We start from the raw sequence: 144,179 nt of genomic DNA on the forward strand, positions 1-144,179 counted from the left end.
AAGTCTTTTCCTTGTGATGGTCTGTCTGTGAGGCCCTCAGGATGTAATACAGCTAGCTTGTGTGTGTCTGAGCATCCCACCAAACAGTCACTCAGGTCTCCTGGTCCATCACAGGGCCAGGAATGCAGATGCACAGGAATGCATCTCTGACCTTAGTCGGTCAGAGTAAGTAAGCACTGTGCTGCCTGTTGCATGGGGCAGTCTGAACCCAGCCTGCACCTGGCATGCACGAGGCTAGAGGCTGCAGACTTCTCACCTTCAAATCCCGGGTGCTGGACTGAGTGAGAGCGGAGTGCCCTGCCTGGAATCCTGAAGTCAGTGGAAAAGTTTTGAGCGTATGTGTGTGTGCGTGTTGAATTCCTGTGCAAGTTGGACTGCTGCCCAGCTGGGGGAGAGCCTCCTGCAGTGCCTGTGGAGTGTGTGGTGTGCTTTCCAGATTTCTACAGACATTTAAAGCTACACGCTATTGATAGTACAATCAGGTAGGGTGGGAGATGGAGGTGCTGGGGAGGGCAGGGAGTGAGGAAACTTAATGCCACCCTACCGTGCTCTTTCACTTCTCCCTTGCTAAGGGATTGCTGAGGGTCCCTTTGCTACTGTGCACAAGAAATGAGAAGCTGAACCAGGGCCTTCTGGCAAAGCAAGTCCCCTCCCATTCTTAAAGGAACCCAGAAAACTTTCCTGCCTAATTGGTATTATTTCTGGATCTCATTTTCCCTAGGGACTTGACACTTATTGACAGCTAATCCATGTCTGTAAGGAAAACTAATGATTAATTGCTTCCTCTCAATTAGGCTCCCTCTCCTCTGGCTTGCAGAATTTGCTAACAAATATATTATCTTTCTGGCAGTCCAAAATAAATAGTTGTCTTTATGTGGGAGCTGGTGCAGAATCCAAGACTGTACTTGTCTTTCCCAGCAATAGCAGGCCTGGAGATGGGAGTCATTGTGAAGGAATAGATGCAATCCTCATCCACTTTTTTGGCCACAGACAGGTAAAAGGGAATAGTAGTAACTTGGGGAAGAAATGGGTGGTCTGATTTCTACATTTTGTGAGAATGTGGAGAACAGGGCAGAACTGCTAACTCTAGGACCTTTTCTTTTTTTTTTTTTGACATCACAAAAACTCCCTGGAATTTTGGCCACAGCATATATTCCATGGTATTCAGGCAGGGAGGTATTTTTTCCTAAATACAGGGAAAGAAAAGATTACAGGGTGCTCACCAACAGATTCAGGGTTAATGGGACTGCCTCTTAAATGTCAGTTACGGTCTAACATGCCTGCTGCGTTAATGATTTACAGGAATAGCAGTGTGTGTGTCTGAGCTTTCATTGTGAGAGCAGCGGTGATGTCTGTGAGAGTCAGATGACTCTAGAGCTGTGTTACAACCCCCAAAAGCCGCCTTTTTACTTTGGCTGTCTGGCAGTCACCATGTAGGGCACTCCAGTTACACTAGTAAAGGACTGTGCATGAGATGGACTGTGAATTTTAGTGTTTTTTACTGGTGAGTTCACATATGCATTTCTGTGGACTTTGTACTTAACGGTGGGGTGATGAAAACTGTTGATGTGTTTTTGTGCTTGGCCTTCATACCCTAAATAGCTTTGACCAGTTCTCCATTAGCTGACTGAAATGGTGATGGTGCTTGGACAGCAAATACTGCTGAGGAAAGCTGGTGTGGGCAAAAGCTGAGTTGCTCAACCTTTTGAAAGGAGTCTTGACAAAAGAGGGCAGACCATTGTCCAACATTTCCCCAAGAGGAGCGGGGTTTAGTTTCCTGCTCTGCTGGAGCACTTGCTGTTTCTGGCAATCTGTTCTAACTCCATGGCCATCCTCCTCAGCTGGGACAGGGAGGTGTGCTTACCCTTAGTGTCATACGAATTCCTTGTGTGTTTTTAGCTTACTCTTAGAGGCTGCAGACAGGCTCTGGGATTCCTTTGTTCATGAACAGAGCCATTGTGCAGATCAGCCATCCAGTACCACCTTCCAGAAATATTTGCTAAGAAACTTCCTTGTAGTGTTTTGTAAGCCTAGTGTGCTTGCTAACTTGTGAGAGCGCCTCCTCTGTGTCAGAACTGCCCTCACCAAAAGGGAGGATGAGCTGGCTTTTTCCAGTTAACCAGTCAATATTTACTCTTCAAGGCAAGCTGTTAAAATGCTGTTGCTCTCTTGTTTTGGTATTTGTTTCTCCTGTCTTGCTGGAATATTGCCCCAAAGTCTCCCACACTGGCAGCTCTTGTTTGTGTAGCAATGACATGTGGGTGTTCATAAAAGACAAGGTTGTGGGAGCTTTCCAATGATTGCCAGGTCATGTTTTAATTTTCTGTTCTGAGTGTGGAGTGTGTTTCAGCCCATCTGCTTTAAGAAAGGCTGGAGTTTGGGAAGAGAAAGCCACAGGATCATTTCTTCAATCCCAAGATGAAATCTTACTTCACTAAAATCCATGAGAAAAGGCCTGTTGACTTCAGTGGAGTTTATTTGCATCCTCTGTTATCAGGACGAAGGCATCCCAGGTCTGGTTTCAGCTATTCCTCCCTCCCCAATTTCCTGACTGTTTTTTTGTGCTGTATCACTGCATCCTGAGGCTGCAGTCCTAGTGCTCCCCTGCACCTCCCAAGCAGCACCCTGAAACAATGACTGAACACATAATAAGAAGTGAGACATTATCACCCCGATGAGAATGAGGGATAAGCCTGTGTCAGGGGTATCAGGAAAGCCTTGTCTCCTCTGTCCTTCAGTACAGTGATGCTGGAGTGCAGGTGGCTTTTCCCTGTGGCTTTTTGCTGAGTTCAGTTCAGCCAAGGCAACAGTTATGTGTATTGTAACCATGCTAAGTTGGGCTCTGGTGATGACAGTCTGTACTTGCATTACTTACTTGCAGTGTAACACTAACAAGGATGCTCTCTAGCGATAGCTTTTTTGGGAGTCCTGATAGACAACCTTGGCCAAAGCCCTGCCTTAATAAATTTTTTTGTGTGTGTACCACCTGGGTATAGCTTGTTTGTAACATTAGCTGGAGCTTGTCGCTGCAACTCCTTGGTCTAGGAGTTCTCTCTCTTTATTATCAATTATTGTGACACTTAATTTCCTTATTACTGCAATTTCCGGTAATCCCAAATCATTTTTTTAAGAGAGGAATTAGATTTGCTGCCCTACCTTTCAATGCACTTGCGGTTGTTGCCTTTCTGGTTCCCTAACAAGAAGGTTGAACATCTTCACTGTGCAAATTACTTAGTTTGTCAAAGTTATTTGGCTCCAGTAAGAAACCTTTCTCCTCCACTAGTAGGGGAAGGCAGCATGTTCCTTAATTGCATTCTGCAACTTAGCCAAGTGAAATCTATCTTTATGCCCTCGGAGCTGAAGCCAAAAAAAATACCCCCCACTGGTCCCTCATGCTTTGCAACTCCTCACTTAGTCAGCCTGTTTCCAAGTGCTTGTCTCTCCTGAGATTTATAGCTACTGGGGTAGTTAGCTTTATGGAGAAGATTTAAAGCTCTTGTGTGCAAGAGAGCTCCACATTGGTTTGATGGGTGATTTGCACTAGTTTATCTTTGTTTAAAAGTCGACGCAGAAAAAACTGCAGAGAGTTTTAATGAGAGAGGAAGAGCCAGCCCTGGACAGGCTTTTTGTGTTGGTAGCTAGATGCAAGCCTCTGGCTTGTCATTAAAGGCACTAAACTCACTCAGGCCTAGACTTTAAGACTTTCCTCCTATGATACTGGTTGTAAGTGTTAAGTCCACACCATCACCTCCCATCTGTCCAGAGGTACCCGATGAGGACCACTTGCAGCAGCTGTGGGGCAAAGTGAAAAAGGCATTGTTCATGCAGCTGTGGAGTACACAGTTCTCCTCTTGCACAACTTCTGTTGCTTTGACTGCTTTATTCCAGAGAGCTTGCATACCACAGCACCGAGAGCAATTTCACAAGCTAGAAAATCAGCCTCTGATGCCTGCTTCCTTCCAGCTTCCCTGGCAACATGGGGCAGATTGGTTTGGTTGGAGGGAAATGGATTCTCCAACTCTTATGGGTATATAGTGTCAGGGAATCACAGAATGAGATGAGGTTGGAAGGGACCTCTGGAGATCATCTAGTCCATAACTTAAGAAATGCTGTGACACATTTTTCTTGAAGACAGACTTTTGGATGGTTACATTCCTTTGACTGATGATAATTTACAAAGTTAAGTGGAATTTTTCAGGTGTTTCTAGCTTGACTTGATGTGTGATTAATGAGCAATTATGAGTAGATATAAATAATAGTGGATTTAAGTATGTATAGATGCTATAATTAAAAACTCTATTGTAATATTTATTAGTATTTAATTATAGATGACAAAGGTTGCTATATAATTCTGCAGGACTTGACTGATGTTCTTGGAGAGGGAGCAGCTCCTCTGTTAATTACAGCAGTGTCTAGGGAATAAAACCCTGCCCAGACCACCGCTGGTCTCAGTGTGGGATCTCAGCGGCTGGAGTCTAGTTAGCTTGCTGGCAAGTACCTCGCTTTCATGATGTTTTCTTTCTGTAAGGTGTCTTCCCGAACAGAAAGGCAGGATGACCCCATAACAGGGCAGTGTTGACTCAAAAGGTTGTCTTAGAGCCTTTTTGCTCATAGTGTGTCTAGGACATACTCATCTGAGTAGGTGATGTGTGCTCTGAGTGACGTGTCAGACCTGGTCCTAAATGAAACCCGGTGCGTTCAAAAGTGAAACAAGGCAGTAAAGGTGGAGTAGTAGGTTGATGGGAATGCCTTATCCTCACAATCTGGTTAGAAAAGTCAGAATTTTTCCCAGTTATATTTTTAAAACCACCTCAAAATTTGAGGTTTTGGATATATTGTTTTGCTATAAAATAGGGAGTGTTACTCTCTGTTTAAAAAAATATTTTTTTTTACTTTATAGAGAATTTCTATCCTTTGAGCCTGCAGACTTGGTAGTGCTGTCTCCAAAATCCCCTTTTTGGGGAAAAAATTCCTCCCAGCAAACCTTTCGGCCTCGCCTGCCTTGTGACTGAGACCTACTTCAAAAACAGGGAGAAGGGCACTACTGAAAACAGAATGCAGCAGCTGATCCTGGCTCCAAACACCCTGGGTGCTTGAACTGCCTGTTGGCAGCAGGAGATCAGATGCTACTGGCCGTCAGCTGCCTCTCCTCTTAAGAAATGTTTTGGCCATTTTTCTTTCTGTTTAGATACAGCCTGAAATGATGTGCTGGCCCATTAACCCCTCATATGCTGTCTTCACTCCAGAAAAAACGCTGTATTTCTAGAGGGGTATTGTGTGAAACCCAGTATGACACACATCCTGGGGTTCTTGCTGGTTATGGGAAGGCCTTTGCATAGGAACAGTGTCTGTGAAGGCAACATCCTGACTTTTTTCTACTTTATGAACCAAACCCTAGGTGCCAGCATCACTCCAAGGAATACTCTTCACAGAGGAGGGCATTTGGTAGTAAGAAAGTGGTATTTCTTCTTTTCAAGTGTTACGGTGTCTCTTCCTGGAGCACTCCTTTGTGCTTGCTAAAACTGATTTTTTGGATGATGTCTGCCTCACCCCAGTGGCTTTTGCACCAAGAACACCAGTAGGAGATGTAAATTGTTGCAGGTGTGCAGCAGCCAGAGCACGCACAGCCTCCAAAGCGTGGCACCCTGCACCTCTGGCAGGTGGGCAGCACAGCAATCGCTCTCTGTGCTTCTGGAGCACCTGTGCCTGCCTGGCTGCTGCTAACAAGCTCCCTGATTGCCACCACCTGGGTAGCACTGAGAGCTCTCAAGAAGTTTCCTTGTGGTCAAGTTGGATGCAGGCAGAGCAACGTGGTGTCTGTGTGGGTTTGCTGATAGCTGGAGGTATGGAGGTAAGACTGGGGGAATGAGGGGGATTTGACTGTGGGGTGGAGGTGGGCAGGGCAGCTGAAGTGTGGCGAAGGGCTTCAAGGGCACAGAAAGGTGCTCTTCTGATCGAAGCAGGTTGCTGCCTGCCAGGGTTGGCAGGACAGTGAGAGCTGCACCTCTGGCTGCTGGGAGCATTGTGTATTCTGAGTCTATGTAGAGCATGTGTGGCGGTGTGCTCTCCCTGTTTTGCTTTCCCCCCCGGGGCTCCTGCTCGGGCCTTGGCCACCATGGCCATCACAACATCAGTTGTGATAACTTGCACTTGGACTTTGGGGGATGGCTGGCAACAGTCAGAATACTGTCTGGAGTGGGGACCAAGAAATTTTGTTCCCATGAGAATATGACTATAGGTCAATTATCTTACTGTATAAATAGTGGACAGGCCAAGAGCCCTTTGGGCTCTCCTGTACGGCAGCAGGCTGCATGCCAGGATCTTCCCTTTTGTGAGGACGCTCGCTTAAGGTTCTACTCCTCGAGGCTGAGAGATTCCTTGCTGCAACAGATTCTCGGTAAGTGACTAATAGCATGCTAAACTTTGAAATCTTAGCTAAGTAATGTAAAGGATTGATTGCTCATATATAATCCTTCAGACATAAACCGTTGACCAAGTCTGGGACTAGGATTGGATCCAGCCGCACCTAGACTCCTCTCTGAGAAGGAGTTTAGAAAGCAAGGGGGTCCTTTCTGAACCTCGTGACTCAACGGGAGGGTCTCCCTGACAGCTTGTTTGACCCTGTCCTCTATGCAGTAAATAATAGAGTGTACCTTGACATCGAATCTTGTAAAACACTATCGCATTTACTACTGGTTTTATCACACTTACTACTGATTTTGTTAAATCACTGTTTTACCTTAATACTTCACTCTAACTAGTGAAGTTAATCACTCCATCCGTGACAGCATGTTCTGTGTGAGATGTGTCTGTGCTTGGCAAGAAGGACAGTGGCTTCACACCACCAGTGGCTCCCTATCACCACAACCTGTGGTGCTGTATTTCTGTATCTTGTATCTGTGTTTTGTAAAATGCCTTTGTTGGGCACTGCACAGACTGCAGATTCCCTGCCCTGAGTGGCTTCTAGCCTTTCTTAGGGGGTGCTCCCTGGAAACCTACAGTCAGATACCAATAGCCACTGCTCTCTGTTCATGGAAAATGGAATGCATTTGTTTGTGTAGGTGACTTGATTTCAGATGTGAGAGTTGCTGTGGAAAAGTAGCCACTACGTATAAGTTCTGTTGGTTACCAGGTGAAATGTGTAGCTGTTTCCCTTTCTTGCTTTATAACTGAACGTGTCTGAGCTACTTGGTGACTACAGGAGGTCTCTTGGCCTGTAAAGTAGGTTCCCTTCATCCCCCAGTGACCCAGCTAGGAACAATGGAGGCCATGCAGTACAAACAGTGCTGTAATAAAGCTGCCAGAAGCTGACGTTGCTTTCCCCTCTGAGTCTTTCCAGGCTTATTTTTAGGCCGTTTACAATTAATTCTTTTGTAGAAAAAAAAAAAAAAAATTTGCCATTGTGGCTTCTAAGAACTGTTGATATAAAGATCAGCCCTTTTAAAGTCTGGTATTCTGGGACGAATACCCCAGGGAAAGACAAAAATCTGGATATGTCATGCCAGGGCTCTAGGCAACATGTTCAAAATAAAGCAAAAATGCATGGGTATTTCTTGCACTTTGTACTTTTTACTCGGCCTCCAGTTCTGAGTCAAGGGTAATACATGTATGAGCTGCTTATAAACCCTTCTTTTTTTGCTGTTGCTGTGTTTGTGTTTATCTGTATCAAATCATGTTCTCTGAGCAGGTCAGAAGGGAGTTATCAGGGCTTCTTGGAGCTCAAGAAGTGATTGCTCAGGTAGCAGGCTGTCTTTGTAGGCTCTTTGAAGCAGGTCGTGTGAGCTTTCCTGATGGCGATTTTGGAAAGCCTTCCCCAAAATTCCTGTTGTCATTGTAACTGCTTCTGATGAAATGAAGTTTGCTTTCCAAGTCCATCTTGCTTTATGGAATATTAAATGCACCAGTTAATTGTCATTCATCAACATTTAGGCTAAATAATTCTGGGTAACTGAGAAACATCTAATCTTTTTAGACTGGCAGTACTGAATCAGAGCTCTGGCCTCTCTTCAAACATGTGATGGCTTTAAATAAACATTAATAAAACAAGGTGAAGTGCTTGGGGCCACAAGACTGTCTTTGGAGCTAGAGGTTAAGGGCCTGGGTTGAGCTAGAAAGGCTAAAAGTTAAAGCCAATGTGGTTCTAGGAGAAGGCCAGGGTCTTGCAACCCGTCAAACAAGTCCAGGGAGGAGCAGGGTTCCATGTGCGTGTGTGCTTGGGGGTGCTCACAGAGACCCTCAGTGATCTGCTGCTATCTGTTGGAAAAGGGTGATTTACCTTGTGACTAGAAATGGGCAATCCTGAATTGACATGCGTTGTAGCAATAAGCTTTGCTGTGGTGTGCAGTCGTGCTGGCTGTGGGCATATTTTTCTAAGGTTTAGAGTAGGATGTGCAGAGTGTGCCTCTCTGTGAGGCTGCCACTTATGCTGAGCAGGAACCATTTGCTAAAGGGCACAAGGGTATCTGGTTTGTGCCTCAGTGACTCAGGGTCTAAGCAATTGCTGCCAGACCAGGACTCCTAGTATAGAGCTGTTGGCTTTTGGGGGTTTTGTGTGTGGGTGCTTTTGTTGTTGTTGTTTTGTTTGTGGTGGTTTTTGAGGTGGTTTTTTTTTTGGTTTGGTGTGTGGTTTTGGTGGCTTTTTTTTAACCTTACTGCGTCCAGAGGAGTTGGTGGATCCCTTGGCAGGGGAAATTTGGCAGCTCCTTCTATTTCCATCAGCTGCTCTGCAAGTTTTCTCTGGCTTACCACTGCTCCAGCCATCTTCCTGGGGAATAGCTTGCTCAGTGCATGAAAAGGGTTAAAGCACTTCAGAACCTTCCTTGGCTTCCTGCACTAAATTACCTTAAAGTTTTGACAAGTAGGATGGCCTAGACAGATGTGTTGACATGGCAACCGCTCCAGGGAAATGCTTGTCAAGAAAGGAGAGCAGCTGGCCTCCAGTCATGACAAGGTACTGCAAGCCGGAGCCTGCAGCCACTGCCCTGGCTGTGCCCCCAGATCTCGCTGTCAGCGCCCTGATTAGTGTGAATAATTTATAGGTCTCTCTAACAGCCTTTAATGCAGCTGCAGTGACGTGAGCAGTGCTAACAGGACTCAACCACTAATTTGCTGCATTAATAATAATGTCCTCCTGCTTTTGCTCATACCAAGTATATCCAGGGAAGGAGGTTAAAGCCAGGCTTTCTGCATGGTGGTTCCAGTTGTTGTTCCCCTCTTTCACCCCAGACAAACTGATAAACTCAGAGCTTACGGTCTGCAAAGCTGGGAACCTGGAGTGTGGGTGCATGCCTGAACTCTGACCAGCGCAACTGCTGGTTTTATCTCCTTTTCTGCATGCTCTGATGGGCAGCAGACCCAGCTGGCTGGAGAGACAGTGTGGCCTAGTGGCTAGGGTGCTGGGCTGGGGTCTGGGAGATCCTGTCCACTCACTTTCCAGCTTTGGTGCTTTCTTTCTGAGTGGAGGTGGGGAGGATTCTGCCTTTATAGGTATTTAAAGATATTTGCCTGCAGGATCTGCTGTTACTGCACCTACTGTTTTCTGGGTGCTGTGGTCTGAGACCCTGACAGTATTTACTGGCCAGCACTGCTGTGCAGGTCACTTTAGTTGCTGTGAGACCCTCATGCAGACCAGACTCGGTGGACTGGCTTGTTGAAAGAGAGGACCCCAGGTCTTGCAGAGCCATAAAAAGGAGCTCTGATGCCTTTGTGGGCATGTAAGCTCCTGATTCCCCAGACCAGCAGCAAAGTGGCCTCACCAAGTGACTAAGCTGCAAGCTGTTAATTGCAAACAGAGCAGCCTGCCCTGGAACGGGGAAAGGTTGCCTCTTCTGAGAGGTTTGCTATTTGCCATCTGTGTATCACAGTATCTGGCTCTTGGTACACGAACTGAGCAATGGTGCTCTATACTGTGCCGTCAAAGAAAAAGATAACCCTGAGCAACTAGATGTATTTCTTTTTTTTTTTTTTTTTTTTTTTTTTGTTGGGGGGGTGGTGGTCCTGGAGAATATTTACTTGATCTGATGTAGCATTTTCCATGCCAGCAGACACCTGGGCTTCCCGGGCTGCTTTGCAGCGCAGTGTGCTCAGCAGGCTCTGTGGAAAGGGTAATGCATACCCAGGTGACTTCAGTACATGGTATTATTTACCCTATTGACGTCAGCAGCTGCACACTCTCAACTTCTCTCCAGTATAGCAGCCTGCAGGAGACAAGCTGCAGAGAGCCTCTGAACTCCCTAAATGTGCCTAACCTTTCCAGAACTCAGCATATAATTCTCAGCTAAGTAAATGTCCATTTGTGAGTATTTTGGGAACAAACCTCCTATTAGCTTTCCGTGGGCAACTCATTTTGCTCCTATTCTGCAAACCAACACCACATGGATTCTTATCAAAACACTGTAGCCTTTATTTGCTGATAAGTCAGTTCAGCAGGGACTGTTACATAAAACTGTATTATGGAATTTTCCTTGCAGAAAATTACCACATTTAAGTACCTTCTTGAGCCAAGAGATCCCTTCTCAAGCCACCATATTTAAACTCTTTCCTAACACTGAGTGACAGCTCTACAGAAAATGGAGCCTTCCCACTAGGGATATTGTATTGAATCCTTGCTGGGAAAGCCCTGGAAAAGTGGACAGATAGAACTTTTGAAATACACCAGATCTTATCGTTCCAGTTTATGAGTCTCCTTGCCTTTTATTGATCTCAATCCTTGTAGAGGAACAAAGAGAAATCAGTGTGTCTCGCAGCATAATTCCATTCTCTTTTTAGCAGCAGGTCAGGCTTGGACCAAGTGTTTTGGGCATTCTGGTACTGTCATGCGGTGCTACAGTTGTGTGCTTCAGTCTCAGCTTTGATTAAAAAGTATAGCTCCGGCAGTTTGGGCTAGAAAAAGCTGCTTTGATATGAGCTGTGTGTAACTGTAGCAGAGCAGAGCTGTCTGCCTGGGTTTGTAGACAGTTTTTGAAACAAGCCATTGTGAGCCACGTACTGAATTGCCCCTCTCATCTCTGTAGCTTTGTGTTGCCTCCCCCTTGGCCTCAAAGTTTCCTGTGGCATACTCTTCCAGTATTTGGCTGGTGGGAGAGGGAAGATTTACCCCCCCAATCTGTGTTGTTTAGAAACAGTTGCAGATAATAATGTTGTGGTAATATAGCAGATCACAGCGTGAGTCCTTATAGGAGGGGAAGGTGATTTGCTTTTCAAACAAGCCTGACTTGAATTGCTTACACCCTTGAACCCACATGCTCACGAGCACGATGCCATGATGTGTATATATCCACGTGGTTGGTTTGGGATTCCCTGCAATGATGTTGAGGACAGGAATGGTGCCTTAGGGCATCTTGCCTGCGTCTCCATGGTTACTCTTAGATTGGTGGTGGTGTGTAAGTTTTGGATATGCCTTTTGACCCCTTTAGGAGCGGACAAGGTTCAGTTTCTCAGTATTTATGCCCCTCCTGGCCCCTACTGTTTACTCTGTGAACTCCCAGGATTAACTTCTCATCCTTTGTAATATTTGTTGGTTTTCTAACATAATGCACAGTTTTGCTGTTTGATATCAGCTTGTGGATAGTAAATTATTGGCACTGAATAGTATTCTCTGTTGCTGAAACTGTAGGTTTGACTTTTCATTAGGGGACTCTTCTCTTAAATTAGAGGATACTGTGAGCTAGACATGTCCCTTCCCTGCTTTCAGTTTCCTCTCTGTCTTGGGATTTTACACTGAGATTAACCTAAATTTTCTTAGTCTGTCTGGATGGCCATGCTTTGTTATAGTTGATCTTTATTCTACTAATTTTCAACCACTGAGAATCAGAATAACCTGTCCAAATCAGGTTAATACCATGTTTATTCGACATAGAATCACATTTATTCCACACAGAATATACTCCTTTATATTTGGAAACTTTGGTCAGTGGCACAGAGTTATTCTCTGTATCTTGAGGTATATGCAATAGTATAGATGCTTTGTAATCACCTCCTATAATCCGTAAAACAGTGGAGGCAGAAACATTCATTATTTTGTAATTGCTATTAACAGTAAGAGGCAAATCCATCCCCACCAAGAGAGAGAGCTTCCCTTGACTGGTGAAGCTTTCAAATTCGATCTTATTTCTTGCCTTTTTTTTTTTTTTCCTCCCTTCTCCCTGCATGTTTTTATCTCCCTGCTGATCTTCCTGCTCCAGTTTCTTTCTTGTGTCTTCCTTCACCTCTGGCATTTGTTTATAAGGAGGGCTATTTGTATTAAATGCTGGAGACCCATCCTTTTATATTTACAAAAGGACCTTCCCATTTAGCTTGGAGATTGACACCCCAAAACCCCACAATTTCAAACATGTAACAGATTCTCCTACTTCTCACGTGAGTCCTGGAGGGCTATGTAATCCCTCTGAAAAAGGAAGTGCTACCAGACAATATTCATTGCTGTGGGCTGTTTTTGTCCACTTAGGTATAAAATGTACTCCTAAGTGTGCACGCTGTCTGACAGCCTGCTGGGGCGGCACAGGGAGGTGACTTGTCTTTGTCTTGCCTGTTCTTCTGCACATTTCAATTTTTGGATCCAGTCTCTTGACACCTGTTTCTATTGATGCTGTTCCACACTGCTAGTTCACTTGTATTTTTCCAGTTATCATGTAAAATATTATAACATCAATTCATCAATTTCTCCTTTTCCTGTCTGCCTTCATCCTGTTGTTTCTGTTGTGCCAAAATAACAATGATTACTATTTGTTTCATGTGCCCTAGGCTGGCTGCTGCTTTAGCAGCTAAATCTGCCTCATTTCTCCGTTCATTTTGCTGATTCTTATTCCTTTGAGGTTTTGTGTACCTAATTCACAGTTGATTCCCTGTGAGATTCACCCAATTAGAATTTTCTTTTCATCATATTTAAAATGAGCTTTCTGCCATCTGACCTCCAAACATGCAATATAATATTCCCATCAGAAAATAATCTGAATCAGCAAAAATCACAGCGCTTTTGTTGTCTTAACTTGCAATTCTCTACCCTCGGTTGACCTGCTTGGCAATGTTCCTTGTATTTTCCCCCATCAGGGTCAGGGATATGGAATTTATGCACCACTTTCCAGTTTGGCACTTTGAATATCCAGTAGTGGAGGGGCAAAGGGAGGAGGGGGGGCATTAATTTCTGCAATAATTTTATATTCAGTCTTAAATCTTCCTCAGTTTCATGTGTAGGGTGTTCTTATAAACGATTAAAGTCACACTTTATTCCTTCATTAGAAAATACACAAGAGATTAGATTTTACCCCCTGCTTGTCATACAGCATTGCATTCAGTCACATCCTCTGTAGGAGCAGCTAAATATACTTGCAAGTCGCATCTTACATTGCATCCCTGGTTCGGTGTTTGTGAAGTCCGATTATCATCAGCCTGTTGCTGTTGTGCCTTTTTGTTTTAACACTCTGCTTCTGAGAGTATTCTCCATGTCATGACTCTTTTAGGAGGGCATGCCATTAAAGACACAAAGCAGATGCCCTTTCTCTCCATTTACTTTTATGTAAAGATTTTAGACTGACTTATGTGTCTGCATAGAACAGTATTTACTAGAATATGCCTCGTTGTCAGACAGGTTTGCATGTCTGAAACTGCTTTGAAACAGTCCAATGACCAAGTCCTTCTCTTGGATCAGCTCTTTCAGAACCGTCTTCTAAGAACCCTTAAAGAGGTACCCACTCTGTCCATCTTGGGATAAATTATCCCAGTCCTTGGTTGTGGTTTTTTTTTTGTGTGTGTGAACATAAACTTAGTTGAGCCTTTTCAGATCTACTAGATAATTTCCAAAATGCAGCCCTCTCTGGCTTTTATGATGTGCACGTCTTGACTGCCAACTTTTTATTTAAGCAGCTCTAATCTAAGGAGATCCAGCTGCTATTTTTTATGTGGTGATTAATTGCAAAATTCATCCACAATATGTTGGGGTTTTATTATTATAAGTAATGCAGCCCTCTGCCCATCAGCTCCATTCTTACTTGGAAATAACAGCCGTTAGGATAAAACTGGTTGGTTGGTTTGTTTTTCTTAAATCTCCTAAAACAGCCATAGCATAAAGCCTAGCATATGTGGGTTTTTTTTTTGTCTTGTCCAGCAATTAAGTCTATCCACATCTGCCTACACCTTGTGTTCTTCTTCAGCTAATGTAGAAAATAGCGCTGTGAAAATGTGAGGTCTTTCAAGAGGGGAAAATGTGATTTCACTTAAAAATAAACTTGATCTCACTTGGGTTCTCATGCCTGCGTGCTCAGAAGCACCAAGATGTGTGTATCCACATGATCTGGTCAGGATTCCTTTCAATGATGGAGGTGGAAGACAGGGGTGATGCCTATAGCATCCTCCTTATGCCTCCTGAGTTCTTTGTAGATCGGTGGCGAGATGCTGGTTATGGATGTACCTTTTGACCCCTTCAGGAGCTAACAGGGATCAGTCTCTCAATCTGCTTCACTCCTCTACCCCCCCTTATTCTGTGAGCTGTCAGGATTAACTCACCATGTGCTGGGATCTGAATGTCCTGTTAATCTAGATGCCACCTACACCTTCTATTCTTAAAGCCCTTCTCCCACACTTTGTTCCTTTCGGTGCTTTCACACCTGGATGTTCCCATGCATTCTCCATTCACATCAACCTTCATGTTTATGTCACGCTTCTCTAGATAGCGGGCAGCAGGAGGGGAATAGTCCCCTCATCTCCTGGAGGCTGAGTTGAGAAAGGGGCAAAGGAGAAGAACTCAATCTAAAAAGCATGTGGTCCCAATGAAAAAAGGATAGGTGAATCAGGAGATAAAATCTCTGAAGTCTCACTTCTGTGGCCTTAGACAGTGCTTGGCCTGGCTTGCATACTGCTCTTCAGCTTCAAGCTCTGCTCTGTTGATTGTGTTTGCCGCTTCACCAGGGCTAGATGAGGGTGCGCTCAGCAGTGGGCATGAAATAAACTCGTTCGTGTTTGTGCTGCAAGGTACTGGGCCTGTCAAGAGCAGGTGCTGGTGAAGCATTTATTATTTTGGTGCTTGCTTTTATGGGCCTGATGTTTTGCTGTGAGAGAAAGTCTGCCTCTTGGGAGGAGCTGTAGGAAAGGAACTAGCTTGTATTTGCATGCAAACAGTCCTGCACTGGCTTTTGCTGTAAAACAGATGACTCCTGTTAGAGCTATAATGTTTGGCTCCAAGTGTCACAATTCCCTGACGTGTAAGGGAAGTGCAAACCAGCAGGAGTGTTGTGTGCAGTCTCTGTATGTAGGTGGTAGAGGGCTCAACGCAAGCTGGGAAGAAGCGTGGCTGTAATGTTGGAGTACTCCTCTGGGCAGCAAAGGACTGGGCAATACTATTCATCTGAGGACTATGCTGAGCTCTGCAGCTTGTCTATGATGTTTCAGATAATCGCGAGTTAGCATCTCAGGAGGGAGAGCTGGGGACAAAGGGGGCAACTTTCTCTTCAGTCGACAAACCTGCTCTTCTATCGGGAAATTGGCCAACTCTGTTTTGCGGCTGGGTAGGCGTGTCCTTCCAGTGCCCAAGCCAGTATAGCTCCTGGTAAATGCGTGCAGCCTTGGTGCTGTTTACCTATCCAAATACACAAATATGCCTGTACTAGGAGGAACAGTGTCTAGATTGGCTGAAGCCTTGCAAGACTGCAGCTTCCAGCTGTTGGCTGAATCACTGCTGGAGCTTTTCTGGCCGTGTCTGCATTCTGGCCTGCGGAACTCCTTCCCGCTCTGTATGTGCCGAGGGATCAGGGTTTTGCAGAGCACGTGTGGGTGGGAGTTTGTGTCTTTTTGAGCTGTCACTGAGAGTATTTGCTGTCTGGGGCTATCTACTCCCGCAATCCTCTCCTGGATGCTTACCCTTTCCCTCTTTCTAATGCACTAATTCTTTCATGGGCTTTCTCCCCTCTCTTCCTTCAGCTAATCCTCCCCCCGCCCCTCCCATTTGCTTTGCTATATACCAAAAGGACTTGGGGGTGAAGCTTTTCAAGGCTTATCCGGAATTGTGTTTAGGGCTCTGGTGCAAGGTGAACAGGGGTTGAAGCTCACGCCCATAGAGATGTTACGCACTGAATTCAGACAGTTTTAAAGCTATACTCGGATTGTAAAAGCCTAATCGGCAGAAGAGATGCGTATGCATTTTGCTTTCACCCCATGCATAAACTGTGCTGATAGTCAGTTGCTACCTCGTGTGTATTGTGTTCCTGGGGCAGCCTTGCTGCTGATCCATCTGCCAGGGACTTAAACGAGCGCTGTCAGCCAGATAACACTGAAAAGGAAAGCTGCTGGCCTGAGGCCCAGCAGAGAAATGCTGTGCTCTGCAACTCTGCAAGGGATTTAAAGGCTTTGACCTAGTCTGTAAGTCAGAATTTATCCCAGGGAGGGGGAGGGCTTTCTCCTGTCTCCACTGGGATAAGGAAGGCTTAGCCTTTGCATCTCAGGGGCGGGAGGGGAGTGTCTTCCAGACAGCTTGTAAGGTTAGTTGAGGTAACCCCTTAAGGTGTGACCTTCTCTGGCTTTGCTTTGACTGCTAGCAGTGAAAGACTATGTCTGTATGGGAAGGTGCGTTTGCATTGTTTCTTCCTGCCCTGTACGTAGCCTGTTTGCGGTGCTGTTGGGGAAGGAAGGAGTGACTAACAGTCCCTGCCTCTGTGCGGCTTGAGTCATCCTGTGATCTCTGGCTGACGTCTCTGGATAAGCAGGGCATGCAGGCAGATACAGCGCTTCACCCTTCTCGCTTGGATCATTGCCCAAGACTGTATCAGGAGTTTTAGGCGTCAGGAGAGGAGCAGTTTATGTGGGAAAGCAGCCACGAGAGAAACGTTGAATGTGTTCAGCCTGTTGTAGAGTTAAAGCACAGCTTTACTGGTGTCCTGTCCGGGTGTGTAGTCTAAAGGCTTCTTGGCACATCTGATTCATGGGAATACGGAAGATGATCAGTCGGTTGGTACTGTTACGAACCAAGCTACTAATTCTGTAGCAAACTGTTTTGTGTCCCCGTGCGTCACGCTAACAGCTCAGCTGCAGCTGTTCATGGCCAGTTGTAGCTGAGGTCGCTACACAAATGCAATAGAAACAGCAGTTTCCGTGTGGGAGGACAGGTGATCTGCTGGGTCCTACGCTAATTTTTACTTGACATCTCTGAGCATCACGCTTCCCTTCCAATAGGAAGGGTTTCTTCAATAAACCCTGAGGGTCACAGGAGTGTTGCTAGTGATGTTGAAAAAAGAGGTATCACGATATTTTTATTATTTTTACATACACACACGCATCATGACCTTTTGTGTCATGTAACTGTTGTTTTCCCTTAGTTAGTTATCTTCTCGTCTCTTAACACTCCCTCTGTTATGAGCATGGCATTTTGCTTTTCCACAGAGCCTCTTCTGGAGTCGCTCATTCTTTCTGTGAATGTAAACTTCCTGCTTAAATTACCAGAGAACAGATGTGGTTCACTTTCAGTTTTCACCCTCAACAGGACAGTCTTTCCAGAGTAAGATGATTTTTTCACTGCTGTTGCTTATAGTTCTCGAGGAAAGAAGCCTCTCTTCTAAGAAGAAAGTCCTAGATTGTCTTAGGCTTAGTCAAAGTAAGCCTATTACACCCCAGATCGGGGTAAAAGGTTTTAAGGAAAGTAGTTAACAGGATGCAATTCATGAATCTGTCTTGTTCTATTCTTGGGAGTGGGGCTTTTGTTCTCAGGAGGTCTCGTACAGGCCAATTCAAATTTGCTGTCTGAGCAGAGAAGGGGGAGAGCAAAAAACACGGATAATCTTACTGTTTCTGACTCCTCAGAAGAAAAGTTTTGTCCAACTTCGCCTAATGGTTTTTGATCTCATCTTAAGTACTTAATTTTGAATGAGTCTTCTATTAATGGAAGTGGAAGGTACTGTAACAATCTTGTGGCATGAAGTTTTTCAGTCACTACAAAAGGCTGCAGTGTCCCATGCAGTGCCTTCATTCTTTGGTCTGCCTTAAACTCTGCGTGTGTGGACTGCAGAAATACAGACTCGTGGCAGTTGGTAGCGTAACTAGCTTTGTAGGACCTAGTTGTAATTTACTGTTGCATGAGTAGCTTTCCAAACCTCTCTTAATTTAGAACGGTCAGTAAAATCCCCATGTGGTACTGATACATATTGCCAGTCCCGTACACCTACGGAAATACAACCATCGTAAGTGACGCTGCGTGGTATAACCACATCTATAGTATTAGACTGTACTAATCCAGTTGGGTTTTTATGAAGAATTAAATCAGTGGAAAGTACATGTGGTCCAGACCATGTAAGTTGCTCTAAAAAACCTGCTCTCGGTTCCCTAACAACTGCTCCTTATGATATCCAGAATGGCTGTAACAGGGACTTTGGTGGGTGTGGGGTTTTTTTGCTGCCTTTTTCTCTAGAAAGAAAGGAGATTTAACGTAGAGTTTAAGACAGTGGTTTTATCTGGGTCTCTTAGTGAGGAATTGAGGAGCTTTTTTTTTCCTCAGCAAAGAGTTGATTTAATTTTTTGAGGTTCCCCCATCTTGTCCCAAACTGCTTTGCACTGTAGAGCTGCTCAAACAAATAGTGTAGAGCATGTACAGTGAAGGAATGTTATTAGAGGCAAAGATAATGTGGAAAGTTAGAATAGCAGATAAGCAGATCTTTCTGTGGACGCACTCTCTCTTTAATTGCACTTGATATAACAGGAGATCAGCACTGAACTGCTTTTGTGTCACCTGTTGGATAGTATATACTTACTAATGTGGAAAAATGTCAAAACCAGTAGTACTTCTGAGAATAAATTTCCTCTTTCAAAGTCAAGGTGATACACCACTGACAGATGACCTTGCCTGTGTTGCAGTCATGCTTCTGAGGTGTTTTGACATTCCATGGCATAGCAGACAGTAAAGAAATGCAGCTCTTTTGTTGAAGCTACTAGAATGCTTTGTCTGTTCGTATTTGCCTTCCAAAGTCAGTGGTATCTAGTACCCCAAGTATGTCAAAATGATAGGAACTTCAGTCTAGAAAATCCAGCATTTGCAGTAGCCTTTCATTTTCTTTTTTTGTCATTGGTAGCTTGGTGCCTTGGAGAGAAAATAACCTCAATATAATACATAGAGAGTCTGCTAAGAACACAAGAGTGGCAGGGGCTGCTTTAGCTCACTAGATATTTAAAAATCAAATGCACATATTCTTTATTTTGTATTCATACACTGTAATTGCTTTACAGAGTCCAGCATATCAGTTACATGTAAATACTACAGATGAACTTGCCAAACTGGAGCTCACAAAACTAGTGCATTTATCCCAAAGCAGAGACTAAACCCTCTAACTCCTTAAAAAAATACATTAAAGAACGTACCACACACACATATTGCACTTTTCTCCATATGAAATTTTTACCCCATGTACATCGCACCAAAGTCTCTTCAAAGGAGTCTGTAATACAAGATAATAAAGCTAATAATTACTCTAACAGTAGTGTCCACAGTTCTCTAACGTTAAGACGTAACAGATTTGAACAAAAAACCCACTTCAAAGTAGTGTGAAGTGGTACCCAATGGATACTCTGCCTTATTAGAAGGCATTAGAAGCCTTTTATTCTAATTGGCTTAAAGGAAATTACATGAAATGTTAAATATGCTTTTGCTTGAGGGGAAGAGCCAGTCTAAACTACATTAAAAAACACTGTAGCTTCCCCCTCACCAGCACTGCAAAGTTCAAATGAGCTTAGACTAGTTGGCACATCCTGATAAATGAATTGCAGAACTCAAGAATGGAATTATTTTTATCGTAGAGTCCTGAAATGTACAGTATCCTGGAGTTGGATGGGGAAGGAAGTGGTTGTAGTTACGGCAGTAACCGAGCTCCTAGAGCAGAACTAGGCCTGTCTCCATAGGTGTTGTGTGTCCTGTTAGCAGTTCTCACTGCATAGTTCCTTGAGTGCTTGGTCAGATATTAAAATTCTAGAAAGTGTTTGTTATGCTGTGGGGTAGGGAAGAAGGAATGAAAGGACAGGACTCTTTGCTGCCCTTTTTTTTTTTTTTTCTTCCCCTAGTAGTGAAATGTCTGGCCTTTTACTCTGCAGTATTTGTCAAGCTGTTTCTCTTCCCTTTGTTAGTCACTTAAGGCGACATAGGGGTTTCAGTGTTCTATAGCTACTTAGTGTGTCAGATGAATTTCCTTTTGAAGGGAAACCACACAATAAAAATCTCTTCCGTCTCTCCTATTTAAAGTAGAGCTTTCTAGCCTGCTTGCATCACTAAATAGTGAATGGATGTGATCCCGGTTCTTTAAACTTGCCTTTGCTGACGCCTTGAGAATCACTGATATCAGAGGTAGAAACTGAGCACTTCAGGATTGAGTCCAGCTGCACAACTGGACCAGTATCAGAGCAGGCTACATAGCAACAGGAGTTGCCCCTCTAATTGTACTATACAGGAAGCAAGGTGCCTTCTGTCAGTTGTTAAACCCTTCCCTCCTTTGCACAGCCTACAATGCAGTGACTAAAGTCCTACTATTCCACATTTAAATGCGGTCTTATTGCTATAAATGCTGGCTGATTATCCACCTTTCTACACCCTTATTATTTTCAGTATCAAAGATCTTAGCTCAGCAAACAGTGGTGCTTTCTACATATGTGATCAGCACAGTTTTCTCTGCCATCCTTTGTGCTTTAATGAATCTGCAATTGTGCTTAACGTTTGCTCAGAAAAGGGCTAAACTGTCTAGCTGTGAGCCTTGTTTGCCTGTCATCCTGTAATGTCCCACAATCCTTAAAGGCTAGAAACAGAACCCAAACTTGAGATCTAAACTTCCTGCAGATTCCTAAACAATCCTCCTATGACTCGCGTTTCACAATTGAAAGTTCTGGAGACACAACTGCTTGTTGAGTTTAGTATTTCTTGAAATGGTTGATACATCAACAGTTTGTGATGCTAAATATTGCTGTAATACTTTCATGTTATATATACATAAGCAATCAAAACACTTAGAAAGTTAAACATTATGTTCCACATGGTGGAACGTGTGCTCTGAAGGGACTTTGGCTATAGCAAGGATATAAATGGGGCATTGTCTACTTTCTTCAGAAAAAAGCATATAGGCTGATAAAGAACTGAAAAAGGCACAGCACTATCACTTCACAGGGGTTTTTTTTTTTAAGCTCATTGTTTTTATCCTTAAGTTCTAAAACCCTAAATAATTGTCCAAATATACAAAGCTCAATAAACCACCAGCAACACATACTGCAAACTCAAAACACAGTTTGTTTGCTTGTTTTTAAAATGCAACAGAAGGACAGATGGATCCTTTCTAGTGATTGGAACTTCTCCAAGACAGAGCCCTCCACAAAGGCCTTCCTGCAAAAAGGGTTGATTTCAAAAGCCACCCTGGTGAATTTTTTACCTTTTTTTAAATGCCATTGTTTGCAACTCTTGACTTTTCTCATGGTACTTCTTACCTTCTATTTCTGTTAGCTAACGTTTTATCCTTTTGTATTCTGATTCCCACCCAGAGGTCTCTACAAACCACTGTGGTGCCCTGTGTCAGTTCCAGGTATCTTTTGACAAAGTAAAGATGTCACTTAGCAGAGATCCAAAAGCTTCCCTTAGTGGACCATTAAAAGTTCCTTGGCAGGCTTGAGAAATACTGTTTACTTGCTAGCAGGAGGAAGGGGAGGCTGTCTGAGATGCCTGGTGATGTCAGGGATTTACCACTGCGTAGTTCCAGATCAGTAGCTTAACCAGCAATTGGATGCCAAAGTGCAACTTTCCTTTAATTCCACCTCACGCTACTGTTTCAAGAGTATTACAGTTGCCATCAGCACAGACCCAAATCTACCCTGAATTTCAATGAAAACTATTGCTTTTATTGCCAAGAAGTACAATACGATGTACACTCATTCTTATTTCTCCAAGTGAATGTTAGATGAATGCTGACAAACTCCCCAATTTTTTTAGAAGGGGCTACTTCCTTCCTCTAAAATTCAATTTTTTTTTTTTTTGTCTCCTTCTATGCAAACTAGTTCTTTGTGGGATGAAACTGCACTGTCTGTTCTCTAGCCCCTGCCACCAGCAAGAGGAGCTAGTTAGTGGCCAAACACTTCTCACCACCTCCTGCTTTTCTTCCAGTCAGGTGAATTTTTAGTTCCCCTGTTAATTCAACGGTTGAAAAATTACCATGAACTTTGGGGTAGGAACAAAAAACAAAAATTCACATGCTTCTCCGTTAGTCCTGTCTTTCACTCATGTTAGTCACCCCATAGTATTAATTCACCAGGACATAGCCACTGTGCTGGGGATCTACAGTCTCCATCATTTCGCAATCAAAGAGTCCAGGCAATTCCGAGAGGGTTAATGCATCATAGTTTGACTGAGACTCGCGAGATGCTGAGCTGCTCTGGCTGTCAGGCAATGCTACACTGCTTTGTTGTGCTGGGTCCATGGAATATGGGCACTGGTCTGGGTAGTCTGGCTCAGAAGAGGTGACAACAGGCAATTCACAAGTCTCATATGAATATTGTAAGGACTGTGGTGGCTGCTGCACCTGAACTGGTGATGACAACCGTGATGAGCTGGTGATCTGGGAGGGTGGCAGCGGATCCAGCTGTACCTTCTGGTATTGACTGAGGAAGGGGTCGTATTGCATTTGTTCTGAGGAAGGCTCCATTACAGGGCTCAGAGGCTGCTGCAAGCTGAACTGCGTCGATTGCTGCTGCTGCTGCTGTTGTTGCTCCTCTTGGCATGAAAGTGGCAGTTGACTTGACCTTGGGTATGAGCTCTCAGCTATTTGCATTTGGTTAAAATAGGCCTGCAGCTGGGACTGCTTCTGGAGAAAGAGTCTCTTCTGATGCAGCCTGAATCAAGGACATAAACAGCAATTATTTTCGCCTTTTGAAGTGTTAAGGTGCTAGCGTGAGTCCTGCCTGCTACTCACTCCAACAGTTCCACCAGGGAGTGAAGTACAGAATTGGAAAATTCCTGGGCAATCTTGTTTATTGAATTTTACAGCAGACCAGAATCTTCACCTTTCAGCAAATGTGCAGAGGCTCAGTTTTGATAACATTTTTAATGGCCTAGTGAATTTTTCCTGTGCAGTTAAGTTAATCCCATGCATTGTTTAATTTTGTTTGCTAAGAATAAGATGCATTGTATTTGTATTTTAAGGCTGCTATTCACTGCTCTGGGGAACTTGGGAGCTGAAGACTTGAGTACTGCTGGCTACTAATAGAAATGAACAAAGTCTCCTTCCCCGCCATATTCTTTTTCTCTGAACTGCACCGCTCCCTGTGAACTTTTATGATACTCCAGATTTTTGGCTCTTTACAAACAGTGAGAATTTACAACACAATGCAAAGGTGTAGCTACCTCTGACAAAGTCCTGTGATATGACAAAGTGGAGGTCTCCTGCCAGCCAATTCCCAAAGCATGCAGAAATAGGAAACCTACTACTGACACAAGCAGACAGCGTTCAGAAAATGAATCTATTGCTTCCCAGCTTATTTCTCTTTGCAGACTTTCTATTCTTAAGAAATACACCAAGCTGCTCTCAACACTGTTAGTTAAGTTCTTGATTAGGATTAATCAACTCTACAGTTGTCAGGAGCAGCCATAAGCTAAAAAGTAATTTCAGATTGCATGCTTTCTTGAAATCAAATAGCATTTTTATACCCCTGTTCCTCAGGTTTTTTTGTTCTAGACAGCATGTAGCTAGGTTATTTTCCTCCTCCTTTCTGTGATTCTTTTGCAAAACTCAGGGCTAGTAACTGTTCAGTACCTGTCTTGCTTACTTGTTTGATTACCAAATGATGAGCTCATAAAAAGCTTACAGCCCTTTAACTTGGCAATTAAAATCTTGTCTGCTACAATACCTACAGTTATAAGGGGACATTTCAAATCTATTCGCTTTTTACTGTAACTTTTTCAGAGGAGGGTCACCGCTAAACTGATCTTGTTATTACAAGAAAAAATGATTTAATTTACTGTAAAATTATTGGGCCTTGGGAATAAGACAGAAAATATCTAAATGACATCCCAGCAGGCAGAAATACATGATCCATGTTCTGACTTAAGTTAAATACTGCAACCTGTAGGTTATAAGCAGTGGGTGGTTGGGAGGATGAGGGTGAAATTAAGTACAACAATGTGTAAGTAGTACGGTGGCTTCCTCCTATGCTTCTATACACCCATTAGCACTAAATGAAGCATGAAGGTATTTGCAGTTTACCTGCACCATAGCAGTGTTAGCTGATAAAGAGCTCATAGCACAGAAATTTGTAAGCATGGGGCAGGACTGTTGTCCCTCTTTTAATAGAAGGGCTGTGTCCTTACAAATTTTAATGTGAAGCTGTCCTTATTCAAAGAATTTCTAAATGGACAAAGATTGTTCCAGTTCTTGTATTACTTATCTGCATAGTTTGAAAGCTTCTTACCTGTGCTCCTGTAACTGCTGTTCCAGACTCCGGGGCAATTCTTTGCAGTACAGCTGGCAAGTATTCTGAGCTTTTGATAGTAGTGTGGGTTTCTGCAAGAAAAGCAGTGCTGTTTTAAATTGCATTTGATTTAATGCATTAGTCCGCAAAGCAAGTGAAAGAAGATTGTCTACCCTTACGACAGTGTAACTGCCCAGCTCCATTTTCAGAAGCTGTCAGTAAAGCTACTATCTAAAACCACAGCCACTGCTTCTAACCCTTACAGAAAGAATATCTTTGCATGATAGATTGTACCCTATGAATCCACAGAAAGACTTCTCCCCAAGTGAAAGAGAAGCTGCAATCTGGAAAAAAAGTTTTTTATAAACTAAAGCTATATGAAAATTGGTTTAAAAAAAAAAAAAAAGGCAGGGGTGAACAGTAAGCCCTGGGGATCAGAAGTGGCTCCTCAGATGCTGATGCATAACCTTTATGGGGTGCAAAACAATCGGCATTCACTAGCGGTTACTTCAACTTGTCTTAACAACACTATGCAGTAACAGACTGAGTAGGAAAACAGAGTAATATAGTATACTTTTTGCATAATTAGGATCAGTGTCTGACAAAAGAAAAATACAGCATAATTTCAAATTCAGTTGTTCTCTGCTAATTTAGCCTTTGACTGAATTTTCCTGAGAAATAAGATCTAGAAGGCTAGTCTGCTGTGTAGTGGCAGCAGCTGTTTTAATTCAGTGGAGGGGAGGTATGGTACCTGGAGCCTGTGTTTTAAGTACTGCGTTTCTAAGCTCTGCCGTCTGGATAATAATGGGGGATGTGCACCATTAGGGAAAGTAGATGCAGCTTCCTGCTGCTGCTGAGATGCTTCCTCCTGCAGAGAGAAGAGGAACAAGTTTCATCCCCAGAAATAGGCTTTTCTGCTTCAACCCTTTCTTTAAGGATTTCCCCTGACAGAGGTTTCATAGCTGCCATACGGACTGGTCTCTGGTGTCACTCACCACTTTCACTGCATGGTGAGGAGCCTAAATTATAAAACTTTGAACTATTTGTGCTACAAAATGGCAAGAGATTACATCTGTAATTAAAATAGTATTATATAAAATGTATTTTCTGACTTGCCCTCTGAATATTAAATGTACAGGGTTAGAAAACTGTCCAAACTCTCAATGTGCGTTCGTGCAGCTCTCATTTCATAGCTTCAAAACAGAAGGTGAAAAGCTTTCAATGGTGGTGGAGAGGATACACACAGAGTAGGCATCTCTAGCAAGCTGGAGAGTGCTGACATGGGAGGGGAGTGAATTGTTGTCATGAGAATACCATAAGCACTGCAGTGTGTTTACATCAAGCGAGAGGTTCTTGTGAAAGCATTACAACTTTGTGGTTGTCAGAGCTGAAGTTTTCCAGCAGTCAGAAAGTAACAGCTGGAGCTTTAAGAATAGCAGACTCCATCTGGAATATTAGGTCCTCAGAGTGCCTGTGTACATCTTACCCATTTTATTCCTGGGGTTTAACAGGAATTTATGATTCCTGTTTGCTGCGACCTGTTTCACTTGAATCAAGTAACTAGGGAGCTGGTAGAAGCTATTTAGCATTTCACTACACAAATCAGGCTGTTACCACTCGGCTTTTATACTTCTTACAATTATACCAGACCAACTCTAACAGGAAAAGATATTATTTGGCTTTTTTTAAATCTAAATCATCCTTCAGATTAAAAGCAATAAGAAAATGTTGGATTCAGAAAGCTAACAAAGCAATCTCACTGACACCATGAGGATGGTAAGGTCTAGCCTGCAAACGCCCATTCTCTATTCTGCAGACAGAAAGGAGAAGAGGGAACTTTATCTGTAAATTAGCTCTTCTCAGATGTCCAGAACATCTTATCCTCTCCTTATCAGTCCCAAAGCATTAACTCTTGAAAGATGAAGCTTGATTTCTGGTTTAAGTACCTGCGGAGGACTATTAATGATGTCCTGCAACTGGGTGGCAGTTGATGTCAGAGAAGGTTCTTCTTCTGATCCCATCTGTTCATACAGCAACTGGACTTTGTTCAGTTCCAGGATTCCTTTAGTTCGTGCCAGATTCTGGAGGTGCTGTCTAAATGCTACAATTCCTGGAGAAGAAGAAGAGTTGAGCAAAATCCTTGTCAGAAAATCAGTTAATTCATATCTGGTTAGCATAGCAAACGTGAGATAAGGTAACAACCAAGTCACAAGGTGGCTTGGTGCTTCTGTGTAGGGAGTACAGTTACTACTATGTCTAGGTATAACGTGTCATGACAATAGGTATAATTACCTTGTGTGAGAGATGTGTCAGAAGCTCTGCGCCCTTCTCGGAAACTGACAGGAGAGCGGTTGTGGGTCTCTCGCTTTTGGGAGGTGAGTGCCTGCATGGCTGGATTGGCAGGTCTCAGACCTATAAAAGGTGTCATTCTGGGTGCTTGTTGGTTAGTTAGCACCATTTCTTTCAAGGAAGGGGTGTCTTCCAGAAATTTAATATCTCTCTGAATGGATCCCATGTCATACTCCGAATCAATACTGCCCAGAGATGAGTTTTCATCCAATGAGTAGACCTTCCCTGTGATAAAAATCAAAAGCCAGAAAAGGAAAGTGTAGCAGCAATTTAGCAAAGCAAAGAAAGTGCCACAGGCTCAAGCTATTTCTGCCAACAGTGACTGTCTTAGAGAAAACAAAATCAAGTCTGATAAAGTAATTGTAATTTAACACTTGCAGTACCAGAATGAGGATTTGCTACTGATTTTTACATTACTGCAGCGTAGGATGCTATGCAGATAATGTTCACTGGCTTGTTTGGGGAGCATTCAGTGTTTTTTTTTCCACAGATAATCCTCACAAGCCTGAGCTGAAAGGCTTGGTCACCTTGCTGGTTTTGGAATACGTAAGAAACAAGAGGTTTTTGTTTTCACCACTGTCCTCCTCTGTCAGCACATCTTTTGGGGACACTTAGTTATGTGAAAAAGTACAAACCAACTTGCCAGACTTTAGCAGTTGCTATTGGGGATGTACATGACTGTAGCCAGCTGCATGTTTGCTGCTTTGGTTTTGTACTGTCTGTACAGCAGGTTTTGGGGTATTTTGTTGTGGGGCTTTTTTTCCCTTTTGGCCTTTATAGCAAATGCTAAGTAACAAAACCAAGAAACTGTCTTGTGCTTGTCACTTAAAACCTAGTGTTTTTCATCTTAGGCTTATTAGATTGAGTGCTGAGAGCAGGAAATGAGCTTTGAGATGTCTGTGCTAACTTCCGTACCTGTGCCTGGCATCATCACCAGCTGGTTGGTAACTTCTGCCAGAGTGTGACGTCGCTTCCCACAGCGAGCTGCTTGGAGGGCTGCAAATGCCTGCGCAGGGTCATCTTCTGACTCGCCTTCTGTCTCTATTCCTTCATCGATAGAAGTTTCCATCATACTGGTAGGCAGTGATTGGCACCCTTTCCTAATCACCACAGGAGGTACAGGATCTAGCAGGCAGCCATTTACCTAAATGGCACAAGGAGAAGATGGACAGCTTTCAATTATGTGCACAGAACATCACCCCAAAGTGCAAGAAATGTCTCCCTATCATGTAGACTGAAAGCAGCTTGGATATTTAAATTGCTTGAACCTCCCTATAATCTACTGAGTTAAGTAAGACTTGTTAAGAATTGTACGTGACAAACAAATCCCTCGTAGGATCACCGCTGACATTCTCTAAGTACTCCACTCCCTAAATCTAAATACTCTTATTTCCACAGTACTATGTTCTCCAGGGCTGCTTTTTTTTTTTTTTCCCCAGTTATTAGAAACCTTTGCCAGCTTAACAAAATATTTATGGAATGCACAGTATTATTGTTTCCCCTTACTATACCTACTGTGCTCATTCATCACACTCAGATAAACACTATGAAAGAAGTCTTGCATTTAATTGTGCAGCATTCTTGCAGAGTTGTGTTCAAGAATAATACAATAAATGCACACTTTGCAGCAAAAGTCCATTTGATTCATGGTGCTCCTCTGCAAAACAAAGATTGCCTAGAGATGGTGTGGAATCCCCCTCCTTGGATTCACTCAACTTGATAAAGCTCAGAGCTCATCTAGCTTTACAGTTGGACCTCCTTTTAGCAGGAGGTTGGACTAGAGGGCCTTTAGAGGTACTTTTCCAACCTAAAATGCTCCTAGGATTTTAATTCTGTTTCAATTCTCCAAATCAGTTTGTCCTGAATCCTTCTGTACCTTAACTAATTCTTTGCCATATGCAACTGCTTGGGTTTTGAGGACCACAGCTTGCATGTCATGCAGTTTTGGGGTGGGTATTCTGTTCTTTAATGCCTTAGAAGCTCAAATTAGCGTCCCATTGCACAAGTCACTCCTACCTTTTTGGTAGGATCAGGTTGGGTAAAATATGAATGAAACAACATGCTCATTTAGCGTAAAACCTGTCACTGCTACAGGTGACTTTACGTAAAACTGTTGATGAACCGCTCCCGAATTTTCTTCAAAGTCCTTCAGTATTTTGAAAACAAGTGTTTCTGGAAAAGAAGCTTCACTGCCTTAACAGTAGCTTTTAACAAGTGGTCTTGCAAGCAGACTACATTTTCCTAATACTCTAGGAAAATATTTAAAGCAGTATCGAGAAACAGCTATAAATATTTTGAGCATCAGTAAAATGACGATGCTTGCACAGGAAAATTTTGGAACTGCTGCTTCTCTTTTAATTTAATGGATTACATCTTTAAGCTTAATTTCGTGCACACATTACTTTCCATCTGTGGAAAACGCTTTCCACTGATCTGGCAGCACTGGAAAGACTATTTAGTGAACTGCCTGAAAGGAAAGAGAACCAGTACCATGTGGGCAGTTGGCCCTCTGTAGTTTACGATGGCACATGGATCACAGCTTGGAAGTCTTTAGCGGACATGTTCTATAATACTTGAGACACTGAATATTCCCAAGTCAGTTGTGATTTGACACCTCACTGTAGTAACCGTTTGTTGATCTGCTCTGGCAAAACTGCATCTATAAAAGCAAAGGGGGATGCAAAATAAAGTTTGAAATGTTAATTTCCAAGTGTCTTTGAACTGCTTTTTTGCTTTCCAGCTGTAAGAGACCACACAAGGAGTTACTTAAAACAGCAATGAGAACCGGGGCTACAATCTTAGTGTTGGTAACTAACCAGTAAGTGAGCAATAAAAGCTTCAAAATTACAAGCATGGAATCAAACTCCTAGGTGGCACCAGGAAAAATACAATATGCTAAAATTAAAGTTATAATACGATGTGATATGTGACAGAACAACAAAAGTTTCATGAGAATAATAACAATAATAATATACTTCTTCAAGGTAATTCTTTTAAGCTAATTCCCCTTCCTCACAAAAGCTCTAACTGCTAACTCCCGTGTATTTCACTTACTCTTTGCTACCCTGCAGAGTATTGTCACAGACCTCAAAGTTGCATGGCAAAATAGATCTGACTGTAGCTCCCTTCAGAGAGTGAAGCTGTAACCATACATTTGGAAGGCTGTGGAGCCATCACATCCTATTAGTTGAGTTCAGTTAAGTCAGTTAACTGTGGAGGTGTGGAAAGCTTACACAAAGTCTTCCAGCCTGATTACAGGAAACAAAACCCATTAGATGAAGCCACAATTTTACATGATCTCCAGTGAAGATTTTACAGGCATTCCTAGTTACAGAAATGGCCTACAACTGCTACAACCTCTTTTGAGATGCTGCAGTTCTAATAGTTTTTGACAGTCAGAAGGTCCTGCTGGCTATTTATCATTCAACAACAACAAAAAAACCCCACCAAAAATGTAACTCTTTTGGATGGATTATTATGAAATTGGCAGCGATATGGAATTTTAAGTGCATGCTATTTTAATTGCTTTATCTGGCAACTGAGACTTATGGTTAAGGTTCCATTGTACCTTCCTGTTCTCATTTGTCTGATTTTTTGGATGAGTAGCTGAGTAGGTTACTCCAGATGCTCAGCAGTGAACTCTTTGTATTAGAAGCTACATATGACGAGCCTTCAGACCTCTTTAAAATGTTTGAGAAGAAGAAAAAAACGCTACTATTGTATGTTGATTTTTCTTTTACAAATGAAAGTGTGGTAAGATTGAATGTAAGCAAAGAACGGTAGAGGCAGATTAGTGATCAAAAGAGAGACGCATCTGTTGAAAGATATATTCAAGAGAGAAGTAGAAAAAGTATCTGGAATACCTAGAACTGTGACACTCGGAGAATACCTAAATTTAGAGAAACAGGCATGTGTTTTTTCCAGCTAGTACAAGAAATGTACAAATCAAGTGTTTAGATACTAAAGGTCTTTGTATCTGACTTGCTGTCTATCCTGAGAGGTTACCCAGGAACGAGAACGTGCTGGAGACCAGAATTTTGGGGGACAGCATATGCTTAAGTGCCTGGGAGGAGGTTGAGAACATCAGGTCTTTGAGGAAAAGGCTACTGAAAGGAGAGACGCAGCAGGATTCTCCAGCTCAGCAAGTACCAAGACACAGAAGGCGTTCCAAGGTCAATGAAGTGACATTAGTTTGGATTAGCAAATGCTCTGGCCCAAACTCCACAGTGCTTTGTGCTCGGATGATGAACTCTACCCCGCCGGAAGGAACTGATCTTCAATTAATTATTGAAGAGCTAGCTGTGCTTTTATTAGGCAGTAATTTAAAAGGCAACAATCTTTTTTAGCCTTAATGATTTTTAACAAAATATCATTAGGGTGATTTTAAGCTGTACCTTTGGTGTCTCCACTCTTTCTTCCTCCATAAAAGCTGTCTCTCCCTGGCAGCTGGATGGAGGGAATGAAAAGGTTTCTGCTCCTGATGCTGAGGGAAGACCTGGAGACTGCAACAACCTTGCATTTTGTGAATGCAAGTTAACTGACGGTACCACAGCTTGTGCCTAAAAGAACAATTTTAGGTAGAAAACAACATTCAAAAAGAAACAATAGCTAGCCCATTTCCAAAGCAGGAGAAGTATGAGATTTATTTCCTCACTCTTGATGAATTGCACACTCTTAGAATTTAAAAAAGCACCACCCCCCCAAAACACACAAACATAACAAAATACCAAACCCCCCAAACATTGTTAACCTAGCTACTTAGTGAAGCTGAGCACTTACTAATAAAGGCAGTGTTTGGGACCCTTTGGTGACCTCCAACTTCTGAGATGCTAGAATTACTTTTTATATTCAGTACACAACCCCTTAATATTACTATGAGGCACAGGGCTAGTTTCAATGACTTTTCTAACATGCACTGATTCCTGCAGGAAAAAGCATGAGAAAGACTACAGCAGGCTGGATCTGAAATAAGGGATTAGAGGGAGCGTTGTTGAAGGGAGAGGTGTGCCCTGGGGAAAGGCAAGCATGGCACAATTAGAAAAACAGTGGTTTTCACGGTTTCTTAACCTTAATTTCCTGAAGTGCAGTATCCATGCAACTTGCCTGTCCAAAAGGAAACAAGCAGCCTTATACAGGAGCCTGTGGTGCCACCATGTGTGAAAACAAATTATCTTGTTACTCAGGATAACTGCAAGATTGCTTGCAGTCCCGAGGAAAAAGTGGTTATCTGGCTATAAAGTACAGAAATTTAGTATGATATGGAACTACCTTCTAGGAGGTTTTTTCTTCCTCCTTATTCATCTGTTTCCACCTGCTTTTACTACATCTTATAATTAATAATATGCTTTGGAATACTGTGTCTTTCTATCATTAGAACTACTATCTAAGAAAATAGCTGGTTTTAATCTTTGTCAGCCATATTGTTCCTGGACCTATGTTTTCATAGCTGAAGTGATTTGGCTTTGATTTCAACAGAATCCAAACCCAAATAGTGTCTTGCTGTCTCAAGCAAAAAAGGAGCAGCATGGTTGAGATTTCTCCTAGAAGTGAAGTCTGGGCTGTGAACTTGAGAGTGTTTACTTGAGACCACAATAAATCTGAGTCATCTTAGGCCAAGTCTTTCATGTTTCCTGTTATGCATTAATAGAAATCAAAAACTGTACATCTTTGTATCTCAACGAAACAAAAGAACATGTAAAAAAAAAATAATCTGAGAATTATTGGACTAAGACACGATAAACTGTACATGACCCTTCTGAAGAAAATTACTAGGGAAGAAGCAGACTAAATAGCCTTAGAGCCTGTGCTGAATCAGTCAGTATAATTAGAGAGGATACTAAGTGGACAGCCTTCCGCAGTGGAAGAGCTGGCACCAGACATAAGAAGCACCCAGAATGGCTCTTGATAAAATACACATGACATCCTTAAGACTTAAATCAATTAGTCAGTCATCACATTGGCTGTACACACATAGAGGTTTTGCAGCCATACTGCGAAGTCTCCCATGAGATTGGACTCTTGCTGGGTCACAGGAGGAAAAAGTGGTGCAAATATTAAAAAGAAATGACATTATTTAGGAATGAATCTCTGAGTCTTGAGCCATTAGGAGTCTCATGACAATGATATTTTTATCGGGTAACTTAAGGTACCACAATGAATTGGTGTCTTAACCTGATAGGTTGATCCTAGTATTTTCTTTTGGATACCTCTTTACTATTCTTTGCTACGCTTCATTTTATGGGAGACAGCACATCTAGAGAACAGCAGGGGGGAAAGCAATTTTATTTTCAACGGGTCCCTTTAGAGTGACTATGTTTAAAACGCTAAGTAGCGCCTGCATGCTTTTAGACCCCGTGCTAGCACAGCTCTCCATAAATTCAACAGCTCGTTTGTCAATCACATTAAAGATACTCCTAGTGTTGCACAGTCTCCAGAAATGGTACTTCTCTAACGTTTTAACCCATGACTTCCCAACAAAAGGTCTGACATTCTCAAAAATGGAAGTGTTCTAATTAGAAGCACAAGCACAGTATTCTCCCTTTAACTGGGAAATAAACTGGGAGTTAAGGTTAAACCATACACAGATACCCATTAAAGCCAAGACCTGGTTTTGCACTTTGGGCCTCAGAATGCAGTCAACTTCCCTTTCTCATTTAAAACTTATCCAGTGCCCTCCAAAACCCTCTTTTTTTTTTTCTCCCCCCACCCCGGAGTGGGGAGGAGGTGGCAGCAGGAGCAGCTGTAGGAGGCATGCCAGACAACTGATTTGTCATCATACAGTTCCGACAGGAGGCAAATCCAAAAAAGTCTTTCCAAAATAATGCTGCAAGTCTACATACTAGAGAAATGAGAAAACAGCAATGGATTCTAAGTGAATCTATGTAAAAATGCCATTTTGAAAGAAAAGTATGTCTTGAACAGTCTTAAGTCTAGCTCTGTTAGGAATGAGATCTTACCTTGGCTACTGTCTGCTCAGCGATAGTGCTTGGCCGACGCTGACGAGAATCAACTCTCTGTTCTACGGGGAAGCTACTCCGATGTGATTTGAGTCTTTCCACCAACAAGTAATAGATAGCAGCAAAGTGGTTATAACTCTTGTTCTGCAGAGACTGAAAAAGAGAAGCATAAAAGTGTGGGTACAGCCAAATATACATTATCCTTTATGTTCTACATAAGAAAGAATTGCCATTGGGGGGAAGGAGGCGGGGTAGAGCAAAGATATTTAAGACTCATTGGGGTAGGCAAATGTTCTGAATTGAGAAAGTGTCAAACCAGAGTGCCAGGCAAAGAAAAGCATCAACCTTAGTTTAGTGGCAAGCTCACAGGAGCTTGGTGTGTTCTGGGCTGCAACAGTATATAGCTGAATACATTGGCCGTTCCAAGTCACTAGAAGCAACGGGGAACTGAGCCTCTGCAATGTAGAGAAACTAGCCTCTTCTCAAAGTACTCAAACTGCCAACCTCCACAATGGTTTCAAGTATCAACCATCCTAAAGGAAACGATTGTGTGAACTCCACAGGGAGTCTTGCCATTTATGTTTGAGAAGAAGCATGACTTGGGATTGGACAAACATTCAACTGCTTACTGGTTTTATGCTCCTTTTTGAATTTCATTTTCCACCCTCATAGAAGTTCAAAATGAATTTACTTTCAATTCTGATTTCCCTTCCTCTCTCTCCATTTGAGAAGTAATAGCTTACCCAACCCCACCCAGGAAATCTAACAGCACGGAAGCTAATACGGCTGCTTTATTTTACTTTCATGCTTAAGAATCAACTTTGCTAACAAACTAGTCTCTAGAAATGAGAAATCATAAGCAGCAGCAAGTATCACCATTTTAACAGGCAGTCCTAATGGGCTACCGTTTTTTACATAGTGCACACTATATTTCTGTGGGCCCTCTAGCTTAAAGCAATTCCAACAAAACTTTCTGAAATGTGTGCTTTTTTAAATTAAGTAGTTAATGCACTGAAAGAACAGTATCTAGTCCTGCGCCATGTGACCAGAACACATTATTCTTTTCCATGGGTTCTAATTTGGATTTCTGACACAGAGGAGTATCATTTCTCTCACAGTCCTGCTTTTTCATTGACGTGTTTTCCTCTATGGGCAAAGGATGCCTTGGACCGCAATAGCTGGGTGTGGCCAGTCAGCATAAAGCACACAGGTGAAGTTGTCTGTGGGCACACCGCACAATGTTTTTCCTGCAGTTTGCATAACACAGACACTTCCTCTCCACTAGGAATGATATTTAGGAGACTTTCTAGAGGGATATCTCTCCTCTTCCTGAGCAATCTGCTGGCACAGACTGAAGCATCAGCAGCACAGCATGTTTAATGTGTTTACCCTTGCTAGGATCTGACCAGGTAAAATATACCACCAGTTTTGTGGGGTTTTTGCCTTAGCTGTTGAAATAAAGAACATTGCAAGCAACGGAGGTAATAAATTCAAGTCATCAAAACAAAACAGGAGACTTTCCCTCCAGGGACAAATACCTGTTTGAGTCTATTTTACCTCAATGGTTTTCTGTTGGTCTATTCCAAGGCTGTGCATTAGCCGTAAGACCTGCTCGTTATACTCTCCAATGGAAGGCTCATTCTCCTCTCCTGGTGGATAAAGAATAGGTCTCTGTGCAGGAACTTCTATAAGCATCCACTTGTGCTCCTTAATCTGAGCAATAGTTAACCGTTTGGATGGGTCTAGGACCAACATTCTTCTAATCAGATGTTCACACTCTGTTGGGGGAAAGAAAAATATTACCAACCTGCTAAGTGGTACTTGCATATATTCACCTGAGCCCTACCAATACAGAGCATGACAACAGGAAACTGCCTGCCTTCTACCTAGCTTCTGTGCTAAATACATTTCTTGAAGGCTAAAACAATCTTTCAAAGCAAGATTAGAAGTCACATTAAGAAGAACAAAACCCCAACTTCTTTAAATGCATCGTATAGCTCAACAGTGCCTTTCCTTTTACACAGCTCCCACACTAGGGTAATAGTAATATTTAATACCTCTTTGAAGCTGCTTGTGCTGTTCTAAGTACAGTGCTAACATTAACTGATAAAGCATCTAACAACCTCTGTGATGTGTGGTGGGCTTCTCCAGCACAGTTTGAAATAGCTTGTCCAGGCTCATAAAACAAAGGATTGGCAAAACTAGGGTTAGTGTCTGGATTATTACTATTTTTTGAATTTTATTTCCAGCCTAGTGGTCACAAAAACAAAGGTAAGAATCATGTCTCTGTGGCTGTGAATAGTGGCCAGTGGGTCTGCAGGTTTATCCGTTTTAATTCCAGGACCAAAGCACAATCAGTAGCTTTAGGTGCCAGAATAATTCTGAACACACCAAACCATTGCTGACTTTCTGACTACTACACACTGCATGGCATTGAAACCATCACATTTTTCTTCAGATCTCAGTTGGTTTTTGGAAGATGAGATGAACATGCAGTTTGTATATGCTAGGAAGTCAATGTGAGTTCCTTTAAGGGAGTTATCAATCCACCATGCATTTCTAGCTGACAATGATATGGCTACAGTACAGTTTTATGAGTCAGTCCATTCAGGTAGTTATGACAAATAGTGTGGAGAGAGATTTCTGGCTCTTTAATTCCTATTTATTTCTCTTGTTTTCAAGTTTTGTTAAGAGGTGCACCCTTCCCCACTCCCTGCATCACCATGTGATCAGCAAGTGGAGCTGCAAACAGCCTGTGAAAATGCAAATCTGCACTGCAGTCACAGCAATGATCGCAACTCACACAAAGGTACCTGGATCTAGTTTGCATACCTATGTCAGCAAAGTCACAGAAATACAGTACAGTTCAGCACCAGCCACAAAATGTGCCCAGGAAGCTGAGGGTCGCCGTGGTGACATAATTGCATTGCTAAAAGCAACCAAATGCACTATAGCTACACTGTAGTGGCTATTTTCAGAGGTGGTGCACAGGATTACATGCCACCAGAAATAAAAAGGGGAGGACCAGAACGTTTTACACCACAGAACCCTTAACAGGGCTGAAAAACATATTTTTAATTCCCTTTAAAAAGAAGTACAGAAAGTAGCATACTGAAGGAGGATTTGATTCGGGAAGGTTGTTTTGAAGTAATCTGGTTTTGAGACCCTTTAATATAGGGAAGCTGAAGGACATCATCAAAGCCTGCACAGAAATGGTCCCACTTGTCTGAAGAGGCATGAGGGAGAGTAAAACCCAACAGATGGGGCAATGAGGCGAGGGAGAGATCTCTCACTCACATGTGGGAGCGGACAATGAGAACCTGGCATATGAACTGGTTGTGCACTTTTTTGCTTTGGTTTAGCAGACACGGTCAAAAATCAGGAAACACCCAATCCACAACTTCAGTTCGACAGCATATTTTCTTTCCACATTAAAATGTATGTGGACTTCTGCACAAATGTGTCTCTCCCCCTGCATCCCCATATTTCTGTTCACAGTAGGATGAGAGAGCCTTCAGCTTCCATTTCGACTCTCTCCCCATAGGCACAGCCACACTGCAATCTCCACGCGTTGCGCAGGGCAAAATGAGTTGGTTTGCCTAGCAGCAGCCTAACTGCAAAGGCACACAGCTCACCTGGGCTAATTTGTGTTTCTTTGCAAAACGAATAGTCTGCCATACCATGACCTAGTGCGCAGATGCACCACACTGCTGTATTGCAAGAGAGATGATTCTAGAATTTACTCAAGGTTTACCACACTAAGAGCATAAGAGAACACTTTGTTACCTTCTGACATAAAATAAGGGATCCTGAACCTTCCTTCAAGAACTCGTTGCCTCAGTATGGGGAGCGTTGGTCCGTCAAAAGGTAATGCTCCACAGACCAAAACATAAAGAACTACACCCATGCTCTGTAAGAAAGAGAAGAGTCATTTCATTTTTCAAGCTACAAGCAAGTCTCTGAGGTTGGCTAGCCAAATCCTGTCACAGAAAACATTAAAATTATCTTCGGCAGAAACACGAAATTTATACAAAAAGGAGTTAGATTTCTGAAGACCCCTAAACGTTAAGAACACTCAGCTAACCCAAAATGGCTAGGCTTGCAGTACCTTGTGCTGATAAGCAGGTAAGCTGAAGTGTAATGGGTTAGAGATTCTGGCTGCTAGCAGGAAGCTCCACGATGATGACTGAATGATACCTGAAAAGTGAGCCCCAACTTCAGGTGAGAATTAGAGATACTTTTTATTAATCTCAATGTTGTTCAAACAAAAACAAACCTTAAACAGCAGCCGCTCAAAATAAGAGACTGTAACCTTTTGCGTTTATCAATTTGAAAAAGCCTGGGTAAGAGGCATGCTGGTAACTTCATGAATAGTCAGCTTCAGGGGAACACCAACTAATAATTCTGCACTGCCGTATCCAGTGCTGAGCACGAGGGACTATTTAATATGAGCGAAAGGAGACAATCTGGGCAAGAGCTCTCCTCCAACTGCCAGGCTAATTTAATTGGCACTGCAAGTGGAAATAGTCTTGGAGTATATGCCAAAAAAATATAGCGCCACACTAGAGGAAATAACCACACCAGACCCTCATGCCAATCAGCTGGCATAGACAGCCACAGCACTGGGATTTCTCAAGGGGAAAAAGCAGGTATTCAGCATTCACCTTAAAAGTTTGTAAGTACACAGATTTTAAAATCAAATAGGTATTTTTAAAAGTAGCTGCTTCTCTCCTTAACCTGCCAAAAACTGAACTGTGGATTGTTGCATTCCTCCTGCAAACTTAGCACTTTCAGCAGACCTATCCTGTGATTGGATGTTGCAAAGAGATACAGAATCCTGAACTCATCTTAGAAGATAAAATCATCATCATCATCATCTTCACTTATCTTAAATATAAACACTTGTGTGCCTCTCTTTGTGGGCAGGCAGATTCTATTAACAATTTAGAATCTCGTATATTTAAAGAACATTTACCAAAGTTCAGAGATTCACTTCTGACATTCAAACAGTGTCTGTGCTACTTGAAAGAGTAAGCATAGCTGGGGGCTGCTGTACATTTACTTGCCAGTTACTGAAGGTTCAGAAAGGCTGTAGCCTTGTTTTTCTTAAATTCTAGCTAGCTACATATATATGTGTATGCACATAGAGAGATTCATGCATACACACTATCTGTATCTAAAAGTACAGCTTTTATTTGTTAATGCAATTAGATTAATTTAAACTAGATTAGCAGCTGAAAGGTGACTTTCATTGAACTGCCCCGTTTGTGTAACAGGCTCTGACCAAAATGTCAGTGCCCGTGTTGTTATGCTATGTGCAATATTATTACTGCAAACCTGATGCCAGAGCAGAGACTGACAAATTGTACTGTCTCTGGTTGCATGAATCCATCATGGTAAGCACCAGAACACTAAAATATTCTTAAAAAACCAACCAAACAAAAAAACCCAAACCAAAAGCAAATTAGGAATGAAAAGCACGCTCTGACAATGCGTGAAGGGTGCACAGAACTTCTTCAGTTCATGTTAGTCCCTTTTCCATTGCATAAGAACGTGGGTTGCGCGTTCTCTATCATCTTCTGTTAGAGTAGTACACATGGAGACACGATTCAAAAACACACAGCTGCCTGCAGTAGAAATGTTTGTGGCACAAATGTGCTTGTTTCCAGCTCAAAAAGCAAAGCAGTCATCATCTCTCATGTTTCAGTGGCTCAGAGTCCCTTTAACCTCATCGAGAACTTAAAGCCTTACAAGTTCAGTTCCCACTTAACGAAGATACTAAATGCACTGGGAAAAAAGCATAGTTCATGCATTCAATCAGGAGAGCTTTCGAGGAGCTACAGTTTTCCCTCTAGTGGGATAACATACACCTACAGTGTACATTTAATAGCCACCTGGATAGGTAACTTCAATGCTATTCAATGCTAAGAAGCATTTTATGACACTCAAGAAATAAAGCTGAAGAGGAACAGCTTGTCTGCAGCTTAAGAAAAATCAAAGATCATTCTTTTGTTCCAGCTTCCTAATAGTTGACTTGAACCCAGTTGAAAAAAGAATAATGATACCCAGATATCCAGCTGGGGTCCCTCGTACTGCTGTCCTTCAAAGACTTCTGGCGCTGCATATGGTGGGCTTCCACACCAAGTCGTCAGAGGTTCACCACTCTTATAGAAATTTCCAAATCCAAAATCTGTTGAGAAATTAAGGGGAAAGTCACTCCAAACTTCAGTTGCGTGACAAAGAATAATTATATGAATGGACTAGGCCTGAAAGCTCACTTTCATTCATGAAAGCCTCTATCACAAATCCTTTTATCAGTACTCCCACTTAAAATATTTATTGGGATGCTGAATGTCCTATATTGCAATTTTCATGACAACTATGTACTTATTAAAACACTCTGCAAAGCTTCACAACCTGTAGGAGTTGAGTAAACTTCTACTGGTTTGCGAAATCCAAGTTTATAAACAGCTGTCACCAAAATTCAACAAACTGACAATCATGCATACATATGAGCTTATTTACTTGCCAATTCAGTACTGGATCTGAGATTCCCTGAGTTTTCTTTAGGTGCTCTCCAGCCTTGAATACACAACAAATCTTGACAACAAAAGCATCAACTTTGGAGATAGGAGGAAGGAACTCTGCCAAAAGTAACAAACATGGGGAAACAAAGCCTTTTGCTAGGAAGGAAACCCTGCTACTGGGATTGTCTACAGCCCTTTCAATCTACAACTGAAATTTACCATTCCACAACTAAGCAGTTCTTTTAAATGTTTCTTTTTCTGGCTTAATATGGGACCAGACACAGGTCCAATGGGACTTCAGCATTAGTCACCATTTGTAATAATCCAATAGTGAAAAGCAAAATGACAGCCAGTATTGCATAGAGACATGAAGTCAGATAGCGTCTGATGCAATTTTTTTTTAGCTTCTCTGTTGCTGCTTTCCCAGGTGGCATTTGTATTTTTTACTAGAACCATACAGCAAACAACATTAATATTGAAGAAGCTGGCTTTACAACTGAACCAAAACTGATTATTTTCAAAATGCAGAAATTCAGGTGGCTGCTCGCACTCCCTGGTGCTCCTATCTGTAGCTCTCTTGCCTTCCACTCCACTCTTACCGGTGTCTTTGGAGCTTTTCAGAGCCCAGATCTTCCAGTTCCACTTATACCCTGCCATCACTCTTGCTCCCTTTGTTTAGTTCATACGTTATTTCCTTTAGCATTCTTTATTCTTCCTGCCAGGATCCTAGAAGTCCCTCCTACATCCACTGCAGATACCCATTCTGAATACACTCCTTCCATGACGCTCCTTAGTATTAATACACAAGGCTCTTAATAAAAGTCACTGGAGCAGAGTTTCTGGATGCACCTGTTCACACCATGAATCAAAACACTTGCTCCACTGAAATCTAGTGGAGTTTTCTCATAGAATTCAACGAAGCCAACATTTCTCCCTGTTGCTCCCAGCATTACTGCTCCGTACTGCTTAGTCCTCTGTTCCACTTGCGTTGCAGGCCACTCTATATGTTCTCCATGACAACAAATGCTGTTAATACTAAAGCAAAGAAGGAGAAGTTCTCAAGGAGAGAGATCTGATAACAGGGACAAATATTCTTCGGTTTTAAGGCTTTCAGGCAAATTGGCTTCAATTCACTAACTGGTCAGCTCTATCTCCAAAGGAAATACAAAATGGAGCACTGGCAAGTAACATTAAAAGACCGTCAAGCACACCACCACTGTTCATGTTCATCACTGGTCTACTCCTGTGTGAACAATGATTTAACTGTTCCCTACCACTTTTTCCACACAGGAGCAAACTATGCAGTAGAGAGTTACGGAAGGTGTTTCTTTTCTTAAGGTGATAATGCTTTTACCCTCATAGCTAACCAGGCTCCTGCAGAGTAATACTGCATGCTGGTGTGACTCGAGGAATCCTGTGAAAGTCAACAGTGTTGATAAACTGTAATCAGGCTGTTGATTTAGTACTATCAGGCGCCGAATACCTCAGAGGTATGTTAATACAATGTGGTGCTGATCAGCAGATAGCAAAACTGATAAACACTGTGGTTAGCAGACATAGTACAGGCACGACTGGTACCGCTTCATTTTCTATTTGTATAGGTTGTGTTACTCAGAGGAAGGAGCCTGGTGCTCTCGTCATACATCATGAGCTATAAAACCACGAGAGAACCCTCAGTATCAAAGCAATACAGAGCTATTAAACAAAAACTTACCAAGCGTAGGTAAAGTTAGCCTGGAGTTGTTCTCCAGAGAAGCCGTGTGGAAATTGAATCAGACTATTTACACTGAGCTTGACAGTAAAGCTACTTGGTTGCTTTCCTAAGAGAAGGTCACAAGAGCTCCAAGAGTTCTTTTAACAGAACTCTTCCTGCAACATATATCAAAAATGAACATAGGAAGAAGCAGCAATTCTGGGAACACCAGAACTGAAGAGGCTTCCAGAGCGTTTTTTCTTCTGTCTTCCAAAATTTTCCTTAGCATGTAATAAGTTCTAGAATCATAATAGTTTGGGTTGGAAGGGACCTTTAAAGGTCATCTAGTCCAAACCCCCTGCCACAAGCAGTGGCACCTTCCGCTATGATCAGCTCGGTCAGAGCCCCGTCCAGCCTGCCCTGGAATGTCTCCAGGGATGGGGCATTCACCATCTTTCTGGGCAACCTGGGCCAGTCTTTCACCACCCTCATTGTAAAAAGTTTCTTCCTAATATTCAGTCTAAATCTACCCTCTTGTAATTTAAAACCATTACCCCTTGTCCTGTCACAACAGGCCCTACAAAATGTTTGTCCCCAGTTTTCTTATAAGCCCCCTTAAGTATTGAAAGGCCAAAATAAGATCTCCCCAGAGCCTACTCTTCTCCAGGCTGAACAATCCCAACTCTCTCGGCCTGTCCTCATAAGAGAGGTGCTCCATCCTTCTGATCATTTTTGTGGCTCCTTCTGCAACTGCTTCCACAGGTAAGACATACCACCCGCTGCTTTAACACCTGCAGGAATGTTTTTTGCATTTTGAGGCTCCTGCTGTCAAATTTGGTTAGGGGCAAGCAACAGGTTCAAAATTTATCTGGGAAACATACACAAACAGCATGATCTCATGAGCCATTAGCTGTTTTCATTAATCCTTTTAACTATGAGGTCACTGAAGAATTCAGCAAGAAATCTACAAGACACAGAAAGAGATTCCAAGTCTTTGTGTACTACTGGTTAATTATTACAATGACTACCCCTTTAACAGCTTCCTTACCTCTGCTTCCTTACTGCATCGCACTGCTGACTCTACATCGTGTTAAACAGTACCACTAATATAAGCAGATATTTTTAGTTGTCTTTAATGAAGTGCACTAATTAGGAATAATAGAGAATCAAGACTATGCAACCATCCAGCTCTCAGTATGAAAATCTCTACACTGGGTAACATGCACTGTAAGGTAGTAAAAAGTCACTATTCTATTTAGCAGCAATATTACCGGGGGCATTCATAATATAGGATATTAAAATATATGGCCTTTTTTACATACCTTGTGTTAGTGGTCCATTTGATTCAGGTAAGCGACCAGTAACTGTAGCTCAGCCACAGTTATACACACACAGTGTTGTTCTGTCCTCATTTTATCCTTCCTTTTTCTAAAGCTCATTTGTGATGATGCTGAAGGAACAGCTAGATACAGCAATGTAAATGTCTAACCTCACTTAGACCAGTTCTCACTAGTGTTCTTCCACAAAAAATGCATCTTTAAAAATATTTTGCAACATGCATAAAGCAGCTCTTTGTATTTGGGAATTTCAAGGTATTGATTATGGCTTTTGTCAGGGGTTTTAGGGTGTGAAACAGCATATCAGTTTTACAGGTGAAGACACCGGAAAACACAAGTAAATAGACTAGCTCAAATTCAAGTAACAAATCAGTGACTGACCCAGGCCAGGGCCAAACATAACTGAACTGCCTGGTCATTCTCTAAACAGCAAATAGAAACCAGTCACTCTACTGAAAACTTTTGCCTCAACATTTCCACAGCCTGAAATTCAATGCTGTAATTCTGATGTAAACTTTCTGCCACCTTTAATGTACATCACATGCTCTGGGCACATCTCAGTCCAGTGACCCAAACACATCAGGGTATAAAGGGAAGTGTAAATTTCCTTTTGTAAAAGTCAGAAAAATCAGATACCCAATCTCACAGCACTAAGCTCTTGGGACTTGTCCATAATCAAAGAAGAGCACCACTGCCTATCAGTAAGGAGGCTACAGTGCCAGAAAAACTATGTGAAGGCCACCACACAAGATCCACAAGTGTCATGCTCTGCAAGCACACAGAATGCCTGACAGTTGCATGAACAGTTATGCAATGGCATCCTGGCACATCACCATACTCTGGAAGTGCAAACGGCCAAGGTCAGTTCAGATTCCAAATCTACATAGGAAATACTGCATGCAACATTCATGCTGTTCTTCCTTTTACATCCTCCTTCAGCTCTGAAACAACTGCAACTTCAGCTGTAATAACAGAGGGGGAAACAACGAAATCTTCTACAAAAAAAACCAATCCCCCAATCGCTGTATGTCACCTGCCTTTTTCCTGTCGCAGCTAGACTTTTGTTGTGAATTTTTTTATTCTGAGGAGACTTTTCTTCACACATAATTGGCTTGGCAACCTTGACAATACTTCAGGAGACATGAAGCAATTTCTTCTCTCAGAAGCATTTTGCCATCTGTGTAGGTGTCATTACATCTGATCTCTCCCTTCACTTATCTTGAATTTGTCAGATTTTCAACATCCTCTTAGTACCGCAGATAAATATCAATCTTCATCTCTGAACTGCAGCTCCTACTCAGGTGCCACCCTCGTAAAACTTCGTATCAGATTCACACAAGTACGTGCACGTATATTTGTACGCACAGCCCTAGAAAGCATGACCTGCTTGGAAATACACAAGATTTCAATTCCTAACAAAGTGAAACTCTTTGCCTATCAGACTAGATTTAAAGTTAGCTATTTGGGGAATGTGAACACGTGAAAGCCACTTCAAATAGAAACATGAACAAATCTGAACAGCAAAAGACAGAACAGAGTCTTTATGACTGATCAATGTAAGTGAAGCTTCTGGTTTATGTTACAATTAGGATTTTTGGTTTTTTACTATTATCTCTACATGCTTAATTTCATAACACATAATAGTGTTATTTATGGTTACCAAAAGTAGCTCAAGAGCAAGGATATCTTCGAACTGAATGGCATACTCCTTGCAAGGCTGTTACCTTTGGTCCCTATCTGAGCAATAGAATTTCAGAACTTACACTGTCAAGACAGTGCTTGACTGGGCGGAACAGCGGCAATTGGTTTGCATCTGATAGTCTTGTGACGGCATAGACAATTAAATTTTCTTAGGCAAATCCATGAATAAAAGGTCTATACATTGATACTAGAAGGAGTAGCCAAGAGTGCAATCTGTACAAGTGCTAATACAACACTCGCTGCTGGGGTTTGGGCATAGGGACAACCACAAGGGGAACAGGCTGCAGAAAATGGCCAGCCTGGTATACTCTCCCTGTCACTGTTAGATGGATCTGACCCAGTATGGAATTCCTCATGAGTCTGTGTACTTGCCTAGGAGTATGTGGTACGTGTCTTATAAACCTGGAAAATGGTACCTTCGTTCTGTCTTTGAACTGCTGTTCTAAAACTTAAATTTCTTCCATTTTTCATGGCTAATGAAACACCAGTATTCTTCAGTTATGAATTTTTGCAGAAAAAACAACACACATTGATAGTACAAAGCACAGTAAAAGGCAGATACCTACTACTGGACTTTTTCATGTAACATAGGACTTAAAAACAGTGTTGCGTATTTCAGCAATCTGCTCTTATCTTTAGAAATCCAATTATGTTCTATTGTTGGAGAAAATTACCTGTGCAGGGAGATCAGCGTTATTTGTTAGGGTACATAAATTATTATGGTTACCTCTTTTTGTTTCCATTATGCTTTCTACACTTGTGCCTTCAAATGATGTTCAACCATTTCTTAAGAACTCAAGAATTAATAGCATCCATGAAAACCATTTCAAAGAAAAAGTTAAGGATTTAGGTAGGATACTGGATGCTTGGTCCACTGGGCTTCCTCAATTTTTAATTATTGTACTGTCAGTTTAGTTGTCCCACTTTCTGGAGTCTTAGAATGGCCAGGATTCAATTAAGCACAAAACAATCACTAGTCTCTCATTCTCTCTTCCCCCCTCCACCTTGTTTCTACTTTGCAATTGCTGATTTACCAGAATCATTCTGGCTCAAAGGTAATAGTATTTAACCTAAGAACACTGTTAAGATTTCTCGTTCCAAAGAAACTCATTTTATGAACATTACTGATGTTTAAGGGAAAAATGTGCCAGTCCTCAAAAAAAAATGCCAGCCACAGAATTCTAAGAGGACTGAAATTGACTCGTTACCAGAGAACTGAGATTATAGAATGGAGTGATCTTTATCTTCTTAACATTTGCCTGAATCTGCACGTTAAAAAAATACGATCATTTGCAGCATTGTGTTCAGCTGAATAAACTCTGTGTTTGTGCAATCTGCAAATATTGGCTCTCAACATTTGCGGTATTTTGTTTCTCAATCTCATTACCCCCTTTAGAATAATCTTGAATTTAGAAGGTATAATTTTTTGAACATACATCATTTAAATGGAATCTGTTTTCCTGTTAAAAATGGAAACAGACTAAGATTGCAGACCCGTTTGCAATTTGAGAAATGGAAGCTCCCTGCCAGAGCCACTGCAACTTCTGCTGTGCATCTAGCAATATGAGGTAGTTTCTAATTTGTACCTCTAAAAATCCTTTAGAAGGGATACCAGCTTCAGAGCTATAATTAATCCATTCTTCTAAAATTACCAACAGAATTCAATCTGCCTGGCTTCATAGAGCCACATCGATCTTTTGTTATAATAGTAATATGAGCAAAGGAGATTATCAGGAGAGAGGTACTGATAAAGGAAAGGTATGAGTGTGTTAGAAACAAACCTGACCCACTTCATGAACTGAATGCTGATCAGCCAGTTCTGACGTCAATGCATATTTTACTGTCCACCAGCAAGGCAAACCAGCCCTACAGCCTACTTCAAAATAACAGTCTCTCCTACCTGATCTGGTTCAAACACAGTAGCTTTACCATCAAGATGGCATGATTTCAGCAGACATCTATAAGGCATCTCAATCTGGCAGTTTTGTGGGGCTGGAAGTATACAGAGAGAGGCTCACTATCCCATCCCCAGCTCAAAGCTGTGTTTAATTTTCACAAATGCACGGAAGTTTCGCTGTACAGACAACGAGCAAGTTTTATTTGATGACAGCACAGCGCACCAGTGATCAGTAACTGAAATCCAGTCCCTATGATCCCTCCAAAAACCAGCAAAATGTAAAGGGTACATAAACAATCTAGCTATCTACAGGCGGTAACTTTGAGAAGAACGAAGGTGGCTTACCGTGTCAGTGCTAAAACCAAATTCCATGTCAACCCTGATGGAGGCTGCTTGGTATAGCATTCTTGAGCCACAGCCTTCTCAGCGGACATTTTATCTGATGAATATACCTTCCTTATGTTACTTATGCTAAAATTGAAGTTTGAGGCTTTTGCTCCCAAGTACCTAGTATCTTCTAGAAAATAATAGTTTATCAAGGCTCTCGCCTCAAGATCTTCACGTGTCCTCTGTTTCTTGTCTAGTTACTAAGACTGAAAGACTTTGAATTCTCTGACCTCTTCCTTTTAGTGCAATATTAACAAAAAACTCTTAAATTCCAGTCCAGCCTCCTTGTTTAAGCATAAAAGGTGGCAGTCTCATCAGCTCAGTTTTAGGAACACTTATTTTTGAATCTTAGTTTATTCTCCTGGTAGCTGAGATACACATCACTTTATGCACGTTTCTGTATTTGACTAAAAAAATGTTGTATTCTTAAAGGGTAATAAAAGCTTCAATAAAAGTCTTAGAAGCATGAGAATGAATCGAGAGGTCCACTGGAAGTTAGGAAGAGCCTGGAATGGCCACAAGTCTCTATGTGGATTTCATAGCTGCTTGGAGTGATCAGCAAGGGACAGCCCCGTGCATAGTGCTGGGGCCAAATACAAACCCTGACAGCGGAGAGCTTTCTGTCAAAACAATTAATCAATTACTGTGTTGCCTTTCCATTGCTAGATTAATTTGAATTAGAGAGCAATTCTAGTTATCAGAGTTGGGATCCTGGCTGCCCTTTGTTCTTCCACAGTTTGATAAATGAACCATGAAGAATATGAACCACTGGAAGAGACTGTTCTCGGGGATCTGCACAGCACCAGACAACTCCAAAATCACAGATAAACCATTCTGTAGAATTCATCATTTATATCTTTAATAGAGAAAACTACGACAACTGACTTGGCACAAATCACCACAACGTTTCTAGCAGTCATAACTTTCCTCCAGCTACTTTACCACCAAAGCTGGACTTGGGAATTGTTATACTCTGATAAGGTTTGACAAAGATACATGAAAGAATCAGACCATATGAATCACTGCTAGTTAACGTGACCATTTATGTACAGACCACCTGTAATTAACTTTCTGTAATACAGAGGTAGAGCACAAAAGCAGCTAAGAGGAGGAATGACACACCAGCAGCTGATGGAATCTAGTAACTACTATTTATCAATGCTTTTATTTGAGTCCCTAGAGAACCTATGTATTGAGATTCTCTGCGACAGAACTGTTTGTGTCTCTAACCTTTCTTCGGTTACCGGGTCTCCTGAGATGCCTCTGAAGTAGTGTTTCTGTAAGCCTTTGTCATGCTTGCACTGCAGTGTTCAGGGAGGCAGGATCCCCGCAGTACTAAGGACATCCATGAAAGGAATACCTTTGAATACAGCCCCACGCCAGTGCAGTTGAGGCCCTTGAGGAGTTCTGAAAAACTATGCCAGGCTGAACGGGACAGGCTACACTGCAGAACACTGATGTAGAGGAAAAGAAATTAGAAGGGACAGAATGTGGTAGTGAAACAGGGAGAAGAGCAGCAGATCCAGAAAGCAAGGAAAGAAAGCATAGGCGGGCAATAGCACAAAAAATCCCTTATATTTAGTTCAGTTACTCAGAGTAAGTGGGATCCATGTGACTTGCAGGCCCCTAGACACAGTACTTACTGACCCCATACACTGTCCTGGTAAATGCAACTGAATGTCAATCAAATCTCCAGGTGCTATGATTGTCAGTAGCTGCTAGGAATAAATGCAAGTTTGAAATCAGAAGTGAGAAGAGTAGAAATATTCTACAAATGGTAGTGCTGATGAACCCACTAGACTATAGTTTTGATTGTCAAATTTACAGCCTTATTACCAACAGCTGTAAGCAAACAGTACGGATGGCCGTATTAGTTTTGAGACTTTTGAGACATCATCACCTCCAATTCAATCTCAATGTTATTGGTTATTATACTCGGGCCAATTCATTATAAAGTCCAGACATCATCCTAATTGTTGCTTTAGCTTTCTTCAGTTATCAAATGCCCAAAAAATAAGAACTTATACCAGAGCTGCATCTTCCATCTACAACAGTTGCAAACCCCTTTTACTTCATCTGATGGGGTAGCTTTTAGTATTTCTACAGTTTAACATTAATACAAAAGCCCACAAGAGAGTATAGAGAAAATTAAAAGATAACCATTAACAGATTAATATCAAATGAAATGAAAAAGACTGCAAAGAACTCTGTGATTAATTTCTATAAAATGTTAAATAACAATTTTTACAGCTTTTATGAACCTGCTGTAAAATTCCCACTCTGAGATGCTAAAGAGCCATGAAATACAGAGAAGAAGCCAAAGAACAGATTAATAGGCTTCCCTCCCTAGCTTCGGAGAATCCGTTTTCCACACTGTTCCTTCTCTGCCATACATTCAAATTTGGTAACAAGCAGTAGCCTAATACTCTATGAAAATCATGGTTCCGGAACTCATAGCTGTATTTTCCTTTTCCTTAATTTTAATTTATCTGTTACTTAACCTTTCTGTAAACTCTTAAACCATGTGAAAAAGACACTTTAGGTGGAAAGGCAGCATGTAAAGGAATGAAGAAATACATTTCCAGTTCATCCATTTCAGAAATGCCAGAGAGGAAATTCAAGGGTAAAATAATCCAGCAGTGCTCTACAACTCCAAAATGTTTCATCACTTTACCTTTCTCAGCCTGATTGGCTATCTATTCGCACTTCCTTCTCAGAACTAGCAAGCTTACTCCTATACAAACCAGCTTCTTAGAGCTGTTAGCCTTCCTTTCCTGCTCCCATATTATTGATGACTGAGATTCAACAGTCCTCAGAATCAAGTTATTATCTAGCTTTCCCATTTCAAGTATTGCTGGGCTAAAGTCAGTACGGAAGGATTTGTGGAACTGTAATGAGTTGACAACTGACAAAATGATTTCCATTGCTAGCAACATCTGCTGTGTCTAAATTTATAATTAAAACGAAATCATGCATGCAGAAAGAAAAAAAAATCAATAAGCTTCCATTTTGAGTTTTTCTAATGTTGAAAGAAGTTATTTGATGAACTCTGTTTTAACCTGAACATCTGGCAGCATTATAGACATGTTATAACACCCACAAAAAATGACTAGAACTCTAAAAATTATTTCCTTTTTCCTGAAAGTATAATAGAGTTAATCTAGGAATTATTTTAGCTACATGAACTGTGATATCCATAATGCACAAATATTACATGTGTTACTACTCTGATTTTCTGTACCTTAAGCACAGCAGGATATCTTTGGCAGTAGCAATTGAATTACTGGAACGGACTCCATAAAAATAAGGCGTTAGTGAATATCATCTACATTCTGCATACCTGCTATTTTGATGTTCATGTTGTTGTCAAGCAAAAGATTTTCAGCCTTCAGGTCACGGTGAACAATCTTTCGACCATGGCAATACTCCACTGCTGAGAGGATCTGCCAGAATTTGCGCCTGGCCTCAGACTCACTTAGTCGGCCATGGCTGGCGAGGTAATCTGTTAAAATAAAGCAGGTTTAAATGGATTAGACAGCAAGTAACAACCCTGAAACTAAACTATTTCTCTCAAATAATTAGTGCTAGGAAACTCAAATCAGTATTTCAGCCATTCTTGTCTCCAACTCATTATTCTCGCACCCTCCCTTCCAAAAGAATGGAAAAAAGTAAGAAAAAGCTGCTGCGTAATGAAACTCTGTTCCTTCTTTTATAGTCACCCAACTATTCTGATAAATATTTTCGCATAACACAACTCCTGTGGAATACTTGGAATAACTGGCTTCACCCTCATGAGGTACTTCAAGCTTTAGCCTCTTATCAGTTCACGCAAGCTTCACGCCACACTTCTCCCTCTGAGGCCTCACAGAGGCTGTGTGGTGGCTAAAAGTATTTTTTCTCTGGAAATAAAACAAGTACTCATAAGGTACCCATCCTGACCTCCCTCTCATCTTCATTGCATCACAAGCAGAAAGAACATTTTGTTTTCAAATTTGATTATGTTCTAAAAACTAACATTATCCCTGAAACAAACGATAGCTCTGATGAAACTGAAGACTTCATTTATCCTCGGGAACAAAAACAAGGGAAGCAGCAGCTGGGTGTCTTGACAGAAACAGTTTCTACAGCCAATTCTATTTTTTCTCTTACGAGGCATAAAAATCAAAGAATCAACTGTTAGGATGGTTTTAGAATTGCCTTCAAGATCCTACAAAGAAGGCAGTTAATGGTCAAGGTGCAGCAAACACATATAGGTGTTGTATCCAGTGATCCCAGGCAAGGGCTGAGCATATACACACACAGCAACCTCCAGGCACTTGCTGCGTCACAACTAGTACTGAAGTTAAACAAAAACCCAGCGAGCAAGAACTGAACTGCTGAAGCTGCCACCAGCCCCTTCTAAATATCATTTATAGAGGAAGTTTCATGAACAGGAATCATCAGTTACAGACATTTTCAGACACAAACATTTCTGTCTGAATTCAGTCAACAGGTTAAAACAGCTGGTTCTGCAAGTTGAAAAGTGAACATGATGTAATGGAGGTTTTAAGCCTACTTCTGTTTATAAGAATCTCTGACAAAATCCTTAAGTAAAATGATTAATCATATCTTCTAAGCTAGTTATGTAATCCCAGTGATTCAAAAAGATCATCTTGCCCAACACAATGCCAAAGCAGAATACTTGCCTTTGTTAAGTTGTGGGGTTTTTTTTAAATAAAATATTTATGGGCTTTATAGGTGTTTGCAACATTTTCATTTAAGCTTTTCTGCTTTCTTTATGATAAGCAGAGAAGGCCTGAGCAGCTCACATGATGCACACTCTAAAACCTGAAAATACATTTTCAGTAGAACTTCACCAATAGTGCACTTTTACTTCATTGTTAGTACAGATAAGGACAAAGAAATATCTTCTTCAGGAGAAGGGGGCACAGACCCACCCAAAAACCCTGAGGATTTTTGCAAATATTCAGAAAAACATGAAAAATAAACTATTTGTTGTTGGATCATAAAAAACTGACCACTTCACTGACTTTGCATTCTTACACATCACGAGTTCTCTGCTCCAGTAAGTAAACTGTAGTGAACTCACTAGAGTACATGGCCATGAGGTGCTCCAGACAGTGTCATACCAAAGTGACTTCTGAATTATATTTTCATTCCTACAGTTTAACTAAACACGTGCAATCATTAATACACCGTCTTCTTAATGTGGTCAATAAAACATGCTTATTTCAAAGATGTTTCATAGGGCGATCATTTAGGGAAATGTTCTATACCCCATTACTGAGGTAACTTAGCTTTGTTTTACTTGTGGTGGAACTGAAAAGATTTCATGCACCATTGCTACTACCTCCCAAGCACGTTCTGCAAGCACAGAGGTGGCTGGTCCTCAACCATCCTAAGTGGCAGACTAGACACCTCAGTTGCAGTATACTCAGTTCAGCATCCCTCAAAGAACATTTCTAACCAAAGCACATTAGGTCTGATCTCTGGAACCTGCAGATCTGAAAACTCTCCTTAGAGCTTCTAACCCAAGTCTTAATGCACTTTCAGCTGGTTTAACTTGGCAAAGCACAAGAACAAACAAAAGCCTGGCAATAAGGGGAGATCATAATATTTGCAAGCTAAATATCATTCAGTCAGAAAGTGACTGACAAATCATATGATATAAAGGTGAAGTCAGATATCAAAGGTACAAAACTAAATTACACTGAATGCAAGCCAGCCCTTTATGCTGTTAATCCATCATTCATTAGCAATGCAGCAAACAAGTTAATGAATCCAAGCTGTCATTTGCTTTTATGGCTGTAGCCTATCAGGACTTATTTAAGGATTCCAGAACACCTTGGCCTTAAGTATTCCATCCAGTCCAGCAGTCTGCATGGAATAGGTCATTTATTGTGAAATAGACCACTTTCTCTCCTGGAGAAGTAGAGCATACCACAGTCTATCTAAACAGGTGATGCTGGGTGCAAGGATATTGTTTGTGCATTAACTAGCTTGCTAATAGGAAAGGCTGGGATATAGGCAGTGTGCCAGCCCCTGGGCTACAGAAACCACTTTAGAAGGCTGAAACTTGCTAGAGACGTTCTACCACAATAGCTAGAATCTGGATACTGTTGGACTACACATGTATATACCTCTGGAGCTAAGAACCACCACTCTACAGTTTTTACTGCATATATCAAGAGCAAAGCCTGTTGTACCTCGCGAAGACTGATACAGGAAAGCAACCTATGCTTTCACAAACATATCCTTTGACAAATCGTACCCTCATGTCATACCCTCTGGCTACATGTTTCTATGGTAGGTTTTTTTCATTTTTCTGTAATAAAATAGAAATCAGAAGCTATCTTAGATTCATCTGGATCCACAGCAGAAAGCAGGAGGACTTCGGTCACAAGGCAGCTTCCTGTCCAGCCTTTTCAGTAGTCTAAAGTACATTTGTTTACTGGACAACTGTAAGGTTAAGATGGTTTTTACTTCAAAACATATGACTCTGAGACATCGTCTGGCAAACCCAATGGTCAATGCTTTTTTCATTTACAATACAATCCTTCATTTAGGTGAACAATTGTACGCATTTTTAATTTGGTATGTTAAGACTCTGTTAAAGAGGCACGTACATACCCAAGTGAGTACAGTGAAGGATAACGAAGATGAGTAAGAGACTGGAACACTTGTGATACAAGGGGAAACCAAGAGAGCTGTGGGTATGATCAGCCTATGGAAGACAAGGTGCAGAGGGAAATCTTACCGCGTGTATAAATACTGGACTAGAGAAAGGCAACGAAGCCAGACTCTCCTCAACAAAAGGAACCAACTGAAACACAGAAAATTCAAATTAAACCTAAGAAAAATGTTTTTTTTATGTGTGCAGGTGATCAAATGCTGGAACAGGGTGGCTAGAAATTGTACTCTCCATCCACGGTCGTAAGCAACCTGCTCTGGTTGACCCCGCTCTGAGCCGCAGGGATGGACTAGACATTCTCTACAAATCCCTTCCAACCTCAACTCTTCTGTGATCTGGGTTCAGTGTAAGCCAATCAAGACATCCAGTTCAAGCTTAGTAAGGAACAAATAATCCCATATTAGGGGACACATTGTATTTCTAGTTTCATGAATGCGTATTAACAGAAGTAGTCAGTGAGAATTTCAGCTAAGGAAGTCAACATTAAACACTAGAAAGAATCTTTATAATTAAAAAACCCTCAGATCCTGAATAGCTTTATCTAGGAAGGTTACTGAAACTCTCTCGGGACATTTTCAAGAATGGTGCAGCTGATCCAGTGCCAAGGCTGAGACATAGCAGACAGCTGCTCAAGCCCATTCTAGTCCAGCTTTCTGTATCTCTGCTCAAAACATGTATGTAATTGTCCAGGACAAACTGCCAGGTAAAACTAGGCTTTTGCAAGTACAGATACAATTTAATACTAATACTTTAAGAAAACAGAGAGACATTAGAATGTCTTCTTCACAGGGAAGCATTTCTGGAGATATTTCAAGTTTATTCTTCACTTAAACTGGTGCAAGATGCTCAGAAGCTGACATTGTAAGCACAGAGGTTTATACTACCAAACATGCCTCCTTAAAGCTTAGTAGTTATGCTGAAATACAGAAGACAGTCTTTCAAGTTTTTCAGATTATCAACTCAACTGGGATACTGCAATATCACGAAGGACTAGTTATGAAGGGAATCTTGTTCTCAGCAAAATTTGGTTTGAGGACAAAAGAACACTACTTTGGCTTCCCTAATAAGTAGAGCAAAATCCAGAACAGAATATAGTTTCATTTTGGTTAAACTGTGCACTATTTCACTTGCACTTTGCAAGACCAGTTACTATACATATTTGATGTAGGAGTGTTTTCATATGTAGCCTCTGTTTCACGTACAAAACGTTTTTCCAAGTATTTACCAGCCTCTCTGCAAGTTCAGTGCTTTGCTATTCTAAAGTCAGATTTAATATGAGACCTACTTCTCAGGGATGTTTGATTTTGCATGTGTAGATGAGACCCACCAGACTGCCTGGGCTGATACATTTTCCCATACAACCATTGGGCACACACTGTAAATACTTAACAACCACTTGCAAAACCAGGCTTAAGTGCCAAGGTACCCTTTGGGAGAAGAGGCAGAGCATAAACAGGACTACAGGAGCTTATTTTGCATTTCTGTGCATTAATGTAATTCCACAAAAGTAATTTTTTTAATGCAGTGTTGGATGCCCTGACTGGCATCTGGCAGGATTAAGAAATACACGTTTTGTTTCCATTCAGAATGCTTTTGAAAATCTCAGAATACTCTAATATTCACAGTAATATAACAGGTTCTTCACAGTCAAACAGAGATTCCTGTGTAAGAATATTAGCATGATAATACAGCACAACAGTATCCTATTATTTAGAGAAAGGTTCTCTAAAAGGCAGCAGGGTCCTCGCAACCTACTGCCCGATTGCAAAACAGACTGAAGGTTTTAAGGAACACCTAAACAATCAGGAAAGTCAGCCATGGGGTGTAAGATAACAAAGTGAGCATGCAAATGCAGTGAAGGTGTCCTTCCCAGGCACTTTGGATGTCCAGCAGTTGAAATGTTTGTCTTTTACTATTCCTTAGTCTGTCATTCACATTTCTTGCATGAAGTACAAAAAGGAAGTACTAGAAAAGTACATACATAGGTACAGTCACCCTGTCATGTGTCAAATGCTGTACTGGAGATCTAGATGAAGAAGTTGTGCTGTTATCACTTGTTTGGTAGTTTCATGCTAAAACACAACAGGAGGCCACATGAGGAAATTGAGGGACAAGATCAAAATAACTGCTCCTAAACTTCAGCCAGAAGGCACTCATTCTTTTAAATATTACAATTCTTAAGTTAGACATAAATCACACAAGCTGGTAGTTTGGTCGTGTTTACTGCTTTTAAAATGCACATGTATGTCAGACAGCAAGCAAGAGGGAGTAGAAACAGCCATAACTGAAAGCTTGGATATTCCCTTTCCTCTTGCTGAACAATTACGTTGGTTTTAGGCTTAATAGCTTCCCACTCCGCAGGCTGGATTCTTGTAATATAAACAAGTCACTGATGAGAAGCTAGAGAATTAGTCCTTCAGAACAGGTTTCACTGTAGTTAGTTTAGCTAACAGATAAGCTGCATCCCAGCTGTTTTAGAGTCTTCTGGTGAGAAGCGTTGAAAAAAGTTACAAGATGGTGGCTGTAAAGATACTTTCAAAAACATAACAGAAACAGCTAGTTAAAGATTTCGTAGATCTTCAAAGTATTAAGCACCACTGAAACATTTTTAATTCAAATGTTTTACTAAGTCCAAAGACCTTTTTAAAAAACAAGTGTAAAATGTAACAGCATTTGAAGTGTCTAAGCTAAATACATTATTGACTGCAATGACATTAACTGGCAAAATGCAAATTCAAAACAGCTGTTGAATCCAGAAAATTTCACTGAAGCAGTGAAGAATGTTAGTACAGGGGTTAAAATCAATCTCGTCCATGAACTACCAGTTAGCACAACGAAGTGATGTTTTAGCAGAGCTGAAAAGACACAGTGAGATTAATACCAGGCTACTCACAGTGAACTCGAAAGCCTAACATAGTATTGAGAGATCATTTACCAGTTACCAATGACCAACAATCATCTTGAAGAGCATGCTATGTTCTCTAAAGTGTCTTATTCAACAGGGAGATAGGAAAGGGACTTCTATAAACTCTCACAAACTTTGTGTACCACTGAATAGCAAAGTTACTTGGAAAAGCAATCACAAAGGCTAACTTAACTAATCTCTCCCACCTCCTCCTGCACTCAGAGGAGAAAGAGAGGCTCCTCTGGAGAGTGAGCCAAAGCTCCAACCAGTCCCCTGAGAAGCCTCTCACTCCTCACTAATCACAGAGGGAACATACAGGAGGATCATCCCCAATAGACTGAAGTTTGTCTGTCTCATTATACTTCTCCCACCTCACTTGCTTTTGAGCCAAAATTTAAGTAAGCTGCTCTTGCCCAGAGTGAGTTTTTGTTTGGTTTTTGGTTGTTCTCTTGTTTAAGCTCCCCTTCAAGTGCGAACAAAGGCTAGTCAAAGAAAAAAAACAAAGCACAACACTTAAATGCTGTCAGGAGACTGACTAATGAAAGAAATAGCAGGTTCCACAGGTTTCGGTCTTGCTTTACAAGAGAAAAAGTAAAATCCCCCCAAAAGCAAGAACATGCATAGCAAAGTGTTAGAAACTTCGAAGACACTTGTGTTCCAGGACTCCAGGAGAGCATCCCACTATTTGTGCTGTTTAAAAACTGTTATAAATGGGAGGCTTTTATTTCACACATTGTTAGACTTGATATGGCAAATTCAGTACACACAAAGCATTATCGAGACAGGAAGGAGGAAAAGCTCATGCAGTTTGAGTTACCTTTCTACTTTTTGGGGGTTTTTGGGGTTTTTTTTTGTTTTGTTTGTTTGTTTTAAGTACTACCCTCCTTTTCTCTACTTTCCAGTTACATCAAAGTTACCCTGGACGTGATACTCTGCTTATGACACAAGCAACCCAATGATAAGGACTTAAAGGGGGGGGGAGAGAGATAACCTAGAAAGAAGAAGGGACTTTGAGTTCCATTTCCACGAAATCCATCCCCCTCACCCCGCAGTGTGAAAAAGAAAGATCAGCCAGGCTCCACCTCTTCTGCACTCCAATCACCAGGGCCCTCTACATGCTGAACTCTATGCCATTGCCCTCTAGGTTCATTCTGCCTGGTGATGTTGGCTGACTGTTTCAGAAAAACTTTCTCAGCAATTCCAATTTTGTTATTGCAACTAAAACGCACGTGAAAACTAAGTGCCTGGGTATCAAGCATAAAAAAACTCATGAAAGTGGCTTTCACTAAGCAAGAAAGGGGGTTACTTTAACACCTCAGTCCAATTCCTAAACAAAGCAGCAGTACCTCCTCTGTATGAAATACTCCAGCTAAAGAGATTTGATTTACTTCTTAGAATATTTCTGCTCCTCTGCTATTTTTTCTATTCCTTTCTCCTGTTACTCTACTAGGACATGCTAGACTTGTTCATGGAAAATAAGCCCACTGTCCTGGGTACCATTCACACTTAAACCAAAGTTGTTATTACGTATTGCTAGCCAGTGACCATTTGCTCTTCATCTAGCACTTACTGTTGTAGTGCACTTTCTGTCCGAGAGCCTGCTGAAAAAAATCTGAGAGATTTATTCCCCTCTGAAATTCTAACATGTTTCTGCCTTACCTCATTTCTGCTTCCTCCTCAAACACATATATAACACTGAGAAATACATACAACAGCAGAACATCCCATCCTTCTTTACAAGAGACACTCTGAGAATTCATTCCAATACATCAGAAAAATTAATAATTTCAGAAGACAACCTCTACAGAAATATTAAGTCTGTAATAATGGACCCTGAAACATTATTCATTATTTTAATGAGAAAACAAAGTTTAAGAAAATTAGCTAAACTATGTCTGAAATGTACATTAAAGGATCTACAAACGGGAAGTCTCAGAGCCTAAAAGGCTTTGCTTCTTCAGAATGAACTAAGAGTTTAAGTCAAAGTTTTACAGGAAATGATACACATTAAAGCCAAGACAAATAAGAAGGCAAAAAGTCACCATCCAAGTTACTTCTAGAATCTTTAGCCACGCTGATTGAAGTTTTATATTTTTTGCCTTCTGTTAATTTGATTTTCCTTAGGACCTCCTCACTTTATCACATAAAGCAGGAACAAAAACCACCTCCCTTCTGGTGATGTAAATGCAACTTAATAGTTATAGAATCTTCACTGAGTACTGAGAACGTTTCATATAGGAAACACTAAAACTACACAAAATATACAAGCTTAACCTGATATAGGTACAAAGGTAATTTTTAAATAGATTTTTAGCTTATGCTAATCACTGAAGCCAGTCTGCACACAAATCTTGCAAGATAAACAACCTCCAGTGTTGTGGCCCCCAAGGCAAGTAATAAGACGAAAAGATTTCAGAAGGAAAAAGAAAAAAAAAAAAAAAAGAGAAAAAAGTTGTAGGCCAGCCTGCAACTCATGGCTGAGGTTCAAGATTAGCACTGGTTCGAGAACAGCAGCTTAGAAGGTGAGAAAAACAGAATCCCTTTCCTTCTTATTCAGTGTTTCCAGATGGTAATCAGCATAAAGCAAATCATGCTGTACCTTCAGAGAAAAAACACAACACAAACCAAACCAAAACAACCAAACCCACATTCCTGAGAAATGCACAAGATATTCAAAGATTACCAGACCCCAAAACACGCTAACATGCTGTATACAGAAATGGGAGTAACATTCTTGGTATTTTATCATCCCAGCCTTATTAGAACATTGTCTTGTTGTTCTGCAGGTTGTCAACTATTTCAAACAAGTTTATGAATACCAAGCTCGGTTTTGGTCAGAAGAACACAGGCTCACCCAAGTTTTGTCACATATGCAGGAGCTGAAAAAAGCACTTTAAAATGCGCACTAGAGATCAAAGTAAAAGTTAAAGGCACTAACACAAGTCAAAATGAAATGCATTTAACTATTTAGTGTCACATTTCATATGTTTCTTCTTTGTGGCCTAAAAAGGACCACTGCTACATATAGCTAGTTCTGGGAAAAAACTCCGCCTCCCCTTCCTCAAGAGGGCTTCACTGCTACCCTAGCCTCAATAGCTTAGAAAAATCCCAAACAATAACTTGGGACATGTATGCACAGTACAATGACGGAAGACAAAATGCCCTAGAGATAACTGATCATGGCATAGCAGATGCCACAAGCCTGACTTTTCGGAGTTATGACAGTTACTCAAGCTGAAGGAGAGCTCAAAGGCTACAACCTGGCTGCTGCCAGAATCACAACTTGTTAAATGTATGTAGAAGATTTTTTTTTTTTTTTTACTGTGCCAGTTACTACAATCAAGAAGGGAGACAGAGTGCAGGAATCACCTTCAGTACTAGAACGCAAGCCTCGGAAGTGTGGTACCAGTTTTACTATTCAGTCCATAGCCCTTGGGAAGAGTAAAGACTGATGCAGAGTCACTTCACAAATTCCCTTATACATAATCAGCAGCTGAAGATTTTCAAGTTCAGTAAGCCTCCTCAATTCTTCTGGTCCTTCAAAACACTGAAGGTTCTCTACTGCTCTGCATATCGAGTGTAGATCATGTGCACTAGAAGAGGGCTGAGCAAGGGTGAACTGTTACCTGCTCAGAATATTTATATAATACAATTGTTCCGCACTGATTTAAGTAACAAGCTTTTTCCAAAGATATAGAATGAGATCTCTATTGTGGTCCAAGCTGAACATTACAAAACAAAAAAGTTGCATCACAAAGTATTACAACTTAAAAAAAAATAAATACTGCATTTCATATAAATTTAACACTGAGGTCCTGCTTGAGTGATGAGCTTGAGCCAAAGAACAAGAATTAATGTGAATTTGACCATGCAGGTCAACACAAACAAATTAAAATTTTTATCATGAGTGTTACTCCAAGTCACCCTGACACCCCTCCTGCCCACCATGTTCTTCCTGAAAACATATTAAAAAATAATGTCTGATAAATCAGTATATAAGTGCACAAGGAAAAGGTTTTTCAGTTTACCTGAAATACTGTATGGGCCTCTATTCATTATCAGGCTAATAATTTAAATATAGTTTTCCATCTCACTCAATGCTGAAAACCTGCTAATTGTGTCAGCCGAGATGAGAATTTATCCTGCACTGTTCTATTTAACAAGCTATGTATTCTGCTAGAGGAACATCAGTAATTTTAAACTTTTTCTTGTGCTAGTGTACACTGTAACAATTCTCCCTAAAGTTCTTAGTTCTAAAATGAGAAAGTGACAATTATCACACATTTCTTGACAAATAAAGGAAAGTGACATACTACAACAAAAGGGATCCTTGGGCAAGATAACTACAATCAACAAACTTCAGAAGTTAACATTAAAAGGTTGAACATGAAAATATTCTCTTGCTTACCGAAAATTTCTCCATTTTTGGCAAATTCTGTCACAAGGTACAACATGCTTTTGGTCTCCATCACCTGTTGATGGAGAAATCGCACATGAGATTGTTTGAGGGAAAAGCAAAAAGCAACACACACCAAATGGATACTTATTTTCATTGTTCTCTTCTGGTAAAGATGTGAAAGTCTTTGCCTTGCATGTACAGTTATCACAGTCTTTCAATTTGTTTTTTCAAGTTACTTCAACAGTTTCAAGGGGAGCGTTTGCATGCTAAGCACAAGGGTAAGCTTTAAATACTTCATAAAGTCAGTGTACAAGGGAGGAGGTAGATCAGATTCTTGGTCACCAGTGACTAACACAAGATCATAGTATCCTCAGCAGCTAGTTTAAAGACTTTCCTTTAAGGGAGAAGCCTAAAGTGATTCCCTTGCTCAACATTTCTAACATGCTGATGGCTGGTGCTTGGGAAAGAATATTAGGGATAACACCGACCTCTATTAACAACAGTTCTCTAGTTATAGAAAGAAAAAAAGGAAAAATACCAGATGAGCATCAGTCTTAAGATCTGGAAAAATTCAGGTACAAGCACCACATCACAGTATCCCGTTGCATAATCAGACAGTACAGCTACAGAACAATCACATCCTCAATATTTCCTCTGGTAGGGGCAGGGGAAAAAAAAAAAAAAAAAATATCAAACTATAAGCATCTTCTGCTTTCTCTTCTGGTAAGTTCCAGCCTTCCTATTACAAGAACAGACTATTTGCAATTCCAAAACATGGAGTGCTAGAAGGAATAGAGGAAGACAAACAGGAAAAAAGAAAGAGGATAAGCAGAAGACTTCAAAACTCTTCCATGAGCAATTGTTCATGGCCTTCAAAAGAAAGACTTCACCTAACAATTCAACATTCCATACTTCCGTAATATAAGTTGGGAAAAGACAGCCCAGTTAGTTATCTTGCAGCTTTCTTCCTAATGATCTACTCCTCATTTGCTTAAAGAGCTACTCAGGAATGCATTGGACAAATCCGATAATCAAAAGATACACTGAAAGCGAGAAATCCTCTACTTCAAAATAAAAAAGTCATTTAGGACTTCCCTTCAGTACAACTCAATAACTTCAACACCCAACACATTTTGGGCCCATTTCAATAACCACAGTAAAATAGTTCAGCCCGAGTTGTCTGTGGACAAGACCACCTTGAAATCACTTTTTGCATTTTATTTATGCACAAGCTTGAAAGTACTACAAGACTGCTCACAAATTCTTTTTAGAGGAATGTTATTTTTTTAAAAAAAGGCAAATCCTGAACGATACATAGTTACAAAAACAGCCAAATTAACAAAAAACTTGACTTGACAAGCCAGCAGACAGAACAAGACGGCAGTTCTTCAGTCTCTCCCGCACCCTTGTTTAACGCTGTAATAGCTGAACATGCTATGACTTAAATGTCTGTATCTGGAAGGCAAAATAGTTTGGAAACACTGTTTTAAACCAACATTTGGAGACAGGAAGCTGCAACAGCCTGTGGATTACATACATATATGTAACCATTCTTAATGAAGCCAAGATTGCTAGCTTCATTACCTAACTTTGACAATCCTCAGTAGTTCCTTGACATGAGACAATTCAGAAACTTGTAGTGAGGCCACAGTACAGTGACAGGCACATTATACAAGCAAACTAGTGAGACATTTTAAAAAATAAACTCACTGATCTACGAAATGCATTTCTAACAAGCCAGTCCCTTAACAGTTAAGGGGTAAGCAGTACATAACAATTCCCCTCCTCTTCAAGTGATCTTGCTTATCTCCAGACTTAAATTCTAGTCTCAGACTCTCTTCCCTACCACAATTCCGCTCTCCTTTACCATTTTTGTTTCATCCACAAGGAACTGTGGTAGATATTACTCAAGCTAGTTAGAAATTTAACACCTTAAGGTCTGGATTGGTGAACCAGTATTTTAAAAAGGAAGTGGCAGTCTCTTTCCCATAAGATGAAATTAAAGCTGAACAAGTCTAAACTGGGATCTTCATCCTTATTCAGTAAAACATAGATCCAGGTCCTTGTGCTCATGTTGCCTTTATAGACTTAGTCAGATGAACTTAAATTCAAAGTTTGATTTTAGCATGCACAAATCTTCATTTGTTTGTTGAGCTAGGTTTATTTGAAACAAGCAAGAGAGTATCTCAGAAGCACCGTGTGATTTGTTAAACAGAACACTAACAAACAGACCCCAAAGGGAATATTCTCCGGAAAGCCTTAAAAGCAAGACTTAACTGAAGCAGAAATGCCAGCAGACTCAAATATTTTACCATATGCTAGCAGGAACAGAAAATGAAACAGAAAAGAAACAATATAAAACAAGCCCATGTTTTACTATACAAACTATGCGCAGTGCAAAAAGTGACAAGCAAAGACCTTCAAAAGTTTTTGTTGTCTGCAATTGTATGCATTATCACAAGTACAGGTTTACCTCTTATGTAAATACACATTGCTGTACCATAATTATTCATCCTTATGTTATAAAGGGATGCATTCAAGACCACAACACACATAATTCACTACAGGATAAATATCAAATTGTCCATACCCACAACAGAAGTGATATGCAAGATTCCAACAAAAATAAATCCAAAAATAAGTCTCCTAGTAAATGCACTTCAAGATGAAATGTTTGAAAAGCTCTTGCTTGGTGTGTCCACTTACATCACGGGCATATCTGCAGAATCTGGATTTACATGGTACCACCTTTGGATAAGAAAAAAAGGCTGCCAGTACTCCTCCATCTGGGCTGAGCCAAGACTTGACTAAAGAAAACCACTCTCTCCATGCAGATTGTCACAGCTAGTACTCTCACATCGTGCTGAAAATTCCTACCCTGCTCTAGCTTACATAGTTCCTTGTCTACTAACAGACAGCAAAGCCTCTCATCACCAGGTATTTCTATTTCAGCTCTTTCACTATCATAAAATTTACAACCTTCTGTGTATTTTAAGCAGATTACCATAGAACGAAAAAGGCCACAACTGATGTACTTTCTTGAAAGTTAAACACTTATCCATTGCAAATCCATTCCAGAAAAGCTGAGTTTGTTGCGGACTGGTGATCTGCCAGAAGTCACTGGTGTACAGTGAACTCTTCATACAGGAACAAGAGAGAGGGGGGAAAAGGAAAACAAGACACCGCTAACCCTACCTGGTAGAGCTTTATAATGTGTGGGTGATCAAGCATTTTCATTATCTGCACTTCTCGGTAGATCTTCTCCAGATTCACAGCATCCAGCTGAGACTTATCAATGATTTTTATTGCCACCTGCAGACAAATAGAAAAAAGTGAAATTAAAACTCCCCAACATTTTCCTCATTAGCTTATCCTCATTATAAAGGGAGTAATGCAACCCCAGATAACTGGGGGTTTTCTTCTAGCTCAGAAATACACATCCCACACTTAGAAATACAGCAGCACAACATGTCAGTAGCCCTACTAAGCGCCTGCAGGAATATCACCTACCTCAGCATGTCAGAAAAAAAGTTTTACAAGAAGTGGAAAACACAGAGCAGGTGATGGAGATCAGTGCTCTAACAAGCCCAGGTGCAGAATGCTTGTATATCAGCAGCAGGTGGGAACAACTGAGGAGCCTCCATGTAGCAGCATTGTAAAGACAAAAATCTTCTTAAAAAGCCTAATTGTGTCCATTTCTGAAGTCAAGGTAGCCAATTTGAATTCCACAAATGCAGAATGGTATTTTAAAAGAAACACTATTCAACATAAATTATCAAAACATGGTGGATCCATGTAGTTCCAACTGTTACATGCTTATTTTAACTGTAATTAATATGCTACTACATAAGGAACATGCAGTTCATCTGTTCAAGGAAAAAAACCTATGTAAAGATGTTTGTCAGTCAAACCTTGAAAACAGATCTCAATTAGTTTAGAAAATAGATATTGGTCCTGTTGACCTTGTTTTTAACCAATACCTGCAAAGTGAATTACAGAGAACTACAGATGCTTAGGAGACAAAAATTTCCAACAGAAGACATTAAAAAAATAAATTTAAATCAAGAACGAAGAAAAATGTATGCTATAGAAATCATGCAAAAGATAATACTAAAAAATGTTGAATATATAAATTTTGCTTATGCACCCTGAATATCACATTATCAATGCTGAAGCACGAGCAAACAATATAAGTCATACAAATGCTTCTAATTATAACTGTATTTCATAAACTATTGAACTATAGGAGGCAGCTGCTATGCAGGAGACAAAAATCCACAGGAGGTGTACCTCATTATCTCCAGTAAGGCTGATTATGGATCCACCTGAATTCAGAATTAACTATTTATTGACTTCATTTCAGTATGCTTTTGCTTGATAACCTCTTCAAAAGCCACTTGTATTCCCCAACCACCATAAAAATAAGATTTTGCTATGACTGAATAAACTGATCTAGCCTTGTTATCAGTGAAAAGTTGTTTTTAAGATGCAGGATGCACTCTTACATAGCTGAAGCAGAAGATGACTATTTTTCAAAGCAAACATTTTTAAAACTTTTTTCAAGAGACAGGTGTGGCATTTTTTTTAAAAAAAAAACAATGTCCGATTAATGTAGATCTCACCGAAACCAGATTTATCAAAAAAAAATACATACCTTTAAGTATAATGATATATACAGCCATTAGACAGAAAGCAAGGGTTCATATCCCACAATGCTTTCACCATTAAACACGAGTTACTCCGTAGCCTTTATTCTTCAAAACGTAACAGTGGACACTTGGGAAGAAATGGTACCCGAAATGGTGTTCAACCACGCCACACTCCTCCTCCTCAGCCCTCTGCAACTTTCTTCTATCCTACTATAACGGCAATTTAGGGTATCCCAATGCCTGATCTTTTCAGAACATGCTTCCCCATTGTCTTCTGCTAGCTACTTGTATTTATAACACTCTCCATAACACATCTACTCTGCAACCTTTCATAGTACACTATGGTCGCACCAAGAAGCACATAGGAACAGTAATAACCAAAATGGTCCTAAAAGATAACAGATCTCCCTTTGAAAGTTTCTGTCTTTTGACTACAAAGACACTATCTCTAAATCATGCAAAGAAAACATGTGCATCACCTGCTTCTGCTCCTATTTGTTACTCTCTCATCCTATTCCCATTCCTTTGAACTACAAAATTCTTTTTCTGTCTTACATTTGGTATACGTATAAAACTTGATAATGAAGGCCTGGCTTCACACGTGCAAGGAACGGGGTACAGGCAAAAAAAGAACAGTAACACGCCTGGAACTGGACTATCCAAACACATACTTCCCACTTGGTCTTGCCAGATTTGCACTCCCTTTGACTACTCCCTACAGCAATTGCTCATTCTCTCAGCAGGTCCCCTTTCGCTCACTTATAAAGGCAGAACAGCAAGCTGCTTCCTTATTTGGTCTGATTATATGCCATGTGGCAGCAGAGGATGCAAACAATCATTCATGCAGCCTAAGAAAAAAACACCACACAAAACCATACCCTTAAGTCTCCCTGGCTTAATTTAAGATCACACCTAATAAAATGACTTCTGGTTATTGTTTATTTTTTGCAGGCACAATTTATTAGCCTAAGAAGAAATCACTTCACTAGAAAGTTACAAAATATCAAAGTAATCAAACCAAACCACTAAAGCCTGACCAAATTCTTAAATATACATCAGGAAATATTTATTAAAAACAACCCACATGTCACTTTTCTCCACTTTCTCTAATTTATTTTCCACCGTCTCTCTGGAATGAACCAGAGACACAAGCTGGTTTCTCCTTCATTTTCCACATCTATCCCAGCCTATACCATTACTTCAAATACAGCCTGTTACCACTTCCAAACCTATCTACAAGTGTCTGTTGCCAACATTCTCCAGAGCTATCAGGCATTATTCTGAACAGTGCAGTTCCTAACATCTGCAAAGAGTTCCAACAAAAAAAAAAAAAATCAGTTTTTAACTTTGTTTTCCCAGATAACAAAAGTATCCTCTTCCCCTTAGGAAAAGGTAGATAATCTTTAAAACTGAATTAGGACAAATGAGTTAAATGCTCCATTTCCACTTCAATTTCTTAATAATCGGTGCCTACTGTAGTTCTATGTTTTCCAAGGCTAATGAGACTATGCAACTACATAATCAGTTATTAAAATGTGATTTTATATAAAACAAAAATATGCAGAAGACATTTTTAACCTTTACATGGTTAAAATCCTTGAACGGATCTTACTTCCTGAGCAACAACCAGTAAAATTTCATTAGAGGAAAGAAGCATTTAAAAAAAGAATAATAAGAAAAGAATGGGTCATATAAATTTGGGAAGCATGGCTACAAAACCCTGCTATAACCTTCTCTACACTTTCTGGCCAAGAACAGCACTTAATGTTCCAATATTTCCTACTTTCTTCCTTTTCCAGAAGTTTCCTATCCTATCTCCTTGTTGCACAGATTTAGAAATACAGTGATTCCCAAAGATCATTGAAAGATTGAAACCAAATTCTTCTGAAAGTATGGGAGCAAGAAAACAAGTCTTCAGGTCACACACTTCTTGGAGCAGAATACCTTCAGGAAAATCCTTTTTCAATAGTTTTGAAACATTTCCTTACCTCCCCATACCACAAGTAAAAAGTAATCGTAGATTTAGAACAATTCACAGAAGGTTAACACTCCACAGAAGCGCAGAGTAACATTCTATATTGTCTACACAATCACCCACCTACTCGCAAAATTGTAACACTAACACGTATCATTGATGAAAGTATTCTGCATTTATGGCTTTTGACACTGAAAAGATCTGTTTTGTTTACACGCTGGGCATTCAGGTACATGCATCAAGGACTTGGATGAATACTTCCACAAAAATGTTTTTATGAAGAGATTGCCAGATGATAATGACAGCATTAATAAAATGCCCTTTATTAAGTCAGTTAATCCTGAACTCCTGCAAGGAACTACGGAGCTAGAAAAATTATGCTATATGTGACTGCAAATGTTGGAAAACAAACTGGTTTGGAGCAGCAGAGAATGAGCCACTGTCTAAGCAGGCTACTTGCTACCTCTGTCCTCACATTAAGAGATGCATTTTGTGCTGCCACATCCATGATCTTTTCAAAAAAAGACAAACAAGACTTCTTTATCTGGATCACTCGGTTGACAGCTATCACTGATACATTCATAAAATGTGTGCTGTGTAACCACATTAGTTTGGTCTCTCGGATATCTGAAATAATTCTAAGCACACTCTCCACTAATTATCTTGAGATGCAAACTAATGAAGAATAAGCTATATTTCCATTTCAAATAGGTTTTTAGTTTAAAAAAACCTACCACATTACATCAAATCATATTTTGTCTTACAATGTGGAGTTATTTGGTAATATTAAGCTGTTGGTTCTCAACAGAGAGTAAAAGCATGTGCCTACTTGAAGGAAAAAAAATTGCTATTTGCAATCCTTGTACAACTCTCAATGTGTATATTATATATGTACACACAGTGGAGGGCTTCTATGGGAGAAGCAATATAGCAGCAGCTGGCACCACTGCTTCTACAGTCAAATGCAGATCAGCTATCTCAGTCTATTCTGAATCTTCAGTTTTCACGCATCTCGCCAGGGCCATAGAAGATTTAGAGAAAAACCACTTGGAAATACTTAAAATACAGCAACTTCTTCATAACAGTGTGAGAAGGAACAGGGCGTTCAATAGCAACTGCTCACTTTTGTCCATAATCTCAGCTGTGTCATGATGACAGGAAAAAGGGAAGCAATTCTTAGACGTGGAGAAGCTGCTTCAAGATGGGGAATAGTTTCCGATCTGAAAAGCGTGTTTTGTTCCTGAATATACAGCTTGTTAACAACTACTAGAATCTTGCAGAGATGTTGGAATATCACTTTAATCTTTTGAAGACAGTGCAGAGAGACTGACTGCACACAGCATTGAATTCTCATTTCTCTAGTATGGTCAATCATTGCCACAGCACAAGCAAACTGACTGTAATTTGGCACATGCCAAATTAAGGACAATTACACAAGTTTTATGACTCTAGCTTTGGCTTTTTTTTTTTTTTTAATAGATATCACTTTTTCTAAGGAAAATAAAAGACAACAAACCAAAAAATCCCAAACAACAATACAGCATTAATACTTCAAATGACAAGAGGGAACCTGTTCCTTCCCTCATCTTCGTTCCCCTATCACCAGCTTTTGCTGCTTAAAGGTGTACATTCCAAAATGTCTTTGCAACTTTCACTATTTCTTTTAATTTAAAAATATTAGGCATAGCACACATTTCCTTCCTACTTTTACTAAAGGCCTAGAGAACTGGAGTTTGCTCAATCCTCATCTGACATCTGGGAATTGAAACTGTCAAGCACTGAAGGTGAAATGCTCGTCTAAAAAGAGGAAAGTTCTCCTATTCTTCAATTTTCATTGTTTTTATATTATACATTTAATTCTCCAACCTAGTCTTTCAAAAAAACCCAGCAAACCAAGCCACAACATCCCCCAACGTGGCCTAAAAAGTTAACATACAAAAAGATGTTTGTCCACGTCAGTGCAAGTGTTAAGATTTCATGCAGGTTACAGAAATTGAAATTTGAGTTGTTAACCCAATACATCCTAAAAATAGATAAACTGCATTAAAATTAACGAACACAACCTCCTGCAATCTAAAGCAACTCCAATTTGCCACAGCAAAGTGTTCGGATATCACAGATTTATAAAAGCATGAACCCCCCCTTAGGGCAGCACATTATGCTCAACCAGATCTACCTGTGAGCTCCCACTCTGCCTCCAGATATGTGTTCCTCCTCTCGCCCCTACAACAGATCTAGAGAGCCCACAGCTGCATACAGTTCAATCAGCACCTTGCCTTTTGGGGTTTTTTTTGGCAATAGTGTCATTTTCCCACTGAATTACTCCACTAACCCAAACTGTGTGCTGCTGTCTCCACTTTTATCATTTACTTTTATATGTATCTAAGCACACTTGATCAGGCACTCACTCCTGAACTAGCATCACATCTTGTATCAGGAGCTGGTAATTTTCAGAGAAAAGTGCAAAGCACCTGTAATATACCAGACAGCTAAAAGCATAACTGGGAACTATAAGGACATACTAGTTGGAACGGTTTCATTTTCCTCGGAGGAATGGATAGTATTCTTCTGTAGATGACTAATCCTCAGGGGATATCAGTTACAGAATTTTGGGGGTGGGTGGGGAACATGACTCTCTCACACATAGCCTATTCACAAAGGCTTTCCTTCATCCTTAAAGTACATTGCTTTTTTCCAACTAGTACCTTCATCTATGCTGAAAGCTGTTCATTACTGCTCATTATTTCACACATCATCATATTTCACTAAAAGCAAATATCCATCTTCTTGAACTTTATGCTTCCAATTACTTTTGTTCTCTTTTCTTAGTCTCGTCTTCTCCTTCTGAGAAAAAATTCTGCTTATTTGTACATGCCTCATTAGCAAAAGTTACCCTGAGATCACAGGATTTCTCGGCAACAGGATAAATTAGCATGGCAGGGAAGCACATGTCATTAGCTTAAATGGCAACAAACACACAAACAAGCAGCAAAGCAAAGGTCATGTTCAACTATGTAGCCCCTTCTGGGGCACACTGCGTGGACTGTCATTAATGAGGGTCATGCACTACTTCTATTACTACAAACAAATATTAATCCTCCCATTTTTCTTCACTTTCACACTTAGAATCATAGAATCCTTTGGGCTGAAAGGGACCTTAAAGATCATGGAGTTCCAACCCCCCTGCCACAGGCAGGGACACCTCCCACTAGACCAGGTTAGTCAATGCCCCGGCCAATCTGGCCTTGAACCCCTCCAGGGATGGGGCAGCCACAGCTTCTCTGGGCAACCTGGGCCAGGGTCTCACCACCCTCACAGCAAAGAACTTCAAATCTAAATCTCCCCTCTTCCAGTTTAAAACCATCACCCCTTGTCCTATGGCTCCCCTCCCTGATCAAGAGTCCCTCCCCATCTCTTCTGTAGCCTCTTTAGGGACTGACTGGAAGGGGCTCTAAGGTCTCCCCGGAGCCTTCTCTTCTCCAAGCTGAACCACCCCAACTCTCTCAGTCTGTCTTCAGAGGAGAGGTGTTCCAGCCCTCGCAGCATCATTGTGGATCTTTCTGTTTGACTGTTTAGTCATGCAATTTTAGTGTTGCATTAATACAGGATTCAAGTTACGATTTCTGAGTTTGTTCTCACACACCATCTACTACCTTGTCTTATGTATATCTTCTGCGTCATGCCTGGTTTCATTTTATTTTCACCTATACTTTGCTAATAATTTATGGCAACTATATTTGCTATTTTCAGTTCAAGTTACAATTTTATAGTCTGATATGTAGGTTTTCCATAAAAAGATTGGATTCTGTACTTAATCTATAAGTGCTGACCTTTCAAGGTAATAAGATCACATCCTTTTTTATTTGACAGTTATTGGCTCGTCAAGAGTTATGTAAAAAACAGGCAAATATTTTTATAGGTCAAAGTCACATGAAGTACAATTTCAAAGTACCGATGCTCAAAAAGCCCAACAACAAACAGGTTCTGAATTTAAAGGGTTCAAATAGGGAGATTCAGGAGAAACTCAGACAAGGAAATAGTCCTTTTAAAAAGGGTTTTCTGAGCAAGACTCAATAGCAACACAGCGCAGACATTCCTGCAGTACAGACCTGATGGTACACAGGTGCAGCCTTTCCAGAACCTAATAAGCTGAATATTCTTCCACTGGAAGTTTAATAAAGGCACAGATGAATGTAAGAAATTAGCAATTCAAGAAGTTTAAGCAACAGTTTAGAACAAGCTTGAAATATGAACAGCCTTCCATCTAGAAACATTAATAAGCAGGACTTCCGCTTCATGTGCATAGTGACCTAACATTAATCAAGTGAGGTGGTCCAAACTTGAAATGCTTATTCAAAGTAGTATTTGGCTGGAATTAATTTCCCCTGACACCACTAGAAGTGATCTTAATAGGGTTCCTCTTCCGCAAAGACCACGTAAATACTTCCAGCAACTAACTCAGCAATTAAGTTCTAGATAAACACTCTTGCATCTCTTATTGCAAAAAGTCAATGTAGCTGTACTGAAAAATGAAAGACCTTGACACAAATCTCCAACACAGGCAAATCTGCTATGAAAATCACACAGAAGATAAAAAGGCTTCAGACTGGACACACAAGGCTCCTCTGAAAAGCTAGTTAAAAAAAATAATACCAAGACTGTATGAGAATGCACTCAGGTTCAGCAATTTCTTAGGTCACAGATGGAAAAATCATATCAGACTTAGGGAACTGTTAAGTTCTTAAGTTTCCTGCAACCTTTGTTATCTTGAACAATACTAAAAAAATATAGTTTTTAAAACAACAAATAAAAAAAAAGATTAAAGTTTTCATCCCCATAACAAAAGTCTGCCAAAAAAATGAGAACTCAGATGTAAATGACAACTTACTATCTTAAAGCAAAGTGTTTACAAGTTTGGCATATGGCATCAAACTTGAAAACAAAACACTAGCATTACAAGGCCTTTGCTTGGCTCTTCAGTAATAGCAAGGAAGGATTTAGAAGTAATTAAGTTTATTATGAAACTTGAGAAATTTCTTTTAATACTTGGGATGCAAAACTCATCTATCACTGCATGACCGGAACAACGTTAGCCTTGCAGGTTTGTTTTCCTTAACTGTGATCCAAACTAAGGGCATTTTTCATTCCTATAAGGAATGATTTTACCACAAGACCAGAGTAATTGGATAACTGCAAGTCTTTTCAGTTTTTTACCTTGTACTACAGACAATATTTTATTTACTTTTGTCTGGTACAGAGCAGCACAAGTAAGCTCTTCTTCAGTAAACAATGAAAGCAACCATAACAGAGCCTTACAAAGAGCTTACCTCTAGGAGTAGTGACTAAAACTACTTAAGAAGAAAATTTAACAGGAAACTGATCTTTCAAAGCTGTTACCTTCATTAGACACCTGTTTTAAAGACATTAACATGACTACATTTTATCCACACAGACTTACAATCAGTTTTGTTTTAGGTAAAGCATAAGATACTAACAATCTACAGGCTAGTAACCACCAAGTAACATACATGGGGGAGCAGGGGGTGGTTAAACAAAGAGACTAAAAATGGTTGAATTTGGTTAACTAGCGGGATGATGTATTGAAGAATCCAGGACACACACAAAAGTCCCTTTGCTAAAACACGTTACCGAGGTGGAAGGACTGCTCATCTGCAAGCGTTGGCCAGGTCAGGAAACCGTAAAATATTCAGGACGTGAAAGCAGGCACAGCACAAGGTCTGAACCTTCCCAATTGACAGAAAGTTATCGCTATCTGACGGCTACGCTTACGAGCTAAGCCAACAGCCGCCCGCCCCCTGCACCCTCCCGACCCGAGCATCCTCACCGTGACAGCAACGCGCCGGCCCTGGCCTCAGCCACCGGGGCACCCCGCGACAGCCGGACCCGGAGGCCTGAGCCACTGCCCTCGCCAGGAAGATGGAAGCAAGAAAACCAACTAGAACGGCGGCCAGGGCTCCCGCTCCACAGCCTGCCCGCAGCCGAACACCTCAAGTAAATAAAATATCCCCCGCCTCGCCTAACAGGAGGAGGCTCCAGTGCTGCAAGGGACAAAAGGAGCAAGCAGCCTGCAAGGGCGATGCTGCACGCCCCCGGCCGAGCCACCCCGGCCACCCCCCAGGAACCCTCAGCTCTCCGGCAGAGCCCCGAGGCCGGCTGCCCGCCCACCTCTCCACAACCCGGAGCGGAGCCCGGTAACCCCAGCGCCAGCCGCCCCCCCGTACGCCCCGCCGAGAGGAGCCCCGCCGGCCACCTCCCCCCAGAGCCTGTAGCAGCCCCCCCCGCAGCCCTGCGCGCACCTCCAGGCCCCGAGGGCTCCCGAGCCCTGCCGCCCAACGAGGCCCGGCGGCCGCGGGAGGGGCCCGGCGGCGCGGCCGGGCTAGGCCGGGGCAGGGGGCGAACCGCGGCCCCCTTCGCCTCACCTCGCTGCGCGTGATGCGGTGCCGCGCCAGCTTGACCACGGCGAAGTTGCCTTTGCCCAGCGTGCCCTCGATGTCGTAGAAGCCGACGCGGACGGGCCCGAGCCCGCGGGGCAGCAGCGGGGGGGGCCGCCGGGGCTCGGCCATTACCATGCTGGGCGCGGGGGGCGGCGGCAGCGGCGGCTCCGGCGGCGGCTCGACTCGGTCTGCGGCGCCTTGGAGCCGCCCCGCCCCCTCCGCCCTCCGCCACCAACCGCGCGTCACAGCGCGCGTCAGCGGGGGCGGGGCCTCGCCATGGCAACGGCGGCCACCGCGGCGGGGCGGCCGCCCGGCCCTCCGCTCTTCTCCGCTCCGCAGCGGGCCCCGCGGCACGGCCAGGCCGCCCGGCGCCGCTCCGGGCCCCTCCGCGGCGGTGCGCGGATGTCTGCCCTCCCGGCTCCGCCTCTGCACCGCGGCCGGGGCAGAGCTCCCGCTCCCGGCTGTGTGGGGCTTCGCACCTGCGCGCGCAGAGCGGCGGTCGATGCCCCACACCTGTCGGTGTTCAAGAGGCCATTGCACAATGCCCTTAATAACATACTCTTAACTTTTAACCCTGAAGCGGTCGGGCAGTTGGACTAGCCGATTGTTATAGGTCCCATCCAACTGAACTGTTCCTATTCTATTCCTGTTCTATTCCATTCCCTATGCACCTGGAAAGACAGATTCGGAAGCTGCGTTAGGCCCTCTGGCGTAAAACGGGTAGAGGCCCTGCAGAGTTTAAAATGTAAGTGTGAAAAAAGTGACGGCCTTTTATGCTAAATTCCCTTTCCAGTACTGAGTCCACCTAGTCTGCTTTATGTTTGCACTTACACATTAGCTTGCTTGCAGTTTAAAAAAGCCATGCTTAATTCTGCAGCAATCTTTCCCCTCCCGGTTCATGCCTGCCCCTTTCTGACCGCCCCCTCTCCCCTGACTCATGTCACGCTGCAGGACTGGTACCTTCTGACAGTCGGATACCAGGAATCACCCCTGGAGGCTTTGCTCAGTTGCACTGACTAAACAAGGCATGTCCAAAAGCTGATGGTACAAGAGCACACGTGTCTGTTGAATCAGCTGCACGTTCAGCAACAGTCTCAGACCTTTTATGAGCGCATTGTGCAGTGGATGCAAACACAGCTGCAAAACAGAGCGTGGCCACAAAAATGAGTGGAAGAAGACAAAAAACAAACTTCTGCCTCGTGCTTTCCCTTTCAATGTGTCTTACACGTAGAACTGCCTCATACTTGTGGAAAGTTGGTTAAATTTGTTACCTGTCAAACAGCTATGACTGTTCTGCAAAGGGCACTGAAGACCTCTGTGAAAAGTTAATGCTTGTTCTTCACTGCACTTGCAGTTCATGAGATTCCTCTAAGGAATGACATTTTGAGATGACGCTGCTGCCGCAGACTGCTATGGATAATAACCGTGCTGTTACTGTTCTATTTATCCCCTTAAGAAGTTCTGGCAATGACTAACTGATGACTTGAGTTAGTCAGACAACCACCCTTTCAAATGATTGATAGGTGCGTGAACAAGCTTACCATAATCCTACTTGAAAAGGGTGTCATCCTGAACTGCTACTCGTGAAATTTCGCTCCTGTTTCGCTCTGTAGGATGCTTCATTTTTTTCAGAAATCTGAAAGACTGACCAAACAATTATGCTAGCATGATGCAAGCTTGGTGTGTTGAAAGTAACTTTTTCTACATTGTGCAAAATATTACCTAATATTCATTCTCAGTCACTTTATTATAAATAAAATTTTTAGTAATAAAATATTTACATGCTTCTTGCACACTTTCTTCCATGTAAAATCTCACCAGACCGGTGCAAAATCAATTAAGTCAGATTTTGTGTTTGCAATAGAAAACTTTCGCTGAAACTTCCTTGTGCTGCAAATCACAATGTCACTTTGGGCCTGAAAGTGCAGGTTACAAAAACATATCTTAATATCGCTGCTAGAGGAACTGCAGTCACAAAGCCATTCTTTGCACAGCAGCCTTTAACGGCCATTGATGGCTTTTGCTTTGCTTCAAAGAAAGCGATTCAAGTGCTTCTCACAAACACTGGTACTAAGTGAGCTCTTCCAGACTATTTTTCAACTGCCGGCTGAGCGACACAAACTGTAGAGCACACATGCCCTCTTGTGGTCAATATTCCTGTACATAATACTACAGCTGCGATGCTCTACTAAACGGAGATGTCAAAGAAAGAGATTGTAAAATTACCTCGCCTTCTAATAACTTCCAGAGATGCTAAGCATACGCAGCTGACCAGGGCACACACTTAGTTGCCAAAATATGGCTTTATATGTTTAGACACCTCCAACCTCTGGCTTGAGCTTTTCCCTTTCATTTCCTGTTTTTCAATGCCTAAAAGATGCTTAGTGCCTGCCAAAAAAAAAGAGAAGAGACCAAGAATGCAAGAGTAAAAGTGGACAGACACACAATTGCTTAATAAAAGACTAATTCCTGCCTTAGAAACCCCAGACATTACAAACGCCCAGCAATGACTACTCTCCTATACCAGGATTTTGCTTTTCAGGAGAAATGGTTGCTGACTGGGTGTCATTTTCAAAACAGGTAGAAGACTTTTTTTTTTTTTTTTTTTTTAAGGGATTACTTCTTTCAGGGCTTCATCTTGCACCCCTGTCTGTTGGAGGAGCAGTGCGAGATTGGCAGACACTCTGTGATACCGCAGATACGCGGGACAGAGCCATCGTGCACATCAACCTCACCTATAACATTCAGGAAGTGAGAGAGGCAACTGTGGCAACTCACTGAAATATTTCCACATTTGCCATAGACAGCAATAGCGCACAGATCCAGAAACATCTTCCTGCATGTTTACATTGGCAGAGCACACTCATGGCCACATCGTGTACTCATTTCTGTTGTTTCAGTCCCACATAAAGCACCATCTGCCAAAGCCTTTGGCACATCCTTGTTTCCTGGTGGCTTATGCAAATTGGCTTTGCTTCCTTTTCCTATTTATTAATTTCCACGCAATGGAGAAGAGCAAACTTTTAAGGAACACAGTCAAGAGCTAAATTAATTTCAGATGCTTCATACACAGACTTGTTTAGCAGTAAAACGTTGCTCTCCTGGAGCCGGAAATACTCACCTGCGGAGCAACAGATGAGAAATATTTGTGTTCCTGCTTGGCATGCTTTATTTGCTTGGTCATTTTCCCCTCCATTACCTGGTCTCAGATCAAAGAAGAAAAAAAAAATACAAAACCAAAAACCAGATGGATCCAAAACCTGGAGTTTAGCAAATCCCTGGAACTTCCTAGTGTAAAGCCAGACAAAGCAGATATAATTCTTTACGATTTTAACAATGTAGTCTGAAGAGTTCTGGCTTCAGCTGGCATTTCAATGTCAAGATTGCCTCAACCTGCACCTTTCTTTTAGGTCTGCATTACATTTTGCATGCCTTCAGGCAAAACTCATCCAGCAGAAGACTGGCACTTCACTACCACATCACATTTCTGTCCATCACAGCGTACACAAGGTATTCTAAACAAAGGAAATACTATTAATAGAAATATTCAACCAGGGAAAGGAGATGAACAGAAATCTTTCCTTGCCACAATACCGCAGGCTATTAAATAGGGGTGTTTGGCTAAGAAATGGCTAGGAGTTACATGGCAATCTTCAAGATGGCTTAAGACCACCAAGTAAATCTGAACTAAGGACTTAAGAAGTCTAGGTAGGGCTACAAAGCTTACAAATTTTCCTTGGCTGTTTAAATCATAACACTGAGGACCAACTTCAGTGACCAGTAGTTCTTGTCTTATCACAGAAAGTACTCCTGTGTTCAGAAGTCCTGTGCTTGACCGAGATCTACAGAAAAAAGCTTTGTTGAAAAGTTATAATTGCAACCCACACAGAGTGGCACAACTTGGGGTGTTGTGGGTTTTTTTATACATAGACAGATAGATAAACAGGCAGTTACTATTTTTATTTGGCTTGTAAAACGGTTGAACGTGATCCAACAGAGTAAGTAAAAAAACGATTACTCGGTATACACAGGGCCAGGTACCGGAGCTGCTCAACCAAACCGTATCTTTAATCAAATAATTTTTTGTACACAATGACTTAGTCTAGACATGCTTCAAAATCACTGCACAGATCTGCTAGACAATAAAATTAAAATTTTGTCAATTATAAGGCCTCATTATTATAGCCTCAAAAGCACCTCAGAGTCACTCCCTTTTAGATTCCAAGCATCCCTGGAAGCCTGTGAAATGCTGTTATTTCTGTTTTTCACATGGGACTGAGACACTTGGTAGTTAAGAACAGTGAGAGAGAAAACAGAGCTGAATCCAAACGGCCCCACATACATGACAACGTCCTAAATGCTTTCTTTTCTTCAGTGCAGATTCCAGCTTTTAAACGTTCAACATATTTGGTTCTCTGTCTGGCACTCCCACTTTTTCCGCAGTCCAATGGGATATAATCAAATAAAACTCCAGTTTTAAGGAACAGCTCATAATTGAAAACAGAGTAAGTGCAGACAAAGCAAAATGTGCTGGTTTTCTCAAAGCTGAACATATTTGCCTTGAGACCAATGTATGAAAAACATAAACCATACATAAACCAATGTATGAAACAGCTGAGGTAACACATCAGACAGGACAGATAAATCTTAATGGGCTACCTTTGCAGGGTTTTCCACACATACACAGCTACGAACATGCAAAGATCCCAAGCAAGAAGCTGTACAGCTCTGAATGCAAACCTCTAAGCATATTCATGACTTCAGTATTAACAGCTGGACTCAATTCACCTAAGAAATTCAGACTAGCTCTGTACTGACAAAAATCCAGAGGCTACACTGTTGCTATCAGTACTTCATGGCCACTAAATGTGTCTTAGAATCCACCACTTGCTGCAGAACTTGTGCTTCAGACTCCACATGTCCATTTAGCACCAATGTGTTCAGCTAAGGACAAACTTCTTTAAAAAGCAGAAAGTGCAAAACAATGCTGTGTTGTCCTTCCATAGCCTGAAGGAGCTGGGGAGCACAGGAATGGATTGTACCTGTTCATTTTGGTGGGGGAAATGTTATAACTGTAAATGCGTTTTCAGTTTAGCAGACCTCAGTACTAACATCAAACATTTTACAGAAAGCAGTCCTTTATGCAACCAGATTATGTGCTTATTTGATAAATCAAATTTCCCTTCTTATTCCTTTCCAAAAGCCTTGGCAATTGCAAGTATCTCCAACTTCCTGCAAAGTAACTTTTACAATGGAATTCAGCTAAAGCAAGCCCACATCCAGCAGCACAGGGGATTTTGCCCTGAGGATATTCAAGTCAACATGAATCTCAGTTTTCATCCAAACTCCTGTTACACTTAGCTGCACTGGCAAATGTGACAGTCAGAGACCTTCCACAGGAGTTTGCTCCCAGCTCCTAGGAAGGTCATTGAGTCCTTACAACTGTGAGACAAACATTGATCTGATCATGTCTCATGAACAAGATACGTACCAGAAAGTCCTAGCAAAAAACTAGTTAATCACTATCTCAGGTTGTCAGCACTGCTCCTGAGTCCCCTTTGCTGTATTATCTGCTGCTTATCTTCTCGGCAAACATATACAGTGATGCTCTCTGTACTATGTAGCATAAGAAATTACAAGCTTATATGGGAGATGCTGGAATATCCTCTGTCTAATGCATGGAAGATGAAAACTTGTCCACGTGATGAGTTAAAAATCAAAGACAACTAGTTAGTTAAGAATCCATGCTGATGGGCAAATTCTGTACCTTCCTGATTCCAAGTAAAGCTGTGTGGTATTCAACTCTAGGTATCTCTTCACCAAACCACAACTAGGAAAGCACAGCCTAAAGAAAATCCTAGGCACCCAACTTCTCATTTACTTGCCTTTCTGCATTCTCAGTGCAAATGTGCTGCAAATAACAGAGAAGCAGAGATGATGATTTGAAAAAACTCTTGGTGTGAAGGATCATCTCTTGTCATTTTCCCTTAGAAGTCAAGCAGTGAACTACAAACCATGAACTCTGAGGTAAATGCTGTTGCTTCATATTCTTGCCTGTTCCTCATATCTAATAGGAAAATTCTCATTTCACCTGAATTTGTATTTAATTGTGTGGCAGTTGCTATATCCTGCTGCCATTCATTTCTACTCCCCCAAAGGTGCAGGAGAAGGGGAGGTACTAATATTGACTTCAAAAAGAAGCCTTAAAATCTATGGTAAAAGACAACATCATTCCCTCACACTGTCAGAGAGGAAATTCCATAAACTATCTATCCTCAGTACCTCACCTTAATACTTATTTAACCTATGTACTGGAATATGTGAAGTCCCTGTAAATAGAGAACAAATAATTTACTATAGTTGATTAGCATGATACCTTAGTTTACCTATCAAAATGCTGTTTTCAATCCAACTCTTTATGTTCACCTACCTTTCCATAAATTCCATCTCTATGAAGATGAACATCAGGATGTCAGTCTTCATGGAATTCAGTACACATCACAGGCCCAAAGAGGAAAAAGATCTAGAATGAAAGTGCAACTGGCTATTCCTTCTACAAGAACAGAATTGGTACTCCATTTGTCATTTAAGCCAAATTAGCGCATCTCTGGACAGCTAACCAGGCTGCTGTAATTCCTGAGATCAATCAGAATGCTTTGCAGTACCCCATTTCCTTCCTTTAGCATTGCTGAGAAGTCCCTTGTTCCTTGCTTTGCAATTCCTTTTGCCAGAAGGTAAGTGAGGGAACACAGCCTTATGACACCAGAGGACTTACTGGGATCTTTTAAAAACCAACCTAATGGCATAAGCAACACAGTTATGTGCTGTGACTCACATACATTGTCTTGGCAGTAAGAACTAGGAGGGAGGGAAAGAAGCAGAAATCACACTACTCTCCTTCTTGTGAAGTGTCTGTCAGTGTCACAGGCAGGTGAGGGTGGCCAAGACAGCTGGGATATGGGCTGACATGGAAACAACGACCAACCTACAACCATGGCAGCTTTCTTGGGGACATCTGTGAGAAACCAAGTGTGAGTGTGATTGACTTTCAGCACCTCTGAAGACGTGTAGGTCAGTTAAATAGATAGGGATTTTGGACTATCCTTTAGTTTCAAAGACATATCTTTGGAGTACAAAAAAGAATCAGGATTATTAACAAGCTATTCCTTGGGCAAAAGGGGCTTGATGCAAAGCAAAAGATATACATTCTTTTCAGTTTGGATCCTTAAAAACTCATATTCTTTCAAAAAAGAGAAGAATATAGGGACAATGCAAAACCAGGATAAACATCACATATACTATTACTAAAACAAGTGCATTGGGAGGGCAGGTTAACTTGCATTGATATTCACTTTGTCATCCATATTCCAGGCTTTTTTGTCCATTTTCTTAGTATCCATAAATCTCATTCTCCACCCAGGCCGATTCCTTGCTCCTCCCCACACGATCTCCACACAGCTCATAGATATCATTGGTCACAAAGCCACTTTCAGTACTGGCCAATGTCACAAAGCCACTCATTGATGTATTCATTGCTGCGTCATCATAATCCCTAGGGAGGTTGTCAAGCACCTTATCTTCCTGTGTACGGAAGGAAGAATTCTTAGTGTCAGGCCTGGTTCCAGCCAGATCTTCTTCTGATTGCTTCTTGATTATTTTGTAAATATCCAGATTTGGACTGTTCCTCCTGGGATTAGACAGCCATGTGTCTTCCTCCTTTGGGCTTGCATCTATTTGCTCCTGTCTCCTTAGGGATGGAGGAAAGAGGACAAGTCATAATATGCTTTTTTACAGCAGCAAATACAAAACAATATCACACCTCTCTTACAGCAATTTAATTATGACCCTGGAAGAAAGCTGACACTCAGAGCCTGGACTCTGGATATTTGTTATTACTTGCTGTTCCAGGTGTGTGACAGCAGGCTGCACACCTGGGGTAGTCTCATGGCAGGACTGCTGAGCAGGACCCTTGCACCCTGCTGCCAGCCGAGATGCTGAGGCAGCAGAACTCGACATGGACACTCCCAAAACCACAGCCAGCATCCCCACCAGAGGTACTGTGCACCCAGGGAAAGCAAGGAGAGGAAATTGGTAAAAGTTATTTGCTCCAAACGTATATTCTTTTATTTCTATTACTATGTTTTTCCCTTTTGAAGGGGATCTTCTGATAATTCAAATCTTTTCTTTAATAAGAAAACTTAAGTGCTAACACTTCAAAGACATCATCTTGTTTTACACTGCCTTACTTATTTAGTGTTTTACACTATCTTATCTTACTTACACATCTGTGAACATAATAAAATGGCATAACGTGATTTACTTAAAATTTACTTCACAGCTAACTCAGCCTGGAGCAACCATGCCACTTTTTAAACATTTATTTGGTGAAAGCAGTTCTCTCCAGAGCACCTTACAGGATCCTGAAGCTAGCTGTAAAACGATTGCCAGGACAAGATACCACAGGTTCACTTGTTACACAAAAATTGTCACTTACCTCTTCACAAAAAGCCAAAAACAGAAGATGGCTGTGACAACCATCAGGAGAAGCAGCACAGGAATGCTGGGAATAAGGATGTAGGCAAGACCCTGAACAGGTTCTAGGAGTAAAAATTAGATTCCAGCTTTTATTCACTCTCAGTTGCATTTGACACGCACATAGAAAAACAGTTGCAAAAGGCAGCATCATCACATGTCAATGGGCTTCTAGGCTTGTTCATAATCTAGCAGTATCTACTTCTTCTCTAAGGCAGCCAGTCTAACACAGACCTATCATCTAGTTAAGCAGGTTAAAGCAAAATAAGCTCCAGTCTTCAAGATGAGGAACAAATAAGCCTGACTGCCTAACTGTAAGGCAGCAACAGTAGCGCAAGTTAATGAGATACACTGTCTTTTAAAAGCTCAGGAATCTCCAGCCAAAAGATTTCATAGAGCAAAATGTCTTCTATGATCTGTGAATTTGTAGGGGGGAATTCAGTATGGTAAGAAGAAATTACAAGTGTTTCATAGTTAATAATAGACTTACTAACAGAACATTAACAATTTAAGCATTCAAAAGTGATTCAATAAATTAAAAGTACCTTTTACAGACCCAAAATACTTCGCACAGCTTTAGATTTAGAACATTTTGGTAGCCAAAGCAATCAGTTTAGGTTTGTACTGGAAAAGATAAGGGAAGGTGGTGTTTTTTTTCAGACACAGTTGTCTAAATTCAGTCTCCTACATTTACAGTCCAGACACTTCAAACTGAAATGTTGACCGTTTGGAGCCACATGTGAGAAAAGTGTGCCTGCATAGTTAGACAACAGGCCAGCTGTTGAATGCACAACATACCTTTGGCTTCTACAACTGTTACATTAGCATCTTTCTTATGGCGTTCTCCTGGGAATACTGGGCTCAAGGGCACTGTTACAACATCTGGAAAGAAGCAGCTTAATTAATATTGCAGATGTTATTTGAAAGAGTTTCAGAATCCTAAAAAGTGTGAGTGAGAGCAGATTGAAGAGACTGCCAGCTGCAAAGATGCGAAAGGTGTACTGGTACCCTTCTGCTTAAACTTCTGCAGCATGACCAGCAGTCCCATATACTGCATCAACCACATCAATACTGTGTTCCTGCAGAATGGACTACAGAATAGCACGAGGAAAGTGCAAACTGCAGGAAAACTTCTTGCTCAGTAAGTTTTCAGCCTGTGAGTGTCCTTGACAATGAATGCAACAGAGAGTATTTCTACTGAAAGTTAGCACATAACTAGAAAAGGCCCCAAACAAATATCTGTAACTTACCTCTTTGAGACTTCTCTATTGGAGCATTCGTTGGCTTCTCTAGAAGGAAAAAGATATGCACAATTTCCTCATAAGCTTGAGTAGGGAGACCAAGTGTACTGAATATAATCTAATGACATAAGCACCCTTCTTTAGTGTTCTGTCTCCCTCAGGCCCCATTTGAAATCTCAAGTACTTTATAAAAATCCTCTGAGAATTCATATAAGCCACAAGGTAAGTAGCTACAGGTAGTAGATACTGAAATTGTTTTCCCCAGGACTTGCATAAATTTAAAGATATCTGTCTCCCACCAGATCCTTCCAGTGAAGATAAGTAAAGGTTTCCCTGTCTGCTACTGCAATCTCCTCATACTTCCTCCTGGGGACTGGGAGCAGGTTGGTTTTTAAAGTGACAGAATGACTCATTACCAAGAGAATATTTGCAAATGAAGTTATTTTTCATGTTGCATCTGTCATCATTCCATTGAAACATGTAAGGACCTCCAACACCTGGTGGGGCAGATGGCTGGTGGTACATCACAACACAGATTTCACTCCCACAGGATGGCTCATCTACATACCAGTTCCTAAGAAAATACAATAAACATGTCATGTAAGACTTGACGTCACTTTCCATGGTACTGCAAAGCTCAGATGGGAATACAGCATACAGGGCACCACAGAGGGCAGAATCAAAGAGGTTTACAGCTCAACACACTCCACCCCACCCTCAGCCCCCTGCTTCCATTGTGTAAAAGTAGGAACAATAACAATTATTTACAGCGTATATTCTCCCTTTGGAATTCTTCATTTTCAGAGAAAACTCAGCAAGCAAGGTGTTCAACAAATGCTGGGGAGTGAAGGGCTGCGCACCTCACTGCTTGAAACTCCTCTGCAAGGCTGAGTAGAAGCTCAGGAGAACTTCGACTTTCTCTACATGATTTTAGACCTGTGCAAAATCATCTAGCAAAATTATTTTTGCTCTCCAACCTCAGTACACAACGCCTGCAAAATTTTGACACCTATTTAATAAGAAAATTAAAAAGCTAAAGCAGGATCTGTTTTCCTCTGTCAAGAAAAACACTAACATGAAAAAAACCCCTGTCTTGCAGATAATTATTATTTTTTTAATAATAAACTTCACCACTGAAGAACTCAGTAGGCCTTTCCAAGTGGCACCCAGGAAGCAGGCTTCACTATTTACCACTCTATAATACAATCACTACTGAAGAAGCATTTTATGCATCTCAGAGAAACACTTCTAAGACTGTCCCGGTTTTGAAAAATGTTCAATACCCACTAATTTTGGAACAAGAAATGTTCTGCATGCCAAACACTTTCTGAAAGCTGATCCATACAATATGAAGAATTACAGATATACCAAGGTATTCAACAGGGAAAGAACCCACACATGTTAAAGCCGTAATTTTTCAATCATTACAATGCTGTATTCCTCCCTTGCTTCCTTCCTCTCCTAGTCCCCGTCCCTGTCATGTGTCCACCCCGCCATGAGTCATGATTGAAATCAAATCATAAGTTAACAGAACTTTTGAGGCTAAACACACTTTGGGTCTATGCTGAACAAAAATGTGAAAGTAGTGAAAACAACTCTAGCAAACTTGTATTGTTTGTAAATGTTGCTTTTATATTTTAGTTACAGCAAATGCTGTGGTGCCATTTGCCTTAAGACAAGGAGGCAGAAATCTAATGAGTGTTGTAAAAATTTTAATTTTTCATGCCTACAATAAATACTGCAGGTCTCTAACTTTACTGTCTCACAGCAAAAACATGCCATTCCCTCGGCAAGTAGAAGGAGAAGAGCCCATTGCTCAGGACATTGGGGGCAAAACTTCAGAGAATCTGAAGTGCAGGAACCTTCAGATCAAAGCATGTATTTTGTACATGCCTAATCAGAGATTTTTAAGTCCAGATCACTTGTTCCTTCACCCCATTTTAGAAATCAAAAATTATCAATCTATCTAGACAGTCAATCTAGTCAATCTAGCTAGACACTGTAGATGTGTTATATAGAGCAACAGAGAGAGAGAGCAAGGTCTCTAGAGGGTAATTTTTCTACCTCTTACATAGTATCTCCAGAATTGCTCTCTGGAGATACTACCACTCTTCAGTGACTGCAGAAAGATTACTGGGACAACTTGATTTGATTCTTTCAAAATAATCCTTTCTGATTGCTAAAGGCAGGTGACAGTGCCAGACAAGGTTGCTTCCCAGTCTCACTCGCAGGTACCTACCGAAACTTGGATGAGCTGCCATCTGACCAGAAGTAGAGGTTCTGACATTCTGTACTATTGTCTACCTCCTCCTTTTTCCTCCTAAGCCCAATCCAAAAATCTCCATCAGAAGCTAAGAGACTCTCAATAAATTTCTCAATCAGTCTTTGCTCTGCTTCTGTTTCAATACTGACTAGATGTCCGCCATCGGCTCTGCAAGCAAGTTGTGCTTCTTCATAGCTGATCCTGCGTGAAGCATCACGAAAATAAACTATTTTGTAGCATGGTCGCTGTGTTCCGCTCCGGCAAACTGTCTGTCCTGCAGAAATGGGAAGAAACTTGTTATAGAAACTATGCCTGTTAGTATCAAAAGTGAACGGTAATGCTTCCATCTGGTTGAGTTTTGCACTGTATGGTAGTTTATATGGAAAATACAACACAGGTAAAAAGCCTCTTATATTACTGGAACGGCAAATGGCATCTCCAAACTTTTCTTACTGCACGAAGAGTTTTGGTTGATCTGCATGGCACTGTTCTTTCATGTCCTGCACTGCTCAGCTCCCTCATGAATTTTCTGCCATTTGAAGACCCTAGGAGTTCCTTACAAAGAAGCAATGTTGTGCCAGAGAGCAAGCCGACACTGACAACCTTTGAAAAAGAGGGCTTCGTTACACGCGTTCAAGGAGGCTTTTTTTTTCTTTTTAAAGAATTTATATGGATAAAATTAGAAATCCCCTTACACAAGCAGAGAAAACAATCATTTATCTTCTGGGGTATATGTAATAGTTTCATGGAGTATATACTGCAGTGTATCACGACGTGTTCACACAGTCCAACTGTAAGCATTGCTCTGCGCTGTTATGTTACTGACTGCCCAGGAAGTAAACAATGTCTGTTTTCAGACTATCATAAGCCAAGGACTCTCTCATGCATGAAGCAGCATGGCTTATTTTGATTACAAGGAAAGTGAAGATCAAAGTGAAAAGATACATAATCTAAAATTATGCACTTGCACGTTTCTCAGCAGAATAGTCCCAATATTTAGACTGTGGAAACAAACAGTTTTGTTTTACTCAGTAAATATTTCTTTCCAAATACAGAGCAGACACAATCTGCTAACCTACATCTTTTTACAGAAGCAAAACATTCAGCAACATTTGTAATGTACTCAGAACAAATGGGATGTAAAGACAGGTCATTACCAACCCCTCTATGGGATATATGCTGGCTTTTCCTTATCCTTATATGTTCCTGCATGGCCAACCTAAAAGTGGGGATTTAAGCACCTTTCATACTGGGATTTTTGAACAGTTAAGCATGCATTATCATAGAGTCTGCTAATATTTTACACAGAAATTAAAACTGGCTGTTAACACTGCAATGGCAGTATTTAAAATGCATCTGTAGGCACAACCTGTGTTTCTCTTGGTAACTTAACACTCATGCAGGCTTGAAAATGGCAAAACCCCTTACCTTTTCTGAGGGATATGTCCACAGCTATTGTGAAAGACATAAGAAAAACACAGATGACACATTGTTACTAAAAAACTGCAGCAACTGTCTAGAAATAGTGTCACAAACTTCACTCGGGTTCTTTTCTGATACACACATTTTTTTTTCCCCATTAACTGGCAGAAAACGTGTCTTATCAGTCGAACTTGCCATTGCTTTCAGCTAAGGAAAAATGTATTGTAATTGATTACTGTCTAGACTTCACTGCTAGTTAGGTTCCCAAATGTAGTTTAGGTAACAGAGGATAATTGGATATAATTGGAAAGGGTTCCTCCTATTTTCCCCTTATCTCCTCATTGCCTACATGGGATCTGCCTCAAAGTCTGCTGACTTCAGTGAGCCTTGGTAATGCAAGACAAGGAATGAGTCCATTACACTGAGAAGTAAAGAATTTATGAAAAGAAATGCATCTCCAAGCCCACAGCTGGCAGCTGAGCCTTCCAACTCACTCCCACGAAAAACCCTACTTCAGAAAACAGCATGGCAGAATAAAAAATGTATCTATAGGCATAATAAGACTATTTGCTATATGTTGGAATAACATGAACATTTCATGGGTGACAGTGTTCAGGCTTTCTGTTGAATTTACCAACCTATTAAGTAAGACAGAAACTTCTCCCAGATTGGCTATTCTGTGCCCTAAAACCAGACTAGACTACCTAGCTTGCATACTACATCCAAAAATACCACTGGTCCAACCTTGGGCTGCCATAGATCCGTTCTTATGAAAGGCGTCTAAATAGGCAACATTCCTTTGCACAAAACCAGGAGGACAGACTAATAATCAAAAGAGACTCTGCAGAGGAAGAGTAAGGCAACCTAGTGTTGGCTGGAAACTCAGCCAGGCTGGCAATTACCACTGACAAGAGTGGTTCTGTTAGCCAGGACAGCATTTAAAATTCCTAGAACCGAGGCAGAAATACCGCAGAGAGAACAGAAGGGTTTCTCATGGACGAGTTCAACGAACCCGGGCTATCAGCGTGTCGCCTTGGCGACCAGGAACGTAGGGGTGCCCCCACTCAGGGCAGAGGACGCCCCCCGGGGCAGGGCTAGCGCCCGCTGGGGAGTCAGACGGGAAAAACCCCTGGACAAGGCAGTCGGTGGACACACATCCCTGCCTATCAACGAGCCAAACCCGCCCAGCGCAGGCGGGGAGCGGCCGGCGGAGCTGCGGGCCAGGGGACGAGCCCGGACCGGGCTGCGAGCCCCACGGTCGGCACTCCGCGCTGCCCGGCGCTCACCCCGCTCCGCGGCGCCGGGCCGGCGGAGGGGACCGCCACCCCGCCCCGCCTTACCGCTGAGCAGCCGCGCCCCCGCCGCCCAGCCCAGCGCGGCGGCGCACAGGGCCGCGGCCGCCAGCATCCTCCCCGGCTCCCTCGGCCTGCGCTGGGCACCCGCCGTGCTCCGCCGCCCGTCCCCATGCGAGTGGCCCCGCGGCCCGGCTGCCGGCGGCAGGGGAGGGAGCGGGGAGGAGCCGCCGCCGCCTCCTCCTCCTCCTCCCGCCCTCCCCAGGCTCCGGGCCAGCCCCCGGGCGGCAAGACCCCCAGCCGAAGCCCGGGGAGGGGACCCGCCTCCCTGGCTGCGCGTCTCCGCTCCGGAGGCATCTGCCTCTCCCGCTGCGGGGCTCCATCTCTCCCTGCGGGGCTCCATCTCTCCCTGCTGCCCCCGTTTCTCAGCTGTCCCCTCTGCCACGCTCCAGACACCGCAGTGCTTCTGCCTGCTCCCCCCGGCTCCGGCTTTATAACTTCCCTGTCCCACACACAAACGGCAAGGCGTGAGCATGGGAGACTTCTCCATCCGCCACAACGTGTGAGTGACGGAAACCACACCTGCGGCCCCTGAAACTCTTCAGAGCACCTGAAACCACAGGCTGACCCTCCCTATACTGATGTGCAGCTGCCTCAAGGCTGAAACCAGAACACAGGAACTTTGTTCCAAACATCAATAAACGCTGAGCCTGCTTCCTGGTGGTTAGGAAGCTGCTGTGCACCTGTTTCCGGGATCACTAGTTCTCCAGCAAAGATTTTGGTTGCTCAGCCTCCAAAAGCTTTTTGCAGCTTGCAGAAAGGGTCAGAGCACCAAAATGAACAAATACACAAGCTTGAAGAGTTAGTTTCTGCGCAGGCAGATCCTAGCTGGGGTTGATGTTTTAAAATAGATTAATGATTTTATGAAAGACTTCAACCCTAGACTAACACTCAGGAGTTCAGTTGGAGAAACTATTTCTGAGCTCGGTATCTTAAATAGAGACAAATCCTTTAAAATATCATGAACACATTCCCCTGCAGGTCACCAGAAGTCAGGAATCCCAGAGGTAGATGTTGGAGCTGGACTAAGGCTATGGCTTTGCAGTATGTGTCATGTCTGTGACACGCACACATCGATAGTATTTTAGAACTGAACATTTCCCACGTCCTTGGTGATCAAGGTTTGGATTTAGTCAATAACTGGGCACTGGAGCAACTTTACAGACATGAGCAATTTAAGTGGTTTCATGAACTTGAATGTGGACTAATGTTTTAGTGAGATGGTTTAATTTAATTTCATGTATTTTAGAAGATTAAACAACTCAAAGTGAGGTACATCCATGAAAGTGCCATATGCATTTAACTATTTCTAAACTGTTAGGTAGGGTAACTGGAAATGCCTCAAATACAGGGAAGAACCATGCTCTGAACTGTCCAAGTTATAAGACTGAAGTCAAGCCTTTATCAAACCAGTCTTCATTATCTTGAAGCTCCACTAGCACATTCATTCTTTGGAGAACTTTGACAAAGGAAATCCTGTTTGCGAATTTTTTTTTTCTTGTTTTGCAGACCAAAGTAACCAAAATAATTACAGCATCTTTAGAAATTAAAGAAAATCTCTCCTTCTTAACAGCTGTAGGTATTTTTCTAACACAGCTTAACCCTCCCTGCTAATTATTTTAGCAGACTATCCTTTTTTCAGCATGTTTGTATTCTAAATTCATTGGAAAGCATTTCTATAATGGCTCTGGAGGAAAAACGAAGATTGAATATACCCATGGTAAGTAGCAGCAGCATTATCAACATGTTTTCTTGAATTACTGGTGAATAAGTACTCTGCCACCTGCATTTTACCGCCTTTCCCATATCAAAAGCCCAACTGAGGAATACTGTCACACAACAGCAGCAAAGCTATTACCAAAGATTTTGCTAACTTCAACAGGAAAATGGCAGTAGCTGACAGAAGCCTTTGTTGATCTATTTTTAACAAAGGTCAGCTCCAAGCATTTAAACACTATATATAACACTCGATAACAAAACTTAGTGCCTTTATTGTGCAACCTCTATATTACTAGCCGCAGACTCTTCCGTTTGACGCGTCTTCTACTTTTGTAAAGAAATTTGTAAAGAAATTTCCTAACATGGGCAAAGCAGTTCCTCTACATTTATAATTTTGGTAAAATTAGCACACATGAAATACAGATATTCAGTTTAACAGTCCCTTCAGATCATAGAATTGTGCCATTTGAAGGCCACCTAGTAAATTCAGAAGATTTCAAATCCTGCAAGACAAAAATCCCAGGACTACAGATGCGCACGGAATACAAGTCTACAATTGTCCAAGTACATATTTCGGCCCCCAAGTATTTTAGCATTAATATTTCAAAAGCCAACTTTGATGATAAAGACTTATGTAATGTTAGCCAGGCAAAACTGGTACTTTAATTGAGGTAGAGGGGTACACGTGTGAGAGAGCACATGAGAACACCAGAAAAGAAAATGTATTTTCCTGAAGCAAATTTTATCAATAGATGATACCTGGCACAAACCTGAAGAAAATATGTAGTCCATCTTCTTGAAGAAAGATATTAGCATGTGTCTTTCCAGTTCTAGAATTCCTAGCATACCAAATGCTTCATTGACACTTTTACATTTTATTGCCCTTTTTCGTTCATGCTAACAACTTCAAAAAACCCACAAACGAAACAAGCATTTTCATTTCCTGCACACTGAGAAGGCAGTAAACTGAGCCCTCCACTTTGTCTCGTGCTACATGCCAAGAAAGAACAGAATTCAGAGTGATTTTGAGACTCAATAAGCAGCTATTGGCATACGTTGTTCACTGCTGTAGTTCCAAGACAACAGGAAAGCAAGAGGACAATAAAAAAAACTTTGTGTTTCCAAGATCAACAACAGCACATTAGGAGCTAACAGTTTACTAAGTAAATAAATTACATAATTTAAAAATGTTTCCAAATTACGCATTTATTTTAACTTTAGAAAAACAAAGAAATTTATGGATAGGCTGAAAAATTGCTGCAAGCCTATCTACAGCCTTTGTCACATTCATGCCATGTCTCAGTAGGAGCAACTAGATATGTAGTCAAATGAGGAATGTACATGGCTTGAAGTCCAAAGCAGCATGGTTCTGATAGCAGGATATTTTTTCTAGGGCAAAGAAACACTTTATTCTCCCCATCAGAGAATGTAGCTGAACTATTTAAGGGCCTTTACAGCTTCTTGATCCACCAGGTCAGCTTCAGACACCTTCTGCCTGCTGGAAATAACAGAGCTACATCAGATAAGTTGTTGATGGGACAACTGCAGCTAGTCTACATGAAACATCAGCTTGTTACAGGCACACTAATGTCCTGAAAATGATGTGGGGTTTGACTTTTCGGGCAGTTCTACAGAGAAGAGTCAGTGTGAAATATCTGCCAGGGCGCAGACTCAGCCCAGTCTGTGACATATATAAGTACCTGACATGATGAATCTAAATGCAGATATGCCTTGTAAATGCTATGTGTAGAAAGCAAAAATCACAGAACACTAGTTCAGAGAATCCACACAAAAGGACACTCATACAGGTGTCAGAACTTACAGAAAAGTTCACTGAGAAAAACTGTAAAGGCAACGTACAACCTAGCAGAAAAATCCCATTTCATATGTGAAGTACTGCACAGGATTCATATTCCAAACTCCTCAGTAAGTTTTGCACTCAGGCACAAAGCAGTTGGATTAAACCCCTTCAACACGCACATACTGCATTCATGTAATTATACTGCTCAAGGTACGTAGTATATTGGCAGACTTTTTTGAAAGCTATTCCAATATAATTCCCAATAAGGATGTAATTATCTGTCAGTATAGAATTGCTTTATACTAGCTTAATGCCTTTCTCTAAGGAAATATTTTTTCTTTTTAGCAGTACACACAACTTTACATTGATAGATCTGTATCTATTTGTAGATGTAAAACAATATAAATCCATTACAAAACCCTCAAGCTGCTAGTTAAACAGGGCTAAAAAACCCCAAACAGTGAACTATTTAAGCTATTGCCCCTGAATACTGGTAAGGAAATCATTATTTCTATTTTTAAAGCCTTGGAAAGTGAAGGTCTATCACACAAATCATGAGTTTGCTGAAATCAGGAAAAAGATGAGCAACAAAAACAAGGACCTACTGAAGAAAAAAAAAAGCATCAGGAAGAGAGTGTATTCTGTCCATGGAAAATTCTCAAAATATGAAATATTTTCTCAGCCATTCATCTGACTTGCCACTGGAAACAGGAATCATCTTGGTCAGTATAAACTGTAAGTATTCTAAGCGACATTAGTAAAATTGGTATGCTCATATTTCCCAGTGAAGAGTGCTAACTAGCCATTACAAAAATACAATTATTCTAATAAATACAGCAGTAATCAATACCCTGTGCTCTAGGTGAGTTTGCTTCAGTAAATACATTGATGCATATTTTTCCCATTAAAAACTTTAAAAGAAAAAAATCTAACAGTTTAATAAACCAGACTACAGTTTTCTTCACGGGCCATAAGCTGCTACATAAAGCATGAATCTTAACTCTCCCCCATGCAATTATCATTTTGGGTAAAGAGCTCCACCAGTTGTCCTTGGCACAGCTTCAAGACAGCTTAAGCATTTCTCCTGTAAGTATCTGATGATGGAAGGAAGGATTCTGTAGGTTGTTCCTACTCCTGCAGCTGCTCACCTCAGTGGACATCGCACCTTCAGCCTTTTCACTTCTTCCAGATACTTCTGTTTTTCTTTTATAGCTAACTTCAGAGGTAATGGTCATACTAGCCATTAATTCCACCTAATGCCCAGTATTTTACTGAGATACTTGCTTTCACAATGAATTGTTGTCAGTCACTTCTCAGCTTTCATATCCATATGTTAAGTTGGAAGGAAGATGTAAGCTGTAGATTCATTGCTCAGTCTTTAAGTTGTGGATATTCAATGACACCAACTTGCTTAAATTGGTGCCAGTGTGAGAAAAATGGCCTCACTTAAATACTTTAAATGGCATTCATTAAAAGGAAGAAATTGCTGAATCAAGGGCTGTGAGGTACCTTGATTCAGCATTGTCAGCATTTTCAAAGATGAGGTGGTTTTTAGGAATGAAGAACTTCATAGTAAGTGTAGCTATTCTCTTTAACTCTTCACACTGTAGCTTAGCCCATGGCGCAAGCACACCTTTTGGACTGCGCTTATAGCTCCAGTCTGACTGACACAACTATGTTTGGGGAACGACATTAAGATTTTGGGATAGACAGGGCAGTGCTGATATACTTAAGGGCAAAAGCAACTGCCTCAACTTCACAGTACAAATCAGAAAGTATCAACAATAAATGTGAAAAGAATCAGCTACACAGTAGTTAAAAATAATAATCCTGTCTATCCTGAATTGAGAAATGACTTTCATATACAAGGCCAGTTAAATAAACTACTTTTTAATCTCAAAAAAAAAAAAAAAAAAAAGAGGGAATCCCTTTGGGAAAGACAGCATAAAGGGAAAGCAAGTGCAACACTGCATGTAGCCAAAACATACTGTTGTAGTTCCGGTGGGGCAGTTTTCCAGTTCTTCCCAAGCCCAGCCTAACAGTAACAGTAGATGACCTTAAACATGTATTTCTGCTTGCATAGTCCCTACCTGACAGCTGCAGGGATCCTGTTTATTTTAACAGACACTTATTGACACTGAAAAATAACAGCACTTGCATCATTCAGGAGGCCACAGCCCAATAACAGAAAGGAAACTGCCTGACATAACCTAACCAGATTGTCAGCACTCTGAGGCCTGATGTTTGTTACAAACGAAGGAATCCTCCACTGCCTGGTTTAGTAATCGTTGCACCTATGTCACCAGCCTAAACTTAAGAGGAGTTTACTTTAGGTAATTTCATCCCACATATTTCCAAAGTCTTCAGGTACTCCTAAAGGCTTAGTTTACCAGCTCTATCTTACAGACACGTGTGTGATGATGGAGACAATTTCAACAGGGCTCCACAAGAATGCTGCAGTGCATCCAGACAGAATAATTTTCAGGATCATACCCTATATTTGTGTGTCAGTATTTGTGAGGCTGACTTTCCAAAGAATTTGAATGAGTCATCTCATGCAACATGACTTGATGACGTAACATGCTATTTTGGTGATCTATTTTTGGATCTATAGCAGGGCAATAAGCATGGAAACTTCTTAACATTTGGAAAAATATAACCAAAGAAAGCATCCATCCAGTGTGATACTACTGACAAGGTCACGCTGGTGCTTCTTCCCACATTCACATGGGTGAATGGAAAACAAATGCCTAGACAACGCATTGGAAAGAAAGGATTTTTGGTATTTCATGGCCCTTTCAGAAATATGGAAACACTTTGACAACTGGTCTTTTTCCTGACTTTCTGAATTTCAGAGTAGCAAAATTAAAGTCTTCGTAACTTTTAAAAAATGTCTAAGCTTCCACTTCCTTCCCTTAACCCCTATTTAGAAATAAAAGGAACATATATAGAAAGTAAAGGAGTTAAGTACAGAACAATAGCAGCAGACTTTCAGCCTTTTAATGAATAAATGTCATAATAATGGTTACTAATATAGGATAAAACTGAGTATTTATTGTAATAATAACAACCAAAACATCCTTTCCCCCAAAATAGGGTCTGACTATTTAGACAGAGGAAAATAAAACCCAAACTTATTTTAGGTATTTTCTTTACCTTACTTGATAAGTTTTGATCTTTGGTTTATGTGGATGAGAAATCAGCTCTTTCTAAAAAGATAGAAAGACTTATTAATAATCACTAGTTCATTCTAATCTGTTTGTCCTGGAAGACAGCTTTATACAAACACAGAAACAAAAGACTAGGCTAGCAACAGTAAAGAGTTTGGGGTTTTTTAAAGTGCTAATATAGTACCTAGGTAGTCCAGAGTATAAAACTCATAGGAGTTACTGTGTCAGAAGGAAGGAGACTCATGTTTTGTTTCAGGTCTAGCTTTAATGCATAGAATTTGGACAAAAGAGGTATATTTGGCTCAGCTTTTTAATGAACTTTGAGAAGACGAAGTACTTAATCTGAAATGACTTAAAAGCTTAAATAAGGAGAAAGAAAAAGGGAGGCTTTTATGTCTCAAATGAGTATGTCATTTCTGAAAGTATCCTTTGAAATCTTGTTTTCCAAGTTACTTCTCAAATCACTACACTTATCAGATTTAAAATTTCAGTTCTGCTTTCTACCACTGAGTAAGTAATTGTATTAATTAGGATATGTAGTTCTTCAGAAGGACAGATGTTTAACCTTATATGGGGTAAAAACTCATCTATGTCTGCTTTGTGTCTTGTGAATTACAACTGAGATTACAAGGAGTGCCTTAATATAATACAGACCTCTTACTCTTGAATTTTCTTCTCCTGATAAACATCCGGCCAGGCCAAGCAAAACCATTATAAATCAGTAAATCTAGAGTTCAGTACTGATAATAATAAAAATCTCTAAATGGAGTTCTTTGTTTTATTGCTCAAATTTAGTTTATGAGAGCTTTTTAGGGAGTAGAGCATGTGAAACCTGCAGCCAGTTTAATAACTTTGTTACAAACTGAGTTTTATTGTTTCACTGGAAAAAAAAAACCTAGAGACAACAATGAAAAAAAGCAACTAACAAGGGACAGGTTGTAAAGATTCCTTTGGTATACTAAACTGAAATTTAGACACACATAGTTGTATTAAAATTGGTTTAGTTTAAGTAACTGAGGTCTTTTCATTATGTATCTCTATACAGAATCCAGGGCCTTTAGCAAAGTGCTGCCACAGTCCTCACTGCCATTCTGACAGCACTGTAGTCACTGCTTCTGCTGTATTTCCCTTCTCAGTCCCAAGTTCTTCCAGTTTTCAAGATTCCACACTTTCTTGTATTTGCCCTGTTCCCTATCTGCCTCCACCAGTGAGGTCAGTTTCAGTTCCTGTCTGCTCCTCCCACAAGCACACCCATGTTTTCTGTGAAAATTTTGATGTACTAAGTCATCCTACCAATATCTGAAGGGAGCCTACAGGAGAGCTGGAGAGGGACTCTTTGTCAGGAAGTGTAGTGACAGGACAAGGGGTAATGGTTTTAAATTGGAAGAGGGGAGATTTAGATTAGATATTAGGAGGAAATTCTTTCCTGTGAGGGTGGTGAAGCACTGGAACAGGTTGCCCAGGGAAGTTGTGGATGCCCCATCCCTGGAAGTGTTGAAGGCCAGGCTGGATGGGGCTTTGAGCAACCTGCTCTAGTGGAGGTGTCCCTGCCCGTGGCAGGGGGGTTGGAACTCGATGATCTTTAAGGTCCCTTCCAACTCTAACCATTCTATGATTCTATGATCCTTTTGAGATAGTTGGCAAGAAAACACACAATCCATTCTCAATGACTCTTCTATTCTGTTGTCTTGGAGAAAGTAATCAAGGCCAGCATATTGTAGCTGACTAAATTATAGATATACCCATACAAAAATAAAATGTAACATCAAGAAACAATCAGTTATACATTCAAACCCTTTAAGAGATTTATAATATCCCTGTCTAACGCCTTGTGGTTTTCAGATTGAAAATGGTCCAATAACTACATTTAGCCCACTTAAACTTCATTTAGCTTCTATGCCTATTCCTTTCTACTGTCTGGCCGGAGATTTTCAGAAACACACAGCCTACAAGATCCTCTTTCCTTCAGGAATTTGTTGAATAAAGCCAACTTTTCTGCATACTTACTCAGTTCAAACTGAGGTGCTTTTGCTATACAAGACTGGTACCACGGTATAGTTCGCAACACCCCATGAACCCTCATACACTGGACTATGGTCCTTTGAATGCTGTCCATATTGTAAACATGCACAAACCTTGAGATGCATCCATTATAAAAAGGAATCAGACTTACTGCAATCCTTTCTTCTCTCTGTTTCCTCAGGAGAGCTAGTATTTCTTCTCTTCTCCTGGCCTGAAAAGAAATATATTTACCACAATAAACTCAGAAAAATTAACTAAGACCATGTAATACTTGACATGATTATAAACTTAAAATTCCTCATTGAAGCTGAGAAATAGAGTGAACCTACAGCAGAAACAGGCATAAGAGGTTACTGGATAAAATCTTTTGATTTCTCTTTCTACCAGAGATCCAGAAAACACACCACTTGGGAGAGCAACCTTCTCTTGCTAGATGTACATGAGACTTGAAATAATCATTCTGTCTTCACATCTGAAGGAATCATTCCAAATATCAAGAAGAATATAAATACTAAAGTTACATAGTACTATTCTACAGAATCTTGAGATTATAGAATTGGGGTAATTCAGGACTCATATATACATAATGACTCGTTACAAAAACCTTTTCATCTGAGAGATGCAACCAGAGATAACTTTTGCCTTCAGGATGTATCTTTGGCTTAAGCCAGTCTCAGCTACTCTGTAGAAGCGATTTAAAACTCTGATGATTTCAAAGGTGATATAATTTAGTCCAGTTTTGAACTTTGGAACATTTAATGACTCTTTTCAATCAATAGTCCAGGTTCTTCTCTCTACAAGAAAGGAAGTACATATCCTAGAACTTGTTAAAGCTCCTCTCTTTATACAGTTGGAAGAAAAAATAATTTCCTAGGGAGAATAAATTCCTACTGAGAATTTTTTTAGTATTGTGATTATCTGACATCTAAGCACATCTGTATATTTTTGCCTTAGGGAAATGAAAGCTTTCAGCTACAGTGAGACATCACTGTTTAAGCTGAGTAAAAGCATATTAAATTGTTTTCATAAATTCCTAGCAATTTGTTATGAAACAGACATTCCAGGAAGTATTTTGGGAAAACCCTCAACCAATTGCAGAAAGGAGCACATCTCAGCATATGACTAATAAAAAAAAGAAAAGAAAAAGACTTTCTTATTTGTTCTTTTCCATCCAGAATTGGTTAAGAAAAGATGACGTAAAATTGATGGGAAACACCCCTGGTTTTTAGTGCAGCGGATTCTTTTTTCTGATGACAATTTCTTCCATGCAATTTGATTTTAGAAATGAAGCAATCTTCATAATTTAAAGTGGTTTCTTCAACAACCCTTTCCAAGTTTTAATCAGCTTTAAGCCTAATAAAAAAAAGAGCCAACTTCTTTTTTCCCCAACAAATCACAAAAAGGGAAGTAAAATACCTGAGTTGATAAAAAGAAAAGCAAAACTGAGCCACATCTTACATCACAATAGGAAACGGTATTTTTATTCAATAGTACGTGGAATTAATGTAAACACAATACCAAAGTAAGGCAAGCAGTGCATGCCCAGGAGTGGGAATCAGGTTCAACCAACAGACCAGACCATCAGGCAAGTTCGTGGTAATGAGGCAATACAAGTTCTAGTCAGGAAGGCAGTCCACAGGTCAGGCTCAGTGATGGTACCTTAGAATTTACTAACTAAAGATAGCCAAAGAAGACCAAGATCAAAAGAAAAAGTGACCAGATTGGAAAAATGTCTACCAATACAAAGATCTATTCAGACAAGCTAGCACTCCTATTTTAGATGCATTAAACTGATTACTCAGTTTGCAGTGTTTATAATTTTGAAATTTCTTTGTTAATCATAAAATATCCTATGAAGCCAGTGGGAATTAATGAATTGCAGAATAGTCCAGTGAAATAAACATCCAAAAGACAACAGCTTTTTTGCCATGTTCCTCACTACTATTTCGTATGAAATTAGCTAACTAACTAAAATAAGCATTTCTAATAAAGTAATTCACTGTCAGCTTGTGAAATAACGTTAATCCAGCTAAGCTTTCTTTCTAAAAAAACCTGTCGCTGTACCACTGTGGAAACATTCACTTCCCAGATCTACACAACACAGCTTCCAGGTTTTGCTCTCCCAGGTGACCATGTTGCAGGAACAGAATGGCTGAATCAAGTCTGAAATCTGGATTTGAACAGTAAATGACACTTATGACTGATAATAATGTTAACATTATTTGTATTTCATGCAGTGCATTAATTTTCATTTTCTGAGACTTATGTGAGGCTTACAGCATGTCTTGTAGTTGTATAAAGTAATTTACTCATTGAAATTAATCAGTCATCTTTATGGCCACCAGATGCCCAAAGCTGCAAAACCTTGCTATCATTTATTGTTACTGAATTTTAAAAATGTGAACAGAAGATTCAGGGAACTGTTTCTAGCTTCAGCCAGAATTCAGAAAGAAGACTAATTGATGATAATGGATGGGATGCATTTTGGAACTATTAATTGGAAAAGGAGGATTGCTGACTTGCAGGAAAGACTTGCAGACCTCAGCACCTTTCTGCACCTCTTGCAGATTGCTTTCATTTGGCCTGCTTCCCAAATATTGGCTAGAGGCTTTTCAGTAAAAACGTGGAACATTTTACTAAAATTAGAAAAAAAAAAAGTATAATTACAGAGTCAGGCTGAAAATGTTATTACAATATTTAATGCTAGTTGTCTTAGTTTCCATTCCTTGTGTGAATTGTATTGACGGTATATACGTGGAACGCTAATTCACCAATTAGATTAATAGGGGCTTCAGTAAAAGTTTCTATCAGTGTCTCAACAGCAAGCAAAACTGTTGTCTTCATCTTCTTTTTCTTGGCAAAGCAGCAGGAGAAACCCCAAGCTCTGTATAATTGGTCCAATCCCACTGTTTTGCAGGAGATGACCCTCAGTGATCTGGGTACCATCTCACCTATTTTGCTTCTTTTCTTGGCCAATTTAATGCTCAAGTCACTGCATAAACATGAGTACATATGCCTCATAGCATGTCAAATTTTGTTGATCATATCCACCAGTTATAGGCTACTGGAACCATTAACTGAAGTGCTGAGTGGGCAGCTTTGTGCCAGATTGCTGTTAGCTTTTGTAAAACTCCACTAAGTCAGAAGGCCCTGTACAGTCCAGAAGAATCCAACGTGAAAGGCACTACAACATCACAGTTATGCCTTCCTTTGGAAAGTCGGCATCATCTATAAACTCAGTCTTGATGTTGTTTGCTAAAATCTGGTTTGCTCTGCAGCTAAGTAGTTTCTACAAAATTTGAATCGGCTTGGTCTAACAGTTCTTGAATTATACCTCTCTAAAAACGTCACCTAAACCTGTCCCTAAGTGATAGGCTATGGCACAAGCATTTCTATGGAAGCTGATTTAATAACCGCCCACTACCAAGTTTCCCCCATCTCTCACTCAATGAACTCTTGGCACTAGCTGCTGCTGGGCACAGACTAATGGAGATCTATTAATAACTAAGACCACTAAGAAATAAACTTATGCTTTGAGCTGTGCTTCAGTGTCTCTATGCCAGGATTTTGTGTGTGAAAGTGCATGAAGCACTGGTAGATTTTTTTGCTCCCAAAATCATCCACTTTTGAATCTGGGCACTCTTACTTGGCTACTTTTAGATACTAAATCAGGACAGACATTATGTGCTTACTATGAAGAAATTAAGGCCTACTACTTTCAGCCCTGCCCCAAGCCAGCATGACCCAATTGGGAATAAGTTTAAGCTAACCATCAAGAAATGGGCTGCATCATGCAAACACACAGTGGGCCAGATGAAAGTGATTTTCATTACTATTCACCTTATCATTTCCAAAGTTCCAGTATTCCACCAAGTGACACAAGGTGAGCAGGAATATTTCTGAAAAAAGAGTCAAGATCAGTGGTTCTTACCTGCTGAAGATATTTTTCTTTTACTCTGTTTTTCTGCATGCTTTGAGCTTCCAAGAGTCTCTCTTTCTCATTGGTTTTCTCACTTTCTGAATAAGACAAACAAGAGGCAAATGACCAAGCGGTCCTACTACCACCATCCTCCACAGAGAGCAACTGAACTATGGTGTATTTTGGGGCTGTTCATAAAATTAGTGATCCCACTGTCTGGATCCCAAGACAGCAGGTATCAGCTGAAATATCTCAATCATTCACACTAGGGGCTGTAGCTCTTCTGTCATCCAGAGCTTATTGGCATTCATTCCCGAGAATTAATTCCTCCTGGAAACCTAGGCAACAAAGGTTTAGCTAGCTGGGGACACGCAGTACTTCACACTTACTTCTAGGAAGCTCTGGGCCCTGGAGCACAGTGCTTCTCTCTGGAAAGAAAAATCACATTAAGGGCACCTGGAAAGATGTGCATGGTGGGGGGGCAGTGCAGGGAGGACATGAGGCCTCAGAAAGGTTGCAGGGGGGGCGTCTGGAAGGGGTGCAGGGCTCAGGCAAAAGGGGTGGGGACCCCAGGAGAGGCGTGAGGCTCTGGAGTGGGGCACCAGGAGGAGCATGAGGCCCCAGGTAAGGTGCAGGCCCTGCAGAGAGGTGTCCGGCCCCAGAGAGCGTAAAGGCCTACGGCTACCGCCGCCTCCCGGAGCGGGGCCGGGCCTCCTCACAGGGCAGGATCCCCTTATGAGGCAGAGTCCCCTCACGGGGCGGGGTCTCCCACAGGGCAGGGCCTCGCCATAGGGCAGGGTCCCTTCCCGGGCAGGGTCCCTTCCGGGGCAGTGTCCCCTCACGTGGCAGGGCGGCAGGGCCTATACAGGATTCGAGCGGTGGCGGGAGCGTGGCTGAGGTCCAGAAAGCGCGGGCGAAGCCCACGTCGGCTGGGCTCGAGCCAGCAAAGACAAGGGTCCCATCGGGCACCATCGGGTGCTGTCCCGGCTCTGTCCCCGTGGCACGGCATGGGGCTACGTCCCGGTGTCCCATCTCCATGAGGGGGGCCCGCCCAGCTCAGCCTGCCTGCTCCTGCCCTGTGGCCACGAGGAAGCGAGAGGATGCCGTGCCGCTGACACCTCCCTGTCACGGCCACCCGCCGTGGCAGGACCCCGCGACCTCTGTGCTGGGGCCCTTCCCCTTTCCCTGCCGTCACTGGCATCTGGGTGCCAGGAGGGAGGACTGGAGCGAAGGTGCGAAGCCATCTCAGAGGGGACGCAGCAGTGCAGACACGTATGGGGAGCCTGGACCCAGCTGCACAGTAAGGGACACACTGCCTGTCACAGTAAACATGGAAGGGCCAGAATGATGACCACATTGTACATCTCATTTCAAGTGTCTTTAGGCCGTTTTCACTCAAGTCCAGCCTTGGGCCTCTCTATGAAACAGGAAGTAGCTGCCTCTACAGGCCTCAATTTTGTTTATTCAGCAAGAGTAAATGGAAGTAAATGTGAAAACAGGGGCTTTAGAGAAGTGTAAGGCTGAGACCAGCACAATCAGAACAGGAGGTGATGTCTGCAAATTTTGTGAAGGAAAAAAAACTTTCAATTTGTTCTCATGTTTATTAGTGTCCCGTTGGGACAAAACAGTTGTGAATGAAGTGTATCACACAGTAAGGTACAATTAAACTGGCTTGACAAATGCACTGATGTCTCTTGCATGTGTGACAGGCAATCCAGTACATTTCACTTGTTTTATTTCACCATCTTGCCTGTCTATTAGATGCTTCTGGAGGGAGATTAGTCTATCTGCCTTCTGTTGTCAAAATTCCTGTGCATCTGATTTCCATTGAGATACCTTCCAAACCTGTTTACCTGGCTGTGTGGCTAGTGATTGTTACTTTTGGCAATCAGCTAACTACACTGCCTAGTAACTAGGCTGCTGTGAGAGAAGTTCCTTTTCAGCTCCTACTTGGATGAAGACTGGGGTTTTGTTAAAAAAAAACGGAGCAGGTTCTAGCGCTACAAAGTATTTTCTCCGTTACTAAAATTCTTGAACGTTAAGCAAAGTAGTCAGAGTAAAAAAGATTTCTAGCATACAGTGAGTTTAATATTTAATCATTGCTCAAAACCCCCTTCACGTACTAGCTTGGTAAGTAAGACATGAAAGCTGGATGAAAATTATTTTCCTAATACCTGACAGATAAACTGAAAGGTACAACCAAAAAAATTCTTAGTCCAATCTTGGTGCATAAACAAATAAGTATAAAATAAGTCACCATGTGGCTAAGCAATTTAAACACAACAGACAGCAGTCTTGCTGCAGTAAAGTTCCCAAGACTTTTAGCACCAACGTCAAGAAATCTGAGATTTCACTTGATATTGCCCACACATACCATACACTTCTGTCAGACAGCTAAAATTCTGGAAATAAAGCTGCAGATGAATTAACATTATTAATAACTTTGCACTAGGAATAGGATGTTGTAAGGAAGTTTTGTAGTGCAGTTTTCTGTACCGAGGCTGTAGCAGGGAATCCTGTGCCTTGTTTTGATGGCAGTGAAGTTAGTGATTGTGAAGCAGTGGATACAATCAGCTAACTACACTGCCTACAAACCAAGCACTACTCTTGTGATGGTATCATGGCATTCAAACCTAGAAAAAAAAGAAAGTACTTCCAATAATTATATTAACATACTCTATCTCCTCAAATGCTCTTATAACAACAGGCAATTGACAATAATGGAAAACATTGCTTGTGTCACCCTTACTGTTATTCTGCTAAATCCAAAGTCTTTAATAAAATCACAAATTAATTGTTCCAAATAATTGAAAACTGCAGTGGATGCATCATAACCATCATTTCTGGAGTGAAAAGACAAAGCAATGAAATACTAACGGGAAATGAGAAAAGCCTTGGCATGCAGTTCTTGCCGCATGAATGCAGACTAAGCGGTAGCTGTATTGACAGCTGGATGTGCAAATGCAGCTGCAAACTTGGACCAAGACAAAATGTTCAACATGGATAACTTTCTACCTGGTTTACAGCATATCAGCTGTTAGTGTTTATGTCACAGTGATCCTACTTATCCTTGTTCTCTAGTTGAGGCATTTGAGTTAATGTCCCATAGCACCCATTTTGTGCAATTTCATTTGAAGTTTTTCAGAAGAAACTGCATGTAACTACAGCAGCAGTAAGAATGGTAGAATTTCACCAGTTCCCTGAACTTCAGAAAGCCTTTTTTTTCCAGAAAAATACAGGAATGCAGATCCTGCTGGTAGTCAGATGTCAGGCTACTCAAACCTTTTGCACTAATTTGTGGTAGCTAAAGAAATTAGCAAATCTGTTCGGCAGAACAGAACTGAATGTGTGTAAGTAGTTATAATCAATTATGCCTTGTGTCTAATACCTGTGTATGCAATTAATAATGTGATAAAAACATTTAATGTAAATTTATCAGCCATTCCTAAATCAGGAGTGAGACAGAGTCTGTGAGGTTACAAAGATAAGTTTGTCTGCAAAGTAAGCAATTTTGCTAGCTTTCACCCATAAATGCCTTATTGTTAAAATGCATACAAAGAATTCAGGACTTACCCTCAAGAAGTTTACCTTGTAATAATCCTGATAAAGACTGAATTAATAATAAAATGCTTAATAAGATTTAATGGAAAGGGAAAACCAGCTGGCTTCTTCACTCTTCATTTCCTTCCCTTTCCCATGGCGAGCGCAACAACCTATTCACTGAGCACTCAGCAGTCTTCCACTGGCAGACATGCCTCTCGAGATGGTTCCTTAGGTGGTCCCTGGTGCCCCATCTCTTCCCCTGGGACTCGTGGGTTGGAGTGTCCCCAGTCTGGGCTGTGGGTCAGCCCCATGCCTGTAACCTTTGTGTATGCTCTGTCGTCATGGTCACTCACCTGGGGCTTGTGCACGGAGACTGGACTGTTGCTTTGAAACATGCAGATGGTTCTTGCTATAGGAAGCTTTGTTTCAAAAGAGGTTTCTATGGACAAAGTCAATAGGGAGCACACATGGAGTTTCTGCCCTGCTCCTGTGGACAAATGGCTACAGGCTGTGTCACAGACGCCAAAGGGGATCCAGGCTTTAGTGTCACATGCGGCAGTTCAGGCACACGCTTCTAGGGTGATAGGTGGATATTGGGGCTTCAGCCTTGTTGTATTCATGCAAGGAGTCCAGCTGCCATAGAGGAAGCTCCAAAAAAGACAGACTAACAGCTCAAAAGAGTGAATGTCTTGTGCTCCTGCAGTGGGAAGCACATGCTGCACATCTTCACCCAACAGTGACCCACACCACCTCTCTCCCTATTTCTTGGGGGCCTAGACAGTCATTTCTGTACGCTGCTCTTGACCTGTTGAGCTCACTGCAGTCCTCACTCCCTTGCATTTCAGGTCTTGTTTCTCGAAGTAACCCTTTGCTCTTGTCTTCCTCACAGTCAGCACCAACACAACCCCATCCTGCTGCCACTTAAGTTTGGAGGGGCAGATAAGCTCGTATGGATTGGTACAATGCTGACTGTCCCAACTTTAGGCTGTCCTTTGCTCCATGGCAACCACACTGGCAACCGAGGCAGAGCAGGCGAAAAGACGTTTTGTGCTCTGCATTGCCCCTTTTTTGTGGGAAGAACTGCAAGAGAAAACCAATATGCTCCTTCCTGCCATGTTAGCAGCAGTGTGAAGGTGTGATTCTGTGACCCGCAAGCGCTGTAAGAATAAGACTTTCCAGACCATCTAGTGATTTGGGTTATCTAATTGACCTGAGATGCGTTTGAAGGGCTTGTCCTTTAGAAATTTCTGGGCAGCCAAACTTTTTTGAGAGCTACATGCATCTATAAGGCTTGTGTACATTGTGTCCAGCTGGATGGCTCAAATCTCATGTCATTTCTGAAAATCATGGCATGCACATAGAGAGGAAGAAAGAATTGATGAAAATAATCAACTCTTGATTGCATTAGCAGAAAAAATTACTGCAGTAGCTCCTAGACTGCATAGAACAAGCCCAGGTAGCTTTGCAGTCTTTCGTTTGCTATTTAGTTTTAGAACATGCTAGACCAGCACCAGTTTAAAGCTTATTTTATTGCTTAAGTTGCTGAAGACTGATGATCTTAAATTAAGTTCTAGCAATATGTGGTGCTCAAACACTTAATCTCCTCTCCAAGCAAATTTAAACTTTTCCCAATTGCTATATTGTAATATGAATTGGATAAGTATTATATGGTGCTAAACATTGCTACGTAGCCCCATGAATTGCAGAGTTCTTCTCTTCTGCAAAGCAAGATGGCAGGTCACAGAATAAGGGTAAAAGCAGGTCCTGAAATCAACTGTTATAAATGGAGTTGCGAGCCAGAACATCTTCCATAGTTGTGGAACGTACCTCCTTAGCAGTTACACCTTATCTCCTGCATCTGCCCTGTATGACACTGTTTTGTCACACCATTGTGGTTTGCCTGCTTACCTGCATAATATGGGTGTTCTCCCAAACCTTGTTGGAAAGACCTTTTACATCAGTGAGTGTTTTCCTTGGGCAGGAGGCTCTTCCTGGTCAGTACAGTTAGCATGGTCATACTGTCATGTGCTTTGCATAATAAAATTCGGTACTCATAGTAAAATCTTTAACCAGAAAAATTATTTGTAAGTACGTATCACTTAGGTTTTTACAGAACACTCATTGAGTAACTTAGTAATCAAGATGAAAACCTTAGTCAGAACATGGTTTGTTTCTGAAATACCTATTGTTAAGCCCTTTCATCAGGCCCAGAAAGCTTCTACTTACGTAAGCCGAAAGGGAAAAATTTGTGAACAATCAACATAGTAAAATTTTAGTTTGTGGCTTTGATTGGAATCAGTTTCTGTCTTGTTTCAGTCAAAAGTAACTCTTTGCATGGACACTGCACAATTTCAAAAAAGGTGCAAGTTTTTAACATCCAGAGATGAGGTTTCTTCTGCCCTCTGACATAATGGCATAGCCAATTGAGTTGGTGCTGTGTTCATGCAGCACTACCATTGTTTGTACGTTGTTGTTACATGATACTTCTGAATGCTATCAGGACAGTATATAACCTGACAAAGCAAATGCAAAGTGCTTTTCTCTAAGAAAGAAGATTGTCACCTAGGATGTTTTTCCATATGGAAATAACTCAGGCTTATTGATTTTTATATCAATAGTTATGAACTTCAGCTGCTTACCTGGAGAAATTGTCTGTCATCCATCATCCACAAAAATCAAATGGCTTGTAGAAGGAAGATTGCTACTTGCAAGCTGCACTTCCTTTTGTTAGTTCCATGTACTCAATCCTTTAAATCGAGGAAACTGCAAAATATTCTGCTGGGGTGGCTCTTGCCAGTAGCGTGTTTAGGGAAACAGTGCTCTTGGTTTGGCCTGCAGTTACTAGAGAAACTGTGTCTGACTCCCTTTGTAGTTCATGCCTAGGCTTGCCTGGTGACCCAGGAGACCCATAATTTAATCTGGCTAGGAATGCTCGTGCTGAGTTAGGGGCCTGATCTGAATCCCACTGAAGTGTTTGGACAGATTTCCATTGATTTTGGTGAGCTCTGGATCAGTCCCATGAATGTCCAGGCACTGTAACGCAGTGGTTTTTAGTAGTTTGGTTTTTTCTTTTCCTAATAAAGATTAAAAAACAGCAGCACCATTTTACAAAAGGTGCAAATGTCTACTCATTTATCTCATGCATCATGTCAGTGAGAACACTTGGCTGTTCATCACAGTTTTTGCAAAATCTGCTGGGATGCTAACAGTTTCTGTTTGGATGCAAGCGGGAATGAGTGGGAGCACAATTTGTTGCCTGTTAGTTAACAGATCTCACATCAGGATGGACTGTTCAAATTGTGGCTATGACATTTTGTTTCTTAGCTGCTTATTATCCAAATAGAGTACCCAGGGCTACATTTTCTTCAAGTCAGTGACAACTGACAGCAATATGAAGGATTTGAGTTCAGTGAATCTACCTAATTAAAAGACCCAGTTTTTCTTGTCACTGAAATGGGAAGCCAGAAATGCTCTTTGCTATTCTGGTTTCTGTGCCATTAACGGAAATACTTTTGAACTCTTGCATGATATTAAAAAGTTCTCAGAACCTTACTTCTGTATCAATGACAACCCTAATAATTAGAGTCAATTGGATGAATTGCCAAGAACATTGCTTACATTTTCCTGTGTTTGTTGTTATAAATGTGTGCAGTTTGGCCTGGGTTTTGCGTCCTAGCATCCAAGAAATAGCATCTTACTGCACGATTGATTGCACTGCTGTAATCCGGTTTCTCAGGTGAAGAGTTTGTTTACTGCTGACTTGCAGTTTATATGTTAACTATGGGAACAAGTAACTCAACAAAAAGAGGTGTTGTAAGGATTTAAACTTCTCTTCGATTGTCCTTTGTGGAATCTAGTCACTTCACTCTTTTGTCACAGAATTTCCTAACTCACAGGGCCTGTCTGGACAAGTTGAAGAAAGTAGAAAGGCAGGAGACAGTTCAAAGTTTGTCAACTGATGTGTCCCACTGATCCAAACCAGCTTGGCATCTGTTGAGGATAATTCCTGAGATTGAAGTGTGTCAGAGTCAGATCCCGCATGGAAACTATGATCACATTATTGACTCCAGGGCAGTGTTTTGCAGTGGGAATGTTATTTTAGCCTTGGTAGTTCAAGAATAAAAGGTAACCAAGGTTTATAGAAAAAAGGCATATTTTTTATTAGATTATAATATGATATTGTGAAAAAATGAGATGAAGGCAAAGAAACAAGACTAAATAGCAACTTCCTAAGTCTGGCAAGAAAGACAGCATCATCCCTAGAGAGGTCACAATCCGTATGTCTATGATCATTGATGAATTCACTCATAAAATGAGAAACAAAGCCCCATTTTTTATAATGCCCGCTTTTTACAGAGTTCAGCAATACTATGTAGCAAAATCTATATGATCAAAAGTTTCAAGTCACTTGAGAACTTTTTTTTTGTTCTTTTGACATGTCGCCATGCAACAGATGTTTAAAAACAAAAATTGATGTGGCTGTAAACACGGTCTTCAGTGTATACAGGGGAATTCAAAGAGATCAGAAAATGATCCATCAATTACCAGACATTTTTAAAGCAAGTTTGATCTCTAGAATAAAATTCAGGCCTCAGGCATGAAAATCCAGTTTGCCTGTTCAAGAATGCTCAGCTGTTGCCCAGAGCTAATTTTGGTGTACTGGATTCAGACAGTCAACAGTGGGTAAAAATCTTCACAGGCTGCACAGGAAGAGACTAACCAACTCCTAAAAAACGTTGTGTGGAAATTCTTCCTGACAATGCCTAGCAGTGGTTTTCTGTTGTCCTACGTCATTCTGCAAAAAGCATAGAAAAGGCTACCATTGCCCTCTTATGCTATATGTGAAAGGGAAAGAATGATCCATGGCTTGTGTATGGAAGAAAATCCTTATGTGCAGAGCAGTGAAGAGCGCATTATAAGGGTACTCTTGTGGTCAAAACACTGGTGTACTATTTTAAAACTCAAGTCCTGGCGCTGCTGAATGCTTTTTCTGAAGACTCATTATCTATCTCAGACTTTGATTTCTTTTTCATTTGAGTGGTTACTGAGAGGTCCCCATTAGTTAAGGAGGTATTTTGATACGTGAGAAAAAGAAAAGAGAAGACATCTTTTTTTTGTAATATATTACATATTCTGTAAAACCAGAATTTCTACTAAATGCCTTGATAAATCTTTTCTTGTGATGCAGAAGGAAACTGTAAAGAGCAAGGAACTAACTGTGTGAGCAGAGAAGAAAAGAAGTCCAGAAATAGCCAGAAATAAATAGTTTAGAGTACAGTTCTGCAAAGATGTGTACTTCTGTAAATTTGTGCCTTCATGCTTTATTTTTCTTACCCGCTGTCTTGTATCACAATCTATACACAACACTGAAACGTAAGCACTTGAATTGCTTGGCTGCAACATCTACAGTCAAATTAAGAGCCAGTTTAAATACTCAGCTCTTTTTACCTTAATTTATTCTTTTGTCTTGATGGTTCCTGATATGTGACACTGGAGGCACAACTTCCTGAGACAGCAAAGGGAAAAAAGAACACATCAGCTATTCTCTGAATGTGCCCCAGCTAATTATTGCCTGAAGTTTTAAACAATGAAGAACTCACATTTGAGAAAATGCTTGTATATGAACTCTTTAACAGAATCATTCACACTCTGTATAAAATGCCTCAAATATAAAATAAAGGTATACTAATAATGTGAACATTTATATATAACACTAGGAAGATTAATGTTATGATAAATACAGTCACGCAGTTTTCAAAATAAAGAATACCAAATGTGAGGGCTTCATAAGGAAAGTAACTATTGTGTAAGATCTGCTAGAACAGTCAAGTGCAATTTTAATAATTAATTAATAAGCCTGGCACTGTTTTTTTCTTGATGAGTATTTCACTTCAAAGTTTCACAGATGTTTATGAGATAGACTGATGGACACAACAGAATACAGTACTGAATCAATTAAATATCCCCTAAAAGAAGGAGCTGATATTGGAATAAAACCAAGGAGTTTGGAAATAGCTTTGAAACCAGCATGTTAGTTAGTCTAATTGTGCACACCTGAATATTGTTACATTCCTCAGAGCCACAGGATTAACTGTTCTATATAAATCCTAAGCAAGCTGTACTAGAGGAAGAGTGAGGGAGGATTTGGGTGTTGGGTTTTTTCCTCTTACCTAGGTTCTTGTAGTATTAGATCTGTTTCCTTGGTGACTATTTGAAGCTGTTTGTAAAGTGTATCTCAGGTTTTCAACCACTCTGGTCTGAGAAGGTAATCTTTGTGGTCTTCATTGTATGTAAAAGAACCGTGTAATTGTAAGAACTGCTGGTTGTTGGCTGTAATATATAAGTGATATATAATAAGGAGCACTATATTTTCAGCTTTTTTTTTATACTTTGCTAACTTGCTTAGTGCGAGTGCCTTCTTGTAATGCATTAAATGGGTTTTACTACCCAGAACTAAATTTATCATTTGTTTGGCAGTGAGGCTTATGCAGGTTTTGCAATATCTGTCCTTGGAACTTGATAGTACCTTAATGTTATTAAATCTCTCTAGTGTAGTGTTTCATCTGTACTGATGACTATCCAACAGCTAAAGCACTTTGTGTGCTTCAATTTAAGATGAAAGATGAAATTGCTGCCACAGTCTTCTTCATCACAAGGCTCGTGAAAAGGGAAGACAAGCTGAGCAAGCATAAAATTGAGAAATTTGCAGCTAAGCTGACAACAATACTGTTTGAAAAGTATAAGAATCACTGGTACTTGGACAATCCATCCAGAGGACAAGCCTTCAGGTAAGAGGACCCTTAGTAAAAGGGGAGGGGAAATGTATGTATGTACAAAGCACCTTGAGTAGCCCTCTGACTTCTCGAATGCAGAATTCAAGTAGTCTTAAACTGACTTGTGGAGTTGTTGTAACTGCTTTTCATTCCCTTAAAAAATTACAGATGAAGTGAGTTGCTGCATTATGTATTTAAAACAAACAAAACCTTGTTTGGGTTTATAAGTTAGCCTAACAAGCTGATTTGCTGGTTGGGGATATAAGTAAGAACTTGCATCAACAAGCAAAATGTGTTGAGAAAATAAATAGTCAACTTAAAAGTACTTCTTTATGAGCAAAACTTACAAAGTTGCAGTGAAATCTTCAATCCACCTGCATTTTGTTCTTACCTAGGTGTATAAGGATAAACAAACATCAGACAAGAGATCCCCTGTTGGAGCAAGCTTGTGTGGAGAGTAATGTGGACTTTAATAAGCTTGGTTTGCCAAAAGAGATGACACTATGGGTTGATCCATTTGAGGTGTGTTGCAGGTGAGTTGAGAAGCTGTGATTAACATGTCAAGTGCCCTGTACAAACTTGATGTGCTCCAAGCCTGTTACTGGAGTCTCAGTGTCTGAAGGTGTACTTACTAGTGTCAGCTGACTGCTAACAGATGTCCATACTGCTAGTGCAGAGATGCATTGTACAGATACAGTTACTTTCAGATATGGTGAGAAGAACAGGCCCTTCACAATTGCACACTTTGAAGGAGAGGAAAACCCACAGCTTCCTCAGCAGATCAGCTATGCTGTTGACAGAGCAGCACTAGACTATCATTCTGGCACCTCTTCAGATGAGGAGAGCTTCAACAAGGAGCCAAAAGCTATCCCTACTGTCAGCAATCCTAACAGTGTCTACCAGGTAAGCATGTAGTACTGGTATGTGGCTTTCTGTAAGAGGCATCTGCCTTCTAGGTTCCCTCATGAAGGAATGCAATAGAGTTAACAACTGATGGCCAGGCTTATCTCCCCTCTTTCCCAAACACATTTTAACTTTATCTCATTTCTTGCTGTTTAGTTCAGTGACTACTGCAAGGCACCCATACAACCCTGGTCTCAGTATCTTCATAGGAAGACCTATATGACTGGTGGCTCGTACTATGTCCAGCACAGGGGCTACAAAGTCTACAGGCCAACAGCTGCTTTCACAGGACCGCGTGTTGATAGATACCACTGGATCAATACCAAGCGGTAGATCTGTGGCTGCACCTGTTATAGGCTGTTGAAACACTGAGTTATGGTATGGGATGAAGGCTGGCACTACAAAGTTTCATAAAAACAGAAAGTGCTTACTGTCTAACCCTTATCTCTTTCTTTGTACATCTGAAACTTTGGGGTTTTATTATATAAACTTTTAAATGTTTTATTAATGTTAACATAAGATTGAAAACTAATGTGAGACTCTACTTGTAAGTTAAAAAGGAAATGCATATATCAATAAATCTACTCATGTTTTTTTTAAAAGCCATTTGATCTGCTATCAGTGCCCTGAAGGGAGTTAAAAAGCTTTTTGGTGAAAACACAAGCAAGTCAAGGAAGATAAAAACATCCTTCAAGTTGCTTTGAATAATAGTCTGCTTCCTTCTGGCAAAGGTAGCAAGGGCAGCTGCACGGTGAGCAAAACATCTACACATCACAAGCAGAATCACCTCTGTGCTCCCCCTTGAGTGAAGCTTTGGTACATGCAGCTGTGGAAGTCTGCCTTGTGGCTCCCGCTGGGCTTTTGCCTCTAGACTATAGAGAACACAGTCTCATGAGCAGGAGAGGGGTGCATATGTGGTGGTGGTGTTTTCCACAGCTGTAAGCTAACACATCACCTTGCAGAATGATGGAGCTATTATCTCTAGGATGTCTAGCCTGCCAGTTTGTGGTACTGTGGCCCAGAGGAAGCATTTCTCATAACATGGGACAACTTGAATCAAACTGTCTTCTAGCTAGTCCAGAATTCCAGACAGATGGAGAGTCCACTTTCAGTGGAAAAGGAGTCACTGGAATACTACTTGGCTTCATAACTATGCTCTGGGATAGTATTTCCAGTACTGAGTAAAAGAGGTGGTCTCAATCAGAATTAATATAACTTTGCTCTATTGACTTGCAGTATGTTTTCCTACTGACTCTGGGTGTCATCTACTCCATCACTACCTGCTGATTAAACTGTGGGGCATAAGAGTTACAGAAGTGATGTCAATAGCTTTTGTCTTGCTGGTTAATCTAGTCAAAATGCTAAACAAACTAGTTTGTCAAAATTTAATAGCTCACATAAAATACCTGTGGTTGTTACTTACTGCAGTCATTTCTTCTTCTTGTAGTCCAACTATTATTACCTAATAGGCAATGATGGCGGGGGGAGGGGAACCTGTTAATAACTTGCCCTGAATGGGAAGCACTGCTTGTCCTGTAAAAGCAGACAACTAGGAGCCTGTTCAAGACTGGAGGGCTACCTGTGAAAGTGAATCCGAAGAGAAAGAATTAAAACTGTAGTATAGATTTTTAGGAAAACCTCATAGTAGGTGTGAAAAGCTAACATGTGATGTGTCAAGCCATAGTTGCTCGATGAACTGCATCCTAGCTTACCTTTCAAATATGATGTGGATAGGAATAATCAGAAGGAGGCCAAGGGCTGTAATCAACTGTTCTCACAGTTATGTCTCAGTCATGCTTCATGCTAACTTGGTCTGTATTTCTTCAGACCAAACCCATATCAGTCGTGTACTTTTGCACATGAATTTTGCTATGAACTTGGTATTAATAGGGTTTGGTAGATCACTCATGCAAAAAGTAAAAATCCTACACTTCCTATAACTACTGATAATTGCCTTTTTAGAAGGCTTCATTTTGAAGTCTGTTTTTTATGTGTGAACACTGCAATCTGTGGGGTACTGTCTAAATAAGATGTGAGGAGAGGCTTCTTCATTACTGTAAGTCAGAAGCAGTGTTTCCAACTAATTCTTGCAGCTTTGATAGTAGAACTTGTACTCTAGCAGCTTAAGCCTTTTATTGTAACTAGTAGTATGCTTTTTTCCTAGCAAGATCAAAATAAGCTTCTGTTTATGGGGTGAAGGTGAGAACAATTGATTTGGTATCTCCGAGAGGACGGAATAGATAAATAATTTGTGAAGTTAGAACAGTCCAACCACTTCTCAGTGTTGAGTACAGCATTAGGGTTGAGGATATTCAGTGACTCATGAAGTAATTTGAATCTTGTCCCACGCATCCATGAATTCTTGTGCCAGCAGGGAGAGAAGGTTGTTAGGTGACTCTTTTCTTTTCCCACTTGCTTTTTAACTAAACCAGAGACTGTGGTGGGCAGAGAAGAGGTGATGTTTCATTGATCAGTGAATAATGAATGTTTCATGTGTTTCAGGGTTTGGCTTTTGAATTTGGGAGGAGGAAAGGCTGTCTCCCCAAGCTTAAGAGTAGGGCTAGTCTTTGACAGTGCAGGATTTGTGTTCCTCTATAAGTGGTACTACAGAGCAGCTGGAATACTGTGACTTCAGAACAAGGAAAGGTTGTCTGGGCTGAGAAGTAGATTTCAGCAGTGGAGATAACAGTGCTTGTTCTTGATGTATAACTGTGTAGATACAGTTATTTGGGTTGATTATATCTAGAGTTTTCACTGTCTCAAAGTCAGGAGAAAAGCGTAACTATCAGCTGATGTCTGCAGAGGGTTCAGAACATGTCGTGGAGTGATACATTAGTTTAAAAAAAAGTGTTTTTAACACTAAGCAGACTTATGAGTGAATCTGTATTTTGCTTCTGTTCCTAGAAACTCCGAGTTTTTGCAACAATGTTTGTCTCTTCACCACTTGGATATAGCCAGAAAAGTCAGTCACTTAAGCTGAACTCTTGTCACTTTAATTACTACGTTGTTTTCACTCCTAATCTAATGAGCATTTAGTATGAAGGAGAAAAATACACTATAGTAAAAACAAAAGTAGAGGATTTACTTTAACTTAAAGCCTGAGGATGAGTGTGGAGGACCAAGTTAGAACCAAACCACCAAGTCTTCTTTTGAGTACCATTACAACTTTCTGTCTAGGGCTATTTTCTCTTCTAATGCATCTATTTGTTTTACCAAACAATCTTTCTCCAAACTAGTTATTTCAAGGTAGTAAAAAAGCAAATCTTCGTTGCCTTCACTGTTTAAAAACTGGTGTTCGTCCTCTATGATATCCACCAGCTCTTCAGTTAACACATCCACTCTATCCTCAAGTTCTGAAGGAGACAAGTAAGTGCAAGTTTCCTCTTCAAAGCTAAAAAAAAAAAAAAAAAAGGGAAGGAATGCTTAAAATCAGACAGTAGAAATGCCACTGTTAAAGTGATATTCATAAACTCTTTGCAAGAGCAAACCAGAAAGACAAATTTCATTGAAACTTAACTTCTCTGTTACTGAGAAAGTGGTGGTGGTGTACAGAGAAGTAATCATTCTGTGACATAACCTGGCATCACATCTGATCTGTCCTTTATATAGTGTGCCTAGATGTAGATGGTTAGGTCATAATGAAGAGGTGTCATGACTTGCTTTGTGTCACACCCCCCAAATTGTTCAGTTGTTGCAGTCTAATACAACAGTTAATACCTCCTGTCAAATCATTCTTACCGTGTCTTCCATCCAAAGTTGCCCTTGTCGTAGCTGGTTGAGGCATGAAGGAAATGCTCTTTTTTCTTCACGAGCAAATTGTCACTTGGTGGTTCCTCAAATTTTGTATGGAGCAAGAGGTTGTTCTTCATGTGTTATGCAATAAGCACAGAAATGGAGAAAGCAGATCAGTGTTAATTTTAAAAGCCTTTTTATAGACCCTTTAAATATATTTTTGCATGGTACTGCTTTTCATGTTGTCTTAATGATTTGCATGGGAATCATGTGTTCCAGTTCACTTCCCTTGCCTCTTGTCCTGTCACTGGGAACTACTGAAAAGAGCATGGTTCTGTCATCTTTACACTCACCCTGCAGGTATTTATGTAAACTGACAGGATTCCCCCTGAGTCTTCTCTAGTTTAAAAAAAATCCCAGCTCTCTCAGCCTGTCATTGTAGGGGAGATACTCTAATCCTTAATCATCTTTGTGGCACTTTGTCGGACTATCTCCAATATGTCCGTTTTTCTTTTGTACTGGGGAGCCCAGAACTGGACACAGTACACTGGGTGTGGCCTCACCAGTGCTGAGTAGAATGGAACGATCACCTCCCCTGACCTTCTGGTGATAATTTGCCTAATGCAGCCCAGGATACTGCCAGTCACCTTCTCAGCAAGGGCACATTGTTGGCTCATGTTCAACTTTGTGTCCACCAGGACCCTCAGATCCTTTCCTACAAATCTGCGTTCCACCTGGGTGACCTCCAGCATCTATTGATGCATGGGGTTGTTCCTTCTGAGGTGCAGGACTTTGCACTTCCCCCTGTTGAACTTCCTGAGATTGCTGTCAGCCCATTTCTCCAGCTTGTTGAGGTCCCCTTGGATGGCAGCAGTTTCCCTTCTGGATCCCAACTGAGTTGGCTTATCTGCAAATAGCACAAACTGCTGGTGCTTATCCATGTCCCTGAGGATATTTAAGTATACCCCTGTTTCTGATGGTACAAATGGCCATTCTCTTCACCAGCTCTACGTTGAGTCACAATAGTTTTACCATCATTGTGCAGATGGGATTGTTAATCCTAGATCTGGTTACTCAAGGGATGGCTGAACAGGTTTTTGGTTATGTTGCTTACAAAGCTCTCTTTGCAGAAAGCCAATGCTATGCGTTTCCAATACAGTAGGAGTACCTTTAAGCTCAGGAGTTTAAATGATGCGTAGAACTTCTACTGACATCCTACAGGAGTCTGACCTTACCAAGCAATGACTTGGAGGGGCAGGCATCTATAAGCCAGATTAAATTGTCATTTTGTAACAAAGTAAGGAAATAGGGATGGCGATCTTTCAACCATGAGATCTCATGATATTTCTTTTTACCTTCTCAAAGGCTTCTGTGTCTGTGAGGCTTTTCACTTTCACCTCAAAGAGTTGAGAGATGAGATTTATATCCTCCTTGAGGAATGGTTCTTCCTTTAGCAACATCTGACTTATCCCAGATGATTTATCACCCTGGGGAACTGCTGATAGCTGGAGTCTGAGAGAGAACGTTTCACTAAGACAAGCCTTCAGTGCCTAGAAAAAAAGCCCTGTTTTGAAAACCTGGAAGCAGTTGAATACAATTCCTTACAGCTAACCACTGAATAGAGATATTAATGGAAGGAGAGGAGAGGGAAGATGGATCAAACAATAGTAGGACATAAAGATGGGTTTTTAATTCTGGAAGCCTATTTCATCTGAAAAAATAACTTCATTTGTCTCATGGGGATTTGACACAAACCACAAATACGCTGCATAAAGTGGTTCCTAAAGGGTAGCTTTCAGTAGGGGACTAAAATCACTATGTGTGCATTGGGAATGCCTTTGGGGGAAAAAAAAGATAATGGGTATCTCCTGCAATACAAAAGTGCACTTCATTGAAGGCTGAATGGAAAGGGTTGCATTGCATCAAGGTGTTACGGGAAAAGCAGTGCTGTTCCATTTTTCTTTCTCAACAAATCTGTGTTCTTCGAGTCGGAACTATGATTATGAAAGAGCATTCTCTGTTTGATTCTCCCAGGTACTGACCAGCTGATGTTTAGAATGTAGCTGCCTGTTTTTATCTCCTTAGCTGTTAGTGGAAGAAACAGATATTTCTGAATTTAGTGTTGTTTGTATGCAGGCAGGATGTTAAGATTGGTGTATTTTTCTGCTGCCTGTCTTCACCTAAGGTGAAGCAGTGTTCTTTGAATGTCCAATATGAATCTTTCTGTGAATAGCCACTGTGTAGCTGTGATACAATCTGTGATTCTGTAATGGCAGTACAGGTAATAGTTAACTATCTTATTTCATCTCTCCTTTTAGTTTTTATTATTGGAAGCTGTGTAGCTGTGATACAATCTGTGATTCTGTAATGGCAGTACAGGTAATAGTTAACTATCTTATTTCATCTCTCCTTTTAGTTTTTATTATTGGAAGCTGCATAAAGGTGTTAACATACCCACTTTTAAAATGGAAATTTTGTACAAATATTGTTATAATGTAAGCACATTTGGAATATATTAAGGTACCTGATAAAAAATCTTCAGAAAGAGTGGGTTGGCATCGTGGTTGAAGTCAGCAGCAGTGATATGAGCTAAGCAGTGCACGAGGAGGAGAAGGAAACTTCCTACAGAGCTCAGGCAATCCCTTAGAACGAATAGTTTGTTCTTTGAATTCTGAGAAAGAACGAATATCCAGATCTGAGACAAGGGCACAGCAGTAGTCAGCTCAGCTGATGCAACTCTTCCAATGGTTTTTCTCAATTTTAGGGAAGTTAAAAGATTCACGTTAGAGTGCTGGGGAATATCAATATACACAAGACAGCAGCATTGTCATAAGACTTCACTTAATGCTTTATGATGCGAATCTAAACATTCTTGCATTCTCTGTTTCTAGACAGTTTTGTTTCTGTAGATCATGAACTTAAGCTCCTCTCTCAACGTCCAAGTTTTAGAAATAAATAATGCTAAATAGTCAGATTCTGTAATTTAATTACAGCAAGTAAAATGCTAATATACTGCTGACTTCTATAAATCTGACCTATAGAGAATTTGGTAGAAATGGATGTGGTAGAATTTTGGCATGACAAACTGGGTAATCAGAGGTGATTTAATAGATATGCTTTGGGTATGACCCTTACAGTAAACATATATTCAAACTCAGTATCCTAGAGTGCTCTGTTAAGTTTGTGTTCAGATGTATCTGGAGCGTAACATCAACACTTGAGGATTTCTCCTGTCAATATTTTTTCCTAGAAAGCATCAAGCATACTATGCCTTAAAATGCATGAAACACTTTTGCATTTTACTTCCTAGTCCCAGAACTTAGTGGATATGAAAATATTGCATAGGCTGGCTAGATGTGAAGTTGACAAACCTGGTAAAAGAAAGAGTTTCTGAAAGCATTGCCTGTGGCATTACTAAAAGGTATGCTGGAGGCAACACACAGGTTAATTTCTGGAGCCTGCAAAGAGAAGGAAAAATGCTTCTGTAAAAAGTGAGTATGCACATCAGATCTGCAAAGTAAGAGGGATTAATGGAATATAAGTTCACTTAAATGTCAGCTTTGATTTGCAGTGGGTACACAGAGCCAACAAATACCACATGAAAATGGAGATCGTTTAAAAAAAAAAAAACCCACACAAAAACCTAGCAAATCATAGTAGTTCATCTTCCTAGTTTTCTAATTAAGTAAATGAAAGTGTACTCCAGCCCTGGAGCTCTGGCTGTAGTCACCATGATTTTTATTATTATTTATTTGATACTGTTATGAAAGACCCTGGAGAGTTTACCTAGACTAAAGCCATAGTGTGCTAAGAACTGTACAAAGAAAATGAGAGAATTGTGGCTTCAAATTATAAAGGAAATAATTTTTATCAAAGTATTATGCAGCGTGCAGGGATTAGGTAAGGCAAGAATTAAATGATGTTCTCAAGAAAGATGCCACAACAAATATATGAACTGACTTTGGATCTTGTGGGACAAAGGTTTCACTTCAAGAAAGTCCTACATCATTGTGGAGAGAACATAAATGGAATTCAATTCCTGATGTTTGCGCACTGGTCATTCTCTACTTGATCTTTCCTGATAATTGGTACGCACTTTGCACCCTGTTGGCTGAAGAATTTTTTTGATAACTATCTTCTTTTAGAAGCACTGATTATTAAGTATCAGTATCTTAAAAACTTACATCAGTGTGAAATCTGAGAAACTGTAGGATGGATATGCCATACTGATATACGACAAACTCTCTTGTAGAAAGGGTTGCAGGATCAACTACTGTTAGTTCTCCTTCTTGAGTCGTCAAGGCGTCCTGTATTCCCTGAGAAGTACTTGCTGTTTCTGCAAGAACAGCAGCATTTCATTAGACTAATTGGTTTCTATTTTCATTTTGTTTGTCCAAAAGGTAATACTGCCATAAAAGTGTATAATATACTGCATTTCTCACCTCATAATATAATATCATTGTTCAATATAAGATGACGGCCTGATGCATTCTGAATTCTTTTAAGAGTCATGAAGTGCTCTATACGCATAGGCAATGCCCCAAACTTCACTCTTCCTAGTGAAATTTCCAATAACTAAGGCCTAGAAAAGTGACATTACTTATGTGTGCCTCAGAGCTCATCAGCAGCAAAGCTGAGGGTGATTCTGTGATCTGAGTCTTTCTCCTTTACTGGTAGAGCACTTCCTCCAAAGAGGAGAGTAACTTTATGTCTGTTCAGCAAAATCTTCTCATAATAAACACAACCAATAGCTACCTCAATGGTGAAATGGAAATCTTCACATTACACTCAAGTTCTGAGTTTCATATAAGAAAGAATGGAGGTGAGGTTTACTTTCATCTAGCCTTTGGCTTTCTAGTAGTCCAGCTGCTGTTGCATGACTTCGGAGCTCATCATTCACATCTCTCAGAAGACCAAGAAGAAAAGAGGTTTTTATACACTTAGTTTTATCACCACCTGTGTAAACAAATATGGCAATACTGCTTTTGTAAACAATCAGTCTCTTACCAACACTTTGCACACTGGAGTTATGTAGACAAGTAAGGTGAAACAGGTAAATAGTTTTCCTGTTTGGAGCATAACGTTGAAGTCTGAGCAAACGTGTTAATGTTGCAGAGAAAATATCTTCCCAAAACTCTTTACATTATCCAATTCACTAGTTTTCTCCTTTTTCAAATATTTAAAATACTACATGGAGGTCTGTTTAAGCAGGAAGACTTGTCTGGACTGCTTATGGAATACTCCTTGCAATTTTTCCTAACAAAGTTGTCTTTGTCACCAATGCATTTTTTTTATTGATGAGAAAAAATTTTCTATCTGCCCTAAACTTTATAAATAGTGACTTTCTATCAAATCAGGACAGTGTCAAATTCCATATTTCCTCAGAATTGGTAGGATTTTTTTTTCCCAGCTAATAAATACAACATTTACCTGTTTAAGTGCTCTAAGCCCAGTTTTTGGCTTATAATAAGGACTACATCATTGCTAATTCACAGCTGTAGGGAAGTTACTTATGCAGGTATCACCTGTGGCTAATGTACTTTGTTGTTAAGCAGACAAAAAGGAGGGAGTTGGCAGGAAGTGTCTTGTGAGATCATTTTGTGCAGCTGTGTTTGTGAGGCAGTAGTCAATAGAGTAACTTAAGGCTTTTACCATGCAGAGAAGGTGTTGTGAACTGTGGGTTCAGAAGTGTGATTCTGGATGCCATCAGGTGTTCCGCCTGCTTCAGCACCTTGATATCTGTGAGAACAGTATGTGCTAGTTAATGACTGCAAATAATCCCAGAGGGGTTTGTGTCCATTCCTCTTGTTGTTCCATAAGCTAACCTTGACTTTTCTACTTAGTATTTGGGCCTAAGACAACAGTTTTAAAATCAACTCTTAGGAATAAAAGTTGTGCTTTTTGACTAAATGTTTAATTTTTGAAAGAGATTTAAAAATGTAGAAATGTATTGGAATCTCTCCAGGGGCCTAGATAAGGAAATATTTCCCTAGTGTCCTAATAATTGCATGACTCTTGCACCGTTTTCTGTTCAGGAAGCTCTGGGAATTGCTTACAGAGTCACGAGAGACAACAAGACCAACTGGACTGCTTGATGCACTTGGTGTGTGCTCTCTTTAAGTCCCATTTTGCTACATGAATGAATTTTTTCATCTGTTTCAGATAGCACTGTTTCAAATTAAATTTTCTTTTGCCTTAATTCTCTGTGTTTAGTTGAATTCTAGGATTGTGCTATCCCACTTCATCAAGCTGAGTAAATAAACAGCTGTTTACTTCATAGAGAAGGTGCTGGAAAAGACTCTGAAACATTAAGCAATTGATCACGTATGATAGTTTACCTAATCCCTATGAAATCTTCTCAATCCAAAGAAAAAATTCTGCTACTTACCAAGTAGCTGCTGATGTTTCAAGAAAAGTCCTGCAGACCTGCTAACCCTAAGGATGGAATAAGCTCGGCTCTGCAGATGCACTAAACATAATCTAGGTAAGACATTTAATTATATTCATGTCCTAGGTATTCTCCTGCTGATGGTTAGTTCGGAGAATGTGACTGACTTATTTTGCTTCAGAATCACATCGTGCTTCCTCATCTTGTACTCATAACTGTAGTCTGAGTTCCACCCCACCTTTTCCCTGTTCATTTAATTTCCAAAGCATTAATGCCTCCCAGGCAATGCATCGGTATGAAAAAAGAATCATAAGTCACTTGAGTTTCCTATGACAAACCAGACTTACTCTTCGTCAAGAACAATAGGAGTTGGTCATCTGCCTTATGGTGTATCCCTGGAACACAGAAAGACTTGGTGGTGGATGATAGAGGACTGTTGTTTTGCTGCATCTCTTTTTCTTTTTTTTCTTCTTCTGGTCTCATTATCAACTTCTGCAAATCTGGATGAAAATCCTTTCCTAAGGAAGCTTTTGTTTCGCTGCATTCTTTCATGGAGTTCTACAAGGAAAAGTAAGGAGATGTAAAAGTAAGTACCTATGAAAAGCACAATGAAAACTTCATGTTTGCTTCTATGTGACCTTTTCTTTACTCTTCCCCTTGTGTAAACTTAGTCTGTATTTTAGAAACTTCTGCTTCTTTGCATTACTCAATTGTCAGGAAAAATATTAAGCAGTGAATACAGAGACCTCAGCAGACTGTCACCTTTCAAAGTGAACTTTTTATTTACCTTTGTTTAGGGCAGATGCTAGCTGCTTAGTGTCCTTTGTGCTGTTGAATTTCTCAGACTCTATAATGATAAGGACCCTATTATATGTGGCATTTCTGGAATACCAGTCCTCACAATCTTTCAGTAAGTCTTAAAATCAGAAAATAGCAAAAAAGCCCACCCCAAAACAAACCCAAAAACTGGAGGGGGGCTTTGTGAAGGGAGGCAGTCATACAATACCCTATCATGCTGCTCAGTGCATGCTGTAGAACCAAACCCTGCAGGCCTCATCCTGCTCTTTTGTTCTCCACAGAGCAAATGATCCTGCAGCTTTGCTCTTTCATCTGATATTTGCCATATGTGACATTCTTTGAGGTCCCGATGCTTCTCTTGGAAAGCCTCCCATGGGTCTCTTCTTTTTTCTGTTGTTTCTTCTGTTTTCAAGATGGCATTTTTGTTCTGTAAAGAAGAAAACTGTTGAGCGCTTTTTCTTCATTCCCTTGTACTTTCACTTGGGGGATAGCCTACTTTCGAAAGCTGTGCTTCTCTTATCCCTTTCCAGCTTCTTAAAGTATTGCATTGCTAATCTCTACATTGAACCATTTTCTACTTTTATCTCTTGTAAATCTCATAGTACAGGGCATAATCTACACAATATAGCTGCAGTCGTGGTCTCATTAGCATGCCATCGTTAATCTTATGTACTGTGCATATGATGCAGCCTGTTCAATTAGAAAACCTCGGGGATTTGCTGTTTTCTAACCTGCAATGGATCAAAATGACTTGAAATATTCTTCTTTGTTCTTTTATTTTCCAGGAAGAGTTTCAGCTGTTCCTCCAGCCCTCTCATCTTCTGCTCTCTGAATTTTTTCAGTTCATTGACTATGATGCCAGCTTCATCCACAAACTACAGATTGTATATAAGAAAACAAACAAACAAACCACAAGATCCTGGTATTATTCTGGAAAGAGTGATACTTGGAGAACAAAGTCCTTTGCACAGTAACAATAACAATGCAAGTTATTTAGCATTTTCTGAATAAAATTGCTAGGTAGTATATTTTTTGTTTTACCTTCTCCTGAGTGCAGCCTTTTAGGCTTCTGACTATTTCCTTAAACTGTGCCTCCCTCAGCTGTAATAATCTTACAGTTTGTATAAACTCTAGCACTAAAAATATATACTCCATGCTTTCCTTCAGGAGATGCGAGATGTCCCTGGTGTCATCATCAGTCGATAACTTCTGAAAGATAAAATGGTCATGTGAAATATAATATGAAATGTGTGAACCTTCTTTGGGTATCTTACTTTCAATGCAATACATCGAGAACAGATTTAAGAGTCAGAGTTTTTGAAAATGCCATCAAAGGTAGTGGAAGCTAGGTAGCAGTATTTTGCAGTCCTCTACACCCTTTATTGTTGTATATAAATACCAAAATAACAAAAACACACCTATCAAAAATAAATTTAAGATTCTGAAAGAAGCCTTAAGTAAATCTATGGTAAGAAATGGATCTGAAGTGTCTGATCTTTAGTAGCTAAGACCAAATTTTTCTTAATTCTTTTTGGAATTAAAAAACCCCACAGTATAATATATCATAATCTGGAGTTATTGCTATAAACTAAATATAGCACTAAACTAAATAATCTGTCCCATTGCTATAAACAGACAAAATTCCTGAGACGCTTGTAAACTTTAAAGTTTTGTAACAACACACTGGAGAAGTTCAAGATTCCAAACCAAACTATCAAGAGAATTTTACTTCTACAACAAGGTGTTCCAAGCCTGTGCTGTCCTTTTGGGACCTCAAGGCAATCTTCTTGAGCTTGTAGCAATCTTGTAGCATAATGACTGTTTGCCGCAGATGTCTCTGAGATAGGATGAAATATGCCACAAGATTCCCAAACTTGTCTCCTTCGGTCTGCTGGATCACTTGCATTTCTTTGGCTTGCATCTGGGAAGCAAACATTACAAAGTCTTAGAGATTACTTGTAGACTTATGAAAGTGTGGAAATATTCCAGTTCTTACTGCAGGTTTGAAAATAGGAATCCAGTGGGGGAAAAAATGAACTACACTGAAAAACAATGGAATCCATCAGTTTTAAAAGGAACTTCTATAAGTTTTCCTTGACAGCATGAGTCAAGTAGTTGTGAACCATTATAAAACATTGCTAAACCTAAAATAAAGTGGCCAGAGATTTTACTAAAGTCTTGTGCCTCTGTATAGCTGTTAGCAAATAACAATACCAATGCTTTAGCTGATGTACCTTTTCTTCCGTCTGGGTTTGAAGTTCCAGTCTGAATTGTGCCTGCATGTTTCTCAGCTCAGCTTCTGACTCTTCCTTTAAACCTTTAAGCAAATCCCCTTCCTGATGATGCTTCTGGAGAAAAGCCACTGCTCTTGCTACTTGCTGTTTTTCTCTAGTCTGAGCAACTTCTTGAGCTAATTCTTCACCGTTATTTTTGTAGTCAAAACTGTTCAGGATCCTTGTCACGTCTTCTGGGCAAGTCAGAATCTGAAGCAGGTAAGCATAGCGATATGAGCAAATGAGTTTTTTTGTAGAAACGTACTTGCTTCCAGCATTGGGTTTGTAGTGGGCGTAATTAGCAGGGCTTTCAATGGAGGGGTTCTGTTGGGTTGATTTGTGTAGGAGGTTACTGTAACTGCAGTTTGCCATGTGCCTGCACATATGCCCCTGCCTGTGTGCTCTGCACATGCTGTAGATTGTCAGTCAGGATGGGTACCTGTGCACTTACAGATTTTGTGAATTACCATGAAGCTCATGCAGGGAGGGGTGAGGCATGAAAAGCATGAAATGCCTTACCTGAAGGTTGCTGTAGAGATCCAGGACTCTATACAGACATGCTTGTTTCAAAGCTTCCAGCTTTACTATCTTCACTGCTGAAACTTGTAGTATTTGAGTTAGAGGGTCTGGTGAATGTTCGACTTCCCAAGAATGTAGTTTCTATTAAGCAAAAGAGAAGAAGGGGTAGGAATTTTCCACACCAACAAATAGCAGTGTGGTCACCAGAACTAGTGAAGTCCTATTTCCCACAGAATTGTGATGGGAAGTGTGAGTCAGTTTGGACTAGTCTTTTCTCTGAAGTTATAGAGGCTCCAGGGGAAGCTCTTCCTACCTACTAAGGCATAGAGCTTCATACTGGTAATGTATGCTATTTACTGTTTTTTCTTGTGTAATGATAGTTTAAAACTTAGAGTTCTTTTTCTTTGGTAAAGAAAGTGCTTTGCCACCTGTACTGAGGCAGTAAAATATATAGTCCAGTACAGGGAGACACGGAACATATAAGTTATGCCTGTAGCTGCTCTGATAATACAGCCACCCATGCAATGCCTATAGCTAGCATGTATGTTTGTATCACCTAGTGAAGATTACATTCACTCTTGCAAAGCAATGAGGTGACAATAGCAAGAGTAACATAAAGAAAATGCCTTAAACTTACTTGCTGTTCAGTGAAGTTAGCATCTGGTATTTGTAAGCCAAGAAGACAAATCGCCAACTGATGTGGAATTTCTTCCAGAAAATGTAGGGTCTGTTTGGGCACTGTTAAGTCTGGGCTGAGGCCTGAATGCTTGATTTCTTCCAGTTGTTTCTCACGGAGAGCTTGTTCTGTCCGGTGGTGATGTTCTGACAGTTCTTTCAGAAGTGAATCCTTTCTGCTGCTTGCTTCTGTTCCTTTACCGGGCTTCATCCCCTGAAACTATATACAGACTTCCTAACTAAAACATCTTCGTGGTCAGGAGCATCAAAAGAATGGGAATTGAGTTATACTGAGGCTGAGGTCTAAAAAAACATAGCCAGAACCTAGATGTCCATGTCCAAGTAACATAAGTAGCCTGATTTTCTGTGGGATTAAGTACCCAAGTTACTGAAAATAAGGCCATTGCTTCTTGTGCCTTAACATTGAGAAAGGAAAACTAATTTTGTTTCTGTTTTGCTTTGCAGTAGTCAGAAGATTTCTTTCTTCTTTAATAAACTCCATTTTGCTTCAATTTCCTTTTCTGAGGTGGTATGGGAAAATTGAAAGGAATTCCAAAAGGAAATGGAAAACTTTCTTTTCCTGTGTATCCGTCAAGGACTCTAAACTGATGCAATGCCAACCTTACCCAGTTTCCTTTATGGTGTTCCTTTTCCTTAGCCTTGGATGATTCATAAAAGGAAAAGATAGTCCTTATTTCTTCCATCAGTAAGGACAGTTCCAGATGTGCCAGTTCACAAGCATGCTTCTCAAAGAAAAACCTACAACAAGATATGCATGAGACAGGACTGAAGCTAGATCACTACTTTTTATACAGTCACTACTATGAGGCACTTGTGACATTTGTACGTACGTTGCCTGGAGAACAAGCAGTAGACTGTAACAGGTATCTTCTGTTGAGCCACACAAACCCCAGATATAAACCTTCTGGGGAGAAAACCTTCCAAATTTGCAAATAACATTTTTGTAACAAAAAATGCAGAGGCAATTAAACAAGGCAGAACGAGGATTTCTTACCTTGTCTGGATTTCCTGTTGTACATGGCTGATCCTTTCCAAATGTGAAGTGGGCAGAAGGGGTGATACTATGGAAGCCGAAGTGGTTTCCTGGCTTGCTTCATCCCTTAATGCCTCTGAATGAGCAGCAGATGCTTTTAAAGTGCTCCTTGATGAGTAGCCTGTAGAAGAAACATGAGAGAATATATGTAGTGCTGAATCATTATATTTTGGGTACAGTCAAACCCTATAACACGCTTAGGATTTTTTTTGTTGTTGTTGTTCCCTTAGTTCTGCAGTATTCAATATTTAAAAGTTACAGTGTTCCTGGCTGGAAGGAAACCTAATGACTTTTCGAAAAGTCATTTATCAGTCCCTTCTGGTTACAAAAGAGTGTTTTGCCAGAACAGATTTATACTTTTAACAAAAATGCGTGTTTTATCAATAATCCCTTGAGAGTCATCTTGATCTGAATATGAAAATTCTGAAAGTCTGTTTATATTGCTTATTGAGAAAGGAAATCTGGTTTATAACACTTTTTCCTTTTCAACTGCAAACAAACTTCGACAGCAGATAAATTTTAACTCCATAGAATCTTCTTGCTGCTTATCCAGACAGTCATTTCCAGTGTAGAATCTGTCCTAAGCATAAATGAATAGATGGAAAAAAAAAAACTAAGGGCATACCCATCAATTAATGTTTTGCTGCAGACAGATGAATTAAGGGGTGCCTGCGGTTGATGTAGGAATTCTACAGGGGATTATTTTAGAGGAAAAGAGGTTGAAAGTGCACTTCTCTACTCTGGTTCATTTAATTTATGTTAGTCATCACCAATGCTAGTCTACTGGAGTTAACATAAAACTGATGATTTCTTCCACCTTCTTGTACTAAAAATATTATAATGATAATTCCACCCTTAGTTATGCTGGAAGTAAAGTTGCATGAGCTAAAATAGTGTTACTGAAATGAAAATCAATACTGCCTCCAAAAAAAAAAGAGGCTATTTAATTCCGTGTGTATCAATTATTTTAATGCAGTTCTGCTGTTTAAATAGTTGAAGGGTTCTAACAACAAGATTTTCGAGGCCAGGATAAAATAAGGTAACTGACAGTACCTTTGTCTTGTCTCTTACCTGATGTCTCAGGTGGTACACTACTTTTGCTATTTTCTTCCAGCATGTGAACCGTAGACTTGAGTAGTGGGATCAGGTTTTGTTGGATGACCTTGCATGTACTATGTGAATTTCCACTAATGCCATAAAATCTGGTTGTCTGGTAGTTTTCAAAACACTGTTGCGACCCAGAGAAAAGTACCTGAAACAGCACAAAGCAAACAAAGGCCGTTTCATGCCTGTCAAAGATATCATTGGAAAAAAGCATCGTGCTTTCTCATTAAAACCTTATATTTTCAGTTCATAGCCATCCTATGCAAACTGTCCAGTGACTCAATAAGATGCTACAGCCCTTTGCCTCAGTGGCTTAAAAGCCTTTTGCAATGGTTATGGTCCCACAACTTCCAGCTCTCAGATTTTTCTACATCCTTAAAGCTGATGTCCTCAGTTTCTCTAGAATCCATTTGTAAGTGCCATATGCTTGATAAAATGCTTTCTGTTCAACATTGTGGTCTAATAATCCTATCTCATTTGGACTAATAAGCTGAAATTTAGTTAATAGTTATGGGCTTACGGGCATGGAAGAGCAGAAGAGGACAGAGAGACCTTCCAGGGAACTTTGAAGGACGGACTCTAGAAAAAAGGGGAAGAGGATTAGGGAGCTGCATTAATTTTAATCTTTTTATTGAAGTAGCCCAAAATTGGAATGTGGAAACCTGTTAATGCGGAGTAAGGATCAGATCCTGAGACAATTGAATTAATGGAAAGATTCACTGACTCTCTTGTCAAATGGATTTGGGTCTACAATTCTTGAGTCATTACAGGTTATGGGATTTGAAAGGTCCCTTTAAGATTCTCTGTGCTCAAGCATTTTTGAAAATCATTTTGCATCCAGAAAAAAATGTTCACAGAAGTTGTGGAACATCTAACACATTGCTTCTTCTCTAGGAAGTACAGAACTTCAGGTGTCCAGCTGTTTAAAATTTCTCTGCAAACAGACAAACTGACAAATTGGCAGTCAGACTAGATGATCATTGTAGGTCCCTTCCAAGCAAACTCTGCTATGCTATTCTATTCTAACTTTTTTCTAACCCTGCTGATGAAAACCTGCCTTTCAATGTGAAATTTGATTGAATTTCCAGGTGTCAGTCTTTGATATGTACTTAATAAATTAACCTTTGTAATTCTCATTTAAGATTTTTGCTATTTTACAGAGCTCTGATTTCTTGCAGCCGTATTCTTGCATGGATATTCTCAGAACATGTCAACTGCTCATGCTTTTGCTAGAAAGTAAGTAACATGCTTGCTTTTTATTTGCGTTGAGGTGAAGTCAGTACCTTTGCCTGCTGTGTTTGGATATTTGACAAGTCCCTCAAATATTCCAGTTTGGTGTATGCAGTCTCCACACTAGCTTGTTGTTTCAGTATACATTCCTGAGACTCAGAGGCTAGGGCAAGTATGACCTGGAAGAAATGATAAAAAATATAAGCCTGCTTCAAGTGGACTGCAAATCCTGGCTTTCATTTGCTTTCTTACACATAAGTCACTAGCTACAAAGCCGGTGTAACTGACAACTCTAGAGCACTAGTGTCTGGGCAGCCCTTAAAGAACTGTCACGGAAACTGAAGCTGATGCAAAGAAGGGCCGAAAAAAACCTTCCTGGAAATACATTTCAATAAAGTCTGTTTGACATCTGTTCAGCCATTAAAAAGCTTTTTGTTTACTTCAGCTGGCATTGCTTGGAGAGAAATAGATTCATTCTCTGTAGTACTAGGTAACACTTATGTGGAGAAGTGCTGATGATGTTTTCAAGGGCTGAATATGGATTAGCCTGTGTGGAAGTCTTATAAGTCTTTAGACATTTCTTAGCATTTCCTGCAAGAAAGAAGAGTGTAGGAGGAGAAATTCAGCTACGCAAATGCCCTCCTATCTGAATCGCACCTGGATCCAACCCTACAGGGAATATGCACTGCTTTTTGACAGAAAGATACTTCCTGGTCTCCTAGATCTGTTCGAGCTTTAACAGCTGTGATTTTATATAGTAGGTTGCATTTATTCTCTGTCAGTGTCTGCTTGGCTTCTGACATGAGGAGAATCTTCTTCACCCATGAAAATAAAGGAAAGCATAGCATTTTTGTCAGGTCTTCTCTCTAACTCCAAAGTCCAGCCTGTGTCCACTCCTAGCTCAGCCACCATTGTTCTACAGTTCCATTGGATTTCTTTCCTTAATGAAATCCAGCTTCAACTACACAGTTCAATGAGATATTGCTGTTGCCAAAAGTCTGTTGCTAAACATCTGAGTGATGGGTGTCTAGGATGACTGGGGTTTTCACTATTTCTTGTTGATGTCTGCCTTTCCACTTGTTTTTTTTTTTTTTTTTTCTTTTATTTCTGATTGGGATTGAGAGAAGGCCAGGTGGGAAAGGAGAAACTCTTTATAATTAGCCGTTGCTGTAACTGGAAATATCACAGTATACTGGCTTCAGAGCTCTCATTTTAGAGTGCCTCTCAAAGGTATACCAGAGTGTTCTCTGGACTGGGACCAAGGATGTTCAGCCCAACCCGGCAGTGACCTCACCTTTCTGAGCTTCAGGTTTGTTACTGTCTCAGTACTTGAGATGTGGCTCCTTTGCTTTTCTGTCTCTATCAGCTGCATGTGTATTCGTTCTTCTTCAAGTTGCATCTTTTCAATGAACTCCATCAGCTTCTCCAGTGCCTGTCTGATCTCCAACAGAAAGTGTATTTCCTGTTCTTTTTCATCTCTGTCAGCTATAAACAGCAAATATTAGCATTAGTAGCCATCTAAATAATCTACCGGAAATTCACAGAGCAAATCTGAAGTAATATGACTTCTCAACGTGCTTCACCACATCTACTTTCTTTATCTTTTAGAACAGCCCAATTTTCAGATCCTATCTCTGTATTGTCTTGCTTCAGGAGGATGTAAGTAGTTTGTAAAGCTTAAGCTAACCTGTCAGAGGGAGCAAACATCACAGAAAATGATGTACCACCCTGCGTTCCTCTTTTCTGGGTGTAACTACCATTTTGTACCTTTGAATAGTAAAGATAGTTCAGTGGCCAGCCAGTTACTAAAATATTTTGAAGTTCTCCTCTCAGCTTCCTGCAGAGAGGACTCTTTAAGAAAATCACACATTTCCTCAATGTCTTTCACCTTTTCCTTGTATTTTATCTGTAAGAAATGGAAGAGAAGAGGGAGTTTTAGATAATGTTGCAAACTTGTGAGATAGTGACCTTTTGTGATACTCTTTCCTCTGACAGATGAGAGCAAGAGGTTGTCTAATTTGGTTATTGCTTTTTCCTAGACTTTTAATTATTTTGATTGTGAAGAAACTGATTACAAATCCCCCGTTTCTGATACTGCTATGAATTATATTGTCCTTGCTGTGTATAGACACATACTGAATTTGAACTGTTTGTTATTCTGTTAGGACACCTGATACTATTTCCTTAGGCTGGGAATGGTTTCACTGAAGTAGCAATGTCTCCATTCATTTGCATTTTTGGTTTGCACTGTACTGAGGAGGGAAGTGACTTGGATTCAGACCACCACCATCCTGGGCGCAGCATCAGTGGTACTTGAATTTGATACATGTGAACAGGACTTCCTTAAGGAATTCTTAAAGAACTTTTCTGAAGCCAGCTGCAAAAAGAAAGCACCGTACCTTCTGTGCCTTTCCCTCTTTTGCAGCATCAAGGACACGAAGACATAGAGAGTTCAGCTTTTTAAGAAGCCCTTCTTCCTTTTTTCTTCTGCAATCCCAGTATATATGCCTTGAATTTATTTCATTTTCTAGAAAGTCCAGCTGTAAAGCAATGGTAGACATAATAGCTCAGATTTGCAGGAAGCTGAGGGAAGATTATAAACTTAATTGAAGCTAGTGATGAAATCTCCATTCATTGCTTTTGACAGCTTATATCCAACTTTGCTGCCACAGGGGACGAATGCTCTGCAGTCCTAAGTCTGTGCATGTTAAAATTCATGTCCGAATGCAATGTGTGTTTCAGGGTAGGTGAAGGATATGAAATAGAAGATACAAAGATCAACAGAAGAAGATACAGATAGAAAGGAGAGCAAAAGCAGATCACAAAAAGAGGAGAGGTAAGTAAAATGACATATACGTGTATTTCAGTTCATCTTGCACTAAAAGAAAATAGTACTTGTGGGGCATAGAAAGAAGTGACATTTCCTCTCAGTAGTGGAAAAGATTCAGCAAAGAGTTTTCAACAGATATCAAACCTGTAAGTAAAGATAGTTTGGTGGAGCTGTAATTACCAGTTCTGTATCTGAAGCTCTTCTTGGTAAAGCTCCAAGAGACTGAACAGTAGGAATTATGTTGTGTGTCCAGGGGTTGGTTTGAGCACCTATAACAGGCCCAGTTTCGCCTGTAATTGGACTTATCGTTCTGGCACCAATAGTGATGGGGACAAGGCCTGTGGATAAAGAAATACTAAGTATAATACTTAGAATTTAGATCACAAATTCCAGCTGTGGCCCTAGTGAGCAGCTTTCAGTAAAGTTCAAAAGGGAACTGACAATGGTTTCAAATTGCCTAATGAAAAACAAACTGAATTTTCCTGAGATGTAAATGCTATGTACCAAGTATCAGATCAAGGCACTGCAGACATTCACCTTCAGATACCATCTATTTACGGCCCTATCACTGAGAAGCATATCAGAATAGTTCTCCTAAAGAGTACAGTAGATTTTTGAAGGGCTGAAAGCCAGAGTGTGATTTGGTCTCAGTCCTAACTCTCCTTCACCGTTATTCTGGTATTGTTTGTTTTGAATGTACACACCCTGAAAACTGGTATTTTCCATTCAGGGTTGAGGTAGAAACTGATGTGTTTTGGTAGGGTGATTTCCTTGCTCTGAAAATAACTTGTCTCTTGCTCCTTGTCTCTTATTGTTTATGTCATTCAATTCAATTTCCTGCTCTACCTTTTCCGTTTCTATCTTCCATGGTTCCTGCGAGTGGGAAAGGCTGCCTAGTATTCCAGTCCCAGTCTATTCCCAGAATTGGTACCATCAAACCAGACCCACCAGGATCTGGGATTTTCATTCCAAACACTGCAGGGATCCACATCTCTGTGCCAGGATATTTGATCATACCTAGTTAGTTCAAAAGAAGATGAGAAACATAAACCATTCAATAGTTTTGTGATGAAAAGAATTGCTTTCATTTTGAGGCTTACAATACTGTTACTTCTGCTACAGCTTCCAAATAATACCTGGCTGAGTTTAATCATAAGATTTGCTAGAGTGGCTATTTTGACAAAAAACTTTCTAGAAGTTTGAAGTGCTGATGTCTTGGCCCAATCCTGTGACGGAAGTGGGTGCATTGCTGTACTCTTCAGTGTAATGACACCTGTTTACTCCTTAAAACAGGCTGGTGGTTTTATACCTACCGAGTTTACCGCCATTACTCTTGAGACTTGAAGCTATTTCCTGTTTTTTCTCCAGGCTTTGCAAGCGATGTATTGCATAATAAAACCTAGTGGTGAAAGACTGCTTCATATCTTCTACTGAAGCCTTTAGTGCTGCTAATCTGTCTTCTGCTAAACAGGTATCTTCCAAAACTGATGCCTTAAACTGCTTTATAGCATTCACCACATGTGTTTGTGATACCAGCCAGTCAGCTTCCAACACTGCTTGGTAATTTCCACTGTGGGGCAGCACCTCATCTTGCCGGAGATGAGCTCCATGTACTCGGGCGATTTTCCCACTCAGAGGTTCAGTGAAGGAATCTCCAAGAAGCATTAGGTTTCTGGAAGGATCCACCAGCCCACCTAGAGGTATAACTTCTCCTGTAGTCAAGGAACAGGAAATGACAGTCAGAACATCATCCTTCCCATGCAGAAAAAGGCACAATGATCACTTACTTCAATGGAAGCAGAAACAGGTCTAATGGGATACGAGGGTGGGGAAGTTTGAGGTTGTTTGTAAAATAATTTTGGTCACAAAATGTTCTTAAATAAGTCTCCTAGTTTCTACTTTAGAAGATTAAGGTCCCCACTCCTTTGTTTGGATCTAGTGTATCTTCTAACATGAGTCATAAAGAATATAGATATGTGAAAATACTTTTTAAAAATCTAGAACCTCAATCCCCCAAGTCTCTAAATAATGCATTTCATGCTACTTTTAATATTTTAATAGATCAATTGCACTATTTTTAAGAGTCAAATCAACTTTAGTAGTTTGTGTCATAGTTAATGAATGATGACCTCAGATATCTCTCAGTTTCACTAGATAGTTTTATTTACCTTTAAAGTGATAATTTGTAAAATAAAACTATAGAACAGAGAAGGATTACTGTCTGTAAAAGCTAAGTTGCACAACTGTTCCACAGTTAGCTCGTCAGGAGAAGGCAAAGGTGTGAGGTAAACATAAAGACTTTATAGGTTCATTCTGATCTGTGCCTCAAATCAATCTGCTAGGGGCAGGTTAAATGTACAGTGCATAGAATCAAGAAGAACATTCACCTACCAGTGGTACTATCCAAACCAACTCCGAGTATTGGAACAATCTTCCCACCTTCTGGCTCAGTCATAGGACCCCCAATCTCCAGAGGTGTCAACATGCCAGTAAGGGGGTTAAGGTATGTCCCACCAACAGTCAGCTTTTGCCCAGTGTGAGGATGGATTGTAACCCCAAGCACTGGAACCTCTATTTGTGTCGCTGGATCTAGCATGAGTCCTCCCATACAAAACACTTTTTCAGGACACAGGACTGGAAGTTTTGTCTTCGTGGGTAGGCCAGTGTTGGAACAAACAGGGTAAGGAATGTAGGGAAATATAGGTACTTCAGGCTTATGACGCTTACCTACGTGTAGAATCAGAAGAAATTTAACATGGTTATGGAACTAATGCTAAGGGTAAGGAAGCATTAGAGCTCAGAATGGAGACTATGGAGATTTCAGAGGATGCTGATGGTAAAGGTTTGTTGTCTTTAGGTCCAGAATTGAATGAATGTAAAATTGTATGGATTTTCTTCAAAATTCATTTTTGCTTGGACTATTCCTTTAAAGTTGCAAGTTTCTCAGCATACAATGGTTTTTATAGTTTATTTAACTAAGGGGCTGAAACCTGTCAGAAACAAGCAATACCTCAACACTTCCTTGTATACAAACCTTGTAACATCTAACACGTCTTATCCGCAGTAGTGAGTCTTATATCTAGCTGAACCACACTATCTTCTAGTGCCATGCTAATGAGAAGCTTTCTCAGATTTTCTTCAGGTTTTCTTATGGGAAAAGTACATAAGAATATAGCAAGTAGAGGGGGCTTTTTTGTTTGTTTTCTGTTTTGCTGTTTCAACCAGTACCCCCACTAGAACTGTACTTCAAAAATAGGCAGTTGGGTCAATTGACTATTGCATTGTGCACTTACCTGAAGCAGAATCAACAGCACAGACCAGCCTAGATCTGATGGGATCATAACCAACGTTACCAGCTACGTGAAGTACCTTTCCAGTCTCAGGATGCAGAAAATGGTCACTAGGTACCGGCCCAGGGCACTGGCTGGTCAGCAGCATAGTGCAGTGTGGGTAGGGAGTTAACAATCCAGTGACAGGATCCATGCAGACAACATCAGATGCTCGGGTAGTGCCATTTGAGTCTAAAAGCAATTTACAATAGATGGGAAGGTGGAGAAAAGAAACAGCCTGTAGGCCTTGTAGAAGCTGAGGAAGGAAATCATATGCAAGGGCAGAGATGGGGTGAGAATAAAGAAAATTATCTTTCTACTGCCTTTTACAGAAGATGTTTGTGGGGAAAAAGTCTATAGTACATAGCAATTTGATTATCTCTCTAGCACATCTGCATGAGTTTCATAACAGTGAGGACACTGATGTTTCACAGATGTCCTTTCAGGATTTTAGATTTCATTGCCTCAGCCTGCAACATTCATTTAGACATCCAAGGTCAGTTTGTCCTCTTTTTTAATTCTGTTCCTTTTAGAAGGATGAAAGAAAGAGCTGTCTTGGTGTCAGGCTATCTTTTACATTCTGTCATACCAAAACATGCCCAACAATATTAGAAAGCAGATAAACACATAGGAGCAAATTAATTAAACTTATTGAGACTTGCCTACAGAATAGTTCATTTCCCTCCCTGTTGCTGGGGATAGTTAGCAAGCACCCAATCTGACATTCTGACTGCAAATCTGACATTCTTCCTAAGAAGCGATGTAGAAGAGTTTTTCTGATGACTTTGCTTTCATAACAACCCCTGAATTCAAAAGTTGTTGTCGGGAAGTCAGTGAGACCATAATTTTCTAAATACAGGCTCTTTTGACTTTTCTATTAGTTCTTTTGTTACCTAGCTATTTTTTGTGACCTATGCTACACCAGCCTGCCTACACTTCCTTACACACTAACACAATATTCAAACAAATTTCTAGAGGTTGTAGTTACCCACTAGCTCCTGCTTGGTAAGTATCCCACTTTTAGCTTTGTTAAGAAGGTGAGCTCCCATTCCTTCATCTGGCACTCCCCATGCTTTGAGACGGTGACTCTCCTTTATTATCATGCTTGACATCTTGCTGCTTGCAGCCTCTATCTGGGCTAACAGGCTGGAATTCATGAGATAAAGATGGTTACTCATCATCTGAAGATAAGGTACGATTATTTAAAGGGAACAGTGAAGGAAGAATTTTGATGGACATGCAAACAATATCTGCACTTTGGCAATTAGAGAGCTTGATGAGTATTTGCTTTGGCTAATGCAGTAAAAAAAGACCACTTTTCTATTTCTCTGTTTTCTGGTTATTGGCACCATTCTGATTCTGACAGTGGTAAGACCTGTCAGAGCATGGATGCACACTGACTAGTGTGTGTGTCACTGGTGTGATATCTTGGAGCCAAATCAGCTGGTAGCACAAGAAACTACCCTCAAAATATTGTTGTCCTTGAGATTATGATGGGAGTCTCTGATTCAGAGTTTACATCTCTGTTGAAGATTTTCTAGGCTTGCTTTACATAAATGTGAAAATTATGATCTGCATCATCTGATCTTCTGGATCAAGAATCGGTTTTCAGCTTCCAGATAAGTGTACTGCACACCACAAGCCAACCCAGTTGCTCACTACAAATGCTTTCTAGCTAGCAAGAAGAAAGTTGGAGCAGAATTTTACAGTATGTTTATTACCTTGTGTAATCTGTCTGAGACAGCGTTGTTTGGTTTCCTTTACAAGCCACCTTATTTGTCAGCATCTCTGCCAATCTCACCACCTCTCGCAAGGCAGAATTGAACTTGACACAGTGCTCTTCCTGACATTTCAGATCATGCTGTAATAAATGCATCTGTTTGTTCACACTTTCCTCATATTCAGCAGCCAACTCTTTCCTTTGCTGCATCTCTTCTTCTGCCTAGATGGGATATAAGATCCAAACATCTTCTATTTGTCTTATCCAAATGTAAACAGAGTTTGCAACTTTTCTGCCCTTTATTAAAATGGTAAAGATTAGAAATTCAAAATAATTTTTATGCGTTCATTTGAATTTGAGTGTACTTATGCTGACAACTGTAACATGCCGAATTACAATTATCTAGCATGTTAAGTGATGAGCATGTATCCACATCTGAGTAAGCTAATGTCTTAGGGTATCCTTTCAGTAAGTGATGTAATAAGTCCCTAAGAAAGAATTAGCTGCTGCAACTCCTTACTGTGTAGCATACACATTTTTCCAAGTGAGACAATATTTCTGTTTTCAAGACATGAAATAGTTGCATTCTTAGAACTTTTGTAATGATTTAGTTAAGTATAATTCTGATGTGGAAAAAGAAGTTGCAACACATGTTCAAGCAGATGAATGTGTGCTCTTTTCAAAGCTGAAACCTGAACTGAGCTCTACCTGCTGTTTCGCTTTTAAATAAGCCTCTGTTATTGTTCTGTCATAAGCCTCCATCTCTTCTGGGATACTCAGTGTCTTTATCCAAAGGCTTTTCAGTGAAGATATTTCGCTTGTAAGCTTGTGATACATAGTTTTCACCTGAGGTCCAAAAAAATTAATAAAAAAAAAGAAAGAAAGATTGTATTAGGACTGGAAAAGATGATTTGGAGGTGGTGAAGTCTCTATTCAAAATAGATGCCTCTTTATGTAATTTAAACACATGCTGGTGTCTGAGTTTTTGCTAAAAAATACATTAATGCTAGCTTTGCCTCAGATTAAGGTACAATGATTTCTCCACACTACTCATCTGTTTACTGCATACTGTAATGCCAGCTCCCTCTACTGTCCTTTGGATCACAAATGAAGTTAGATGAGTATTATAAGTAGGTTCATCATTAGGCTTGTGAAGTGCTATCCCATTAATTTCAGCTGAGAGATTATCATAAAATTCAAATAACAGAACGATGCTCCATATCTGTGTTACTGTGTATTCGTTTATTTCTCCTCAATTTAATTTGCAACTCTCAGGTGTTTGTCTAGGAAATCTGTATTATTTTCATTTTTCAGATGAAAAATTGAAGCTGGAAGATGAAGTTACTTTCCAAAAATGGTATCAGTTCACTGCAGAACCATAAGAAAACCAAAATGTTCTGCCTTAAGGTCACTACTCTTTCCACTGTATTACATGGTATAAACTTACTTAAGAATATGGGTGCATATTTGTGTTTCATGTTCTAAAAAGATGAAAGTTGAAATCAAGCACGTACCTAATAGCCAAATGAAATGGCACGTACCTAATAGCCAAATGAAACAATGGTAACAGGCAAAGTTACATGTTCTAGGCTTCTTCTACATGATATGAGTAGCCCTAAAATACAATTTACCTCTTCTTTGAAATGGCCCAGTTTGGTTGTTACAGATAGCGACTGTCTCAGCAAAAGTTCAAAGAAAATATTGGTATTAAATGACTCAAGGTCTATCTGTTCTTCAGGCTCCCAAACATCACCCCTTTTCAGGAAGCAGGCTGAAACATGGAGAGTCATTTATTAGTATTTTTTTCATTTAAGACTGTTTTTTGAACAAAGAATGCATGTAAATCACTGAAATTAGCAGCCATTGCACATTGCTAGACATGGGATTCTGGCTCCATTATATACAAGTAACCAGGCAGATGCACTGTTGTTTAGCCTTTTTGTTGTCTGACCTGTTCCTTCAGTGCTGTGAGAGTCATCATCCATACTACCTTTGTTCTGCAGCGAGGGGTGACATTTTTTAATAGGAAAGACTGTTGATACATTGGAGGAATATCTGTCCAGATTATACTTCAGCTGCTGCTTTCGAAATGGAGGGCAGGTAGTGCTCTTCTGTGACCAGCTAAGTCCCTGACAAAGAAGCTGCAAAACACAAAAATTAAGGTAGTAAGTTCCTTTTCTTACTTTGACATGTTCTATTAACATGATTCACATGTTATTCACTCAACAAGCAGGATCATCATCACCTGTTAGGCAAAGACCCTGAGAGTCTGTTTTCTAAGTACATCATTAAAGTAATCTGTTCTAAAACAGAAGAATTAGTAATCCCAGCAGATAAGGCTGAAACCAAGGGGAAGGAAGTGTAGTTATCTGTTGTTTGTATCTGCTGCATGAATAAATCACATTTTCTATCATTACCTCAGTAGTCTGATTGCAGAAAAAGCCTGTTGATTTCAGAACATGATAGAAACGTAAAGGAATGGCTTTTTGGTGGATTAACAGTCTGAAAGACCATCTTGCTTTCTAATTGTGAAACAGCACATCTGATCTCAGGTATGTTGTGGTCATTGTGACTTTTGTCTGAATAAGGAGTGCAAAACTGAATGTCACATGAATGACCATTAGAAAAACATTCATGGCTGATAGTTCTTCATAATAGCTTTCCAGGGCTTATCTATGTCTTCTTTATTTTGCTGCAGGCTTTGTTAGATGTTAAAGAAAAAATAGTTACCATCTCATTGATGACCTCATTCCTTCCTGAAGAGATGCGCGTTGTGAAGAATTTTATTATTTTCTAATGATTCAGAAAATAAGAATGAAATTCACATACATCTTGAGTGTCTCTAAGTGGCCTGTGTAACAGGTAAATATACTGGGGCTTTAGTGGTGCTGGATCAATTCATAGGGATGAATCTTACCCCATATTTAAAATATGAGGTTGACTTACAATTTATTCTAATTTTCAACTTTATAGGTGATGCCTAAGGGAACAGATAGCTTGTGGGTTCATTGTACAAGATCTTGTCATATCCTCTAAAAAAAAAAGTTTTGTGTAACTGTTACTTACTGTCAATACCACAGAGGCAACAAGCAATATGAGAAGTCCTATGATTACTCCGGTAATTGTTGTCCAGTCAGGTTTCAGTAGGAGGTCTTGGTTTTTCGCAATGCCCACCTGTACAGCGTATCTGGGCGTTGTGGGGAAGAATGGCCCCTCTTCATAACACTGTCCTCCAAGCGGCATGACCCTCACGTACTTAATGAAATGTGCATAAATAGAAAGGCCAGTCATGTGTCATTGCATCTGATTTAAATACTCATTCTGTTTTAAATATGAAGTGTTATTTCATGTGTTACACTGTCAAAGCTTTGCAGCAGTTGCACCATTTTGCACTCGTATATGTAGCATACATGCAAACTCACATATTTATTGCTGTACTCACCTGTACAGTATGATTTACGAAAATAAAAAGCTGCTCACTAATATTTTTTAATTTTCCTGCTTTTCCGAACATTCACATGGAACATGAAATGCTTTGCCAAGAGGGACATTGTAAATGTAAAGACAGGATTCCTTGATACAAACCATTTTTTTGTGCCGATTGCTACTCAGCCGTAGCACATAGGTACCGGGGTACTGGAACTGGAAAAGGAAGAAAAGCAAATTTTGGGAGGCCTCTCTTACTTCCTCTCTGAGTCTTCGAAGGTCTCCCCAATCAAATTCAGCATTTGTGTTGTACAGGTTGTTTCTGCAAGCAAAAGTCCAAAAGTCAATGCTTATCACTACCTATTTTTTGGGTGTAGGATCATAATTACAGCAGAGATTTACTAAGGCATAGTTGTCACTTATCCATACCACTAAACTGAGAATCAGTGTGAGTTTAGGCACTGAACCTCTAATTGTCCACACAGCCCCACTTTTTACTCACCCCCTGCTTGGGTTTGGGCTACTCCAATTACTTCTCCCCAAAACAAATGGGAAGTAGCAGGAATTAACCCTGTGTAGTTTAAGTAAAAGTGCATTAGCTAAGTTCTTTTCTGTTCAGCGTTTGTACTTACACATCATAAACCGGGTAATGTTCCTTGGAGACAATGAACATGATGGTAGCGTTAACGTTAATGCATGTGGTAGGATTTAAGATGCCAGTGAATACGATTTTTGATGTGGAGTTTGAAGGTCTCCCGCTTTGTACCTGGGAAGACCTGTGTTCTTCATGGCCGGACTTAACTGTAAAAGCACAGACCTTGTTAAGTTTGGATCATTACTGATCATTTTCTGTCTACAGAACAACTGCAGGTTATAGCATTTCCTTTTCATTTTTACGACTAAGCTTTATACATGCAAATTTGGTCTCCAGAATAAGGTTTACTATCAAGACAGCGTGCAAACACGCTACTGGCCTTTTCCTGACATTGGATAATTGTGCATCACATTTTCTTGTATTTTTGCAGCAGCTCTGCTGAGGTGCATCTGGTAAAGAAGCAGCACTTCTTGCAAAATTGGCAGCCTTTGTAAGGGATCTGTCCTTTTATGTTTAGTCAGGTTTGGCTTGCCTATAGATTTCAGGATACCCCTGTGGACACTAAAGAGGGACTCAAGTCACAGAATCACAGAATCTTCACGGTTGGAAGGGACCTTTGAGAGTCCAACCACAAAAAAAAGCCAACAAAAAAAACCCCAAAACAAACAAACAAATAAACAAAAACAAAACCAAAAAATCACCCACAGCACACCCACAAACACACACCACACCCACCCACAAACAGACACAAACCAGGGCATGCTCTAGTGCCCGAGATTGTTGAAGTGCCACGTCTACACGCTTCTTAAATACCTCCAGGGATGGCAACTCCACCACCTCCCTGAGCAGGCTGTTCCAGAGCCTGACCACCCTCTCCGTAAAGTAATTCTTCCTAATATCTAACCTAATCCTCCCCTGCCACAACTTTAGGCCATTTCCTCTGGTCCTGTCATTATTCCCTTGGGAGAAGAGGCCAACACCCACCTCTCTACACCCTTCTTTCAGGTAGTTGTAGAGGGTCCCACTCTCCAAGAGGGATGCAAGTGGAAGGAATACTAAGTTAGTGATCTGACATGCCCAAAGCTAAGGAGAGGATGGTATATATAGAACTGAAGAATGGAGCTAAACTGTGGATCAGGACCACTAAGCCAAAGGAGAGATGTGGGAGGAAATGAGAGAAGTTCAGCCCTGGTAGCTGCTTCTGGGCTCAGCCCTCCCTGCATACCTATGGATGTGGTGGTGATAGCAGTGCCAGGGGGGTGGCCATGTGTGCCAGGCCACATGCACACACAGGTGGAGTCACTCAACACTTGCTCACCCAGCTGTCCCTCATTGCCCCTGGGGAAAAGGCAGGGGGCCAGAGGGAAGCAGTCTGCTGACCAGTGGGTTTGGGCTGTGGCTGCAGAGGTTCTGACTTGCAGTACAGGGAAGATAAAGCTTTTTGTTTGACTTTGCTATGCTTCGTGTGTAGAGTTTCTCCAGGAATTTTAAGGTGGTAAGGTCTGTTTGATTTGACTCTTGTTATT

At 40.7% G+C, this 144,179-nt stretch overlaps 4 protein-coding genes across 4 annotated transcripts; 1 reads left to right on the plus strand and 3 right to left on the minus strand.

Annotated features, from left to right (window-relative positions):
* Nucleotides 1-21,972: 21,972 nt before the first annotated feature.
* Nucleotides 21,973-74,455, minus strand: SIK2 (salt inducible kinase 2). Its single transcript, XM_074162338.1, has 15 exons — nucleotides 74,306-74,455; nucleotides 64,437-64,553; nucleotides 61,251-61,314; nucleotides 50,587-50,748; nucleotides 39,770-39,894; nucleotides 37,491-37,614; nucleotides 35,262-35,482; nucleotides 33,705-33,857; nucleotides 31,143-31,307; nucleotides 27,664-27,892; nucleotides 26,692-26,973; nucleotides 26,346-26,509; nucleotides 25,151-25,267; nucleotides 24,400-24,491; nucleotides 21,973-22,824 (listed from the first exon to the last, which is right to left on the minus strand). The coding sequence occupies exons 1-15, from the start codon at nucleotides 74,453-74,455 to the stop codon at nucleotides 22,236-22,238; spliced, it is 2,754 nt and encodes a 917-aa protein (XP_074018439.1). The 3' UTR covers nucleotides 21,973-22,235.
* A 7,254-nt stretch (nucleotides 74,456-81,709) lies between these two features.
* LAYN (layilin) lies at nucleotides 81,710-89,185 on the minus strand. The gene is made up of 8 exons (XM_074162461.1): nucleotides 89,119-89,185; nucleotides 87,785-87,808; nucleotides 86,333-86,630; nucleotides 84,510-84,667; nucleotides 84,103-84,141; nucleotides 83,651-83,734; nucleotides 82,815-82,917; nucleotides 81,710-82,067 (listed from the first exon to the last, which is right to left on the minus strand). The coding sequence occupies exons 1-8, from the start codon at nucleotides 89,183-89,185 to the stop codon at nucleotides 81,710-81,712; spliced, it is 1,131 nt and encodes a 376-aa protein (XP_074018562.1).
* Nucleotides 89,186-95,802: 6,617 nt separating this feature from the next.
* Nucleotides 95,803-102,733, minus strand: HOATZ (HOATZ cilia and flagella associated protein). The gene is made up of 6 exons (XM_074162275.1): nucleotides 102,517-102,733; nucleotides 101,774-101,859; nucleotides 101,489-101,505; nucleotides 100,786-100,834; nucleotides 97,994-98,053; nucleotides 95,803-95,859 (listed from the first exon to the last, which is right to left on the minus strand). Exons 1-6 carry the CDS (start codon nucleotides 102,731-102,733, stop codon nucleotides 95,803-95,805), a joined length of 486 nt encoding a protein of 161 aa, XP_074018376.1.
* Nucleotides 102,734-111,919: 9,186 nt separating this feature from the next.
* Nucleotides 111,920-113,313, plus strand: BTG4 (BTG anti-proliferation factor 4). The gene is made up of 4 exons (XM_074162494.1): nucleotides 111,920-112,092; nucleotides 112,473-112,610; nucleotides 112,785-112,980; nucleotides 113,137-113,313. Exons 1-4 carry the CDS (start codon nucleotides 111,920-111,922, stop codon nucleotides 113,311-113,313), a joined length of 684 nt encoding a protein of 227 aa, XP_074018595.1.
* The last annotated feature ends 30,866 nt before the right edge of the window (nucleotides 113,314-144,179 follow it).

The sequence above is a fragment of the Numenius arquata genome, chromosome 22 (genome assembly GCF_964106895.1).
Source record: "Numenius arquata chromosome 22, bNumArq3.hap1.1, whole genome shotgun sequence".
NCBI lineage: Eukaryota > Metazoa > Chordata > Aves > Charadriiformes > Scolopacidae > Numenius > Numenius arquata.

What these genes read in the sequence shown, in the direction of transcription:
- SIK2 (XM_074162338.1), bottom strand. Translation starts at nt 74,455, where the DNA reads ATGGTAATGGCCGAGCCCCGGCGGCCCCCCCCGCTGCTGCCCCGCGGG. An exon ending in CTGAGCAGACAGTAGCCAAG is followed by an intron (nt 31,308 to 33,704) that starts GTAAGATCTCAT and finishes TTGTTCTTTTAG; the next exon opens with GCACAAGCTGTGGTACCGTC. An exon ending in GGTGATGATGCCAGGCACAG is followed by an intron (nt 26,974 to 27,663) that starts GTACGGAAGTTA and finishes TTTTTATCACAG; the next exon opens with GGAAGGTCTACTCATTGGAT.
- LAYN (XM_074162461.1), bottom strand. Translation starts at nt 89,185, where the DNA reads ATGCTGGCGGCCGCGGCCCTGTGCGCCGCCGCGCTGGGCTGGGCGGCG. An exon ending in CATTTGCAAATATTCTCTTG is followed by an intron (nt 84,142 to 84,509) that starts GTAATGAGTCAT and finishes TTTTCCTTCTAG; the next exon opens with AGAAGCCAACGAATGCTCCA. An exon ending in AATAGAGAAGTCTCAAAGAG is followed by an intron (nt 83,735 to 84,102) that starts GTAAGTTACAGA and finishes GCTTCTTTCCAG; the next exon opens with ATGTTGTAACAGTGCCCTTG.
- HOATZ (XM_074162275.1), bottom strand. Translation starts at nt 102,733, where the DNA reads ATGGTGCCCGATGGGACCCTTGTCTTTGCTGGCTCGAGCCCAGCCGAC. An exon ending in GAAGCAAAATAGGTGAGATG is followed by an intron (nt 98,054 to 100,785) that starts GTACCCAGATCA and finishes ATTTCTTTTCAG; the next exon opens with GCCAGGAGAAGAGAAGAAAT. An exon ending in AGAGAGAAGAAAGGATTGCA is followed by an intron (nt 95,860 to 97,993) that starts GTAAGTCTGATT and finishes CTATCTTTTTAG; the next exon opens with AAAGAGCTGATTTCTCATCC.
- BTG4 (XM_074162494.1), top strand. Translation starts at nt 111,920, where the DNA reads ATGAAAGATGAAATTGCTGCCACAGTCTTCTTCATCACAAGGCTCGTG. An exon ending in CCATTTGAGGTGTGTTGCAG is followed by an intron (nt 112,611 to 112,784) that starts GTGAGTTGAGAA and finishes AGTTACTTTCAG; the next exon opens with ATATGGTGAGAAGAACAGGC. An exon ending in ATCCTAACAGTGTCTACCAG is followed by an intron (nt 112,981 to 113,136) that starts GTAAGCATGTAG and finishes CTTGCTGTTTAG; the next exon opens with TTCAGTGACTACTGCAAGGC.